At 37.7% G+C, this 117,464-nt stretch overlaps 3 protein-coding genes across 3 annotated transcripts in view; all 3 read left to right on the top strand.

Annotated features, from left to right (window-relative positions):
* The first annotated feature begins 13,958 nt into the window (after positions 1-13,958).
* On the top strand, positions 13,959-63,881 carry LOC139686890 (uncharacterized). The gene is made up of 12 exons (XM_071583966.1): positions 13,959-14,072; positions 22,614-22,706; positions 25,772-25,913; positions 28,069-28,202; positions 29,707-29,859; positions 30,792-30,943; positions 36,903-37,008; positions 39,638-39,730; positions 48,239-48,383; positions 49,257-49,390; positions 54,071-54,223; positions 63,537-63,881. The coding sequence occupies exons 1-12, from the start codon at positions 13,991-13,993 to the stop codon at positions 63,692-63,694; spliced, it is 1,545 nt and encodes a 514-aa protein (XP_071440067.1). The 5' UTR covers positions 13,959-13,990; the 3' UTR covers positions 63,695-63,881.
* Positions 63,882-82,992: 19,111 nt separating this feature from the next.
* On the top strand, positions 82,993-97,955 carry LOC139686807 (protein takeout-like). Its single transcript, XM_071583865.1, has 6 exons — positions 82,993-83,264; positions 86,732-86,824; positions 89,411-89,561; positions 91,488-91,621; positions 92,441-92,593; positions 97,277-97,955. The coding sequence occupies exons 1-6, from the start codon at positions 83,183-83,185 to the stop codon at positions 97,432-97,434; spliced, it is 771 nt and encodes a 256-aa protein (XP_071439966.1). The 5' UTR covers positions 82,993-83,182; the 3' UTR covers positions 97,435-97,955.
* Positions 97,956-116,306: 18,351 nt separating this feature from the next.
* The window catches only part of LOC139686855 (protein takeout-like), a 9,284-nt gene continuing 8,126 nt past the window's right edge, over positions 116,307-117,464 (top strand). The window contains exon 1 of the mRNA XM_071583931.1: positions 116,307-116,390. Within this exon, the coding sequence (XP_071440032.1) occupies positions 116,318-116,390 (73 nt within the window). The 5' untranslated portion in view covers positions 116,307-116,317. The remainder of the gene's footprint in view (positions 116,391-117,464) is intronic.

Raw genomic sequence — 117,464 nt, forward strand, 5'->3', positions numbered from 1 at the left:
GAAAACGCAAAGGGACTTGTCGAAATAAAATGAGTGGAAACTATAAAGGTGTGTTTACAATTATGGATACGAATAATTTCCACGTAGTCATGTCTAACTCTTTTAAGTTTATGCTTGAGTGACTCGCTGGCAGTGAAATATCTAAGGTGTGAGAATAGTGTGCATAATACCACCATGGCTGCTCAAAGTTGCAAGGAAAAAAGTGTGAGAGATAATGGATAAGAAAGTTGTACTCATTGGATATGGAAATATACCCGTTCCTCTACACACCTAGAGTGCAGATTTACTGGCCAATGAAATCCCTAAAGACTTGGACAACGGAGAAACCTACAACTGTACAGCTTCGATGAAGTGACGGAGAGAACGAATTTTAAGGTAAATGCAACGAGAACGAAGAAGGTAATGGGTGATAAGCTGAATTGGGAAATATGAGAGCATAACGAGAGTCCGCAGCAAAATAATTGAATCTGTGGTTGATTTTGCATATACTCGTATTGAATGGACGCCAGCGCTAGATAACAGTCATCATGTACATATAAATACATATTCACACACACACATATGAGAGATGCCATTAAAATATGTTAGAATGTTGGCGGATGGTTTGATTTCTGCAGAGTTGATAAACAATGAATGTTACTCTATAGTAGCAATGATGGCAGTTTTAAAAATGTATTCCTCTCAGCGGTATTGTATGGCTGTGAAACTGTGTTATGCCGAGAATTGTATACATTTCACCGAAACGAGCGGGTATGAGTCGAGGTGCGTTCAAGTGCGGAGTTACCCTCTTGAAATCATATTGAAGTAGTCCAACATAGCAGCGCCGGATAGCACTTGACTCGGGCTATTGCACATATGCAAACGGAGTGACTTGATTAAAAGGCTCAGAAACGGTGCAATAGTACCCGCTATAGAGATAATATCAAACAGTCAAATCTTCAGAAACACAGACATGCCTGCTGGCCATGAGGTACGAATCCAATATTGACACTGACTTGCAGGTGACAGAAGGTCTAAAAAAAGAAATCTTCTACATTTTATCTGCGCATAGGATTAGTGGAAACTCAGGCAGGCTATTATGGCTCAATTCCTCCTTTTAGGATCTGTTGACATTTCTTACTCCACAGCAAAAGAGTAATTTTTTCCGACGTTTGAAAAAACTCTCGATTTGCCTATCATGATGCTAATAGTCAAATAAAAAGACGATTTTAAACTATCGAATTGAAAAGCGTAAGCTATATTTAATTTACAAAGGGTTGTGTAAACGCTTTTTTATTTTAAATTATGGGCATGAAGGGGGAACGACTTAAAAAATAATAATGATTTCAAATGAGAAGAAGTTCTCAGTAACTCAAAATATTGCCTTAAAGATGAAATATTCAAACCTACCTGTGTAAAAATGAAATATTCAAATATTATTTTAGTGCTGCGAAAGTCTAATAATCTAGTTTTATGAGGAGCAGATTCAAGTTTTGTTTTATCCTTATCGAGTTTCTTTTGTAAATTTCATCATTTAGTTTCGTTTCTAGATTTCTATATCCGAATTCATTCCTGTGTTTCCAGGGACTTAGCAGTGGAGAAGGTAAAACTGTGAGCTACTGACCGGAGAGTCCGGGTTCGACTCCCACGAACACAACTGGCAACCCCCAGCTTCACCGAGGCAGTGTGATTTTACAGGTATCGCATCGGGCATCCTTCTGGGAAACTTTAAGTGGCACAGGGAAAGAAACTGGTCCCTCTACCCTGTTGATTCGGGAATCGCCGGCCTCGGTGGCGGTGGGGTGACGTCCTCGTCTGCCAATCCATGGGTCGCCGGTTCGATTGCTTGCGTTTTCTTCCAGCTAGGGCTTGGGTGTTTGTAATCATCTCCATTGTTATCACTGTTAATATTCCTATGTAAAGGCCAAATAGTGCTGTTTTCGGACTAAGGCTAAATAAATAAAAATAAATAAAGAAATAAATTCCGCACGCCATTGGGCTTAGAACTTGGTGAACTCCACTCTCGCCCATTAAACCGACCTTTGGATTGATAACTATGGCTGATTGATTGTCTTTCGTTTCGGTGGCCATTTACGGCTTAAGCAGAGGAGTGGACGGAGAATGACGGTCACGGTTAAGAAGGAATGGTTAGGGAAAAATTGCACGCAAATATCTGATGGATAATAAGCATACTTTTGCTGACACCGTTAACAGATGACGCATCACTTTAATATTACATCCTACGGAAAGTGATATGGGACGGATACCTTGACCCGCCTACATCTCCCGCGCGTGACTTTCATCACCCCATATTACCCTCGTCCCTATGTATTTAATGACAAACCTCATGAAGGATGACCCCCTCGTTTTGCTCACCACGAGTGAGATTGATATTTTAAACCCTTTAAACTTCACTTTGGTGACTTTAAATTGAGTTTGGTCGGTGGTTGAAAAGTACTTGGGAGTTAGGCATTACATATTTTTATGACTCTTTGGTGGAGTAGTCTTTTCCTTCATTATTTTTTTTACTCTGCCGTGTTAAAATTTGATCCTAAATACTTAAAATGTAAAAATAATTCCGTATTCACTATTTATATTACCGAAATGAAATAAATTAGTTTCCCATTAGGCTTTTTCAGTGCAGTCAGCAGAGGATAAATGAATACAAAAGTAGTCGTAATAGCTGTAGCATTTTTGGGGAAGCTACCAACCGCTATGGCCATTTGCGCCATTAGGAATAAGTAATTTGGGAAAGGTAGGGTTTACAAGAACTGAAAGAAGGAAGGATGGAGAAACACACGGGGTCGGCATTAGCCTACTTTTAACGAAAGGCGCCGACGGATCCACCATTTAACGTACCATTCAACGGACGGCGTGATCCACTTGAAGCGCTCTCCAAATGCCAACCCAATTTGGGGTCTGGATGCATTTGAAAAATCCTATTACCGTCGGAATTTGAACCCAAGATCTTGAGGTGGGAAGCCCCTACCCAGCGTACCAACCTGAACCCTCGAATGCGAAGTGCGATCCAAAAATTGCCGGACTAACGCTATTAAATCTGAAGTACTTACTGTTAGGCTTCGTGATTCCCGTCACCTCCGAAGTAGTCCTATACTCTACTAGAGCCGCCGTTTTACCCCTATTAGAACTTCCTTTGGTAGATGGTAGCGCCACCTGCGACTCGAGCTATATCTCCTCTATCGTTCCATCGGAATGACATTTTAACTTCAACTTCATGAGGGGGAACAGCTTTAAGTCACACGGCCTCAAATCAGGCAAACTAAGGGGATATTTGTCATTGTGCGATTGTCGTGATATAAAAGGAAACTCTTCTCATTACAAAACTCAGGGTATTTTATTCGCGCATCCTTGCGAAGGTGTCTCAGAACTTCCCAAAGAATACCAAATTCACTTTACGCCCTTGCGGGAGAAATCCTGAACATACGATTCCCTCCAAGACGAAAAAAGCAATAAGTTCGCTCTCCACATTGTTCTTCACCTGTCAGTGTTTCTTTTGTCTCGGCGAATGGGGACTCTACCATTGCGACGATTATTTTTTTTAAATTTCTGAATCGAAGCCATACATTCGATTTTTATCACCAGTAATGAACCTGGACAAAAATGTGTCATATTATGAAGCAAGTATTTTCTGTCCAGTGCAAACGTCAACGTGTTTTTGATAAAATGTCAACAGTCGCGGAACAAATTTTGCCGCGGTGCAATGCATACGTAAAGATCCCGTCAAAATTCGCTGGCATGCGCCGTACTCAGTTCGTCGCCAATGCTTGGAATTGTCCGAAAGCGGTATTCAAGAATGTTTGTCTGCAATTAATGCGATTAATTCAGGCGTGGTTGCATCAAAGGCAGTCTGGACCGCTCGTCGTCTGCCACAGCAGTTCGGCCTTGACCTTGAATCATGAAAACCACTAAAACAAAATTGCTTATGGCCAAAAAAAATTGGTCCCTAAATGCTATTTAAAATCATGTCATGTGTTTTAGTTGCAATTCGTCCCAGTTTAAGACAAAATTTTACGCACGCGAGCTGCTCTTCTTTTTATCCATTGGCAAATTCGCTGAGAGACAATTCTACATAATATATTTACGAAATACTCCGCAAGCTGCCGCAAGGGCGTATGTACAGTCACAAACCAAATTAGCATGTAAGCTAGCATTAATATGAACACACCTAGTTGCATTTATCGGTGTGATTCGATAGTATTTCTCGTTCTTGGTACATATCCGGGGACTTTGGGATTGCGCCTAGTAGAAATGTGTAATCATTTCTCCTCTGAAAGATGAATGTAATGTGCAAAAACCTGGGAAATCGATAATAATCTCATATGTGACTATTTTGACAATACCATTAATGGATATTAATAATGATTTAATCCAGTTCAAATGGCTTTTATGTTAAGTGATACTTAGATTCTAATATATATATACCTCTGATGAGCAGATTAATGCTTTTAATATGGTACAGAATATCAATTTGAAATTTATTTGAAATTTCATATTTTAACGGGTTTTATTTTCATTGCTAACCAATGGCACAGTTAAGGTTTGTCTATAAATAAATAAATTGAAATTTCTGAGATATCATTTATGTACTGATATACAGGTGTGTGTGTGTGTGTGTGTGTGTGTGTATATATATATATATATATATATATATATATATATATATATATATATATATAGATTTATTTATTTATATTTATATATATTTATATACATGTATATTTTTTTGCTAAACTTATTGTTGATTCTCGAAGGCAAAGACAACGGCTACGAAGGATGACAGATTTATGCAGTGAATACTTGATTTTGTTCTCGTAATTCGTCTCGACATTCCACGTATTGAGCTTGACAAAGCTCATGAGTATGGATTTCACCGTTCTACAATGATCCTTATTGACGTTTAATAAGCGTAAAATATTGTCATTACCTCTAAAGAGATGTCGAAGGTCATTTCTCCTCTGAAGAATGAAATAGGACGTACGATATCAAAAAAATGTTGGACGTAATAGACTCTCTCCTTCAAGGGTAAGACTATAGGAGTGACCGTGACTCCAAGCAGTTAAATTGGACATTTAAACGATGCAGTATGGCCTTATGTTATGATATCCCGTTCATTGGGATAATTTTCCCCGCCACGTTTCGGATAGAATATAACTAGTGCGCCATGTAGCTGATTTTTCCAAGAGCAATATTAGGCCAAGGTCAAAATATTCCTTGACAGGCAATCTTATAAGGTTTTCTTCTAGACTTTTCTTGCAACTTTACCCGTAATTCCTCCACTGCAGTTTATTTAAGAACTTGAAAAAAGCAAAAGAAGCGTAAAAACACAATTAACTCGAAATCCCATTTATCGCAGACGAATGACCCAAATGATAGCGGGAATGAGGAATAAGTAGCAGTGATGAACGCTTGATATGCTAAGATATGTACGTTCGTATACGTAGATGATGTACCTTTCCATTCCCACAAGGAAATTTATATTTCGTAATCCGGTTACAACGTACTTTCAACGTCATGATGATTGTTTTATTGTGGCACTAATGGCGTAGTTATTTACAGGGATTATACCAGGGTGAGACTTTCATTGGAAGACATCGAAACTTTGAATTCAAGTTTCGATGGAATACTTTCCTGAAGTAATCGACTTGGGATTCATATGCCCTGTTTTTAGTGACGAAGACCAAATTATGGTGGATAATAGAGAAACTACACTTAACAAACTCATTATCAGTATTCAATAAAAAGCAAATTCTATATATATATATATATATATATATATATATATGTATATATATATATATATATATATATATATATATATATATATATATATATATATATACATAGAATAAAGGCATAAACAAATGTATTTAGACATGCATCTAGATTACGCAGCAGTGGTATCTCCATCAATAATATGGTGCTTGCTAAAGAGACTCTTGAGAAAGGAAAGACCGTTTATTTGTTTGGATTTTTAAGGACAATATACCGCATGCTTGAATACCTAACGCAAAGTATATTGCGGACAAATGTGTAACAGATACTGATATGACAACTGTTGTGATGGAATGTTGTCATAAAATTTAAGCAAATAAAACTTTTTGATTGGTTGCTTGGTCGAATTTTCCATCATACAGGCGAATAAAAACACTGAAATTCCACAGCTTAATTTTTATTTTCTACTTTCACGCCCATGGTTTCACCACTGAGTGGTATAATCAGGATATACACTTTATTCCAGGATGCATATAGTTTTTGGAAGAGGAGGTGGATGTTGACCAACCTGTTTAACCAACCCTCCTAGGCCCCTCACTGCATTCGACCCCCCGCGGGGTGTCCACTGGCATTTCTCCCCACTCCTACCTGTACCTAACAAACTTGACTCACCCCCCTATCCTACCCCTGCAATCCTCCCACGCTACAAACCGCCCCATATTCCCGCCCCTTTAATGCATATATATATATATAATGCGGGATGAATGAATATGAATTTTTCAAACCTACCCCCTTCCGACACATATATATATATATATATATATATATATATATATATATATATATATATATATATATATATATATATATATTTATATATATATATTATATATATATGTGTGTGTATATATATATATATGTATATATATATATTTTTTTTTTAAGGTAATCTACCGGTTAAGGTAGGTTTTTCGATGGACACAACTAACAAACAAATATTTTGTGACTACTAACAAAACACAACCCTAAATTCTACTCTACACCAGGTCCCTCTTCATCTCTGAGTACTTTCTTCCTCCCTTCATCCCGTCCAACATCCCTATCCTGTTCCTTCCCTTTCCTCTTTTGCCCAACATTCTACCCTCTATCACAGTCTTCAACATCCCACTGCCGGTCAACACCCCCTTCATCCACTTTTCCTGCCTCCATAGGATTGCTCCCAACAAACCCCTCTCTTCGCCCACCATACCAAGTACTTCCTCATTTGTTTTCTTCTCTGTCCATTTCACCTTTTCCATTCTTCTCCACACCCACATTTCAAAAGCCTCCAGTCTACGTCTATCCTCCTGCTTCAATGACCACGTTTCCGCGCCGTACATAGCTACGCTCCATATCAAAGTTTTTACGAGTCTTTTCTTAACATCCTTACTCAAAGTCCCCGTCATCAACTCCCTCCTCCTTGTGAAAGCCTCTTTGCCTAGCGCAATTCTTCTCCTTACGTCCCTACTACTTTGACCGTGTTGGTCCAAAACACTACCGAGATACGTAAACTGTTCTACCTGCTCTAGTTTTTGCCCTCTTACTTTAATGTTTCGCTTAGCCTTTTTCTTTCTAGAAAATCGCATAACCTTTGTTTTATTAATGTTGATTCTCATCCCATACCTGTCGCACTGAATTTCCAATTCACTAAGCAATGCTTGCAGCCCCTTGGCTGACTGACAAACTAAAGCTTGGTCATCAGCAAACCTAACTGATTTTACGAATCCCCCGCCGACTTTCATTCCTACCTCGAGTTCTTCCCATGCCTATTTGATCATTTCCTCTGCATACAGGTTGAACAGCAACGGTGATAATGGGCAACCCTGCCTTACACCCCTTCCTAACACTGCCCATCCTGACTCCCCGTTTCCCACCCGCACCTGAGCAGTCTGAGACATGTACAGGTTGCGGATTAGCCTCCTTTCCCTCCAATCTATTCCTATTTTCTGCAATATACTCATTAGTTTTCCCAATCCACTCTATCAAACGCTTTTTCGAAATCTACGAAACAGGCAAATACCTCCTGGTTGTGTTCTATATTCCTCTCGATTAATAATCTCATTACTGCAATGGCATCAGGCGTACCTCTCCCCTTCCTAAACCCAAACTGATCATCCCCTAAGTAATCATTTGCCCTACTCTCTATCCGTTTGTTTATGATCCTGAGAACAACTTTAGCTGCGTGGGATATCAAACTAATTGTCCTATAGTCCTCACATGACGTGGCCTTTACCTTTTTCGGAATCGGAACTAAAACTGCTCTCACAAAGTCTTCCGGCCAGATTCCCTCCTCATAAATGCTACGGATCAGCCCATATAGCCTCTTCCTCCCACATTTTCCTAAGCATTTTAAAAGTTCCACGGGAATGTTATCTACCCCCACGGCCTTATTTAGTTTCATCTCCCTTAATGCCCTTTCTATCTCATTGTCTAGTATGCCTGGACCTAAGCTGTCTTCCTCTACGTCATTTTCTTTTTCAATGTCTAACTGTGTTGGTCTGAGTTCTTTACTATACAGTTCTTCTATATACTCCTTCCATCTCTCTTGGATCTTTCCTGCGTCAACTATTACCTTACCCGCCTTACCTCTAACTATTAGCATAGCTCTTCCTTTCTTACTTCCCGATAACGATTTAACTTTGCTGTACAGCGCACCGATTTCGCCCTTCCTCTGCAGACTTTCCATATCCTCGCACTGCGTCTTCCACCATGCGTCTTTTGCCTTATTTGTTGCCCGCCTCAATTTATTGTTCAATTCTTTGTACTTCATTTTGCCTAATTCTGTATTTATATTCTTCCATTTTCGCCGCTCGTCCATCTTTGTAATCATCTCATCCGTGATCCATGGTTTCCTAGTCCTTTTAGCGTTAACGGTTCCAATAGTGTCTTTTGCGGCTTTAGACAACCCTTTTTTGATCATTTCCCATTTTTCTTCGATAGTAATAAGCCCTTTACCATCCTCCATTATTTTCTCTACCGCCTCTTTTGTATTCCTTCCTTATCAAACCATTTAATGCTTCTACATTCCATTTTCTAACTCGCCGCCCCTGCCTTATCTTTTTGAAACGGACTCTACATTTCATAACAACTAAATTGTGGTCAGAGTCCGCATCCGCTCCCGGGAACCTGTGGGAATTTATCACACTATTCCTAAACCTGTGTCTAACCAGGATATAATCTAGCTGATATCTTCCTGAGTCACCTGGCATTTTCCATGTATACCTGCGTCTTTTGTGGTGTCTAAACCAAGTGTTGGTGATGACTAACCCCTGTCTCCTGCAGAACTCAACTGCTTTCTCCCCGCGGTCATTCCTCGTGCCTAAACCGTAGTCGCCCACCTCATCACCATCTCTTCCTTCGCCTACCGTCGCCTTCATATCCCCCATCACTATCAAATGTTTCCCTGCTGGAACACACGCGATCATGTCCTCTAACTGATCGTATATCTTATCGACCTCTTCTTCCTTATGGTTGCTCGGTGGCATGTATACCTGAATAATAACTAAGTTCGTCGGTTCTGCTTTTATCTCCACTAGTAGTATTCTATCCTTTACCTGCTCTATGTTGACTACGCTTCTTCCTACCTCTTCATTTAATACTATGGCAACCCCTCGTTGGCTCTCGTCCCCACCGCTGTATATTATTCTATACTTATCACTCCAGTAATCCCCGCTATCTTTCCATCTCACCTCGCATAGACCTAAAATATCTATATTTCCCCTTTCCATCTCTCGCTTAACATTCTCCAATTTCCCTGTCCTCATCATTGTCCTAACATTCCACGTTCCTATTCTAACTAATTTTGTCTTCTTCTCCTGCGTCTTCTGTCCTGCTGCTGCTGGTTTTCCCTTGCAAGGGTTTCGTGGGATGACGACCGCTGAAGCCTTGCCTCCCCCGCTGCCGGGCAAGACACACGGCCGATTGGGCCGAGCCCCGTGGTTGCCAGGACTCAAAATATCTCTATTGTCCATCATATTTTTCTAGGGAATGATAATTGAGGTGGTTTCCCGTTGCCTTCCTCAATAGTGTTTTTAACGTGACACCATCACTTACTGGCCGCCCCTCTGGGGTCAGACGCCATTGCAGCCGCCTCACTGAGGAACAGACGCTGCGTGGACTACCTTTCGTCTGGCTCCTAACCTTCGACCTATCTGGCATGGGTGACCCTACCAGGAGCAATAATTATTACTCCCGCCAGCACAGCTCTAGGGGTCATCGGAACGCACAAGCCCTTCCACCACGTCAAGGTTGTAGTCCGGGGAGGGATATATATATATATATATATATATATATATATATATATATATATATATATATATATATATATAATATATAATATATAATATATAATATATATATATGAATATATCTGAAAATATATGCAGAATATTATATTGATATTTCATGATAAGAATAGGGCCACGATTAGAACTTGGCCGTACCCTACCGAAGCTAATGATTCAGAATTCGATCAAATCCCAAGAAATCATCCCATTTTGAACTCCAGATATACGGTTTGCTTATGAATTCATATGGCTTTGGACATCATATCACAACGGCAGTGTAGTCACCTAGTGAATATATATACCTTATGACCCCGTCCAAGGATGTCTTGCTTGATTTAAGTTCCATTGAGTCGATTTAGAAGGCAATAATTCAAGATTTCTAAAGGATTAGCGCGCAATGCAAATCCCTAAGCCATAATATAGTATAGCTGTGGATAATTTTGTTAATTTTTTTTCCAAATTACTTCTATTACTGCACCAAACTTATAATAATATATAATAGTGCTCAGTCGTCCTATTTACGTCGATGATGACTTGCCTGTTTCTCACTAAGTATTGTATTAAAATTTTAGTTTCAGCAATAATCTATAATGGAGAGGTTTGCCATTCAGAATAATGTATAATTTTATGATGCCGGCAATTAAATCCATGAAACCTGGATGGTTATCAGTAATCATTAAAATTTTAAGGTTATTAGTTTCATTTTGCTGAGACTTCCCGATAGAAAACTAATTAATAATGGGTTAAATAGGAAAAATGACCCTGATTTCATTAATTAACTAAGACTATTAATGATCTATTAGCTGGAGGAAAAAACCTTTCGCAAAAACCTTAATATCGACACTGAGCATCCACTAGTGCTGAAATATTCCGTAACAATTATCAAAATTAAGATTTAAGTTAGACATAGAAGATAAAAGCTCTGAATTTTTAATCACACCAAGAAAAAAATTGAATTCGGATTCAGTTTTAATATTTTCCTCATAAAATTTTGATGGAGATTCATCAGTTACGATAAAGAAAAATTCGAAATTCAATATTAAAAAGCATTTCAGTGTTCATATTTTACCAGGCTTCAATCATACATAGGATTTAGGAATGACTTATTATCATTATACGTGTCAACATTTTCTTCCTGGTCAAATTAGACAAAAGTCCGGAGGGAAATTGGTAAAATACAACCGTGTTAATGGTGATTGGAGGCAATATTAGGTACTTACACATATAAATCAACTATATCATTTACAGCGAAAGAATTTCGCATGCAATTAACTGTATTTCCTGATCATACATTCAATGAAGGTATTCTACAAGTTTAAAAGTTGGCTTTTCGACGGTTTCTAATTACTATTATCTCCTGCGCAACACATGAACTTCCTTCTCCCTGCCCTACATTATTTCTTCTTCATTTCTACCCGTCTTACCGATCAATATTTCCTCCATCCAATTACTCTGCCCTTTTCGGATTTCCCCTTGCAATTTTCTTCTCCCAATCCAACAAAACTTAAGCGTTTGCCTTTTTCTCGGTGTCAAACTTATTTCCTAAACTCTTCTCCACACCCACATCTCTCGCTATACACTCATTCTATTACCTCAGGAAACAAGCATCACATCCATAAAGCTCAAATGCCCATTTCTTAAGCTCTCACTGATCTTTCCTGAATATTTTTATCTATAGCACCTGTCATAAATTCTCTTCGTCTTGTAGTGCTGTCGCAAACGCGATGCGCACAATGCCTACCTTATTATACCCATTTTTCCCTAAAGTACTGCCCAATACGTAATAATTAGAAAACTTTAAAGAATTCATAAAGATTATTATACAGAGCCAGAAGAATCTCAAGGTTTATGAGACGGGTCACAAAAAAATACGATAATATCACCGTTACAGAATCGAATTCGGCAGCTGTAGAACCAGCAACACTTTCACTTTCAATGTTCACTTTTAAGATTCAGTCCCGTTTCTCCACATCCGTCACTCGTTGCGCAATCTTACTCTTCGCGACGAAAAATGTGAAAGGATTCGTCAGTAGATATTTAGGTATGTTTAATATTTCTTCTGCTATGCATCTACTTTATATTTAAGAGATTCATTTCCCTTCTCTTCCTCCTGCATCTCACTCACTTTTTCCGCCAGCTGCCCCACGTGTATTAAATGAGGGCGTGCTCTTTTGTCGAATTGTTGGGCAATATGAGAGAGAAATTTGTTTGGGATAGCAGTTCCTACCTTGAGATATGCGCTAAAAATGTCCATTCATACGGGCAAACCGCGATACGACCTTATATTCAAAATATAACAATTTACGAAAAAATGAATTGATTTGCAAAACATACTTGTCGCAAAAAGCGTGAAGTTGTTGAGAATAATTTAATTTTTATAGCCATATTTTGCAACATTGACCTGTATATCGGTCTACTTGTAAATATTCAATCGCCTAAATAGAACCAATGCCTACGTACATGTCTAACTTCTTTTACATCTGACGACACTGCTGATTTAAATTTCACTCATGTTTGAACACAAAGAAGGCAGTATTTACCTATTTAAAAGCGTTTTTTAAATTTATAGCTGATTTTTCGAATTGCCGATTGAAATATGGAACTAGAAGACTTGCCGATTCAAAAAAAAGTATGAATTCTTCATATTGCTAAAAAATCATGAATTGGCGTCCAAGTCTCCATATTACGCACCATTGATGTAGTATATGTAAATGATAGCACAGGTTTAGTCGGGAATCAGAGAAAAACTGTCGTATTAATGATTATAACCTTCAAGTAATGCAAGTTCAGTGACATTCGTAAGGAGATCAAAATTACTTTTCAATTCTTAATAATGATCAGTAATCTGGAGAAAAGTTTGTAATTATTTTGATGGAACGTCGTCACGCTAAGCCAATGTTGAACTCGAAAAAATTTTGAATATGAAAAAAACAAATGATCTGATCTGCAAATTTTTCATCCATAATAAAACGTTAAATTTGTCAATTTGTCAAAGGACAGGCAGTTTTTTTTAAATGGTATACGATACAAATTTACTCTGATTGATTTAAAACTGATTATATTCTCTTATAATTTATTTTTATTTACTCTAAGTGCGGTCAAAGAACAATAAGATTTTAATAAGTGAAATAACGCATATATCGATTTAACGATCAGGATTCGTTACAGAGTAACATATTCAGGTCCTGATGATGGTATCCTGTAAAGAAATACAGCCTTGCAATAAATAGATTTGTATGTGGAAATACAAAGTGTTATTTTTACCTCATTAGAAATCATGAAGAAGCTCCAGAAATTAGAGCTATTAATAATTTCATTCTTTTATGAAGATTACCCCATAGTTGAATTATAAGTTTTTACCAAAGCCGACCTACCAACCTACGTGTAATGATACCATCTACCGCATGCCGTCGTCAATACTTTCGCTGGGGATGCCATTTCATATCTTCTCCCTTCACCATCTGAGCTAAGGGACACACCGCTCAAGAATGACAGTACGCCGACAAAACATCTCCACCGTCGGCAATGGCTACTTACCTACACCAAATTCCCCACTGATGAGGTATAAAGTCGTGAACACGCGATTTCGTCGAGCGCTCGCGAACCAAAATAATAATTTTAAAAGGAAACTCGAGCGGAATCTGAGGAATATTACCGTTTTTTTTTTTGGTGGCGCCGGCGGTCCCGTGGTGGGGTGAGGATCCCAGGGGTGAGGGGGAAAGGGAAAAGGGAGCGTTCCCAGTCACGAGCCCAAAGGGGTGTGGGGTCGGGGTGGTGGGAGAAGGGAGGAGAGGTCGGTGGTGAGGAGGTGGGGAAGGCGGTTCTTATTAAGACCGGCAAAGCGATCCGGAGTCGTAATTTGGAGAGAAGCACGCCTCCCGGTCGGCCGAGTTTCTGTTCCCGAAGGTGGTGATTCTCCCGCGTGAAAGACAAAGGCGCACATCCCAATCAACATGGGAACCACGACGATGACTCTACACCTGGCCGTGCTGTTCGGGGTCTTGCTGGGGCCGTCCAGAGCAGGCCTGCCCCTTCGTGAGTGTGCCCACGCCGCTACGGAGCGATATCCGCTATCCTCAGTTGGTCCAGCCGCGTTTCGCGACGGCCGCGTCAATGTGTATCCAACGTAGTGTGACCAAATCTATCTCTCGGCTCCGCGGCGGTGCTGCGTGAATTAGTCAGGCCGTGATATCAGTGATGGCTGTGGTTCGATCGGTATAGTTCCCACGAAACCGCAGTACCAGTCAAAAGGGATTCGATTATATAGAGTTGAAGTTGGAGTACTCAGCGTTTTGGCACGTGAAAGTCACACGACTTCGTCATACATGTCACACGGGTTAAGGCCGACTGCAGATTTATTCGATGTATTTTGATCTAGAAAATTGTACAGCTTGAATTTTGTATCCGTCCAAAAATTTGATCAAGTAAGAGTTTGAGGGAACTAATCCCGAGAAGGCAATTTCAATAGGCAAACGCTCTGCCGACTTGGTTTTAACGCTGCACATTAATGCTGTGATAGCGCATTTTACTTAATTATCATGTTCACTCAGTGATCTGGCAACAAATGGTATGCTTTGGACTAATTAAAGGTGAAATTTGTTTTCCTAAACAGTAGAAAAGGAAAAATCTGTGTGATTCAAGTTTTGTCCCACCAGTGTTCTTCACCATCTTGCCTTTATTGGTGTGATGACGTCGTAACGCATTCAAGTAAACAATTGTGGAATGATACAACTATGTCGGTTAAAATTAGCTGACTCGACAGATTTTTAGGGGTACGAAGCCTAATTTTCAAGTGATGACGTACATGAAAGTAGCTTTTACACCCATTATAAACCATCGTTTCCCATCAATTTTATACATGAGACTCGACCGTAGATGTTTGCACTGATGATATTTCGATGAATTATTTAATTTTTGATCATTAACCGAGATGTTAGTACTGTCAAGAAAGGCTGGGAAAAGCTCTGAAAACCTTTGGCAAGAAGAGCGATGCAAACGTGATCTCTTTCAATATACAATTAGCATGAGTCGGTCAGGATGTAACCTCCGATCAGCAGTGGAAAGATACCGGATTCAATTCCTATTCTCAGTGTTTTCTCTTTCAATCCAGTGTGGTCTCTGCCTTTAACTAACCTTCTTTATAACCGCAGAGATGGAAAAAATTCGAAGCAGTAAAATCGCTCCGTTCATGTAAATTAGTTTGGCTTACTATACAATAGCAGGAATTATATTCTAAAATGCAAAAAAATGAGTTTAATTTGCTTACGTTTCTCCTTGTTCAGAGGAAGAAGAAATCTCGCGGCAAGCATGAAGCATGCCAATTTTTTTTCTTGACACCAAGCTTATTAGAATATTGCCTATAAACCTCAATATACCTTCCAGGCCAAGGTCACAACCTCAGCGCTAATGCACTCATGTGATATCAAATGGTAATTACTCAGAAGGGGTAACATTTTTTCGCCTTAACCGGGGAAATCAAAGTCTTAACAATAATAATAACTAATACTATTTGAGTGGTCGCATTAGCTCAATAAGTAGACAGTTCAGCTGCGTACCGGAAGGTCTGGTTTTCGAATACTGGGGGATGAATTTGGACAACGACCCTAAAAAAATCTAGGCGGTGAGATTTTTGGTTACTAGAAATTCGTGAGAAACCGAATGGCAGGAGAAATCAAGGATCTGCCCTCCTTGAATTAATGTGTGGATTTTTCATGCCTTAAGGCATTGGCAAACTTGCAAATCATTGGCAACCTTTGAGTCTATTACTGTTGATGCGTAGAATTTAGGATAATGCAAAATGAGTCTATGCCACACTTTTTATATAATGCCCCCGATACATTTCACGAAAATACCTATGGTTTTATTTGATAGTCCTTTTATATACTACATATATACTTAATTCGTGAATGAGAAGCATACTTTAGCTATAAAAGTTTACAGTTATTAAAAAATGACTCAGAAATATTGTTTATCCGACAGGAATGACCATTAATATTTTATAAAATTTTGGACCAAATATTTCATTTATTTAATTTGTTTACTTATCATCTTTGCTTTGAAACAGACACACCTTGAAATTATTAATTAATATGTTGGAGAGGTCAAAAATGTTCATGTAAATTGAATACTAATGTATTATATGATGAATGATTTGAGCTTGAAGGTATTCTGGTAGTAAATCGTATGGTTTTAAATGTTATTAGGTAAGAACAGTGACGATTCTCAGCAGTTTCATGCGGTTACCTCATCATCGAAGTGACAACATTATTTCAATGCTTCATATAATTGCCAGAACTCCAATGATTCATCTTTTCTGTCATCATTTGAGTTTTGAAGAGATTTCGAAAACTAAAGGTCTCATTGTTTTCTGGGGTGGTGTAGGCCTTCGGTGTAAGGAAAAGATTCCGCTGAAACCGAAAAAAAACTGGTTCTGTTGGTTCCGTTGGGTCCCACGAAAGGAAGAGTGAATTGCTATAAAAAAGGAAATAGTTACAGCGAACTTTTTTGTTGAAACTTCGAGAGATAAAATCATTTACCTAACTTGCAAGTCATGGGGGAGCAGGGGAATGGGTGCGTTTTAATGACTTTACAGAAATAGTCAAGTTGAAAAATGCTGAAATTTTTTTGTCTAATCTTGAAAATATTTGACAGAAGCTTTTGACTGTTCAGTACTATCCTTATTTTTTTAAAGTGTTGTGCTCAATCACGAAAATTTCTGAAATATGATACACATATAATTTTTTACATGGTTCAAATCATTTGACGCATGTATTACTCACCTAATTATATTTTTCTCTTATTTCAGCACAGTAGAAAGAAATATTTTAGAAGAGTTTTCAATATATGCAAGCTGAAAATAAAGACCACTTAATATAAAGCTAAATTTCAAATTAAGGGAAAAGCGCTACTTAGGATAAATCAGAACGAAACGTAGTTCCAATCATGACCCAAATCGGAATTTGTTTACTTCAGTCCAGAAAAAAACAGGTAGGTGATATTGATCGTATGACTATTTAAATCTATTACCTCGGTAGATATTTTCACTGAAATATTTTATGAACCGAAATACTTCAGTAAATATTAGTAGATATCTTCTTATCGTTATTTTTCTGCTGAATCAATTTCAATCACCTAGTTTCAGAAACTGTTACGAATTTGATGATTGCATAAAAATGTGCACTTCATAAGTTTTGTGAGCATAGCTCAATTAGCAAAACAGAAATAAATTTCACTAGAGATTCAGTACTAACACCCGCGCTTCTAACTTTCCGTGGAATATTCTTATTTACCACCCTCAGAGCTGAACCCAATATTCATATTTTGAGAACAATCTCACGCCATGCAAAATATTTTCGAAATTATTTGTATGCTAATGGAAATACTGTATCAAATTGAGAGATAAATTTTTAACATGAACCGAATATTAAACTAAATAAAAGAAAAAATAATAACAATCTGTATGGCGGGGCACGTGATGTGAGATTTCAAAGCATAGTACACACAGCTTACCGACCGGAGGCCCCGGGTTTGATTCGTCGTTCTGATCTATGACGCCTCTAGGCACCCTCAGCTTCACCCAAGCGGTGTGATTCTTCGGGTGCCTGGTCTTCATGGGAAACCACAGGCGGACCAGAGAAAGGAGCTGGCCCCCTTTCTCTAATGTGTCTATTTCAAACGCCATACATGTGAGGTCCACCTTCACTTATCAATTCACCCATCCAGTTGATTATTGCGGTTTGGTGAAGGACATAAGGATCGACGTGAAAGTGAAGTTAACGAACTGAGGCGAGTAAAGGGACGCGAATATTTCACTGAATGGGCCTACAGAGGGAGGGAAGAGGTAAGGAAGACAAGAAAAAGCCTAGAAAAAGAGAATTTTCGGAAGAAAATGAGCACGTTGTTGAGTAAAGAAAATGCTGGACGCAGCGTAAGACCACATGATATTTTAGAAGTGAAATGTACTGAGCAGATGATCCACGTCTTCAGGATGCAGTAAATTAAGAGCTAAAAAGGAGAAGAAGAAAGATATTTTTGACGATCTGAGGCACAAGGGAAAAGTATGCATTTGAAAGGAGAGCAGTGGCTACATGTAGTCATAGGAGAGGGGAGAGAACTTACTATTGCAGATTTCTAATAAAGATGATTATAGCAACGCTGAATACCAGCTCTCTTTCGGAAGGGTGTAGGATAAACGCACTGGTTTTGAACTTCATTCCTCTCTTCTTGTATGACTTTTTCCATTCCCCAACTCTTCCAGACATCATCTACATTCTTTGGCTGCGTGATCACGTGATTCCCGAAGGAGTGGAGAGGATGATAGCGTTAAGAGAGGAATTTAAAAAAATCGCTTGAATAAGGGGTCCACGTTGGAAGGAGTGCGACCTTGCGTTTTTCCCCGTCGAAGAGATGGCTGAACTTGTTTCCATAGGCGGCGGTTTCCACTTTCCGGTTTTAAAAATTTAATTTCGCCGAACGATGCGCTGGGAATTGGCGGACTGGGAGGTTTCTGGAAGCTATTCATAGAACTGTTACCAATCCACTGCACAAGTCAAACACTTTGAATCGGTTGGATGGCATTGTAATTGGGGACATCGTATAAATGCCAATTATTTGCATATATTTTAGTCTATCGGTTGAGATCAGTTTTAACTTGACACTCTGACTAACCACTGCACCTAAGCTCCACCTAATTTGACCAAGCTTTACCCTACACTGCAACCCAAAACTGTAATAGGCTATCTTCGTGTTCTGCTCGCGCCCTTGCTGCTTGCATTCCGTCCAAAATGCCCATCTGGAAATGAAACACTCTTCCAAGGAATCGTAAAGTAAATGGGTTATCGATTCAACAGATTAGATAAAACCACACGGTATGTTGCACGTCCTTCTCTGGACTACGTTAAAACTGTAAATGACATAGTGTTGGACATGGCCCCCGACATTAATTGTTAGTATCATGAATTCACTTGTAAAAATTTAGTAGCTCAATATATTTAAAAATGGAAGATAACAGTTTAGGATAGTTTCTACTTTAATTTGACCACCGACTTTATTAAGACTGAGTTCTGTTATTAATGCGAAATAATACCCCAAGTTCGGGGTCCTATTAAAGTCGCTGATAAATTGAATGTTCTTATTTTCAACAACTATACTTAACGTTTTCACTAACATATACCTGCCACATTCCATTAAAATCAAATTACAGGGTAGCACAATGTATAGACAAATACGTGCACATACACGTAGACTCATTGCGTGTTTGACTTAAGCCTCAACTTAACAATCTCATTGCACTTATTCCCTCAGAAAAAATGTGAAGAAAATCACCTTTGGTTTCAAGGTGTCCCCATCAAGTTTGAGGTTATCAAGAGCATTGCGAACGACTTTTTTTTCGCGATCTTATGAACTTCTTGTTCAACGAGAGTTTTAGAGTGGAGTCTCTACCTCACGTGCAGATAATACACGTGCATCTAGCGTCATTGCGTATGAAAAAATCGCGAAATCTAAAAACGTGTATAGGCATGTCACTCTCTACACCCCCCTTTAGCACCGGTTACACGTCTTTTTAAACACGTGAGTACTCATGCATATTCATACGCTTACTTGAACATACGTGACGTAAAGAGCAACCCACTTTCACTTATTACTAAGGTTTTTAGCATAGATCAGAGCTTGTTGTCTACTGCAGTGCTATGCTCCATAATTTAGGGAATCTTTTCCGGAGATTGCATATCCTCATTTTTCGTCCTAGCTGACATGCACGTACCATTGGGATGATAAGACCACATCCATTCTCTGGACATGGTCTCATCTCTCTCCCTGTCAAAGTGCCTATAGTTTCACTCGCACGTCTAGCTTCCCTTTTTCTAGCAAACGAGTTGCACTCAAATTCTAAAAATCTTCTAATGTTTGCTGACAATCTACTTGAACCATAAAGTTGAAACTCTTTTCTCCTTGTAAATGAATGTATTTTTACAACAATGATGCTGTAATTTCATGACTGCCGATATTCCTTCTGCCGGAATCCTATTTTTCTATTCAAAAAACCGGCTGGGACGTGACCGAGGCTTCTTGTGTTCGTTGTCAAACGACATTCGGCCTTCTTTGAAATATCTCACCCACGAATGTACATTTTTAACATCTATGCCACCATCTTATCATGTCTCATTGATAAGACGGTGAATTTAAATGGCTTTTGAATCACGCAAATGGAGAACACGGATGGCACGCTGTTCTTTAACACTAAACGAACGCATTTCAAGTATTGAAAACGATTCACACTCTTATCATATGGCATCATATGTGGCAGCGCGAGCTTGTATGTAGACCAATGCAAGATCCTCTCGTTTGGGGGCTCTAGTACATGCATGAAATTTTTGGAGAAGAATATGAAGACGGGAGACGGAGAAAAAACACGAGGATTCCTAATGCTAACCCAAACAGAATACCACTTTCGAGAAGTTCAGGGTCGTCAAAAGAATACCAGTAGATAAATCGAAAACCGTTAAAAGTACAAAAAATAGAAGAGATTCTTGGTAGCTCAAATCACCTTGTGTGGAAGGGCACCGAAAATTGAGCCCATATCTAAAACCATCGACATAAAAGGCCAATGTTTTCAGTCTTTTAGACAAATAATGGAAAGAAACCCATTATACAGGTATTTTTTGAGGATTCGAGTGCAAAATTGAGACTTGAGCAACAGCGCTTGGACCACAGTAAGTCTCTTGGGAAGTATACGTACTTACTCGTAGGTTCTAAAATTTCAGTCCACATTATATTTCAAAGATACTGCGGGAGAAGCCGCGACAGTAACTTTAAGCGGAATCATCCGCTAATATGCATTACAATGTAACAATTCCAACTTTTACAAATCATCGCCTAGATCGGGATTGAACCCGGATCTTTCGATATTCGGTCGAGTGCTTTACCCAGTCAAGCTATCGAGATTGTTAAAAAAACTTGAAGTGTAATAAGATATATCAATGGATCGATAGAGAAACGAGAACTAATTCCACGGCTTTATCTTGCATCCGAGTCGCCGTTTTCAGACTAAGTCAGCGAGGGAAATCATTACATCTATAAAAGAAATCATTTTATCTATAAAAACTACCCATGTGAGAATTTAATCGGTGAATTGTATATCCGTCACGCTGGGACCGGGGAATAAGTAAAATGAATCCATCATACATATATGCAATCATTAAGCAATAAGCTTTGTTGCGTAATTGGGTTTAGAATAAGTAAAGAAATTCATTAGATACACATTTTTGTGAACTTCCTTGTATTCTATTATATTCGCATTGTTTCGCCTATATAATTACCTTCTCAGATTTCCCATACCTGAAACCTTGATGATGCTGAAAATGCTTTTTCATTTTCATCCCTCATCTACTGCAGCCTATCATTTTCCCACCTTCACGGTCATCAAAATCCCCGCTGCCTTTTTTATCTAAAATATCTATCAGTTTCTTCTTCATCTTAACGACTTTTTTATCCTTCCCATTCAAATATCAATTTTTCCTCCCCACCTATTTTACCCCTACATTCACCCTAAGAGACACAATTCATAAGTCACGAATGTAAGTTCAGAGTTTTAAACCAGAGGACCTTAGAATTTTTTAAAGCAAGATGATATGCTATATATTTCAGTTTCTACTCAGAATATTTACGATTCTAAACACAAATCCGATCGTTATATCCCTAAAGGTGCTTCTTTTGGAAGTGCTATCTCTTTTTATCTACGTACTTAATGTCAATATTTTCTCCAAAACACATTAAATATTACTGTTGTATCATATGTTTCTGTCTATATGAATGCTTTACCTGGTGTATGAATGCTAGTCCTGTTGAATAATTTTTTTTTACTATTTATCCTTTGAATGAATCCATCTTTAAATTTTTATTTTAACTGCCATAGTTTTTAATCACCCTTTGAAGTGCCATCGCATTAACACCCCGATAAATTAAATATAAATTAAATACAAAATGCCATTGCCCAAATCTTGCACTAAAGACGCCAGCAGAGAAATGTGAATTTGTGAAAAGATCGAGAGAGGAATTCTATACCAACGGGAAAAAGGATAGCTATTCCATGTCCACCATCACTTAACCTTTATAACTTATAATTAAGTCTCCATGTGCTACTTTAAATAAATGGTAAGCACCACGGTTTACATGCTTACAATGAGTTGTACGGAGCATGCCAAAGGAGCAGCTCAACTCACCGATACATAGCCGGTGATTAGATGGAGGCTAAATCATACCTTTGTCCCCGAAACCCATCATAAAACACATAAAAGCAGTGTTACTGTTTTCCTATTTTCTTAAAATAAATAAAGAAATACAGTTTTTTCTATTAACCATGCACTTTATACTATTTACTCTTAGGACTTTAATTTAATCCAGAAAGTCAATACGATGGGAATATATGTTTTCCATTATAATATAAAAGGTCCACTAATAATGCTACGGAAAATACCGTATATTTACCATCTTTTATTTTCAATAATTGAGTAATTTAAACTAATATAACATTACATTTAATTTTCAAATGAGTTCACTTTGTTCTTTGATTTTCAGCCAGCGTCATCAAGCCCTGTTCGAGAAATGACCCAAATCTGAACGAATGCGCTACAGCAAACGCAGTGTCCATCATACCTAAGATGAAAAACGGTAATATTTTTTTCATTATTAAAATTGAAATATATATTACAATACGGTTCAATTAGAAAAAAAATATTGAAATATAAGACTGCAAAAACATTTTCTGTGTTAACCATGTTTTCCCATTGCAAACGAATGAATTAGAAAGTAAAGAGTACACAAAAGCGGCATTGAAATAATATTGGTCGAATGATTCTCAACGCTTCAAGGATAAAATAAAATATGGGTTAATATCTTGTGCTCTCGTTAAAGTAAAGACAATTGCGATAAATTCCACCAACGAAATTTGTGCTAGTGATAAACCCACAGAAAACCAATCTTAACTTGTATTTGAGATTACCCATAAAGTAGGATATAGTCTAAGAGAATCTCTAACAGGATCTTATTACCAGTATACTCTTCAATATTTATTTTTTTACTTTTCCCTAGATTTTTTCTATGATTTTAGTATAGGGCACTATTTTTACCCATATTATCCTTTACAATACGTGAATGGGAAACGTAGCTCATAATAATACAGAGATGAAAATCATAAGAGATAGAACTTAATCAAAAATTTACGAAAACTTAAACCAGAACTACGAATATAATTCATTAATATTGCATTCAAGGGTGCAAATATGAACATTTTAACCAGCTTCGTAGAAACATAAACCTATATCTGTAACTGTGTTTTCCAAAATTTTGTCAAAACGAAAGTTTGCGCTAATTTCCCAACAATAGCATGCATGTGTCACTAAAAGAGGACACTCTCTTAATGCATTTCTGAGAATTACAAGAAATGCTTTGTAAGTCAAGTTGTATTGGTATCAATTCCGCCTATAAGCTTGTCATTTTGGATACACAAGTAGTCAATCAGATAGGAAAGAGACAAAACATTTGCTACGGAAATAATCGCATCTTCATTGACATACCGATTGGCTATTACAATATCCTCAGATGAAACGGTTTTTGACAGTGTACATTATTGTTATAAATAATTTCTAATTTTATTAGTATTACAAGAGATTATGGAAAAAATGCTCAAGTTTAAGCTGCGTAAGAAAAGAGAAAATCCACCCCAATATTTTAAACAGAAATAGCACATCTGTAACTTTTTCTAGAACAAGAGTTATAGCGCTGCCTCCACCATTGTAGTTTTCATACTCAATATGCCCAAATTGTTAATTTTAGTTGTAAATCGCGCATGATATGAAAGTCCGTTGAACTGGAGGTTCGTGACTTGGAACGTCTCCCAAGTTTCTCGGAAGCTGTCATGAATTTAAGCAAAAAAAATAGCCTTCAAGGTCACTAAATTGCGACTTAAGCTGAATCAAGCCCGGAAATTAGTCCCTTGAATGACCGATGCGTAAAAAAATTTCCCTGAAATTTTAATCGCCAAACACCAAGTTTACCTTCATCGATGTGAAAGGAAAAACTATCACGGGAAGGATATCTACATGTGAACGAATATAAATAATTCGCTGGGTAGTTTATTGACGATATCCAATGATGTCAGCACTCGATGCATTCTCTGTGAGGGATATTTATAACCAAACCTTATAATTGATAATTATATGCTGTTGTTCCTTGCTAGAAGTAAGCGAGAAGATGTGGTCGGAACGTGAATTTTATTATACAAATGAGGCACCCATTCCATTTATGCGATGAGTTAATCCCTTGGCAGGGTACTTCAAAGCATATTAAAATCTACGGAATGGTACTCATATCCTTGACAGAGTACCACGAGGCTACAAACCCCCTAATCACTGAATTCACTGAGAGTTACGCGCGTAAACCGTCGAATCCATAACAGACCATTTTCGAATCTCTTCCCAAGCTAACATCCATTCCTTATTCATTTTACTTAAGGCTAAGACGATTTAAGCCCTGAGATACGTACTAAATATTTTTTTGTTCGTACAAGGTATTAAAGGTAATAGATTATAACGTTCGTTTCAATGTCAAATCTGTTAGCTACCGACCAAGGGCAACCAGTAATTCTAATCATGTGGGATATTTGCGGTTTTGCGGTTTGGACGTCGCCAAGATGTACCCTCGACCCTGACAGCAAGCAATGCGAATATCACGTTTGATGACGAATGGATTTTTATGCATTTTATATCTCACGAAACCATAAACGCGAAAAGTAGCACAAAATATTTTCGCAACAAGCATTGTAATTGTCGGTTGTCCGTCACCTGGGTTTGAGAGCTAACAGCTTAATTGCTTACTGCGACCCGAAAAAGGATATGGTTAAAAATATCGCAGTTTCAATTTAACTTTAATAATCAACAAATTAGCTAACATAAAGTAACTATACTGCTGCGAACCTCTAGAAATATTAGTCAATTAAAATATTATATTTAAAGTCGCTTTTTGTGAAAACATTGAGCAACAAAGAATATCTTTCCCTATTTGGTATCTAGTTATGCATAGCATATGTTTTACATTGGATTTATTTAAAAATACATAATATATAGTGAATTTTCATATAATATTTTCTAGCATTTCGTTTTGAAAATCCAGTGCTTCAATATTCTTATTGGAATTTTTCCCTGAATAGGCATTTTAAGTTGAAATAATTTGTCCTATCACAACAAAATAAAAATGCTAGGCAATTCCTATGAAAATTAATAATTATTTGTAGAAATTTATGTAATAATATTAGCTTCAAGTATTTCTGGAACTCGTTTTAGTGAAGAATCACATAATTGTATAGCTCAAGTATAATCCAATAGATGGAAAAAGGACCGACAAAGATATGACTAGACTTGGAATACCCTGATTAAAGAGAGTGTAACATTTTCATTTCACTCAAGTCGTGACTAATTGCCTAATTTATGGCTATACATTGAATATAACGTGCATACATGAAGAAAAAACTACTTAAAAGTACCCGTACCTGACCGCTTTCCACGTTCTCCACGTACTGGTCATTACATCCAAACACAGAATATTTATTTTAATGAAGAAATGAAGAATCAATGGAAATTTGAAATGTGAGTTTTCTGTAAGCTTTTCGCTATATTTATAGATATGAAATAGATAATTTTGACATAATATTACACGTATCTTTCACTGTCTCACCCCAGGCATTCCTGGTTATGGGGTTCCTTCTTTGGATCCGCTCCAAGTGAAAAAAATTGAAGTCGACGAGAACAAGTTGGGCGTTAATCTCAAATTTACAGATGTCAACATACACGGACTGTCCAAGACAAAGCCCAAGTCAATAAAGTAAGTAACAACTTCATAAGAGTGTTCAGGTGTCAACCATCTTCAACAATCAATGAAATAATCCTGGTAAAATAATTGTATGTTTATTTGTATTGCTCTATGTGTCAATGGTAGGTTTTAGACCTAACATTGACACATAGCCCTAAAAACTAGTATACAACGACTTGGTAGTTTAAAAAGCATTGTGCCTTTAAACATAGTTTAAATCAGAAGCCTGAAGAAAATTACAGAATATCATTGTTCAGATCGGCATACTTGAGATACGTATATTGATACCGTCCTAACGTCCTGTAATTACCTTTTCCCTATTTCCCTTCACCTCGCTGCCACACGACCCCTTTTGCTATCGGAGTCTCTAATACTTGTCTCGACAGAGGGCCCGGGTTCAAATCCCGGCGGTGTTGGATATTTTTCAGTGGTATCTCGATCCCTACTTGTGGTGCTTTGTGGAGGGCACTTTGAGTGAGTACGCCGTCCGTCGGATGGGACGTTAAGCTGCGGACCCCTTGGCGCATTTCGTTAAGAGTAGGCTAATGCCGACGCCGGGTTTCTCTCCACCCTTCATCCTTCCCTGTCCATCCCCTACGGCGCAAATGACCTCAGCTGTCGGTAACCTCCCCTAAATACCACTACTATATTTGTCTCGATCGCCCCACAATGTCTTCCAAATACTCTCCCTGTTTTCGCTGAATTTCTCTCAACAGTATCCTCTCTTTCGATCGAATACGTCAATTGCTAATCATAATCATTCAAGTTCATTACAGTATGCATCTTAAATACCAAGTACAGGACTTCTTCGATTGCCTTCTATTTTGTCCACCTCACTTTCTCTGTTATCCTCCACACTCACAACTTAAATAATGCTCAGTTTGTAACCACGTGACCACTTTTTCGAATCAAAATCAAACGCTATGATTCATATAAACTTTTTCTGCTGGTCGTTTATTTTAAGGCTTCTTATAAGTTTTCTGGAAGATTGTTTTTTTTTTTTAAAGCTTCTTTACTTCAAACAAATAATTTACCTGTACCCCTCACTATATTTCAAATTGTCGTCTGAAATACAATTACTTTTCATTTAAATGAAATGCTCACAAGCACATTCTATTTCATTAACTGATTGACTAACTAAAGCTTAATCACTCTTAAATTAGACAGAAGTAATCGATCCTCCCTTCTAAAGCATTACTGTTTCCTACCTTAAGCCCTTCCCATCCCTCATTTGTATTTTTTTTCTTCCACGAGAATTATGTTTCTCATGATGTAACAATTATTATATAAGTAAATTAAATTTATTTATGTAACATAACTTTTTAATTTGAAGGAGTTATTGGACACAAAAATTGCAAATAATGCTGCTGCACCTTGCATTTGTTCCCTGATCAGTCAAAATTAAAGCCTTTGTCTCAAGTTTGGGATAGCCTGTTGCTTGGGTACAAGTTTATAAAAAAATCCTCATTGAGAAGTGATAAAATACATTGGTTCTGCTTCAACCTCTATACTAATTATAATCTGTGTCTCACCTGCAATATTCACTGCTGTTCGTGTCTATACTCTGTAAATGCTTTCTATGACAACCTTTATTCTACCATACCACCTCTTATATATTTTCTATCTTCTCCGTCGTCAACATCGGGTTTATATTCCAAGTCTCTCTTCAGAGGGTTCCGTTCAAAATCTTTATTCTCCTTCTGCTATCAATTCCATTGTTCAATGATTTTGTGTGACGACGACCGTGGTCTCTTCTCTGCTTCCCGGCACGTATTCCGCGTATTTGAACTGAATCCCAGAGTATCAGACTCATCATCATGTATGGTTCTATCATTACATCGTGGAATTAATAATTGAGATGTTTTCCCGCTGTCTTTCTGAATTAAGTTTTGTTGAGAGTGGGATCACCACTTTTTAGATGCCTCATTTCAGATGCCTCATTAACCACTAATAAGCAGAGGCTGCGGCGGTCGACTTTCATTAGCTCCTACACTTAAACCTATCTGGAATGGGTTGGCCTCCCTACCAGGAGCATTGGTCCCACCGGCACAGCTCTAGGGGTCATCAGAACACACAAGTGATAAAAAATAATCGAACTAACAAGTTTATTTGAATAAACTTTCGAAAAAAAATTCTCAATATTTTTCCTTTCTTTCTTTATTTCCAGGATAACTTTGGACCCAACTTTTTTCCGTTGGAAGCTGTACACATCGGAACTGCAAATGATTGGAAAGTACGAAGCAAGCGGAAGGATTCTGGTTCTCCCCATCGTTGGAAAAGGAGATTTTAACATCACGCTATGCAAGTACCCACGCTGATCTAGTGTCACATGTTGTACCTCCTAGACCCATATATTGTGTGTATGAACTGGTTGATTGCTTGGAATTTAAGACAGCAATAAAACTAATATATACTTATCAAAATTTGTCACCGATTGGTATTTTAAAATGTGCAAATAGTGGATAAACACCGGTGTTCGACAGAAATTTAATTTTCGACTACAGTAATTCCTAAAGGTTTCAGTTCAAGGTTATCAGCAAATTGGCCACTCACAAATTTTACTTTATAATTTTTCAATTCCTTCACAGCATTTAGTGGAGGAAATGAACGAGGTAGGTTTTTACTCCGATTGAAGGGAGAATGCATTAAAGCGAAAATGAGAGGAAAAGTAAATAGAATGCTAGGCATTTTTTGTTGCCAGTGGAATATTTGAAAATTGTGATAGACGGAAGAATGCTGGGATAGACATGTAGAGGAGGAAAAGAATGTTGGGAGGAATGAAGGTAGGTAAAAAGTACATGGACTTACATAACCAGATTGTTTTAAATTTCCTATGTCACAGGAAATAGTGTCGCGCTAGTTGCGACTTACAAACGTAAAAGTAGAACGTAATTTAATTAATAAATGTTGATTTGTCCGCGGTTCCATAAAACACTTAACGGAAGAATAAATAACTTGGGTTTTTACTTTTTCACTACATTTATACAAGTTCAAGTCATTTATACATTAAGAATTTCCACCAATCAGAGAGCTCTCACAGTATCTGAGAACTTATTAGCAGAATAATGCTATTAAGAGAAGTATTTTACTGTTATTTGACGGCACTTTTCCAATAGTCATCCATACAGGATGTACATCAAGATGTACATACAGGATGTACCTCAAGATAGGCAACGAATATATATAATGATTATTATGATTTTGCAAATAATATTAAAATCAGTCTCCTATCTTTAATGTAATGTTTCTCTCAAATTACAACATTTGAATGGTAAAAATTTTCATAGTGTTCATAAGTGAGTCAAAACATTTCACCAAAAAATTAAAAATAAGGAAAAAAATCATATCTAGCAATTGTAGCATTTAAAATACGTATTAATGCGGTGGGTATTTAATACTTTTCATAAATCCAAAGCGGTGTATCTTGGTTCAATTCTGTTCATTTGCCAAAAATTCATTGCAAAATATTATTGAAATGGGCAAAAATAAAATTGATAATCAATGGAATAATCTGTTTTAATTTTCTAAAAAAGTTACAACTAATATTGGATCGAAATTAAAAAATCAAAGTCAGTGCGTATTTTTTCACACAGTGAATTAAATGTTGTGCTCTCCAAATTATTTCATGAATATACCCCGTTGTTTACGTAAATACTCGCCTCCATTTAGAATTTTTGCATAATTCCAATCATTCTGAGAGCATTTTCACAGCTAACAATCTTGATTTAACATCAACTCCATCAACATTTACTCCGATCACTGTTATGCTTCACAATGAATAACCTCTTCCTTTATTTATTTTCAGACGGTCTGGACTTCACGTATGATATAGCGTGCGATCAGGTGAAGAGGTCTGACGGTGACATATACTACGCTCCAAAGGCAAACAACATTGATTACACTGTCCAAAACGTATATATTCACATGGATAACCTGTTTAATGGAAATAAGCTACTTGGTATGTTGAAATCTAACATGACCAATAATTGTTTTTAATTTCATTTCATTTCGCTGCCGAAAATGAAATATCAATGTCAGTGTTAATATTGCCTGAAACCATTTACTCGTATGTAGCATAATTAATGTTACAACTATTTTAAGTTTTCTTCTTTAAAGGTGGTTTGCTTTGTCGTGTATCACGATACAAACACCTAGATGTAATTTTGGTTGGTGGTGTAAATCTCGATTATCAATAGTTATATTTATGTTTTATGCCCATAACTTTTTGAAAGTAATAATGCTTACAAGCATGTAAACTCACGATTAGGAACTATAGTGGAACTCTTCTTTCCTTTTCGGGGAAATTTTCAATTTCTAGTAAATATAAATTTTTTTCACCAATCTCAACTGATCAAAATTATGACCAATAACAACCTGCCTCCATGTTATCAAAATCAATGTCAATTTTATAATTTTTATCCATGAATTGTCCGCTTCCTAACAAATATTATTATTCTATTTGTAAAATGCTACATTCATCTACTGTTTCCTGTGGAAAATTTTTTTAGTGCTGGAACACGCTATAATTGTAAATGATTCGATGGGTAAAAAGTGAATTAATTATTTTTTAGCCATGTTTTCAAGGAATTCATTAATTTCCCAAGCAATACATTTTCTAAGTCCTTCAATTGGACTTTAAATATTTAAAAGTTGCTGACTCTTTCCCCGCATGCATAAAAAGGACTAGAAAGACTCTATAATTCTGTTTTATTTACCTCCCCGAAGAAGACCTTTTTCTTCTTTTTTACCGGTGGAAGAAAGCCTTTAATTTTATAAAACCCTAACTCGAGTATTTTGGATGATCACGACGAATTAAAGCACATAAATGTGAACAATATCTTCCCTATTATTCTGACTTAACTTTCACTAAGGCGAAATTTCTATTTACAGGGGATGAAATGAACAGATTCATGAATGAAAACTGGAGAGACGTGAACACAAGTGTCGGACCAAAAGTAGCAGAATCCATCGCAATCGCCATGCAAGTCATCACCAAAGCATTGACTAGTAAAGTTCCTGTGAAGGAGTTCTTCCCAGATAAAGTGTAAAGAGTGAGTGCCCACATATGCTTGACGTGCACATATAGTACTTCGAGGAATATGGATCGAAAAGGCGTCACCCACGATCAAACGATAAGAATAGACTAGCTTGTGAAGGCAACATGGCAATTGGTACATCCGAGGCGACCGCACTTCAACCGCACCAATTGAAATGCTCAATGAGCATATATTCAGACTTACTCGTAGTGTTTAGATGCCAAATGGAATATAAGATCGTATTCCGGGTCCAACCTTACGTTTGGGAGGTAAGATGTCTCCAAGTGTCCGTGAACTGTGATTAAATATTTTGCGTTTGCGCCCAGGCTGAGATTGTTCCCTGAGATTTGGGGAATGAGTTGAACTACTGCTGGACAACAGTGATCTGTCGTGCCAGGACGAGGATATATATATATATGTATATATGATATATATGATATATTTATATATATATATATATATATATATATATATATATATATATATATATATGTGTGTGTGTAAAATAAGTTTAAGAACGAGAATATGATAAAACTAATGCGCTCAAAGAATTAAGGTGATCCAGAAGAACCCTCATGTGAAAATGCTTTCTTCAAAGACTACACGAGACTCTCAGGGACTACTTTCTATGGCAAGTAGATGGATTAAAGAAGACCTACATGTCACTTTGCATGTGACGTTTTATGGAGCGGAAGAGTTTCAACAAGAAAGGCGATTCCTTTGACAAGATATTTGTTACCTGTTATTGGAACAAATATTCAGTGACCAAGGCTCATTTGATAGATAATAATTATCTCATTACTTACGTTATTAATATGGCATCATCCACATAGTAACTATTTAAATGATAATTTTATTACATTGGATAATCCATTGACCTAGTAATGTAAATCTACTCAGATAAAATATAAATTGTAATTAGTAATGTAATTTTGTGCATTATATCTTCAAAAAATTATGAAACTTTAAGTTTAACCATTGTTTTCTTTAATGAAGCGATGGGAATTGTTATCTACGAGAAAAAACATTTTTCCTTTCTCCTCCATTTCTAGAAAAACTGCATCCAAAGTTAATTGTCAGACACACCATATGAATGTATATCCTGACAATCTACTTGGATTGTCGGAATATATAGCTTTCTACCCTTTCTTCGTTTTTATTGAATAAAATCTCTTCTAATTTATAAGTGATTCTGGATTTAAAAATTAGCCCTATATCGTAAAAATCTAATTCGATTGTCGGGCTATAATGTGCTATTATTTCTTTCTGTTGAGATTTTCTGTCTCTTAGAATTTATGATTTATTCTGCAACTGAAAAATACTGCATTTGACGACATAGAAGATGCATATTTTTTTCCAAAATAATGATTAAAATATTATCCCCAGGCATTATACGCGCTAAATGATTAAAAGGTTTGTTCCTGACTATGCCCGACTGAAATGGGAATCCGGCTTGTACATAGTCTGTCCCAAAAGAAGTAGTAATGCATCGATTTAATAAAATGTATTGGCAGAATCGATACATTCACTCAAAAGTCTTCGAAGCAGCACCCTTGTGCGCCCATACACCGCTGCCAGCGGGCTTTCCAGGCCTCGTACGCCTTTTGAAAGGCGGTGCCCGGAATCCTGCTAAGCACCATCGTCACGGCCTGTTTTTGCGCTTCCGCCAAGCCGTGGTGGGGTCCTTTCAGCACAGATTTGAGGCGGAGAATAGGAAGAAGTATGATGGGGCAACGTCAGGGCCGTAGGGGGGTCGAGAAACTCTTGGCAGATCCCCGTGCGAGTTTCCTTTTGTTTTTCCGACAGTACTCGCTGCACCAACTTCACAAGAACCTTCCTCATGCCCATGTTTTCGATCAAAAGTCGATGCACATCACTTTTAGGGATTCCAAGTTCATCAGGTACCATGCGGTCACTTAGTCTGTGATCACTGTTCAACAAAAACTTTACTCTTGCAAGATTTTCGCAACTTTTTTAAGTCGAAGGGCGTCTTGAACGTTCGGTGTCTTCAACATCTACTCTATCCTCCCGAAACAACTTGTGTCACTCAAAACCCCCGATAGCGTTATCACCATAAGCTGCATTGAGGATGTCATGAGTCTCTTTCCCGGTTTTGCTTAATTTCACGCAAAATTTGATGGCGTAGTACGAGTAGTGTTCCAATAATCGGTTCATGATGGAGTGTAAGGAGGTCACGTTGTAGAGGTTTCGCAAAGGAGCAATTCACGATCCGCAAAGGCTGGGAGCTAACTGCCTCTGGCCTCAAGCCTTTCCTAAGACTCCCCTACCTCGAATCCAGCCAGAGAAACCGCTGCCCGTCCGTCCAGCTATCCGGGAAAAAATAAGTCTTACTACTTTTAGGAAAGACCTTGTACCTGTGCGTACTATTATTTTGCCGCGGTATTTTACTTGACATTCAATACCCCAAAATATTTGTAAGTGTGAGAATACTTATTAAATTTTTCCATCACCAATTTTTATTGTTAAAACATTATTTCACTGGTCATGAATAGAATCTCCAAATATTGTGTTCATTTCTATTACGAAAACATTCAAACTGCAGGAGAATTAATATTTGCCATTTTCCTTTCTGAAAGGAATTAAAACTTTGAAATAAACTAAGAGGATTTACTTGGATGAAGATGAATAATGATATGTAAATAAAGTTACATTAAAATTTGAAACCAAGATTAAAATTTTGATAGCTTTCCCAAGGCTTTTCCGATCTTATTCGTGAAGTCTGAGGGGCCATACTTGCACTTGATGGTATCAGGCTTTACTACGTAGAAATCCATTTTTGAAATAAAGAAGAAAACTAGTCATAATCCAAAAACTTTTTAAATGGTAAAACTAGATTCAGCGTACCTCTCAGATACCAGAGGATGACGCCTATGTGTTTAAACTAGTCCCAAATAAAAGGTTTGTAGAAAATACTTAGTTTTCTTTTTCAATTAACAAAGGGACGGTACTTATTTATTTGCCATGAAGTGGATCTTTATTACCACCAGTAAAGATGAGCGGTAATGATTGCACTGAATTTATATGAACTTCAACTCTCCTAGAAGAATATTTTACGGCGATATAGCAGCTTTTGGGGGTGTCCTTGACATCTTTACACATCATTCCGACCATATTTATTTCGAACACTTCAATCATCTTTTCTAGGTGCCAAATATTCTTTATTCCAAACAAGACTTTCACATAAATTTTATCAGTATTTTTACTGTTTACATTTCCAACCCTCTATGTTCTTTCCCCAGTGAGATCCTCCTCCACCATTCCGGTCTACACATAACGACATCTATTATTCTTCTAACTCTTTCTATTCCTATTTTCTCTTTATTATTTCTTCGCCATTCTCGACATTCCTATTTTAAAAACCCCAAATGAGCGCTCATTCACTTTCCAGAAGCATCAAGTTTCTGAGAACTTTCAATCATTGAGCTCTCTTAAGTTCTCGGAAGTTATCTCACTTACGTCTCCACCCAGACTCTCAGTCATAAATCTTCTTATATTCAAATTCATTTCCTTTAATAATTTAACGTTTGTCCGAATGCTCTTAATAATATGAATTTATTGACTCAGAATTAATCACAATCCCTTGGTCAGTTCCATTAATCGGAATTCCTCCCGAGGACAAATTAAAAAATTAATTTTTTTTGGGGAATACGAACTATTAGACGTCTACACGCAATTTATTCTCCCCGCAGGCTGCAAACTTCACGTAGGGGAAGGACCTGAGTGTTCTGATGGCCTTTTATGCTGGCGAGACAATTAATAGCTGCTCCTGAGAGTCGCCCACATTAGAAAGGTCGAAGGGTAGACTGAAGGTATAGGCGCCTGTTATAGAAATTCGGCTGCAAAGGCCTCTTCTCACAGTAGGGAGGCGATTTTGAGTGAAGATATCACGCTAGCAACACTACTGAGTGAGCCCACGGGAGATCACCTCAATGAACCGCAAGACAAAAATGGATTCATAGATAAGTCGGAAACCTATCCTAACCCGGTAGATGTACGAGGGTCATCCGGAAAGTAGTACCCGTTCGTGCCGCATGAAGTGCTGACGACGCGAGTAGCCGCTGGACGAGGTCAGATAGCTTCAGTGGCTTGTCTGCCTTCTCTGAGCCAAGTTGCGTGACGCTAGCATTGCCTGTGTTGTTTCTGTGATTGTTTACAATGTTTAAAAAAATTGAGAACGCCGCCAGTTGTGAAGTGAGGGCAGTGATTAAATTCCTCAATGCAAGAAACGTTCGCCCATGTGATATTCATCGCCAATTAAAGGAGGTGTATGGAGACAATGTAATGGACGAGTAGTCTGTTCGGCGGTGGTGTCGCAACTTCAACATGGGGAGGGGGAACACACACGACGATGAGCGTTCGGAGAGACCGTCTGTCATTACAGACCAACTGGTGAGCTCAGTTGACGAATTCGTGAGGAACGATCGGCGCGTCACAATTGATGACATCTGTGAGCATTTTCCCAATGTTTCTCGAACAATTGTTCATGAAATTGTTAAACACCATCTGCATTATGCAAAAATTTGTGCAAGATGGGTCCCTCGCGTATCTCAATGAGCTGGCGGCGAAGGACTATGCAGCAGGAATACAGAAACTTGTCACACGTTATGACAAATGCCTTAATTTGCTTGGAGATTATGTTGAGAAGTAGTTTAAAGTATCCTCTTTCAAATAAAATTTTTTATGTTTGTTAATATTTACTTTTGTGTCTTTATTTCACGAACGGGTACTACTTTCCGGATGACCCTCGTATTTATTTGCTTTGATGTTTTTATTTTGTAATACCGCACCTATGAGGTGTTTTCTAACCATTAAGTATCCTAATTATTTCTGAGTATCTACTTACAACAGATAGTTGAAACTCCTGATACTTCTTAGTACAAACAACCCATGTAGAGATGCACAGTTTTTACAAAGTCAACGCCATGATTTCATGGTCGCTGAGAACGCGTCTGTATGGCTGGTCCCTTTTAACCTCAGGAAAAACCGGCTTATTCGTGATCGAGGCTTCTTTGATTCGTTGTGAAACCACATCCGGTCGCCTTTGAACTGTTACCCCTACAAAGACACATTTTTCACATCCTCAAAACCATTACTGCATGTCTCACTCAATTGATAATGAATTTTAGTGTATTTCAAACCACGCCATTGAAATATATGGATGACGTACTCTTTTTGTGCACTCAAAGAAATAATTTTTATTTTGAAACCGATTCTCGCTCTAGCGGTAGTTAATGAAAAACTATGTGCACCACTAGGTGCTACCATCTACGTCTTGTATCAATAAAGAGTGACCGCGTATTTTAATCACAAACACATTTACCATCTACTATCATTCCAGAAACAAATTAGAACTTGAAGGCATTCCTAACGCATGATTTGCCGTACAATATACATCCGTAGTTCCTTTCAGTGACGCCCTGAAATACCGTGGTGAACAGCTTCATCATACATTCTTCAGGTACTTCTCAGAGCACTAAAACATCCACAATACCCACGCCAAAGTAAGGTCCTCACCCTGGAAATCAGCGAATATCCTCTCCGGAGCAACCCAGAGTAACAGCTCGCAGTTTTGTATTATGAAGTATTTTGTAATACCGCACCCAACGCCGTACACACGCACGTAATACCTATCCCATTTCGAGTCAGTTATTTGGTTGCCGCAACGCGCTAGGCTTTCGCAGTGACGGAGGAAGATTGCACCATCCCCGCGCGGCTGCGAGAGTAATTGAGAGGGAAAGGTTTCCGAGCGGTGGTCGGAGTGAGCCAGCCGGGTGAGCGCTTATGGCGGTTAGTAGGTTGGTTGGGAGTCCCGCGGGGTGGACGAACCGACAGGCAGGCCGGCTGTTCGCTCTCTACGATACACTACTCCGGACCCGCACCCCAACTAAAGACGGAGGGCCCAAGGAGGTCTGCCCGGCCCGACCCTGGAAGAACAACACCCTAGGAACGCCCACAGCACACAATGAGGAAGTGTTGCCCCGTCGTTGAGCTGACCCTGGCGTTGGCGATCCTGTTCCTTTTTGGAATCGCTGCCCTCGGGCAATCGCTGCGTGAGTATTCGTGAGACCGTGCTTTCTCTCGGATGAACGACGTTTCGCGTAGCTCGAAATTTTTTTCCAAATCCCCTGGGGAATTTTTTCAGGGTTTGCGAGTCTGAAATAATAACTGGACCCTCTGCCCTATATTGCCTCCTGCACATGGTAAGATGCATTTTTGTCATAGTAGTTAATTATTGGAGGCTAACGACATGCTAAGTCATTTACGCCATTAAGACAAAGATGAGTCATTCGGAATAGGTACATTTTTCAGGGAATTGAGGGAAGGGTGGAGAGCAGCGTGAGCGTTAGCGAACTAATAACGGAAGACGCCAGTGGAGTTCACAATTTAATGTCCCATCAGACGGACGACGGCATTAATTTTGAAGTGCCTTCGATTTTGGGGCATTCGAAGTAGGGATAGGGATTTAAATGAAATATTCCGCCACCGCCCCTGCGTACCCGGTACACCAGCCGCAGCACCAAGCCGACCTATATGGTCATTTATTTAAAAGATAATTTGGCACTGAAATGCTGAAAATTACCTATATGATCACTCCGACGTACATAAGGCAATAAGAATACCTGTATGAAAACTTTTATTCCAAATCTATTTTCTTTGAAGCTAATGAAAATTATATTTACAATTAAATACATGAATCAATAAGTAATATTTTAATCTCTTTTACTATGCTGTATAATTGGGAAGGGAATTCAACTTTGGATATGGAAGCTTGGAAATTCGCAAATATCTTATCGACTGATAATATCTTCGTTTTGATCTCATCTTTAATCCGATTGCATTTTTTCGGAATTAAATGCTACCAGTGCAGCATACACAGATTACGTGGGCTTGGCTCTCATATTGCGTACCATTTACGTGTAGAGTTGAAGAGTTTTTATGAATTTTTTTTAACAAATAGTTCCTTTTCATATCATACTTTGGGGTAGGCATCGTATTTCGCGTCAGTACATTAATATTCAATTAAAATCGATTTATATATTTTAAAATATATAAGTGTAGTCAAATATGCAAAAACATTTATATGTACTTTAATCAATGGTGGAGAAAGATACTTTTATAGACAGGGTTCAAAAATACAAAAGTTGGAACATCTTGAATTTTGGGTTATTGAGGAAAAATGCTCATTTTTATTTTTTATCTGACCCTTACAACATGCATGATCAACAATTGTTATTCTGGTTAATTTATAATTCCATAGCCTTAAATAAAATCTCTAATAGTCTCAAAAAGTTTAAGTTAACTTTTGGTTTCACAACACTTTCAACACTGTGAGAAGCGCTTCATGGTAATCAATTAGACGATTTGAATGCAAAAGTGTATAGTTACGAAGTGTGTCAAAGCGACCTAAGCCCAGCGGAAACCAGCAGGTTTGCGCATGCGCCTGATGCAGAAAGTAGGGCGCGCGTTATGTGAAACGGAATGGTCGAATAGAAAATCGTGGCTTTTCGTTTTCTGATTGTTTTATTTGAATCGGCGAAGTGACTGACCCTTATAACCTTGCGTAATATTAGGTATGCAAGAGTCTGCGGCATTATACTTGCAGAGGGGATGTCCAAGTATATGCATTCCTACGGTATAACAACACATGTTGCTCAATGAATACAGATATATTTTTTACTCTGGAATAGTAGATACAGAAAGAACGAACAAATACAACCATTTTTTTCGGTAAAATTATTTTTTTTATAAATCCTTAGCCTACACGTAAACAGAAAATGTCGATAAATATAAGGTAAAAATTAGTATTGAAATAGATAGTTAATATGCAGTGAAATATGTAAATGGATATTGTTTATTTCGAATCTGTAGAGCTGTTATTGATTAAGTCCATTGGACTCTCCAATAGTTCACTCAAATTTCGCAGAATTGAATACTGTTACTGGCATGAATGTACATGAAGTCATGTAATCCCTTTTTTTGCCAGAATGTAATCTAGCGCCTTAGAAGTCGGAGGAAAGTAAAAAGCAAATTAATCATGTCACCAGAATCTAAACCATTGTATTAATTAGGAAGAAGGCTTAATTTTTTGAATTAGCAAAAAATATTAAATTTGAATGCCCTCTGCTCTCTGGATACAGCCTTCCAACTTGGTATTCGATCACATAGCAAGAGCAAAAATCATTTAGGCAATAAAAAAGACGAGCTAATATAGCGAAATACAGCGAATATAACCAGAAAATCATAAGAATTAAAGCAATATACCCAATCTTTGTCCGTGGTTCGTAACAGGGAGCAATGAATGGATAGACCATGTCCTAATCAATTTATTTTAGCCTACCAGGTTGTTGCATCACGGCGTTATTTTCTTAATGTACCCACTTGCTGAAGGTATATTTCTGAAATAAATAAAATACAATTTCTCTCTTATTGTTCACCACATTAACACCAGTCATTAAAACTAAAACCGCGGGGACACACGTTCCAAATGCTTTAGAACACTTGCGACAGTCGTTTCCACTAAAATAAAGGTTATTTAATAAGAAGCTCTGACCAAAAATGCCAAATTAAATCTATTAATTATTAACTCTGAGGCAATTGCCAACTCCACTACACAAACTACACATTCCACGTATATGCTCACCTATGACATGCCTAGTAATTTCATTTTTCCCTTCGCAGCTGATTACATAAAGGTATGCGGAAGGTATAACCCTAAGTTGGATGATTGCGTCAAGAGACATGCTGGCCCGGTTATCGGCCGATTGAAAAACGGTGAGTAGATGGTCAATCATATTAACAGGGTAATATTACAGACTTGTTTTTTAATGGTACATATTAAGTATTGAAACAAAACGTCGCAGTTAAGTTAATTAAATCATAGTTTTGACTCCACATTGGACAAAAGAGAGTATAATGTCCTATGAAACGAGGAAGGTATGACCTATTGACTGTGGGTTTTTAAGTCACGATTCTATGGCCAAAGTCAATTTATAGTGGAACTCTGTACTGCTCATGGTCAAGTACTTTGTTACCGTTGTCTTCTCAGCTGTCAAACTCTCACTCCTGTCGATGGTCACCTAGTTGATCAAAATATTGGTATATTTTTTCACAAAAAGTTAATGGTGGTTATAACGTTATGAATTCCCAGTCAGCCAAGGAAATGCAAGTATTGCTGAGTGAATTCAAAATTCAATGCGATAGATATACGATGAGAATAAGTATTAATAAAACAAAGGTTATGTGATTTTCCAGAAAGAAAAAGCCTAAGCTAAACATTAAAATAGAAGGGCAAAAACTAGAGCAGGTAGAACAGTTTACGTATCTAGGTAGTGTTTTGGACCAACATCGTCAAAGCAGTAGGGACGTAAGGAGAAGAATAGCGCTAGGCAAAGAGGCTTTTCACAAGGAGTAGGGAGTTGATGACAGGGACGTTGAGTAAGGATATTAAGAAAAGACTTTTAAAAAGTTTGATATGGAGCGTAGCTATGTGCGGCGCGGAAACGTGGTCATTGAAGGAGGAGGATAGACGTAGACTGGAGGCTTTTGAAATGTGGGTGTGGAGAAGAATGGAGAAGGTGAAATGGACGGAGAAGAAAACAAATGAGGAAGTACTCGGTATGGTGGGTGAAGACAGGGCTTTGTTGGGAAAAATCATAAGGAGGTAGGGAAAATAGAGGAAAAGTGTATTGATCGGCAGTGAGATGTTAAAGTCTGTGACAAGAGGGGAGAATGTTAGGCAAACGAGGAAAGGTCAGGGATAGGATATGGATATTGAATAGTATGGTGGGTGGAAGGAATAATACAGAGATAAACAGGGACTTGTTGTAGAGTGGTATGTTAGGTGGTACTTCGTTAGGAGTCACAAAATATTTATTTGGTAGTTATGTCCATCCAAAACCAACTTAACCAGCAGATTACCTGATGATAAAAATAATCATGCATAAAATGCTTAAAATATCGATCAGGTCCTATAATTACTCGGAAAAAAATTAAGAATTTTATCATATGAATAATGGTCACAATTATTCTTTCACGAATTAAAACATATCATGAATGATCTCCCCTCCCCGGACAACAACCTTGACATGGTGGAAGGGCTTGTGCGTTCCGACGAACCCTAGAGCTGTGCTGGCGGGAGTAATAATTATTGCACCTAGTATGGTCATCCATGCCAGATAGGTCGAAGGTTAGGAGCCAGACGAAAGGTAGTCCACGCAGCGTCTGTTCCTCAGTGAGGCGGCTGAAATGGCGTCTGACCCTAGTGGGGCGGCCAGTAAGTGATGGTGTCCCATTAAAAACACTATTGAGGAAGGCAACGGGAAACCACCTCAATTATCATTCCCAAGATTTAAATGATGGAAAATACAGAGATTTCGAGCCCTGGCAACTACGGGGCTCGGCCCAATCGGCCGTGTGTCGTGCCCGGCAGCGGGGGAGGCAAGGCTTCCGCGGTCGTCATCCCACGAAACCCTTGCAAGGGAAAACGAGTAGCAGCAGGACAGAAGACGCAGGAGAAGAAGACCAAATTAGTTAGAATAGGAACGTGGAATGTTAGGACAATGATGAGGACAGGGAAATTGGAAAATGTTAAGCGAGAGATGGAAAGGGGAAATATAGATATTTTAGATCTGTGCGAGGTGAGATGGAAGGATAGCGGGGATTACTGGAGTGATAAGTATAGAATAATATACAGCGGCGGGGATGAGAGCCAACGAGGGGTTGCCATAGTACTAAATGAAGAGGTAGGAAGAAGCGTAGTCAACATAGAGCAGGTAACGGATAGAATACTACTAGTGGAGATAAAAGCAGAACCGACGAACTTAGTTATTATTCAGGTATACATGACACCGAGCAACCATAAGGAAGAAGAGGTCGATAGGATATACGATCAGTTAGAGAACATAATCGCGTGTTTTCCTGCAGGGAAACATTTGATAGTGATGGGGGACAAGAATGCGACGGTAGGCGAAGGAAGAGACGGTGACGAGGTCGGGGACTTCGGTTTAGGCACGAGGAATGACCGCGGGGAGAAAGCAGTTGAGTTCTGCAGGAGACAGGGGTTAGTCATCACCAACACTTGGTTTAGACACCACAAAAGACGCAGGTATACATGGAAAATGCCAGGTGACTCAGGAAGATATCAGCTAGATTATATCCTGGTTAGACACAGGTTTAGGAAGAGTGTGATAAATTCGCACAGGTTCCCGGGAGCGGATGCGGACTCTGACCACAATTTAGTTGTTATGAAATGTAGAGTCCGTTTCAAAAAGATAAGGCAGGGGCGGCAAGTTAGAAAATGGAATGTAGAAGCATTAAATGGTTTGAAAAGGAAGGAATACAAACAGGCGGTAGAGGAAATCATGGAGGATGGTAAAGAGCTAAGTACTATCGAAGAAAAATGGGAAAGCTTCCACAAAAGGGTTGTCTAAAGCCGCAAAAGACACTATTGGAACCGTTAACGCTAAAAGGACTAGGAAACCATGGATCACGGATGAGATGATTACCAACATGGATGAGCGGCGAAAATGGAAGAATGTAAATACAGAATTAGGCAAAATGGAGTACAAAGAATTAAAATATTAATTTAGGCGGGCAACAAATAAAGCAAAAGAAACTTGGTGGAAGACGCAGTGCGAGGATATGGAAAGTTTGCTGAGATAGGCTGAAATTGGTGCGCTGTATGGTAAAGTTTAATCTTTATCGGGAAGTAAGAAAGGCAGATCTATGGTAACAGTTAGAGATAAGTTGGGTAAGGTAATAGTTGACGCAGGAAAGATCCAAGAGAGATGGAAGGAGTATATAGAAGAACTGTATAGTAAAGAACTCAGACCAACAAAGTTAGACATTAAAAAAGAAAACGACGTAGAGGAAGACAGCTTAGGTCCAGGCATACTAGACAATGAGATAGAAAGGGCATTAAGGGAGATGAAACTAAATAAGGCCGTGGGAGTGGATAACATTCCCGCGGAACTATTGAAATGTTTAGGAAAATGTGGGAAGAAGAGGCTATATGGGCTGATCCGTAGTATTCTACATCTACATCTACATAATACCCCGCAAGCCGCCGCAAGGGCGTGTGGCGGGGGGTGTTAGGTCACCAACCGTAAAAAGGAAAAATACCACATGCAAAAAAAAACAACACGGAAAATTACACCCACAGCAGCGCACACACTCATGCAAAAATCCCTTCATCCAATACTCATGCAAACACATATACCGCAACACAACTAAAAAACTGCACCCCATGATGCAGCACGAAAGCCATCCTACAACACGGAAGCCAGGATACAACAAGCAAGAAATTGAAACACCACATGAAAATGCACCACGAAACACTCTACCCCCAAAGAGTCTTTAAAAGGCAGGGAATGCGACCCAACGTTGCAGGTAGCAGGAATTTGCCCCCGCAGAGAGGGACGAGGGATTGAAAGGGAAACTTAAAAACAGATGAACAGAACATGAATGAGGTCATTCGGAAAGAATGGGTTATTATAGCAAAACACATAAGGTTAGTGGAAGAGCATGCATTTAAATACAACTAATTATTTTTTAGACGCTGAGGGTGGCAAGTGGAATTTTTGCTATCTATAAGCCTGCAGTTGCTATCCCGTATTGTCCGTGGGAAGAAGGAGTCCTTGAGTCGGCTAGTTCTGGCATCTATTTCCCGAATTTTATAGGCATGATCAAAGCGACCAATGTATGTAGGAGTACGAATAATTTATGAGGAAGGAATCTGGACGGAAGACTTTGTGAGATCCGTTTTAGTTCCTATTCCGAAAAAGGTAAAGGCCACGTCATGTGAGGACTATAGGACAATTAGTTTGATATCCCACGCAGCTAAAGCTGTTCTCAGGATCATAAACAAAAGGATAGAGAGTAGGGCAAATGATTACTTAGGAGATGATCAGTTTGGGTTTAGGAGGGGGAGAGGTACGCGTGATGCCATTGCAGTAATGAGATTATTAATCGAGAGGAATATAGAACACAAACAAGAGGTATTTGCCTATTTCGTAGATTTCGAAAAAGCGTTTGATAGAGTGAATTGGGAAAAACTAATGAGTATATTGCAGAAAATAGGAATAGATTGGAGGGAAAGGAGGCTAATCCCCAACCTGTACATGTCTCAGACTGCTCAGGTGCAGGTGGGAAACGGGGAGTCGGATGGGCAGTGTTAGGAAGGGGTTTAAGGCAGGGTTACCCATTATCACCGTTGCTGTTCAACCTGTATGCAGAGGAAATGATCAAAGAGGCATGGGAAGAACTGGAGGTAGGAATGAAAGTGGGCGGGGAATTCGTAAAATCAGTTAGGTTTGCTGATGACCAAGCTTTAGTTTGTCAGTCAGCCAAGGGGCTGCAAGCATTGCTGAGTGAATTGGAAATTCAGTGCGACAGGTATGGGATGAGAATCAATATTAATAAAACAAAGGTTATGCGATTTTCTAGAAAGAAAAAGGCTAAACATTAAAATAGGAGGGTAAAAACTAGAGCAGGTAGAACAGTTTACGTATCTCTGAATTGTTTTGGACCAACACGGTCAATGTAGAAGGGACGTAAGGAGAAGAATTGCGCTAGGCAAGGAGGCTTTCACAAGGAGGAGGGAGTCGATGAGAGGGACGTTGAGTAAGGACATTAAGAAAAGACTCGTAAATACTTTGATATGGAGCGTAGCTATGTGCGGCGCGGAAACGTGGTCATTGATGCGGGAGGATAGAGTTAGACTGGAGGCTTTTGAAATGTGGGTGTGGAGAAGAATGGAATAGGTGAAATGGACGGAGAAGAAAACAAATGAGGAAGTACTTGGTATGGTGGGCGAAGAGAGGGGTTTGTTGGGAGCAATCCTATGGAGGCAGGAAAAGTGGATGAAGGGGGTGTTGACCGGCAGTCGGATGTTGAAGACTGTGATAGAGGGTAGAATGTTGGGCAAAAGAGGAAAGGGAAGAAACAGGATAGGGGTGTTGGACGGGATGAAGGGAGGAAGAAAGTACTCAGAGATGAAGAGGGACCTGATGTTAAGTAGGATGTTTTGTTTTGCTAGGGGTCACAAATAATTTAATTTGTGATTATGTCCATCCAAAAACCTACCTTAACCGGTAGATTACCTAATAATAATACTATTCTAACAGTATTATTACAACCTCATCGTCTTAATGATTCTCCTCTATTCATATTTTCTTAGCTGTCAGTTGTTCATCGCACTGAGTCTTTGAAAATGTTCTTGATATGTCTAAGAAATATCTAATGGAAAATTGAAACATGGATCGGGAGTAACAGAAATACTGGATAACGTAATAACGTTATTTTAAACCACGAAGAAATAATCATAAACTTTGCGTTTCCAAAGGGTAGAATTTATTATTGTCGACTAGTTTTACCACACTTTAGCATCATCTCGACTCATTTGTCCAGTTTTGTATCCAATTTGGTCCTGATATCCAATAGATTCAACTTAGTGAAAGATTTAAAAATGGAGCTGCCAAATCTATCCGTCACATATTATATACAAATATTCATCATGATTAACCATAGCCCCTGGGGTTTAAAGATAATATATTTTTCCTTTATTTCTCTTGATCACGAGCTAAAATATTTTGTTATTCAGGTATTAATACAAGTGAGTGAATACCAGTGAATAGATAAATGAATTTCCCTCTCAAAGCAGAATAAAAAATATCTTATAACAATTATACAATCCAAAATGATATCATATTAAGTTCTTTGTAACATAATAAAGTTTATTGTGTTGCCTAAATATGATGATTAGTATTCAAAGACGTCGAGAAAAAACATGGGCAGCATGAGGAAAAATCGCATCAATTATGGTAAGTGAATAAGGTTTTTTAATCATATATTTCAAGAAACCGAGAAACAAGCTCAGGAACTGTTTAATGACTATTTTAATTGTCATTTAATTAAACTCATGGTGGCGATGTAGCTGACCCTATATTTTGTTTTCAATATAATTGCTGTTGAAGTAGATACCTTTAGCATAGTAATACTTTTAGGTTAGATTATACCTGCAACAAAATTTATGTCGAGGTTGAAAATTATCCTTTTTTTGCAAGCTTAGAAATGGAATCTTCGGATGATTTCTAATCAATTTTGAAAATAATATTATGTTTTAGGCACTTTGACTTTATTTACAACTCTAAATTTTATTCAACTACAATTTTTACGAAATAGATGGAGAAGTTATTACTGTTAGTTTTTTTATAGTTAAAAATGCCAAAAATAATCATTTTAGCTAATATAAATCAAGAAAACATTATATAAAATCCGTCCAGACTATTTTTTCATGTGTGCTATCTCATTAAATTATGTTTGTAAAGAGTGGGTTTCACTCCAGATTACCATGACGTGGCACATTATATTGTAATTATTTCCAATTTTTGTTTTTTTTTATTTGCTGATTATATATTAAATTATAAAGGTAGGTTTTAGCAACAAAATGGATTACATCTCTATAATAATAATCATAACTAATAATACATTGTGCAGAAAAGAGTGCGTAGCATTTGTATATTACATCAGGAAAAAGAGGCTATGATGTGCACGCGGTGAAGTGTTTACCTTATTACTAATTTACATGTCATAATCTATATTTTCTATATTACTTAAAAAAATAAATTTTACCGATCTTTTTGTGTTTGCATTGAATGATTTTGAACCACCTAAAAGAAGATCATGGGTTTTTTATTGAGGGAAAAGATCATACTCCTGCTCCCTTTGATATTTATTGATCTTTCATCGTCTTCAACTTTTAAAAGGTTAATATAAAATTAGGTGCCATGGAGTGTTAACCATATACCATCAAACCTACACTGATTACGACGTCAGGCTAAAAATATGATATCCCACAATACGTATTCAACAGCTTGTAAGTAGTCATGAGGTCTTAATTAAGGAGTCAATTAGATCTTAAATGAATTATGAATGAAATCACATGATAATTTAAATATTACTGAACAAATCAAACTAATTTTCAAGCCATAATTTTTAATTCTATTTTTCATATCAACTTTGTTCCTTTCAAAGCGTGCAAAATTTGAAAATACATAACGCGTTGCAATTGAGTTTAATATTTATTATTTGGCATTCTATGATTCAACCTAGGTTTTGAACACAGACATAGAACAATCACATGTCCCAGCAGCGCCTAACAAGGCAAAACCTGACACCTCAAGCAGCAATGAAGCTTTCTTTAATTCAGCATGCACACATCCTCCCACCATTCTGTCTAACCTGCCTATCCTTTTCCTCCCACTTTCTACTTTGCCTAACGTTTTCCCAACTTTTACAGTACCGAGTCTATATTTTATTTCATTTTAAGTAATATGCATACATTTGATTGCAAGGAATATATTCGTTACGAATATCAATGAAAAATGTACACAAAATATTGCTTTATCATATAGGAACTTTTTTTCAGTTTCTAGTTAATATTTAGGAACTTAGAGCAAGGTGAGACAAGATGTAACTAATGCGTCGTGAAATTACGTCGATTAAACCTTTTAAAATATTTAATAACGGATCAACTCACCTTTTTAGAGGCAACCATTTCATTATCTATCTAACAATTATATGCTCCATAACCTTGCATGGAAAAGATGTGAGCGAAATACGCCTGTAATTTCTCGGTTCCTCCTGTCTCAACTTTTAACTATAGGTGTTACATTGGCCATTTTCCAGTCACTGGGAACCTTGTGATCTATTAGGGCTTAAATATCCTTTCAAGGTATGACGCATTTTTCTACCTTAGTTTCTTAAATATACGATTTGGCATTTGATTGGGCCAATAGGATTAGTTAAGAGTTAATTTTTTTCAACAAACGTTCTATTTCATCATGTGAATTTTAATTTTTGGCATCAATTGGCGGAAATGATTTGGTAAGCTATCGAAGACATTCGGTGAGACACCTGAAGATGTTTTTGAAAGAAACAATTTTTGAAATTGGCCTTTTATAAAATGAACATTTCTCTTTCACATATATCGTTTTAGAGCGAATTACCTCTATCTTAGACATATATTCCTAAACTTCTCGGACACATAGCGAAAATGCTTTCCGATTCTTGTTTACGCTTTCAGCTAATCATTTTCTTTTGAATAAGCTTAACGCTCTCTGAAAATCTTCATGTCATGCCTTTTTGTAAACCTGAAAGAGTGTTCTTATTCAGTTTTTCGCCAGAGATATGTTTTCCCATCCATGAAATATTCAATCCATTTTAGGGAGAATATTCTCCCTAAAAAGTGCTCTTTCATCATGAATATGCTTTGTTTTTCAGGTATTCCGCAATACAACGTGCCATCAATGGACCCATTATACGTAAAAGAAATTCACGTGGAAAGCGGTGGCCTCGGTATTTCCATGCATTCCTTCGATGTAAGGATATACGGATTGTCGCAGTCGAGGCCAATTGGACAATGGATGTAAGACGGGCTTTTCTTTTCAGACCTACCTTAATTTTTTAAAGGTAAAGTTTTAAAGGCGGACATACACTTCCCCTTCTTTAAAGTTATCAATTACTAATGTGAAATTTGTAACGCAATTAGCACTATTTCCAATATGAAGTCACATTGCAATGCTTTTACTTTTTCAAGCTGCACACATAAAATATTCTCTTCGAAAGAGCTGGCTGCTGCATAATAAATGAGTATCACTGCTTGCATAATCCTCACACAAAATGAAGCCAGTATCTTGGTTTTACCATTGCGACACATTTGGACGTAATGATATTTCATACGCTCCAGAAAAATATTTAAAAGAAAATTTTTAGTTTAAACTTTGTATCTTCCGCACTTTTCTTGCCAACTGGTGCAACGCATATAGTTACATTCTGACATATTCATTTGCCATACAGCGATAGGAAAACATCTTCTATATAGCTCTTGGGAGGGAGAGGGGGTGGAAGAAGTGTAGAGTAAGACAGTGTAAAAGGAGAGCGGGAGATGTGGGAGAGGGGGCTGGGTTCTCTGATTACAACAAAGTGCTTAGGTATGGGGGCATGGAAGAGGAAAGAGGGGAGATGAACAGAAGGAACAGAAGTGTTCTTAGCGAGGGTATAAAGGGAGTGTTATATGTGAAGTAGTGTTCTTGGGAAGACTGATTCTATTGACTGTAGAAGAGATTAATCAATCAATATTTTAATCAATCGTGATAATATATAAATTTCATATATTTTCCTGAGAATCAATTATTTTCGTAAGATATCTTATTCTTGCACGCTGTGTGTGTGGCAGTATTTACAAAAAATGTATTGCATTCAAGAGAAATTGAAATAATATTTTTCTCTCCCTTGCAAGGACAAAGGTTTCACCCCCAAGTTTCCGCTGGAACCTTCTCGCCCCACGGCTAGAAATATACTCGAAGTACGAAGTGGACGGGAGGATCCTTCTACTTCCCATCACCGGCAAAGGAGATCTCAACATTACTCTGAGTGAGATTAGTGTGAAATATTATTATAAAAAAGAGTATCACTTTGTGAAACCAGAAGCTAAAGTATTAGCCGTAATTCTTGCTAATACTACTGGTGGTATGAAATAACATTAATCATAATATACTATTTAATCTGCATTTATACGGTATTCTTAATACTCGTAATTTTTATTTAAGTAATATATGGAACATACCTTAAATGCTTAAGAATAGTTTGTTGCAGAAAATAGTTGCAATAATTTAACGTTATCTCAGTTTGACTTTTTCTGCTGAATGGTACGAGAAAATCAGTAATGCATTCAACTTTTACAACTTTAGAAGATAGTCGTCACAAACATACTTGGACTAACATTCAATTAATGAATTCATTTAATGGTCTAGTCAATTCGTAAACTGAAATTTGTCAAGCACGCCATAGTTTAAAATTAGGGATTTCCTTTGAGCTCTTTTAAATACATTAAGATGCCAACATGCTCACCCTGGTGCGTTGCCTCTATGTCAGCTAGCTTTGGTTCTTTTTACCTACAGCTCCTCTCGTGTGCGTAGTGTATTTCACTTACATACCGTGTTGCATGTGCCTGTAGTTATCATGACCTTCCTTATTTGAATTAATATATATATATACCAACAAACCTTAGAACCTTAGGGTACCTACCAAACCGACCTTAGGGTTGATTACTGTGTTTATGGTATATATACGAGGGTCATCCGGAAAGTAGTACCCGTTCGTGAAATAAAGACACAAAAGTAAATATTAACAAACATAAAAAATTTTATTTGAAAGAGGATACTTTAAACTACTTCTCAACATAATCTCCAAGCAAATTAAGGCATTTGTCATAACGTGTGACAAGTTTCTGTATTCCTGCTGCATAGTCCTTCGCCGCCAGCTCATTGAGATACGCGAGGGACCCATCTTGCACAAATTTTTGCATAATGCAGATGGTGTTCAACAATTTCATGAACAATTGTTCGAGAAACATTGGGAAAATGCTCACAGATGTCATCAATTGTGACGCGCCGATCGTTCCTCACGAATTCGTCAACTGAGCTCACCAGTTGGTCTGTAATGACAGACGGTCTCTCCGAACGCTCATCGTCGTGTGTGTTCCCCCTCCCCATGTTGAAGTTGCGACACCACCGCCGAACAGACGACTCGTCCATTACATTGTCTCCATACACCTCCTTTAATTGGCGATGAATATCACATGGGCGAACGTTTCTTGCATTGAGGAATTTAATCACTGCCCTCACTTCACAACTGGCGGCGTTCTCAATTTTTTTAAACATTGTAAACAATCACAGAAACAACACAGGCAATGCTAGCGTCACGCAACTTGGCTCAGAGAAGGCAGACAAGCCACTGAAGCTATCTGACCTCGTCCAGCGGCTACTCGCGTCGTCAGCACTTCATGCGGCACGAACGGGTACTACTTTCCGGATGACCCTCGTATATATACACACACACGAGGGTCATCCGGAAAGTAGTACCCGTTCGTGCCGCATGAAGTGCTGACGACGCGAGTAGCCGCTGGACGAGGTCAGATAGCTTCAGTGGCTTGTCTGCCTTCTCTGAGCCAAGTTGCGTGACGCTAGCATTGCCTGTGTTGTTTCTGTGATTGTTTACAATGTTTAAAAAAATTGAGAACGCCGCCAGTTGTGAAGTGAGGGCAGTGATTAAATTCCTCAATGCAAGAAACGTTCGCCCATGTGATATTCATCGCCAATTAAAGGAGGTGTATGGAGACAATGTAATGGACGAGTCGTCTGTTCGGCGGTGGTGTCGCAACTTCAACATGGGGAGGGGGAACACACACGACGATGAGCGTTCGGGGAGACCGTCTGTCATTACAGACCAACTGGTGAGCTCAGTTGACGAATTCGTGAGGAACGATCGGCGCGTCACAATTGATGACATCTGTGAGCATTTTCCCAATGTTTCTCGAACAATTGTTCATGAAATTGTTAAACACCATCTGCATTATGCAAAAATTTGTGCAAGATGGGTCCCTCGCGTATCTCAATGAGCTGGCGGCGAAGGACTATGCAGCAGGAATACAGAAACTTGTCACACGTTATGACAAATGCCTTAATTTGCTTGGAGATTATGTTGAGAAGTAGTTTAAAGTATCCTCTTTCAAATAAAATTTTTTATGTTTGTTAATATTTACTTTTGTGTCTTTAATTCACGAACGGGTACTACTTTCCGGATGACCCTCGTGTATATATATATATGTATATATATATATATATATATATATATATATATATATATATATATATATATATATATATATATATATATATATATATATATATATATATATATATATATATATATATATATACTACCTTGATCAAAAAGTTCCCGGAATAACCACCGTGTGGCGCTCCCATCATTCCGATTTGAGTTCTGTTTTTTTTGTTAAATTGGTACATCTGTTGTTGATATTCCCTTTAAATCTTAGTGTCATAACTTGACATTTGCAAAAGTTACGTAGCCAAGAGTACATCTATCTCTGTGTGTGTTGGCGATTTTTTACAATTTCAGAAATGGATTTAAATTTGCAACAACGAACTTGTATTAAATTTTGCGTAAAAAACGGATTTAGTGGCGCACGGACGTTGGAAATGTTGGAAAAGTGTTTCGGCAACGATTCTCTAAAAAAAACGGTCGTTTACCAGTGGCACGAGCGGTTCAGAAGTGGTCGTGAGTCAATCGAAGATGATGAACGCAGTGGCAGACCATCGACATCGAAAGTCGGTGAAAAAATTGATAAAGTAAAAGGAATGTTGGTCAATAACCGCAAATTAACCATCAGAGAAATAGCGGAGGACTTGAACATTGCCTATGGATCCGCCCAAGACATTGTGGTTAATGATTTGGGTTTCCGTCGTGTAGCAGCAAAGTTGGTGCCAAAAGACCTCAATTTCATGCAAAAAAGAGACCGTGTTGACGTCGCAAAAGACATGATTTGCGAGGCTGAATCCGATCCCACATTCATCAAAAGGATCATTACTGGAGACGAGACGTGGGTTTATGAGTACGACACGCAATCCAGACATCAGGCAAGTGAATGGCGTTCACCAAATGAGCCGAGACCAAAAAAACCACGTCGTTTTCAGTCAAAAAAGAAGGCAATGCTGACGGTTTTCATGGATTACAACGGTGTAGTGCATCATGAATTTTTGCCAGAAGGCCAGACAGTAAACAAAGAGTATTATTTGGGCGTTATGAGACGTTTGCGTGAAGCAATTCGCCGAAAGAGACCAGAAATGTGGGCAGAAAACTCGTGGATTTTGCACCATGATAACGCACCGTCGCACAGTGCTATCATTATTCGTAATTTTTTGACGAAAAATGCAACAAATACCATCCAACAGCCACCGAATTCACCTGATTTGGCTCCCTGTGACTTCTTTCTGTTCAATCGAGTTAAAAAACCATTACGGGGAACGCGTTTTAGCAGCCGAGAGGAAGTAATGGAAAAATCGCAGGAAGCACTGATGGACATACCGAAAACCGACCGTAACTTTTGCAAATGTCAAGTTATGACACTAAGATTTAAAGGGAATATCAACAACAGATGTACCAATTTAACAAAAAAAACAGAACTCAAATCGGAACGATGGGAGCGCCACACGGTGGTTATTCCGGGAACCTTTTGATCAAGGTAGTATATATATATATATATACCATAAGCACAGTAATCAACCCTAAGGTCGGTTTGGTAGGCAATGGCCCAGTACGAAGCCCGACGGGGTGTGAAATTCACACATTAGGGTAGGGGGGCCAGATCCTTTGCCTGTGCCGGTTATGAGGAAGGAAGACCTGGTACCCGAAAAATCACATAGCTTGGGTGGAGCTGCAGGTGCCCAGTGCCTTACCCGGGAATCGAACCCGGGACCCTCCGGTCTGTAGTCCAACGCTCTACCCCCTGGACTATCGCGACATATATATATATATATATATATATATATATATATATAATTATATATATATATATATATAGAGAGAGAGAGAGAGAGAGAGAGAGAGAAAGAACGAGAGAATTGAACTGAAATGAAATAATTGACTTGACAAATTGTTATACTAATTCCATAAAGTTACTCCTGAGACAAATATTATAGAGAGAATACAATACACTCTGAAATTATTGCATTATGTGTGAAGATAATGATAGGCGACTATTTATTGCACATGAATTGTACTGTATTTTTTTATTTACGCCGCACTACGTGAAAATAATGTTTTTACGAATAAAACACTGCTATTCTCGCTTATATAGGATACTTACTCATTGATACAGGTTATTCACTTGATAAATTATTCAAAATAATAATAATAGAGTATTTTACCTGACAAATAGACATCATTTATATTTATAATTTACAAGCTTATTTAATGATATGTATTTCAATGGCACTTAAATATTTAATCCTTGAAACCTACCAACTAGATTTTCAAAAAGATATTCTTAAATATTTCCAATGCTTCACACGCATACATTTTTCAGTACATATCACGGTACTTAATACTAAATTTGGAAATGTATGCGATACGTACAAATATCCGCTTATATCAATAATCAATGAAATTGGCACATAGTATGGGATTGGCTAATATGATTTTTAAATATAAATTGGATAAAGAACTAATAAAAATTCGTCTCAATTTCAGCTGACGTGGACTACGTCTACAGCTTTGAATGCGATTTGGAGCGCAGAGAAGATAGTAAGGATTACCTGGTCCCGAAAACTAGTCACATAGATTTCAAAAGCAGTCGCATGTACACAAGTCTAACGAATCTCTTCAATGGAAACCAACTGCTTGGTAAGATATTATAAATGTTTTATATTCAATCGGGATTGGCCCGTGAAACGTTTATTGTGTTTTTATTGCAACAGTTCCTTATCGCAATGGAAACGATGGTTTTCATTGTAATGAGTAGAAAATTGCCTCTTGCGGGAATTCCCCATTAAAATGGTAATGCGTTTCTGGATATGTAGTCAAGCTTAAGATAACAACTATGGTAAAACGACGTAAATAAAGGAAGAAGGAATAAGACATTATCCATCATCCAAATGGTGGAAAATTGGACGACAATTCGCCGCGCAGTTAGGAAATTAAGACCAGTCTTGCAGAAGTAAATGAGACATCAATAAATAAAAAGAATCTGATAATTGGAAATCTCAGTTCAAAAATTAAAATATAGCAGTAAAAGTAATAGTAATAAGGGAAAAATAAAGAGAGAAAGAATGTCTTTAAGTTCAGTATAAATTATCATACATTAACTTTGAGAAAGTCAAATGAACATCGATATGAGGTTTGTGTGGGTTGAGACAAAGTATGATAAAATATGTGCCACAAATAAAAAGGGAGTCAATCTAAGAGGGCACATGTAGATAGATAGCATGAGGGAATATGAATGAAAATTAATTTTTCAAGGCGACAGCCTAGAACGCAGAAAATATGATAATGTATATGGTTAGTATGGCTAAACATTAAAATAGGAGGGCAAAACCTAGATCAGGTAGCACAGTTTACGTATCTAGGTAGTGTTTTGGACCAACGTGGTCAAAGTAGTAGGAACGTAAGGAGAAGAATAGCGCTAGGCAAAGAGGCTTTCACAAGGAGGAGAAGTTGATGACAAGGACGTTGAGTAAGGATGTTAAGAAAAGACTCGTAAAAACTTTGATATGGAGCGTAGCTATGTACGGTGCGGAAACGTGGTCATTGAAGCAGGAAGATAGACGTAGACTGGAGGCTTTTGAAATGTGGGTGTGGAGAAGAATGGAGAAGGTGAAATGGACGGAGAAGAAAACAAATGAGGAAGTACTTGGTATGGTGGGCGAAGAGAGGGGTTTGTTGGGAGCAATCCTATGGAGGCAGGAAAAGTGGATGAAGGGGGTGTTGACCAGCAGTGGGATGTTGAAGACTGTGATAGAGGGTAGAATGTTGGGCAAAAGAGGAAAGGGAAGGAACAGGATAGGGATGCTGGACGGGATGAAGGGAGGAAGAAAGTACTCAGAGATGAAGAGGGACCTGATATAGAGTAGGATGATGGATTTTGTGTTTTGTTAGGAATCACAAAATATTTATTTAGTTGCTGGGTCCATCCAAAAACCTACTTTAACCGGTAGATTGCCTTATAATAATATTATATTATTAACAGTACTTACATTATTGCAAACAAATATTGATGCATAAATTGTTCAAATGCGATTTCAGACGGCAATTATTTATTTAATTATGGTAATCAACCGGCTAAGTTAGGTCTTGGATGGATACAACTACCAAATAAATATCTATTCTCTCTTAAAGAAAACACAACCCAACATCTTACTCTACTACAAATCCCTCTTTATCTCCGTGTTCTTCCTTCATCCCTGTATTAAAGACAGTAATAACATGACAAAAAATGTGTTTATTGAGTAAAGTACAGTCAGATCTCTTCAATATACACTTCGAGAAATTAAAAAGGGAGGAAAAGAATCGGTTCCAGGAAGGGTGAAAACAGGCAGTGATGTCATCAAATCGTATTTACGAATTATCAAGCATTAGATAGAAAGTCAGCCAAAGGATTACAATCATTATTTATCGCATTAAAACATCAGTGCGATAGGTATAGGATGAGAAGTTTTCATAAAAACGAGGAGAGACTTTTAAGAAGTATATAGACTAGGAGAAGCATTCAGTATGGGAGACATAAACTAGAATGTGTAGAAAACTTCACTCGTTTAGGAGGTGCTTTAGAGGGAAAACCTCCTCCTTAACCAAATCCCTATAGCACCTCTAACCCCTCTCTTATCACCAAAGATCAGCCATCGGAAACACGAAACGCAATAAACAAATCAAATTGAATACTAATCTTTACAGATTACCTATTTTTATTCTTCGCCAATTTCTTTCTGATAATTTTAATCAATTCCTCTTTTAACGTCCTTACTAATGTTGACTCATTTATGTTCAAAATAAAAACCAACTGCGTCTACTGTTTTACCTGTTGCAACTAATAAAGGTTTTATGTTCCAGTCATAACAAATACTCATTGTCCTCATATTCCTTAGAAAATGTCATTGCTGTAGTTTTATTTATTCATTTTTACCATTTGCATCTGACATCAAGACTGTAATGATCCCAACAATTCCCTTGCAGCGAGACTAACCATTGTATTATCATCCAAAAAATTGACCCCTTTGAGCTCTCCCTACTACTCTCGTGCATTCCCATCCCCGTCCTTCAAAGGCGTAATGGTTTATTTATAATATCTTAGTAGTCTAATTCCAAAAGAACGGGCGATGACTGTCAGCTAGTGCTACCTCTCTGCTTACTAATTTCAATCCCTCACTCCCCTCTACCGTCCTACTTGAGTAGACTGATTAAATTAGGGACTACGGACATGACAAATTCTTCCAGTTCAATCATATACTATGTAGTACTTTCACCACCAGTGTGAATTCTGTTTTAACGAAAACCTTCATGGTTAAGCAAATAAAAAATTGAAATGCATTCTATATTATTTTTTATTGTTGTTTTCATTGCTGCTAAGGCATCCCGCACTACCCCATTCACTAGAACAAACTTTTCTCGTTTAAATTGCCACTTTCCCGTGTACCATCAGATATCACCTTGGATTGTTTTCTGGCCAGATGCATTACGAGTTGATTTTTCAATTTTATCTCGCAAACCGTTCAGGTTACTCTCCTCTCCTAGAAGCTAATTGCCGACCAGTAACTACTTCCATCCAGATTAGAAATGAATGAATGTTTGGATAAATATATGTATCTATTTTTAAAGATTTTATTTTCCACCAAAAATCGAAATCATTAAAATTTAGGCAAATTAATTAAAGATTTCTGTTCGTAAGAACTATATTTTTTGTGCTGCTAATCCATGAGAGAGAAAAATTGTTAGAAAAAATGAAATTAAAAAGGCTACTGGAATGGAACATTCCTACAGAACGACTCATGAGTTTAGGAAGGCGGAGGAGAGTTTTTATGGGCTAAACCGTAGAATTTGTAAGGGAAGATTTTATCCAAAAGACCAAGTTAGGTCAGCGTTGATACTCTTTTGAAAAAATTAACAGTGGCAGGAGAAATATAAGTTTTATTTCACATGAATAAAAGGTAATACCTGAGATCAGCAACAAAATTATTGTGAAGAGAGAAAATTTACTCGTGAGATTAGTTTGCGCCTAGAAAGGGGGCATGTATTAGTGATAACAGCAGTAAAGAGATTCTCTAGTAGAAGGAAAGAAAGACTATAACCAGTATACTCGAGGGTAAGTCAAGGTCAACTCACAAAACTGGATACAGACAATTGAAAAATAATAAATGTAAACACAGCAATCAACCCGAAGTTCGGTTTGGTAGGTGATGGTAGAGTTCACACAATACCTAGACCGACGGCATGTAAAATTCACGCATCAGAGGGGCCAGTGTCTTTTTCTGTCCTGGGTAAGGTTTCCCAGTTTGATCTTGTAACCAAAAAATCGCACAGCTTCGGTGAAGCTGAGGATACCCAAATAGTACCCATACCTGGGAATCAAACCGATCTGGTCAGTATTCCAAAGCTCTACCCCTGGACTACTGCCTCCTAATTAAATTATACGTTGCTGTGCGAATAATTGTTTTCAAAAATCCCATTTACTTCAAAATAATTATTCATGCGAGACCTATTTCGCCCACACTTCAATAATTCATTTTTCAGAACCTCCTGAAAGACCTCTCAACCCTACGGTCGATTTTCAACCAATAAGCCAATTTCGAACCAACAGGCCAACTAAAATATTTTGCTAGAAGAGAAGTGAAAATAAGAATTCTAAATGACTTGGAACTAATCGCTGTAACTGAGCGTCGTGGCCGTCCAGTGCAGGGCTTCTCATCCTGCAGTCGTCATTACTCATAACTCTGTTGATATTGATCGCACCGACGAAATTTTTCTGCTTAAGATGCAAAGGTCCAATTTTCATGGTTTATTAATCCCAAGTCATGGAACGGTTATGAAATTCTTAATACGAATAACCAAAGTAACTCCCTGAAATGTATTTGACTTTTCTACATTTAACCTGTACATTCAGATACCATATCTCTTTACAAGTCTTTGATAGCCGGCAGTAAAAGTGTCTTTTGCTTTCTACCTAAGCTAACTAGTATCCTACTGGACTATGGCATCATCATTTTCTAAGGGTCGGCCACCCAAATGATTTTTAGGGGCCCGAAAAGATGAAAAACACTGCGGGCTAAATCGGGACTGTGCGGTGGAGGTTACAAGCGATCACTTAATGGTGTACGTAAGAACTTCAGCGCATGTCCTGCTGAAGTTTGCGACTATTTTATTTACTTACCCTCATATTTTTATTTTAAGAAGGCGTTCATTAGAGTAAACTGGAAACAATCAATGAAGATTTTAGAGATAATAGGAAAAGATTTGAGACATAGGTGACCTATTTGGACATGTACGACTCGTTAATACATATCTAATTCTGCACAAGTGACGAGAGCCAATGAAGAGTTGACATGAATTGTGCTATTATCAGAGAGATTTTCTTCGACATCTGATATTTTCTATATTTATATATTTGCGGAGGAAAGGGTAAAAGATATGGGATGGGAAGGGTGGAGGACGGAGTTGAAGGTGGAGAACTCCTCAGACCCTTTGGATCTGGAGACGGTCAAGCTTTAGTTATCCAGTCATCCAAGGGTTGTAAGCATTGCATAGCGTATTAAATGATCAGTGTAATCTAAATGGGATAAAAATTAATCTCATGAAATAATACAGGGAAGTTTTTAGGATATAGGAAGTCTAAGATAAATATTAAAAATGGGAAAATAAGCCAGAACAGTTAGACCATTTCACCTATTTAGGAAGTATTTTAGGAGAAGGCGAACAGAGTAGTAAGGGAGTTAAAGGAAACATTGCTTTAAGTAAAGGGGCTTTTACAAAAGGAGTGGCGATCTATGACAGGCACCTTAAATAAGGGTGTAAAGGATAGACTAGCGAAAACTTTGATATGGATCAAAGTCTTGTATGGGTCGGAAACTTGATCGTTGAGGCATGAGAATAAGCGTAGATTGGAGACTTTCGTGATGGGGGTATAGAGGAGGAAGGAGAAAATAAAATGGATGAGAAAGAGAACAAACGAAGTACTTGAATTTGTGGGGAAGAAGGAGGGTTTTTGGGAGATATCCGAAGAAGGCAGGTCAGGTGGATGTAGGAAAACTGAGAGCCAATGGGAGGTTAAAGGCGTTAACACAAAGGATAATGCTGGGAAAGCGAGGTAGAGGGCGGAAAGGTTTATGCATTTTGAATGGAATTAGATAGTTTCCAGAGCTAGAGAGAAGATATTATTATATGAAAATGGGATTTTAGCGTTATATTGTGCGGCATGTCGGTCAGAGCTTAGGAGTAGAGTTGTGTGCGATGCCAGAACCCTCTTACTTTGCACACACCTAGAACACATCTGCTTCCTTTCTCCTTTTGATGCATGATGTTTTCATGCTTACCCCTCTCAATACTGCCCCAATAGCTGAAGCCACTCTTAAAACATTTGAGGTTCTCCTCCGTTTATTTTCTGTTACTGACTCTTTCCCACTGTCGTTCAAGGATTTCAAGAGATGACGACTGCTTTAACCTTGCCTTCCGATTCGCGTTGGGCGCGGTACCTGGCCCTCTGGGCTGCGTGTCATAGGTCCCAGGATTTATTATCCTGTTTTTTGTCTCCGTTCGTCGTGTCTTCACGGGGAATGAAAAGAAAGTAGTGTATTTTTACCTTCCCAATTTATCTCTTTCTACACAACACGTTCTCGCCCATTGCTCCAGCTGGGGTCAGGCTCCTTCGCAGCCACCCCCAGAGAGGGTGAACCAATCAAGGCCCAAGAGCGGTCATCACGTAATTGCACTGGAAAATACGGATCCCGGGATCATCAGAATGATGGGGCACCTCCATAAGGTCGTTTTTAGTAAATGGATTTGCTAGGCCCATTTCTTGCATGAATAAGAGTTTTTCTTCTTTTGCTATTCTCTTCTAAATAATGAGAATCGAATTCCTCATGAAATTAAGGACGAATCCAAGACGATTTGAATTTTTTCTCTCTAGAAACTTCACGATGCTCAGGAAAAATGTATCACGTTACAAATTGTAATTCAATGGTTACGTGAACTTAGGACTAGCAATCAATTATCACCTATTGACATAAGTATCTCAGTTAAATCATAAGAAGCAATATTAACAAAGAAAAAATTTCTAAGTCTAAGTTCACAATTTAATGCAATGTATTTAGGTAGCAATTTTGTCTTGTTTAAATTCAAGGCATTTCAACGTTTATTTGAATTTCATTATCAAATATATATTAGCCAAAATACGACGGTTATAAGAAGATTTCTCATATAAGAATAGAAATAAACGGTTTACCTCATTGAAACTTTTTTATTTTTCAATGTAGTCCCTCTTTGTGCGCTTGGTTCAGTGATGTTCCAATGTCGTGATCCCATCTAAAAAATTAGATTCCATCAGGCCTACACAATACTCGTCTACTTGAGCTGTTAGTTCTTTGTTTGAAGAGAATCTCCGTCCAACGAGGAAAGCTTTGATCATGGGGAAAAGATGAAAATCTGATGGGGCCAAATCAGAAGAATGAGGTGGTTGTGGCAACAATCCGTATCTTAGTTTACGTGTATTTTTGCCATAGCACTGAAACTTTAATGTGACATCTTTCATCAAGACGCATTGTCTTGATGAAAGATGACTTTCTTCCTTGCCAAACCTGGCCTTTTTCCGTGTACCTTTTGCTGTAGTTGGTCCAGGAGGTTAGCGTACTATTGTCTAGTAATTGTTTGACCTGTGGGAGGATAACCTATCAGCATAATCCGTTTCGTATCACAGAAAACTGAAGCCATCACTTTTCCAACCGACTATATTGCCTTGGCTTTCTTTAGTGGGGGTGAATGAGCATGTTTCCGCTACTTTGACTGCTGTTTTGCCTCTGGGGCATAGTAGTGGATCCAAGTTTTATCTGTGGCCACAAAACGGCGCAGAAGATCTTGTTGGTTGCACTTAAATTGGGTAAAACATTGTTCGAAACTTTTCCTTTCGATGCGTTTGTGATCCTGCGCCAAGAGTCGCGGTATCCATCTAGCAGATCACTTTCTCTGATCCAAATTCACAGTAAAAATATGATATGTCCGTTCATTTGAAATTTCTATAGCTCCAGTAGTTTTTTGCACTTTCGGTCGTTGATCCTCCATGACCATTTTATGTACTTTTGCAAATATTTCTGTGTGGGAAGTGGAACATTTTGGCCGACCACTACGCGATTCAACATCTAAACTCTCCCGACCAAACTTAAACTAGTTTGTCCACTTAGCAACATTTGAATATGAAGGAGCAGAGTTCCCTAGGGTGTTCTAAAAGTCAGCGTGAATTTCCTTTACTCTCACACCTTTCTTTACGAAGTATAGTATATATATATATATATATATATATATATATATATATATACATACATACATACATACATACATACATACATGCATGCATGCATACATACATACATACATACACACACTATATGCATATACATATTCCGGGAACTTTTTGATCAAGGTAGTATTTCATCACTGTTTGAATCTCAATTGTTTGCATTTTCATAAATCACAACGTGGAACAACAATAGAGAGGTTTCCGCATCACAGATCCCTTCCCAGAGTACTGACCGGTTACGTGTTGACTGATAAAGGATTACCTATTACTACGCTGGGAACTCATTGCACTAGCGGTGATATCTGTTGGTGATTCCGAGAACCTTTCTAATTACCCTCGTAATAATTAAAATGGCAGTCACATCAATTATCAATGAATTCTAAGGCAGGTTTTGACCATCACAAAGAGTACCTAGTTTCTTTTTACTCACCTATCTTTGTAAATAATATTCAAAGAGTTTAGTTTTAACCATCTTTTCAAAATGTGTATCAGGTTAATGCCTCAAGTATTAAATTGTATCCAGCATCATAAGAATGGCGATTTTTTTCCAAACTTAATGCATGGATAATGGATTTAAAATAGAGTTAAAACATTTTCCCATAATTTTAACAATAAACACTGTTTTTATTCAATTATCAATATTAGACAAAATATCTCATTTCACAACGATTAAAGCAATTTAATTTATGATAAAATTCATTTTTTAGAAATTTAGAAAATTTGTTTTAGTATATTTCGCTGTCAACTGTAAAATGTTTCCTTTTATCAAAGGAGCAGCAATTTATAGAATTATGTTTTTTATTTAAAAAATATGCCATAATTTATCTTACTTTTATTTTCACTTAAAAATGTCGACTAAAAATTGATTTTATATATTTTTTGTTGACCTAATACGAGTTTGCAACGATGAAAATTGCATAAAGAGAGGATTTAAAATTACTGTATGAGAGACGAATCTCAGTTAATTACATTACAAAATTAGTAGCTAAAGAACGTATACGAATGCCGAAAATTGTATGTGAGTAAAATAGCTATTTCAGCACAGGGCTAGGTTCATTTACTTCAGAGAAAAAGTTTACTTAGGTCATATTTAAACGCATATGACGCGTACGTATTCTACGAGTGTTAAAATTATTCACCACTTAATCAAATCAATCAAATATAAAGGGCTTCTAATTTTGTTCAAATAAATAAATCAAATCCTGTACAATTGTATTGTAATTATATTTCAGTAATAAATTTGTCTCAGTATTAACTTATAAATGTAATCACACCAACTACTGGAAACATATTCGATTATATTAAGTACAAAACTTCATTTAATAGCAACACAAATCAATAATACGTTAATCGTGGCTTAGAATCATCAAGTTTACATTAAGTAAAGAAAGGTAAACCTGAAAAATAGAATTAAACTTGATTCCCTTGAGATTACTAGCTACGTATACTTATCATCTAACTATATCAGAGCGAGAAACTAGAGATGCTGTATTTGATTAACCCTTCTTTAAATATTTCGAATACCGTGGTTTGCATGTGAATTCGTGTTAATTATAACAAACTCACCAGTTCTAATGAGATGAGTACCTTCCCCTTAAGTCACATAATTTTAAAATACTGAAAACATTGATCGAGATTAGCTCTAATGTTCATTCCTTTCAGGTGATCAGATGAACTACTTCCTGAACGAGAACTGGCGAGAGATTCAAAAGGAGTTTGGACCCCCAATCGCCAGTGCCCTGGCCAAGGCGATAAGGAAGATCGTAAATGGCATCACGAAGAAGGTCCCAGTGGACGTCATTTTTCCTGAGACGGCGTGAGATGCAATTTAGTTAAACCTCGCCGTTCAGCGGTCTAGATGATGAAGCGAAAGGATGGTTCTCTTGGAACCCGAAAAAATGATGTACTTAATGTACTTGCTATGAATATGTAAATAAATTCGATTTTTTAATGTAGGAGAAAATGCTCATTTTTTCACCCCAAAAATTTGTCTATAAATCATGCTGAGATCATTATTTTATTTAACCTTTATCCCATATGAACGAATGTAAGGACGGGAGGGTAATTTTATTTCAAAAACGTTTTAATGCTTGTGTCATAATATGAATCTGCAGATCTCACCAGTATCTACCAGGGAAATTAGGGTTAGTTGCATTACTTTTCCCGAATAAAATATCCTGCTGTATTAAAATTTCCCCGTGCTTGGCAATATATTCAGGAATATATTATTTATTTAACAACTACATTGGGGCGAGACAATAACTTTATATTCCCTTCTTTCACCTAACCTCTAAGCATTACACATACATTGAAGACAATTACGAACACCCAAGCACCCTAATGTGGATGAAAACCTACCTAGGTGGGGATCGAACCCGCGACTTCTGAGTTGGCAGCCGAGGGTGTCGCCCGGCCACCACCGAGGTCAGCTGGATATTAGCGTGTCGGACAGTGAAATTATTATCGTAATTTAGATGTTAAATAATTTCAGTCTTCAAGCATGTCAACTATTAAAGTTCATCATTTACTATTTAAATTTATCATCTTTAAACAGTGTCTAAAATATGTTAGTATTTTCTCATCAAAATGCAAAAATATAATTACAGCGTATTTATTATCTGATAATTATAAATAATGAAAGCTTAGAAAATTATAACTAATTACTGTCAAATTTTGAAAAAAAGACATAACAACTCAACTGTGTTATAATAACAATAAAATATTAAATATATGGTCTTTGAAATATATTCAGATGACTGGAAATTCAAATTAGGTAACCTACAAGTTGATTGAGCTCCTACAGTAAATCTGTAATTAAAATTAACTATAATTCTAAGCAAGAAACACATTCCTGTCAATCGCATAACATTTGCTAAAGATTTCACGACATATATAGTAAAGAAGCGGGAGAAAGTGAACAGCATGTGCACTGACCCCATAGTTACAAGACTCAATTGCACTTGGATGTAAAGGATAAATTTTGACCTTCAAAAAGGCCACAGTCTAAATGAATGCAAGGTGAATGGAGGCCTAAGGAAGCAATAAACGGAAAGAAATTTAATGCACAGAACGTCTAAATATATGTATGAGAGATTAAGATTGTGCACATCTTTTGACTTTTCAATGAGGGAAATATAAAACATTTCTCGTGAGACTGACACAGAAAATTATTTTCAGCGAAGACCAAAAGCCGTATGAATAACAGGAGAATAAATTTACATTTTAATATTTCCAGGAATAAACTCTTAAGTAAATTCTGTAAATTAGGTAGGGATGAGACTCTAATGATTCATTCATAAAATATATTCTCAACATGTGAGGTTATTCTATAGCTTTATTTATTAATTCCTGAGAAGCGAGAAAAGGAAGTGGCCCGATGACACAGCTTATGATGTGATTGTAGCGATATGCGATAGCACTTAAGAAAGGCGATGTACTCGACACGGGCAGGGCCATCCATTCCGGGTCAAGAGTAAAGGTTGGCATAATTGAGGGAGGGAATGTGATAAAAGTTGAACACAAAATTCATCCACGCGCAAGTGTGTAGAGATTGTTCTAGATTATGAGAACTGACCTGCAGTATTTAAAATCTCATTATCATCGTGGACTATTATTCCGAGGGTTGATTAGTCACAATTAGTCAAGCCCCCCTGTCACCTGCCCATGTCTTCATTTCCTCACAGCTCCTTGAATTAACGCCATTCATTACCGGCAATTCATACTTATCCTTCCTCTTCTGCAAATCTTTCCCTTATGTTTCCTCCAAATATCGTCTTTTGCACTCTCTCATTCCTATGAAGGTATTCAATTAGTTCTCCTACTTTTCTAATCCCTACCCATTGGCCGAAACATTTAGGTGGTCGATAAGCTTGTTCGTTCTGATGAAACCTAGACCTGTGTTGGCGTGAGTAATCATAAATGGTCACCTTTAACACTTAAATATAAAGGGAGCCCGTGCAGCGTTTGTTCCTCATTTTAAGGGTTATTTGAGTGATGGTGCAACGGTAATAAACTATTTCGGGATACAATAATAAACCTAATTAATCATTTATCCAGAAAAAATAATGATGGTACAAATCGAGAAATGGGTTTTGGCTAATAAAGTGGCCCGGGCCCGGAGGGGACAGAGTCGGATAGGGGTGGAAGTAATATTTAAAAAAATATAGGAAGAAGGGTAATAAATATAGAACCAACGACTGACTGAATATTATTAGTAAAAGTAAAAGTTGAAACAACGAGCATGATCTACGTTACTTTACGTTATAAATGACACCAAACGATCACGGGAAGGAAGAAGTCGACAAGGTATACAATCAGTTAGAGGACATCACTGTGGGTATTCTAGGAAGGAAGCGTTCTTATAGGCATGGGGGATTCGAACGCGGCGGTAGGCAAGGAAGAGATGGTAGTTACTACAGTTAGGGGACTACAGTTAAGGAACAAGGAATGATGGGGGAGAGGAAGCAGTAGAGGTCTGCAGGAGATGTGTTAATCATAACGGACACTTAGTTCAAGCATCACAACAGGTACAGGTATCCATAGAAAATACCTCTGAATTGAAAGAGGCATCCGTATATCATAATAAGGTTTGTAAAAATATTTAGGCACACTTTAGTCATTTAACACAGTTTCTTTGGAGCGGATGCAGGTCATAATTTGGTGCTCAAGAAGTGTAACGTCGGATTCAAGGGAGTAAAACAGAGGAGGCATATAACGGATTAAAGTATAGAAGCATTAATTAACCTGGTGGATAAGGAAAGAGTGCCGGCAGGCTGTAGAGAAAGTTATGAGGGAGGATAGGGTGACGGGCACAGTAAAATAATTAAGAACATATCAAAAAAGGGATATCCAATAACGCAAATGAAACTATAGGAGCAATTGATAGCAAAAGAACCAAGAAACCATAATTAGAAAAAATAAATATTTAATTTAGATCCAAGACGGTTATGCCTGAGAACTGAGTTGATTATGAACTGAGGCGGGAAATTGATAGGGCGAATGAAAAGTGCTGAAAGACAGAGAGTGAGGACACGGAGACCTTACATTGAAGGGTAAAATGGGTGAAGCTGTACATAAAAGGAGAATAAACTATTGGGAAGTAGGAAAGAAATATCATGAATATTTAAAAATATATTGCTGGAAAATTACTAAATAGGCCAGGAAAAATTAGAGGGAGACAGAAAAAATACACATACAGGTAACTTGTAGCCACCTGTAGCTTACGACCAGGCATATTTGGTTACAAACTAGAAGGGCTATTTTGGTAATTGAAATCAAGTCAGGTGGTGGGGATAGAAAATATCCCTGCAGAACTTCTGTAAGGTTTAGGAGAGGGTGAGAGAGTGAACTTTTGTGGAAAATTTATCAGAATTTATAAAGGAGGAATTTGAAAAGAAAATTTCGCCAGATTAATATTAGTTCCTAATCCTGAAAAGGAAAGGGCAGCCATATGGACTAACAAACAATAACTTTGATTTCGCACACAAAATGCTAAATGGCTCTTAAGGAATTTTAAAAGAAAAGCAGGACAAGTGAATTACTTAGAGGGTGATCAGTTTGAGTTCAGTCAGGGGAGAGGCACGCTAGATGCCATAGCATTAATGAGGGCACTAATTGAGAAAAATATGTTGTACAATCAGAATGGATTTGATTGTTTCGTGGTTTTCGAGAAGGCGTTTGATAGAGTGAAGTGGGTAGAATAAATGAATCTATTACAGAGAATAGGAGAAGATAGGGAGTATAGGAGCCTTATCCTCAGCCTGGGCATATATAAGACAGCTCAAATGCTAGACGGGGTTGAAGAGTCGGGATGGCAGGTGTTAGAAAGAGGAGTGAGAGGGTCCATTATCACTGGAGATATTTTCTAATTATATGTGTGTGACAAGGTTAATACCGTCAGGTATCAGCCAATTCGTCTCAATCCGCTCGTAGCAATCCATTATTATCAACCCATATGCATCAAGACCCTCTCTTAGAGACAGTAGTAAGTCATGTTAGGGTAGCCATGATGCTCATAAAAATTTCCATGAATACGCTTCAGGCTTTGGAGTATTTAGTGCTACTTGTAGAAATATATCATTCTTATTTACGGGTAGTAAAATCAGGGTAAAGTATGTTTTTCTCTCATTTCATCTCTCAATCTTTCTTCCCAAGGACTTAATACAATCCCCTTCCTTTGTTTTTCCGAAGGCTCCGAAATATTTTTATCGCCCTCTTTCCTGATCATATCACTGCATCGCAATAATGATTCGTGTAAATACGAGATATCATGTGAATGGCTATATCGTTCCTGAGGAAATGTTTGCGATGGCCCTTTCAATGTTACTGATTTATCTGTATTAATGCGTTTAATTGATCCGATATCTTCACCTAGCCATTTTATGAAACTTAATGGTCTTCAATTGAGAATTGAGGGAAAATAAATGCATGAGAAATGGTATAAGGGAAGGGATAAACTTAATGATACCATATTCGTTCAAGTTAAAAAGATAAATCTAACCATAATGATAGAATGAATCATATGACATGACCTGTGTATGCTAGATGTACCTATCGCGCACTTATATATAGTCCTAAAAAGGCAAAATTCGTAATCATGCATTTCAGCCTCATATATACCCCGATATATAGCCAATATATTACTTGAAAGCACCTGCAGATACATTTTAATCCTGCTGAAATTTAAACTGTTATTTTCCTTCATGCTAATCCCTTAAATGTTTTACGTAATTTATCTTTTTTACGTATTTATTTGTGTTTAAACTTCCTAAACTATCGGTAAGCACAGAATCTGGATCAATAAATCTACTTTCGATTACATAGAGAACGAAAATACGTTGTAGTTTATCTATGCAAAGAAAATCGCTCGTACAATCAAAGACAGCACTTTAAATTCAGATTTTTCTTTCTGGAGTTATAAAGGGCGTCTGCTTAATTCAATACTGGTGAAATAATAGAACGGTTAACTCCTGTAGTGGCAACAGAGGAAACATACTTTAGAAAAAGTATCATCAACATAAAAATCATTCTTCACCCAACCCTCCTGCTGTCTCCTGCCCTGAAAATTCGAACTAATTTAATGTGTCATCCTGAACCGTGTATTGGGTTAAAACCATCTACTTCACTCGTGGAAATCGATTTTGAACCGTAAAATGCTAAAAATACCATCAATTTAGGAATTATATTTCTTTTTTACTACTATACGGCTCATGAAATAATGAAATCGTTGAGAATGCGAATTATGAACACCCGAAAAAAACTACACCTCAAGCAACGGGTTCAAAATGTTTACAAATTTATTAGACCTTTACGTATCCGTATCTAAGTTTTTTTTAAAGATTTTATTCAAAAATTCAGTGAAGAGACCATGGCTCTTTTTTAACAAAAAATCAATATATCTGCGGAAGAGAATTAAAAGGCGAATGGAAAAGAATAATACGTTCATATATACATATGCCACATGTCATGATTTGGTTTATTTACTATAAGCTGATCAAAAATGTTGTACTGCAGTATTTGAATTTTGATGGATTATTTTATAATTTAGTAATCAACCATTTATTTATCACTTGAGCATACATTTAAATTGTGGAATTGCAGGCAAAAGTTCTGCTCAGCTTTTGATCCACCGACCAGAGTCGAACGCTGATTGTCGAGCCGAAGTTAATTGCTAGGATATACGCAAGTTTCAAGATTCCCGAGTTAGCATCCATACAGAATCTCATGCATGGCACTAGCGAAATGACATTTCTTCGACACGTCAGAAATTTCAAACGTGAAAACGGATGCGTGTCGACAAATGTACGACTACGACAAATTTATGGTGTCACATCCACCCTCAAGAAGGGAATAAAGTAAATAATTCATATTAAGGATTTCATAGCAGACAATTCATAAACCGACTGCTAAAAACTGTATTTCCAGTCCACTAATCTTTTTATATTCATTAACAAATACGAAATATTCTTGATAGTCGGCAGTTCTCTTGTGGTGCAGGTCGGTAGTTAGTTTTATTGAACCCTTGTCGGTGAAGGATTCATCAATTTTACGTACAAGAATTTTTCAACTCGATTATCTCGTTTCCAGGAATGTAAGCAACAAAATATCTACAAATATACGGCAAGATGCTGTACGGGAACATTTCTACTACAACCTACCATCCAATCCAAACTTACACTTTTTCCAATGGTTCAAGGTTTTCCAGGTTTTTCCTTCGACACCATATCTCTATACATACACACATAAACGTCCATACTCCCACGGTCAGCCTGTATTTCCAAACATTTCACTAATTCAACGGCAAAACTTGCACATGTTGGGCAATTATTTCCCCCGAAAACTTATATTCACTGTTAATTAGTTTTCGTCTAAAATTTTCCCAGTCCAGAATAGCAATTCCTTGAAATCAAACTAGTTAAAAGGTCTCTTAATAGTTAGCCTTCGGAATTCCACGCATACAAGGTAAGACTTTTTACAAAGATGTAAAACAAGGCCATAAAAGAACAAATGTAACGAGTCAAACAAAAGACTCTAATAACTTTTCTAAGGCCTACTTAGTACACCACAACGTTATCTGATCAACGATTACAAAATTTGAAGAATTTATTCCTCATGCGGATGAAAAACTTCGCAAATATATATATATATATATATATATATATATATATATATATATATATATATATATATATATATATATATATGTATATATATATATAAAACACTTTTTGAAATTCTCATGGACGTGAATAATAATGTATAACACTTAGCACTAGTGGACACAGACAAAAACACAGAAACACACAAAAAAAGAGACTCACTATTTTTCGAATTTTCGGTGGTCGTTGCCACCTTTATCAAGGAAGAGAGGGACAGAACTGAAGGGAATACGAGGGCTGGAGCGATGGATGGAAGGGGAAGGTGGGGAGGGAATTCCGAAGGGACGGGTTTGGAGGGGCAGCGTTAGAAGGGTGGGGAAAATGTAGAAGGTGATGGGGGTGGAAGGGGGACGAAAATATAATTAGAGCAGGGTAATTAGTGCCTAATATTAATTCCTGGCCAGTTCCAGGACTCCAAAAGCCAGATGAAGGATTGCTCTAGTGTTTTCAGTTTCAGAGGAGGATCAGAGGGTGGGAGGGATGCTATGATGGATACACTATAGTATTTATCAAAGGGAGTGTTGTGTTCGGAGGCGTGTTTGGGGATAGGGAGCATGTCAATTAAGGAAGAGTTTTTGCATGAGGCTCGGTGGTTGTTGATTCTGATATTGAGGGGTGTGGTGGTTTGCCCAATATAATAGGCAGGGCAAAGTTGGCACTTCAGAAGGTACACTACATTGCTAGAAGTGCAAGTAGAGGAGGGAATTGGTGGGAGAGAGTTAAAAAGCGGGTGGGAGAGGGATGGGATTTTGGTTTTGAAAATAGGGCATGTTTTACATCTGGGTTTATTGCATGGCGTTGGAGTGGTTTTAGGACGGGTTGGGGAATTAGAATCTATACGATCAATCCTGAAAGACCTCTACCCTATCCTAAAAAATCATAATGCCACCGCCAACCTTTTTCCCAAATGCCCCTCAGTTACTTTCAAACGCCCCGCCAACCTATCCGATCTCCTCAAATCAACAAATCCACTCCTTAAATCCCCTCTTCCTTAATTGACATGCTCCCTATCCCCAAACACGCCTCCGAACACAACACTCCCATGATAAATGCTATAGTGTATCCATCATAGCATCCCTCCCACCCTCTGATCCTCCTCTGAAACTGAAAACACTAGAGCAATCCTTCATCTGGCTTTTGGAGTCCTGGAACTGGCCAGGAATTAATATTAGGCACTAATTACCCTGCTCTAATTATATTTTCGTCCCCCTTCCACCCCCATCACCTTCTACATTTTCCCCACCCTTCTAACGCTGCCCCTCCAAACCCGTCCCTTCGGAATTCCCTCCCCACCTTCCCCTTCCATCCATCGCTCCAGCCCTCGTATTCCCTTCAGTTCTGTCCCTCTCTTCCTTGATAAAGGTGGAAACGACCACCGAAAATTCGAAAAATAGTGAGTCTCTTTTTTTGTGTTTCTGTGTTTTTGTCTGTGTCCACTAGTGCTAAGTGTTATATATATATATATATATATATATATATATATATATATATATATATATATATATACAGGGTCACACCCAAAAGTGGTAGGACTGCTTTTCTCTGGCGCGAACGGAGCGGTGGAAGGGGGTATGCCTGGCAGGGTAAGGTGGAGGAGGCTCTTAGCAACAGACCAACACCAACCTCAGTCACCTGCGGGCTGTCGTTGAGTGAGGACACCGTTTTTAGTGAAGCAAGTTTTTTGTCCGCGTCGAAAAACAAAATGAATCCGAATTCAGAGCAACGTTATTCCGTGAAGTTTTGTGCGAAACTCGGGAAGACGGCTACTGAGACCCTCGGTATGATCAAGCAGGCTTATGGGGACACTGCCTTAAGCCGTTCCACAGTATTTGAGTGGCACAGGTTGTTTAAAGAGGGTAGGGAGCTCGTTGAAGACGACCATCGCTCCGGACGGCCGTCGACGGCAAGAACCGACACGAATGTTTGGACAATGTGATAACTGGTGATGAAACATGGGTTTTTCAATATGATCCCGAAACGAAAAGACAATCCGCGGAATGGCACACTTCCGCGTCCCCACGTCCACAAAAGGCTCGCATGAGCAAATCAAAAATCAAAACATTGTTGATTGTGTTTTTCGACCGTCATGGAGTGGTTCACAAGGAGTTTGTCCCACCAGGGGAGACTGTGAATGCGAACTTTTACGTGCAGGTGCTCACCCGTCTACGAGAACGCGTGAAAAGAGTCCGACCGGCCATCGCAAACTGCTGGGTGCTTCATCATGACAACGCGCGGTGCCATAGCGCGCTCGTCGTCAGACAGCTCCTGGCCAAATACGGCGTTGCCACGTTGCCGCACCCGCCCTGCTCTCCCGATCTGGGACCACCGGACTTCTTCTTCTTCCCCCTGATGAAAAGACAGCTCAAGGGACGACGTTTTGACTCGATAAAGGCCGTTCAAGAGGCTTCGACGAGGGTCATCAACGGCATCCCCAAAGAAAATTTCCAGCGGGCGTACGGGGAATGGGAGCAACGTTATACTAAGTGAGTAGCCGCTCAAGGAGCATACTTTGAAGATTATTAAGTCGATGTAAGTATATCGTCAATTAAATTCTTGTAAAAAAATCAGTCCTACCACTTTTGGGTGCGTCCCTGGTTATATATATATATATATATATATATATATATATATATATATATATATATATATATATATATATATATATATATATATATATATATATATATAACCAGGGTCGCACCCAAAATTATATATATATATATATAATTATATATAATTATATATATATATATATATATATATATATATATATATGTATATATATATATATATTCAATTCTTCTTCCTATGACCCAACCAAATTGACCATTTTGTTCCAAAACACTTCCAAGAAAGGTAAACTGTTCCACCTGCTCTATTTTATGAACTCCTTTTTAAGTGCTTATCTTAAGTTTCCATTTTCTCAAAACGTATAACTTTTGGCATGTTTACGCACGCTCTCCGTGAACAATCCCATACCAATGGCACCGACTTTCTAATGCACTTAGGAATGTTTGCGATCCCTTGGATGACTGACAAACTAAATTTTGATCATCTGCCAACCCAAAACATTTTATGAAATATCTATCGATCTTTATTGAAACCTCCAGTTCTTCCCATACCTCTTTAACCATATCTTTTACGTACACGTTCAAAGTCACAGGCGATAAAGGCCACTTCCACCCATCCGGACTCTCCGTCCCCTACTCCCACCTGAGCAGTCTTAAATACGTACAGGTTGCGGATGAGGCGCCTATCCCTTCTATCTAGCCCTATTGTCTGCAATATATTCGTTAATTCTGTCTAGCTTACTTTGTGGGACGACTGCGAATTATCCTTTTATTGATGATCCTAAATACCGCTTTGGCTGCGTGTAAAATCAAACTTATTTTTCTGTAGCCCTCGAATGATGTAGCCTTACCTTTTTAAATAGGAAATAACACTGATCTAAAGAAGTCTTCCGGCCGAATTTCTATTTCATAAATGCTACATATTAGTCCATAAACACTCTTCCTCCCACATTTTCCTAAACCTTTGATTAGTTAAATGGGAATTTGATTGAATCCCACGGGCTTACATAATTTCAATTCACTTAATGCCCTTTCTACTGGGTCATAAATTGCATGCAAGCCTAGGTCTAAACTAGCCTCATCTCCCTCGTATTCGTATTCTCTCTATTTCTACGCCTTCTAGCCCCATGTCTCTGCCATGCAAGGGTTATGGCCCCATATCAATGCCTGTACTCTCTCTGGACTCTCTCATGAAGATAATGACCTGCCTAGAAAGAGAAATTTGATGTTCAAAGCAATGTTCAAAGATTCACAAGACATTCACATTTTTCGTATTAATCGCAAGTTTGTCATACATCAGTACTAGTAGTGCCCATCGACAAGGAATATTAAAATTAGATCGATTAAAATACGCGCACAACACCTTTAAAAAGGAAATATTTACGGGAATTTATGTGATTATGAACTGAAATTGACTTATCACTCAAATTATGAATCATGAAATTTACAAATATAAATAAATAATCGAGCTTGAAGTCTTGACATAGATTAAATATGCTGAAGTATGGTCTTTTTTTTCTTGAACTAACGTAATTGCCTTGCATTGATCCAATTCTGTTCTGTTTTCCTAAATACGAGGGTCATCCGGAAAGTAGTACCCGTTCGTGAATTAAAGACACAAAAGTAAATATTAACAAACATAAAAAATTTTATTTGAAAGAGGATACTTTAAACTACTTCTCAACATAATCTCCAAGCAAATTAAGGCATTTGTCATAACGTGTGACAAGTTTCTGTATTCCTGCTGCATAGTCCTTCGCCGCCAGCTCATTGAGATACGCGAGGGACCCATCTTGCACAAATTTTTGCATAATGCAGATGGTGTTTAACAATTTCATGAACAATTGTTCGAGAAACATTGGGAAAATGCTCACAGATGTCATCAATTGTGACGCGCCGATCGTTCCTCACGAATTCGTCAACTGAGCTCACCAGTTGGTCTGTAATGACAGACGGTCTCCCCGAACGCTCATCGTCGTGTGTGTTCCCCCTCCCCATGTTGAAGTTGCGACACCACCGCCGAACAGACGACTCGTCCATTACATTGTCTCCATACACCTCCTTTAATTGGCGATGAATATCACATGGGCGAACGTTTCTTGCATTGAGGAATTTAATCACTGCCCTCACTTCACAACTGGCGGCGTTCTCAATTTTTTTAAACATTGTAAACAATCACAGAAACAACACAGGCAATGCTAGCGTCACGCAACTTGGCTCAGAGAAGGCAGACAAGCCACTGAAGCTATCTGACCTCGTCCAGCGGCTACTCGCGTCGTCAGCACTTCATGCGGCACGAACGGGTACTACTTTCCGGATGACCCTCGTATAAATACAAAATAATGGTATTATTGTTTTATTCATAATTTTTTACTCTCCAAACAGGAATAAAATACAAATTCATTTGATTAATTTCTATTTCCTGTAATACAGACGACATAAATGCTGCTATAGTTATCGGCTACCGGAACTGGAGTCTCAATGAACTTCACAAAGAAAACCGGACGTGAGGCGAGATTTTCCATTTTTACGCCTGGCTTACATCATCATGGTTTTCCCAAAGCAGAAGATTAAATCCAAAAATTTCCCACTCCAAATCAGTTCCATCTGTTTTTGTGACTCCTCACGGAACAACATTCTTGGAGAGCTGCGTTCACTCATTTATTATTATTATTTTTTTCCAGCAGAATAAGCTTCCGGCCATCTCCATATTTTCCTTTTATTTTTTTTTTGGTAAAAAATATTTCGCCGACAAATAAATGAGAAATAATGCGATCGCATGGGAGGGAAAGTTTCGGAATTCCCCAACCGTCCCAACTGAGAGCACTTAACTGAAGAATAAATTAATTTGTATCCATAATTAAAATTTTCGGAATATTGTCCCATATTTTACACTGATATGGACATATCAAGCATATGAGGAATAAAACTGTGAGAACATTTGGTTAGATGTTTTAGATATTTAGATCATAGAAATTTGTTTCACATGTCCAATTCCTATGCTCTGCTAAATGCCTTAGCTCCGTCTAACTAGACACTAAATCAATATTCAAAAAACTGCACTAAATAAGTCATTCTTGAGCTCCACATTCTCCCGGCCTCCCTTTATTCTTTCAAAATACCTATTCTTTCCCTCTCCTTAACTCGCTTGTAAAACGTTCTCCTCTTTATCACAGACTTCAACATTCCTTTGGCAATCAAAATGCTTCGAATTCACTTCTATTATCTCCTTTGGATCAATCCCAACAATCCTCTCTCCTCCCCAACCATTTATAGGTTGTTTTCCTCTACATTCTTATTGCTTAAACTCCATAAAATATGATATAAATTTTTTTTCTCTTTCTCTATCACCATTACCGTCAGAGAGGAGGAGATCTTTGAATAGAATATTTTTTCTTTCCCGGAGGGATCCGGCGCCCTTGAGATCCAAGCGGATTTTTTTTTCTTCGGGGCGTCCCTCTAATTCATCAAATCTAGCCCTAAGTGTGAAATCGGTCCGGGAGTTAAAGTGGGGGTTTTTCTGTGAAATCTGCCACGACGCAGTCCGGCCGCGAAAATTGGGACTTGGGGCAAATAAAAATGAGAGAGATCATTAGCATGCCAGTAGGGTTTGAAGTAAAGGAATCGATTTCCATGCCCGACGGATGTTTGAAAATTTTAAGAGTTATCGTGGTTTTGTTAATAAAAAGCAGTAAAATACTGAAAATAGCCATGATTCTAGTCTTCAACCTGAAATGTCAGCCTGGCACGCAAATGCAGAGCTCACCTGGCTCTCAGGGAATTTGTCAGTCCCTTCACTATTCCCATTGAGGATAATAAAAGGCTGAAAAAATTTAACATATAAAAGAAATAAACTATAATTAAATGAAAATGTTACGGAAGATAATTTTATATCATTGGACAAATGTTCTCCATATTAAAGAACTTAACAGCATCAAAAAAAGGCTACGCGATTTGATTAAAAAACAACTTTTTTGGAATCTGACGAATCTGCACGTGATCTAAGACTCTTTATTCCTATGCTATCAAAAAGGTAACTTCAATTAACAAACGCCTAGATTCAGAATGGGACCCCAGTAAAAGAAGTTTTGATACGCGGAAAATCACATATCCTGCTGATTCGTCGCGGAGAATTATCAGACACCGTGGGAAAGTTCAGAGCAGTGTTTCCCAACCTTTTTTGAGCAATCCCCACTACAATAGCCAAAAGATTTCGAAGCATCAAATGACATTTTATCACTCAATTTCTGAAAAGTAAAGTCAAAATCTAGACTTGGAATAAAAAACGAGTACGTGTAATTTTTTTTTAATTTCATTTTTTTCTGTGAACATAAATTTTACCGACCACACTTATTTTTTCACTGTGTGAGTAGTACAAATACTAGAACTTAATCCAATTGTACCCGAAATATATCCATGCGTACAGCCATGGGTGGGAAACACTGATCTAGAAGCAACAAAAAACTGCTGTAAATGTCGTAACATTGACTTAAGCGGATTCAACCGTTTGGATTCACGCAAAAGTGAGAAATTTCACAATGTCTAAATCATTTATCTTATCAGGGTGCGACCCAGGATCCCTAAGTTTCTAGGCGAGTTTCTTAGCTAACAAAGCTACTAAGGCATCCTTTAATTTCGAACCATAGACCCTTCGGTCAGTGATCAAAATATGTAAACACTAGACTAGCACACCACCAAATTCAGAATTTTATCCAACTACAAAACTATTTTAGTTATCAGTAGTTAAAAGTGAAACTTTAGCCAAAAGCTATTTAATACACACAATTTAATTAGGAGAACCAATTCCTTTCTAGCGTTCAAAATAACTGGAATAAACATTTATGAATGATCCTTTGTCAGGAATAAAAAGTTTTTCTCTGTAACTTTTCTTGATGAGTTCCTACAGATACGGATCACTGGCTATCATGGCAATGAATGAAACTTAATAGAGGGCCTAATTCAGCACTACATGCAAATGTATTCTACACCATTTAAATACCCTCAATACGTGTAGTTAATGTTCATTTGTGGATTAAAGAAGAGGAACTGCAAAACCTATCCAATTTCTGCGTGATGTGTCAATTTATACGGGAGATAGTTAATAAACAATGAATTAATATTACCAAATTGATAGAGTTTTCAGCGTAAATTGATAGAGGCTTTTCTTCCAATTTTAGCCAACATGTTTTCAACATGATAAGATTATATTCTTCGTTAATCGAGGCTTCTTTTTACTATTTTCTAAATGATTTTCCATATAATTTGGACAAAATATTCAAAGAGTTTATTTCTCACCGCTTTAGCTGGAGCATATTTTATTATTTTTAGTTACATCAACCAATATATCAATATCCAGGTTGCTTCAGGCTCCCACTATATCATGAAAACTCGTTCTTCAGCTACATTGATCATAAATAATTTGGTAAAAAAATATGGACGACCATGAAATATGAATGAGAAAAAACCCTTCCTTTTAAGTAATTTACAAGGATATTTTGAGAAATAAAAATTAACCACACCAAGTAATTACATTATCGAGGAGTAGGCGAGCTATATTAAACCATAAAGTAGAAGGGAACAAATTGGAACAGATAGAGTACCTCACGTGTTAAGGCGGCACTTTGGAAGACTATAAGCATTATAGTTGTTAAATAAGGAGAATAATTAATTGCTACGGTAAAAGTAGCATTTACAAGGATTCGAAGACCGGTACACTAAGTAAGGAAGCAAGTAATAAAGGCTTTAATATGGAGCGTTGCGTTACGTACATTGATTCGAAAGTTGATTTTTGAGGCAAATGTTTGAGCGTAGATTGGAGGAATTATTTAAATGTGGATACGAAAAACATGGAGGAAGTAATCTGAAGGAGAGGAGAATACCTACAGCAAAGTTTTAACTCTTATGAGTTAAGAGAGTAATTTGCTGCTGCTGAATTTCAAAAATGGGTGAAACAGTGAGAGAGGAAATATGGAGAGAAATATTGGATATTGAAGACCAATATTGATTGAATAATGTTAGGTAAGCAGGATACAGGAAGAGCATAGGCATTTAAGACTCCATGAATTCAAGTATAATGCTCAAGGAAATGAAGAAGGAAATAAAGTTAGGCAAGTAGGAGGAAGTTCATGCGGTGCAAAGTACACTAAAGTCGTCAGCTACCTTCCGATCTACCTTCAACAGGTAGACTTTGAAGGTGTTACAAATTCATGAATAAAGCTTCTACAGAAACTGAGAAATGCGACGCATAGGATCAAACTCGGTTTAATAATCCTAGGCATATGCTTATTAATTACTTCATACTTTTTGTGTATGTCCATCCACCCAAGTTTTACTCACGATGGCCAAGTATATTGGAACTATATATTCCGGAAAGAAAATGGTACTGCCTGGATAACGAATCATCTCAAACTCCGCTAGGGTTTTTTTATTCTACCATTAATATATAACTTGGTTTTAGTCTACTTAATACATTATGAAATCAGCATGCACAACTACCAACGCTAGCAAAAACGGCGAATATATGGGGAGGGTAATGAATAACTGATTGGAGTACTTTTACACTTGATAAAACTTTTATTTTACGACCGGGTTTCGATGTATTACATCATCATCAAGTAGGGTAGCTTTATGGGGAGGGTAGCTTTGGTCAGCGAAATTTAACAATTAGATTTCAGAGACTACTTTCACAGCTGGAATGGTTTTGCCAAACTGGAAAATGACTTCATTCAGTAAGACTTCTCTCTGTCAGCTTAACCGTTAAATATGAATTATCATCTAAAAGTTTTCGAAATCAATTGTTTGCGTCTAAAATCCGCAATTTATCCAGTACTAGTATTGCAAACCTTTCGCAAGTATTCATTGTTAGACAGTCTGACAAGTCGGGCTGCTCTTTTTTCCTATGTATATAAAGTCTGAGTCACTATGTGGTTTTAAATTATCTTGTTTGGATCATTTTGCAATATTACTAATTTTGGCTAGATCAAAGTTAAAAAGTTAACTCCAGTTTTGTTATAATCTAAGATTTATTAATTTATCCTGAACTATAATTAATTAAACGTGAAAGTAAAACAAAATTGAAACGCCTTTGTCAATGACGCGCTGAGTGTGACGGAAATCTTCCAATGTTTCCCTACAAGCCAAACTAGTACCGAACCGGTCTCCCTTCAAGCACCACACCACCAGAAAACTTTGCCAGAGTGCCCGCCCTCTGGAATGAGAATCATTCGTGTAGAATTGACAGCATTTGTACTTCAGTAGGATTTACGGATGGAAGTTCCAGCATATGTTTTGGACGCCATCGGCTTGTTGCTACGTTACGGTCAAAAAATCTGCCTGGAGAGTAGAATAAGTAATAATTGCATATCTTCATTGAACCTGAAGGGCAGGTCAGATATTGCCCCAACGTTCTCTTCAAGATGACTGGTGACGGATTTTGAATGTATGGTTGAGATTTGGAAGCAAATACTCGATCGTTTAGTGGCTTAAGTCGCGTTCCATCCCACGCCGAAGAATTGAAGACAAACCAAGGAAAAAGTTGAAATTATGGCTATCTAATTTCATGGACGTCATTACCAAAAATGATTCTATCCAGGAAAAATTCATCCTCATGGTTTATAATGCTAGGATTGGTTTTGTCAAGTTTTTCAAGTTATCCTATTCCCAGTCAGTAACTTTAATCCCTCAAAGCCCCTTACTTCAACTATCTTCATCTACATAAATACCCTGCGAGCCACCAAAAAGGTGTGTCGGAGGGGGTGCAGAACCAGGAGGAAAGGGTAAGGGCTGAGGGGGTTAGGGTTTTTCAAATGGAAGGGGAAAGGTGGGGGGAATCTGCAAAAAAAATTTATTAATACACTAGTATAACCATGCGCAGTCGCTACCGTGTAGGCTAATACTTATTATGTCGAGCCAACTAGTGGGGGATATTGATTACAAGCATTCTGGTCTCTTATTTTTAGTATCATTTGCTGCTCTTAGTTAATCCTTAACCTTCATCTGCAATGCTGTAACTCTATGGTATCTTTCGAATATAGTCTTTCATAAACCACCATTCCTAAGAATGTGCCTAACTAGTATCCTTTTTGTTCCAGTAAGTGTCCTAAATAAGTCTTTTTCTTCGCCTACTCTTTAAAGGAATCTATTTTTTACTTAGTCTCTCCATTTTATTTTTATTATTTTCATAGGAAGAACATTTCCATTTCCTCCATCAATCTTTTCCTCTCTGTCGCCCCTTTTGCTCAAGCCTCACATCCACTGCACCCAATTAGTTATGTGCTTATTTGTTAACGCAAATTTCCAACGTGACCACCGAAAGCTGACGAAGGGAATGACAAGGTCTTAATTTTCGAGGTATTGGTCGCGAAAAATGGATGATTGGAAAAATGTACTTCACCGTGACACCGAGTTCTCGCGCGCCGAACTTGCCGGTGGATTAATTTATGGCCTCGAAAAACAGAAGTTATTTCACACCCCTCTTGCTTAGCTGATTTTGTCCACCGGTAAATATTTCTCCAAAATGAAATTCAGGTTAAAGGAAAGAATATATGAAATATCTGAGGGCATTCATCAGAGATTAAAGGAAACTCCCAACTCACCATTCAGCGACTTCCATGACACCCTCTCATCACGCGAGAAATCAAATAAAAGATCACATGGTTTCGTGAGTGCGGTCTCAGGAGGATTATTTTGAAGAGAACAAAGCTAACTCAGAATATAAATTAACATATTGTTTTCATGAATATTTTGAGGATTCTTAGCCACACAATTGTTACAGATTATTGCTGAATTACAAAGACGTAGGAGAATTTTTCCGACGAGGAGAAAAATGCAGTAAATGAATTAGTGCTGATACTGGAAAATCATTAGAAAGGGGTATTATGAACAGTATTGCACGGTTATATCTTTCACTGCCATATGAAAGAAGTATAAAAAACCATAAGTAATACTAAACTTTTCATTTCCTTCGGTTTCACAATCACCAGCTATTCAGGAATATAATTGAAGTGATAAAAAGAAGCTACAAAGACACTTCTGAAAATGCAAGACTAGACAAGAAATCAACATTTCCATTGCACTTACGAGAATCTAAGGATTGTTTTAAGGAAAAATTTATCATTTTTCACTTACGAAACATTTTGAATTTTTTTGTGAGCCATGATGTATTTGTTTGCTCGGAGGTTACTACCTCTTTTTCAATACTTAGGGATACGCCAAAAAGGCATGGGCAACTCTTTTAATGCAGGGCTGTACAATGTCACCTTCGGAGTTTCTTTGGATGGAAAACACAATGACCTGAAAGTAAGTTAACATTAAATTTCTCGGCAAATCAGGGTATGGAAATTACCTTTCATCAAACTTTGATTGCATTAATGACTTAATGATAAATTGTGGAATAAATCCGCATAAATATCAGCGTCTGAGAGCAGACGTACTCAGCTTAATTACCCAGTTATTTTTCGCAATTCATTAAGAGCCGGAAAGCGATACAGTTCTCCCACCACCGAAGTGGGGATTATTGTTTCCCCTCCTAAACTCTTCATGCGCAACATCCACCCGCAGCAGCCAATGAAGTTTGCGGCTTCAGTTATGTCACAGGGAAAAGTGATTCGAGTCAAAACAATATAAATATCAACCCCAAGGACGACCACCAGGATCCGCGTTAAATAATTAGGCGTGCCAAATTAGATGGCAAATAAAAAAATAAGATGATAAAAATCACCCTTCCCCTCCCCATCCGAACACCATGGCATCTTTCATTTCCGATGTAGTCGTGAACATGGGTTAGCAGAAGGAAAATTAAGAAAAAAATATGACTCGGTCGCTTCTGCGCATGCGATCCGGCCGCCGTGAGGAGTCCGGGGAATATTTAAAGGAGGTGGAGGGGGACAGCTTCTGGCTTTGAGGAATTTTTCCCGACACCGATAGAGTGGAGGAGGCACAGGTGAGGCTGTCCATCGTTCGTCTTCTCGACCGCTCATACCTGGGGATATCGCCCGGTCGGTGAGGCCTGAGTGACGCAGGGCGGGTAGGTCTTTCGGCGGAGCAAGAGTGAAGTTCCTCGTGAATTCTTGGGAAGTTCACGATGTCCACCATGTCCGGAGCAGTGATCGCATTTGCATTGGTTTTCTTGGTCGTGAGTACGTCGGCAGCCTCCTTACCACTCCGTAAGTACTCTCCATAAGCCACAAAGACGGTGTCTAAAATTTAATCACCTCACGGTTCTGACGACCTCCAATAAAAATATAAGTCTATGGCTGCTTGAGTAATTGATGGAAAATTCTCCCGCCAGCCAGAGAGGGGTGGGTAGATCGGATATGGCACTTGAGATTAATCTGTCATAATCGCGTTTCCCAGGATAAATAATTTCCCTAGGAATAGTTAAGCATACGGTAACCAAAGTGGAAAAGAAAACTTCCTATACCACGTGGTTTTACCTACTGTGGAGGCCCAATTAATTTGCTGAATAGTGCAACTCCCGAGTTATTTAGAGATTACTGGTTTGAATTTCACCTCAAGAATGGATATGTAATGCAGGGATTTTCTTCTTGCAATATTTAATATTTTCCTTTTGTTGTAAATCCATAGAAACTTAGGATATGGAGGAACTTAAAAAACCAAACCACCACAATTCCACGCTGTTTACCTGTTTACCATGAAACTGGTAATTTTAGATCGGTATGAATATAGACACTCATTCGTCTCTTCACTGAGCCTTTTCTTTCATTTCTCTTTAACATGTTGTTTTTGCAACCCTCCTTACTTTTGCCACCTATTGTGGCTTTGGCTATCCCCTCTATCTCAAACATATTTCTTATGAGACTTTCATGCCTGGGTTTATACCCCACTAGTTTTGTTGTCCTCTTCATTATTGTTCTCTTTCATATTCTTCATATGAGACTTTGGGTGAATTTTCGAATGCCATTTTCTTAAAATAATTAACGCGTTTATTATGCATTAGGATCAATTAATAATATTAAACTAATTTTCCTAATTTTATTTTGATTTATAGTGCTTGGCATGAGCATCATATGCCAACTATCAATCTCTTCCAACTACATTACCCAGTCGATTTATCGCTTTCACTCTTATACAATATTTTCATTCACAGTATTCACTTACATTCATCGTACATATTCACTCACATCCAGTATTCATTTTACATTCACTTACGTTACCTTTTTCCATTATTTTATTTTATTTAGTAGTCAATTCATTATACATAACTCTCTTTTAACATATTAATACAGGATTAAATCATTTTTACTGAGATACAGCTGTGAAAAATTTACATTTCGTGCATGAAATTTGTCACTCTTCCTCTTCTTTCTCCCTAAATGAAATGATTTTGCTCAAAGAGTAAAAAATGTGTATAAATATAGCTATATTGAAATCAATAGGTTGGTGAAATTCACCATTTAAAATTTGTGTCACCGTTCAATAACCTCTTTATAAAAATTTTCATCTGAGTTTTATATTTCTTTCCTCGTGGCATATCGAGATATATTCGTAAAGCAAAAACGAGCGTTGAAGTCTCCAGCGAAATATTCATACAGGAGAATACGAAATAACAAAACATCGGCCAAGATTCATCATTCAAATTGGTAAAAATTTTTCAATTTATACTCCAGATTAATCGCAAAAGCATGCAAAATATTTCATTTGCACATTAATAGCATATGGACGTTATACGCCAAGTGCATTTGATTTGTAATAGGAGATAACTCGATGGCAATTTTCTTCGCAAAAGTGTTATTCATAGCAACACTACGAGACTACATTATGTAGTACTACTTCGACTCGGACCGTTGGAATAAAATTGCGAATACTCATCGAAAGGTATCAGATGACCAATGTTGCCGAGAGTTATAAATTATAATAACGTTGGATCAACATCCTCTATTCATTACCGATATAGGGCTTGGGATACTTGCTTGACAAAAGCGTATTTAAAGTAACGCTAATCTCCCTCCTTCCTCGTACTTTACTGAAATATTATGAGATAAAATATCGTTTGTTATGTCATAACTACCTTCAGTTCAATTTTGTTGGGTTAAAATGCCAAGTATTCCCTCTATGCCGTTGTTGGAACTCTAGTATCCGTAAAATCATTCAAGGGCGGTCTAGGTCAATTGCGAAGTATAATAATTCATACCGTCTCATCTAGGTGTTTCAAGAACATTAAGCAGTCTTTGCAATAATTCTTTTTCACTGACTATTATACTTTCAAATTTCCTGATACCAGTATATGAGTTCGTTATGTTGATCCCAGAATTCTGTCTTTTTACCTCCATTCAACCAATAACTTCACCCCTTATGAACACTTTTTAAATAATTGGCAGCCTAACAGCTCCGGCCCATATTTTTAAAGTTAATGTTTAAAAGTATATACACTAAAATTAGAAATGGAGTTCGTATCCGTTGATATTCTTTCTTCATTTGAATCATTCATATTTTTAAACATTGGTCACGCTCAATGAAAACTATTGTTCTGATATATATCTCTATATCAAACCTTCATTCATTGATTGTAGAAACGGAACCTCTATCTATCTCTCCAAAGTATAGATGATGTGCTTGAACCATTACTGGAGATTCGAAAGACCTATTTTAATTTTTTTAATCAGGAAGAAAATATGCAATTGAGCCGAATTTTGTAATCATTTGGTAGAATTCTCAAGTAATAAGACGTAATAGTGATAAGTTTGGTAAGGTAAAAATATCATTTGCTAAAAGAAAATTTTATGATTTTTTAAATCCATTGGAGCCACGGCTACAAAAATTAACCTTTTTTATAAATGTAATATGATGATCAGAGCTGTCAATTATTACTTTTAATCCACTCCCTCATTATTTTTTAAACAATCGACAGGGCTATCTATAAACATGATTTTTAGGATCCCTGTCAATCATTTTCCTGAATAAATATTTAATGAATTGCTCTTGATATGACACTAGTCAATATTTATGCTTATTTAAATCGATATAAAAAGGCGCGAGTCACCTTTATAAAGTATGGAAGGAAGCTGTAAGACTCAAGTATAATGATATTTAATTTTTAAATACATAATTATTTACTTTGTAAATTTTCTTAAGGTTACTGAGAAAGTATAACATCCATCAGTGTTGAAACCTAGAATCTTATCCTAATACAGTAAAACCTTATCTTAAAATTTGTTATAGCTGTACTAATTACCTATATCGTCTATGAAACTAAATAATAATTAGTTGTAATAAATTTTCCCGTTTGATGTGCACTGCATCTTCATAAAATATTATTTGAGAGCTGAGAGGCTCCTAATTTTCTAGCAAAGTAGACGACGTTTGTCGCTTGTAATTTCCCAGAAAAATATGGACTTAGAAAATCACAAGGAATGGATAGAGCTTTTAGATGTCTTGAGGTCTTTTAGAGACTTGGACCTAAAATCCCGAAGTAAGAATTTGCTCTATAAAACGATCCTCTACTCCTCTTTCGGTTATGACTCCAATTATACTTCTGGACCTCACTCGTCTATTCTACAATAATTAATTGTTTTCATTCCCAGCATTATCTAACAAAAATTTCACTATTATCTTTCCCTCACTTAAGTATTCTGCATATGACAAGTACATGTTTTTTACTTTCTTTTTTCAGCGGAATTCATTTCACCATGTGCGAGAGATGACCCGAAGCTAAATGAATGCGCATTGGAAAGGGGAAAAACGGTGATCGCCCACCTCAAGGATGGTAAATAACATTTAGAAATTTTTTTCTCCCCATCACGAAATAATGTGCCTGAGATGGGTTGCAAAATTTTAAATGTATACATGGAATTTTTCTTACAGAGGCATACCAATTTATGCATATTAAGCCACGTACCCCACAATTCATTATGCCCAAATTTTCGGCAATGTTGAGTAATTTTGTAATGTTGTTGATGTATTATATGAATTACGCACTTTAACGATCATTCTTGTATGTATATCACTCTAAAATGGTGACCTCCTGGAGATCATTACAGAACGCCTATACCTTTATGAGCTTTACAAATAATAAGAAAGTCATATTTTTAAACCTACTGACGTCCGAAGTGCTAACTTCCTCTAGTTTGGATCACCAACCCGGAGTCGCAAAAGATAATTACGGTTACATTTTGTAATATTAGCGTCATTACCACAAGCTTTACCTTACTCAACGATTTTTGTATAATACATATGAGAATAATACGTAAAATTTGTTAATGCGATATTTTGGTAGAGCATTAAACGAAATATTTTCTATTGACCAAATAATGAGTAAAAGTATGAATATCCACTATTCAAATAAAAGAGAGAACATACTTTTCAACGGATTTTTTATTAAATTCTGAAGACTCTTTGAACTCTATTTAAGAATTTCTAAATTCTGTAGAAAAGTATCTCATCTCTTTCATTTGAAATATGGATATAAAAAACTTCCACAAAGTGAAGCGTGACCCTACAGCAAACCTGGCTAAATTATCAAGTATATGCAATTATAATATTAGTCATTAACGGGTAAGCAACTAACGAGGACAATTTTACATGAAAAAAACTATATTTAAAACTTCTTTCGAATCAATAAATTGGATAATCATGTTGAAATTGAAATTAATCGGGGTAATGTAGCCCCAACTACGTATCCTATGGTACATATTGTTATACTCGAGGGATAACATGGTTTCTTAACTAATTTCAGGTAGATGATTAATATTTAACTATATCAAAAACAAAAATATTCCCCATGGGAAGGCCACGGTTGCTCCCTTGGATCCCACTCTACCGCTGATATTAGTTGGTGATGAATCGCTCAATAAAAAATAGTGATATTAAGAAAAAACTAGATTTTACTGAATAACTAGTTATTATAGGTTTCCCTAAAAAATGAATTAAAATTATTTTTTCTACATAAGCATACACCTACTATTCGAATTCGGAACCTCTTTACCAAAGTATACAAGTTAATGAAAACATTTTCGGAATACTTGAATTCCAGTTCTGAAATAAACTAATTTTCGTTCATATCCATCGCATTTATAAGTACATATTTTGATGCTTTATAATCTCGTAAGTGATAGAAAGCCGCCGTAAATGGTGCTGGAAACTGCTCTAGCCACATGAAACTGTCACCGACTGCTAAGAGCATGAGTAGCATCTCGCTAAGTAGTAAATAAGCAGATCTGGTTAGCATTATGAACAACGTACTCGTCGGTTACGCCATGATCTTCATCTCTCAAATAGCAAACATTTTACGCCAAAGTCAGGTGATTCTGAAAACAGCGTCAAATTTGTACTAGTAAAAGGCAGAATGTTAGATAACCTAACTTTACTGGTCACATCGGCATCATATACAATGTAACTAAAATTTCATCCCAGCTCTTAGCACCTTTTGATGAGTACCAGTAGAATAAAATCGATACAATTTCTAAGAAATTAAACAAAACCATGCCTTGAAATCATTTTTTATTTTATTTGTGAAAGGAATGAGATGTATTCTGAAGAAATGCAATTTTCAATGAGTGATACCTGAGTAGACTAGTGTATTTTAAGCATTGCCCCTGATTTAGTTCTTTAAATATTTCCTAATAATCCTTATAACTGACCAACAAATCAATTTGCAATTAACATTAAAGTAAAAAGCATCAATTTGGAAATATCAATATGTTTAGTTTTTCTAAAACACAGCAAAATTTATTTTGGAGAACATAATATTCCCTCTCAAGGTATTTTAATCAACAGAAAATATGAACTACCCATAAGTTAAATGCCTATTTGAGGTATATCTCGTGCATAGAATATAAATTTTACATTGAAAAATTGAATACAGCTACTTTTAGAATTCACAAAATGTTCTCAAAATTTTATTACTTTATTCCATCTGGATACTAAAATTAAATCAAAATTACAAGTTCAGATATTTTAAAACTTATTTATTATTCTTTTCTTACACACATTCTTCACATTTTAACCTCAGGCTTTAAAACCACCACTCAGGCCTTGCCTTCAAATTTAATGCAAGTACTTGATAAATCGTGTAAGTTCTTAGTAAACTAATCAACAAATTAAATCAATATCTGACAATTTCAAGGATGGTTTAATTCCCATTTTACTTGGATTATATATTAATTTAAAAGAGTACAACTTCATTTTATTTCTGCTTTTAAAAATATTAAATTTTTGACTCATAACGATATTCCTGGGCATAAAATAGAGAGGAAACTTCGTATGGCCTAGGATATATGATGTACAGGGCGTGATGGACCTGTATCAAATGTGAACATTGTATCAAATAGTTCTCTTATTTCGTCCGATAAAGGACTTCCAAAATACCATATTCCGCGTCTGGAGCCACTCCACGTTGAAGAAATAAAGATCAATCAGGATGAGAAATCTGGCGTGGGCATCAACCTGGTGGCAAAGAATGTGGACATCCATGGAGTGTCTGAGGGTGAACTGCGGGATATCAGGTAAGTGTAGAGTTTACATAAGGATGATGGCGTAAATTTTTATTTTTCCGAATGAAAAGTACCGGCAGTACAGATTTTAGGTCAAAAAAAGCAATATCGTGATGTTCCAGTCTCCATATCCTCCACAAAAGTTCCCGTGTGATTTTTTTCTCTTCCCAAAAATAAAGAAAACCTTAAAGGGCTGTCGTTTTACCAGCATAGGCGCGATTAAAAAAAATATCTCTAAGATAACTGAAAGCTATGCCAAATATCGAGTTCCAGGAGTGTTTCGAAGATTGGAACAAGCGCTGGTATAAGTGCATAATATCTAATTGGGACTGCTTCGAAGAGGAGAACATGGATATAGACGAATAAATAAAATTCTTTCCAAAAAACTCTCAATCTCGTTATTGACGAAATGCACCTACGAAACAAACAAATACATCGCGATCGTACTTTATATCCCTTTCTATTAGTCATCCCAGTACTGATATGGGATATCATTTCTTAATTTCATATGGAAGGATAGGGAGAGGCATGTTGGATGGAATGGAGGGAGTTGGAGGGAGTATGCAGAATTGAAGAAGGGGCTCGTGTAGTGTAGGGTGTCGGGTTGTATTTTGCTAGGCGATGCTTAAATGTTGCGTTGTTCAATCTGTATCCATTGAAATCCTGAAATGGTACGTGACCAAAAATGATTGTTTTCTACACTGCCTCATGAAATAATTTGATTTTATCTATTGAAAGAAACATTGCCGTTTTTTTTAGTAGCTTTGGAAACATTATGAGATTTCAAAATGTCTCAGTATGGAGGAAAGGAAATTTTTACTAATAAAAACTGCCATTAGAAATTTAGTCCAAATATTATTTTTCATTAAATTTGAAAGAGAACTTTCATTGCTTTACACTCAACTACAATTTTTTACTCATAGAGAGCATAGCACTCTGATAAATGGAATGCGACATTTAGTAAAATCATGACCCGAACGAAATGCCGACGAAAATTCAGTATCGCTACTCAGTAATAACATCAACCGGGCTGTTGGGGTAGCAACAATTGTCCCCCCAAGGCCAATGGGCTATTTTTCAGCTCAATGCTCCTGTTTCCAATCCAAAAATAATACAATTCAGAAGAAAACAACATGACCTCTTTTCTTATGTCATTCACCATAAATTAATTATCCTGTTCAGCGTAGTAAAGTGATACAACTCAGTAACTTGAATTCCAGATCTCTAGTCCGGTTGGTTTTATGTCCATGGCGAGCTTCTGATGCTAACTTATTACTATCTTTTATAGTTTATTATAACTAATATCAGCAGTTAACCGACATAGTGCAGATTTTTTATGAGCCCGGGAACTACATACAACTGTACTCCTTGCTTCAAACCCGAATCACATAAAATATTCTTAAACCCCTACTATATACCATAATAATTGCTTCTTTAGTTATGAATGCTTCCTGTCTCACTTAGTTACATCCAAAATGTGTATTACAGGTATTTTCCTCCTCCTACCTCAAGTGTCCAAATTTTCCCTCTCTGTTGCAGCCCTCAGCTTCCCATTATCCTCAGATTTGCGTATCTCCTGAATCCACTTGTGCTGTTGTCTTACAATTCCACTCAGCAGCGTCTCACTTCCTCTAACACAATTAAACTTAATCCTTCATTTTTCATTTCAATTCCTTAGTTCTCCTCTCCACATATTAAAAGCCTTCATTCAAAGTTTATCATCTTGCCTCAACAACCAATTTTTTAAATGCTACAGTAAAACCTTTCATATTAAAATGTTCAATTGTCATTTCTTTATATTAAGGTGCGTGTTATAAACTCTGACCTCTGCATAAGATCTTTTAAAACTCAAAATTACTTGATTGTACTTCATTAGAAGATAATTACACATACCAGAAGATGATTTCACTCACGTTCTTAACTATTCTTTCCTTTCAGAATCCAGTTGGACCCCACTTCTTTCAAGCTCAGTATCTTCTTCCCTCGGATTGAAATCATGTCTAAATACAACGTAAACGGGAAAATCCTCATCCTCCCCATACAGGGTGACGGGAACGCCAATATTACAATGGGTGAGATTAGTAACCATGCATTGCATATGGCAAAAGTACCTGTTCAAGATATTCTCGTTTCTAATCAAATTAATATAATTTATGTCATGTCCCGTCTATCCTATGGAAAATCTTGCAACTATCTATAAATTTGGCCATTTATAAGACTAAGTTAAATCAACCAAGCTTATGAAAATAATGAATGATGAATAATACATATTTAATAATCTAAATCTCCTGCTTCAACACACATCTTGTGGAAATGATTTCATTTACGAATACATAAGACTTGTTGGCCATCATTTGGAAATCAATAATCTCCACTTTTTCAAATAAAATACTTCATGGTAAAATTATTTGTTATTTACTGTTGATAGTATTTGCTCAAATGTTGTCCCTGGCATAAGGAGACTGGGAAATTAGTTCAAACAAAAATTGAATATAAAAATAATCCATACGGTTACTTTTTAATTTTTAAACATAAAATAAATCGATTGACACAGTTATGTAAACATATTTTGGGGACAAAGCACTATTTTAAACGACTCATCTGAATTGAAACAAATTATTCACTTATTTGCTCATTCAATAAAAACTACAACCATACAATAGTGCAGTGTAATTTGAAACAGAATGGGAGTATTAATTTGAAAAATGTGCTACTATGATTTTCAGTATTTCTTTTCTAATTTAATGAAAAAACTGTATACATATTTCCCCTGCAACTTGCTGTTCATTGGTTAAGGAGGAAGCAGAAATATTTTTTCGATCGATAAATAATACTTCCTACGAATCGGAATTTAATTGAGTATCTTCATTTGTATCTCCCCTACATGACAGTTAATCTCGAGCTCGGGTTTGACTTCACCGCAGAGCTGAACAAGAAGAAAGATAGCCAAAACTATCTCAAATTAGGCGAACACCAAATCACCTATAAGATGTCTCGGAATTACATCAAGATGGATAACCTGTTCAACGGCAACAAGGCTCTGGGTAACATTATAAATAAGCTATTTGAATGATCCATAAAACCTTGCCGCGTTACCGGTCAAGCAGCGAGTTATGGCTCATTTAAATTTATTCCTTAAAAACACTACACCCAATGGCATCCGATATTAAAAACGTAAATAATAACGAAAAAAGATGACAATTTTAAACGATAATCTCTTTTTCTCCCCTAACCGCTAGAAGTATAACCTTTTTTATAATTTTTCCCAGTTATATCCATGGCAGCAATATGAACAAATATAGGATTCCCAATAAAAATGAAGTCATGCACCTGGGACCGATCGCAGTCAAATAGAATAGTTTATTCATGGTGAATATTAAACAAAGCTGTATCATGATATGCGATTGATTGTCGGAGTGAAACATCCACTGAAAACAGTAATCTCGGAACAAAATGAATTCATACAGCACTAAGTTCTGCATGATGCTCAGTCCAGACAGTTGGGCGGATTTTGAGGATCCGTTGGGTACGAATTTAAAGCAAGTTAAGGAGCTGCCGAGCAGCCAACTGCCAGTGAAGGGCAATATTTTGAACATATTATGACGTAAATGAGGATAACTTAGGGCTTACTTGATAGCGGGTTTTAAAAGGCATTAAGGGAATTGAAATCAAATAAGGCCGTGAAAATAGACAACATTCCCGCGGAGCTGCTCAAAGGTTTAGGGAGAGAAAGGAGGAAAAGATTTTATGGTCTAATTCGTAGCATTTATTAGAATGGAATTTGACTGGAAGACCTCGTCAGATCAGCGTTATTTTCTATACCAAAAAAGGTAAAGGCTACTTTATGTGAGGACTACAGAATAATTAGTATGATTTCGCGCGCAGCTAAGATTGGTTGTGGCTCTTAAGATCATCCAAAAAAAAGGATTGAGAGTAGGGCAAGTGATTACTTAGGGGATACTCAGTTTGGGTTTAGGACGGGAAGAGGCACGCATGATGCCATTACTGTAATGAGATCGACAATAGAGAGGAATATAGGAGACAATGAAGACGTGTTTGTCTGTTTCATAAATTTGAACAAGGCTTTTGGTAGATGAATTGGAAAAAACTAATGAATCTTCTGAAAAATTAGGAGCATATGGGAGGGATAGAGACTACTTGGGGGGATCGAGATGGTGCGGTGGCTAACGTACTGGCTTCCCACCCTGAGGCCGCGGGTTCAAATCCCGGCGTTGTTGAATATTTTTCAGAGGTATCTCGATCCCTACTTGAGGTGCTTTGTGGAGGGCACTTTGAGTGAGTACGCCGTCCGTCGGATGGGACATTAAACTGCGGACCCCTTGGCGCCTTTCGTAAAGAGTAGGCTAATGCCGACGCCGGGTTTCTCTCCACCCTTCATCCTTTTGCTGTCCATCCCCTATGGCGCAAATGACCTCAGCTGTCGGTCGCCTCCCCTAATAAACTACTACTACCTGTATATGTCTTAGAATGCACAGGTGCGGGTGGAGAATGGAAAGCCCGGATGGACAGTGTCAGGAGGAGGAGTAAGGCAGGGTTGCCCATTATCATGTATGCTGTTCAACAGATATGTGGAGGAAATGGTTACAAAGGCATGGGAAGAACTAGAGATAGGATGAAAGTCAGGGGAATATTCATTAAATCATTCAGGCTTCCTGATGATCAAGCTTTAGTTCGTCAGTCAGCCAAAAGGGTCACAAGCGTTGCTGAGTGCATTTTTAATTCAGTGCGATAGATATGGGATGAAAATACAAATAAATGTATTTAAAAGAAAGGTTATCCGGTTTTCCAGAAAGACCAAGGCTAGCTTAGACGTTAAAATAGGAGGGCAAAAGTTAAAGCAGGTGGAGCAGTTTTCGTACAACGGAATTGCTCCCCATAGCACAATTCTTCCCCAAATTCATTTCTGCTCTACGATTTCTACCATTACCCGTGTAAGGAAATGCTCAAATACGCTAAATGTGCAGAGAAATGCATCCCTATTTCTTTATACCTTTTCCTGAAAATGCAATTATTTTTGTTTTATTATGATTTATCTGTATCCCATATGACTCATAATAGCCCTGTCATACGATTCCTAATTACTGCAAATCCTTCATCTATAAAACCAAAGCTTTATTTTCTTCTTGCCTAGTTGATTTAATTGTCTCCTCGACAACTTTTATTCTTACATTAAGCCCTTTCCATACCTTCCATACCCTTGACGCATATAGAGCGTAATCTTTGGAGTCAAATCTTAACAAGGTACCACAACCTGGAATTAATTCGCTGAAGTATGATCAAAGTGAAAATGAATTTATTAATTTCTAACCGTTTTATAAACCATTGGTATGACGCAATAATGAATCAAATGAGGGATCAAGACGGAGCGGTGGCTATCGTACTGGCTTCCCACCCAGAGGGCTCGGGTTCAAATCCAGGCTGTTATTTTACAATGGTATCTCGACCCGTAATTGAGGTGCTTTGTGGAGGGCACCTTGAGCTAGTACGCCGTCCGTCGGATGGGTCGTTCAGCTGAGGACCCCTTGGCCACTTTCGTAAAGAGTAGGCTAATGCCGACGCCGAGTTTCTCCCCACCCTTCATCCTTTCATGCTCATCCCTAATGGTGCATATGACCTCAGCTGTCGGTCGCCTCCCCTAAATAACACTAGTATGTACCAGATTTACAGGTGAAGTTAAATATCTACATATTTACATTGCCGATATGCCTGAAAAAGACCTCGGGTGAATTTTCAAAGGTAATAAAAATAATTGTTTCTTATAAATTGCCGTGAATTGGCGTAGTTGAAAGAAACAATATAGCAGTACACAGTAGACAAAGAAGGGTTGAAACGTATTCTCCACAACAGAAACAATTCTCCATAATCTTTCTTTTACAAATAACATTAAGCTCTAAATGCATGTTTACAGCTTAGTATATGAATACTTTCAATTGCAGTGAAACACTTAATCTCTCTCTCTCTCTCTCTTAAAATAAAGGAAAATGACAGAGTTCACCTAATTATTTACTCAATAATACCACGGGAAAAAGAAGTTCTAAATTGATCATCATATCCAATGGATGACAAATGTCACCCAAATATATTTGAGTGGCTATGTGTCGGAAACATTCACACTAACGGTATTTTAAGGTTGGGGTGTAAAAACAGTGTATGGCCAACTTCACCAATCATATCACCACCAAATTTTCCATCGAATTCCAGTTCTTCAAAAATATTTTCCTTAAAATTCATCATCACCTTCGTGTTATTTGTACACAGTATCTGGCAAACCACCGCTAGGGTGTGTGGTAGGGAGTGATTACACACCAGACTACCCTTGTCCCAAAACAGCTTTCCTTCCTAGCACGGTCGGAAAATGCTATTCTGATCTCTTATCGTTAATGGGAAAAATGACATCATAAATCTATCTGTTCTTCCCTTAATCTCTATAATATTATTAGCGTGATGGGGTTAACAATACATTTTTATTATATTTGCTAAAGACATCCTTCCTAATTATTCGTTCTGAAATTGCTCTTTTTCCAAAATTTCATTACAACACACTTTTTAAGGTTATATATAATTGCTATTTATTACACCAGCGTTGTGTAGCCATTAGGTAATCTGCTAAAGCTACCTTATCCTCAGGAGTTCTCTATAATTCACTGCATCGTGGGTAAATAAACGTATCTTACTATTAAACACGGAGTTAACATCACTCACGTAAATAAGGAATAAAAGAGGTTCGATAGCACTTCCCTGGGGAACACCTAAGATGTTGTCTACTTCATTAGATCTAACACCATCTATGACTACTATTCGTACCGACCATTCAAATAGTCTTTAATCCAACCGCGGATATTTTTATCTTTTATCTTTGTGAGCAGTTTACTATGGGGAACTTTGCGGAAGCCTTTTTAAAATCTAAAGAAACCGCATCTACTGGAGCATTTCTCTCGCCCTAACTAAGCATATTATGAGCAAAAAGCGAAGTTGTCTCTCAGAGGATTTACCCTATCGGAAACTTTATGGTTTTTCATCAATAAAATCCCGATCTATATTCTAACGATCCCGTAAATCCATGTTCCTTGAACTTGTATGATATGAATGTGAGGGTTATACAGTAAGAAGCACTCACGAGAACAATATAAATTTTCGGTGGCACAATAGAACACAAAAACATAAAAATAAAGCACGGAAAAGGACACACATTTCAGAAGGCTTAAACTACCTTAAATGTAAGGGTCATTTTACATGTTTTTTATTTATATTTTTGTGTACTATTGCGCCGTTCAAATTTTAATAACAATATATATTTGTGTATGTATGTTGTATAACGTATACACAAATACATACAGAGATGAACCAAAAGTATTAATTTTCCATCATGAGACCTAAGACCACAACAACAAAACCTATGCTACATCCTACAGGCGGATACCAATCTTCCCTTTGCATACTCTTTCTTCTTGTGTACTTCAATGCATGATGGCTTAATTTTCTCTGTACCAGTTCCTACGGTGATTCACTGTGTACTATTCAGAATGTCATCATCATCCGATAGTCCACGAAGTATACGCGCCTTCGGGCGTGAATTTTCCTGACGCCTGATTGGCTGTCCGTGGGGCACCACTTGGATTCGCGAGTCTGAAACGAGTTTAGCTATGCCAACAAGCCTTAAAAGAGACCTCACGTCGTCTCTCTATCTATCTCTCTAACACTCGCAGGTGACCGAATGAACGAGTTCATGGACGTCAACTGGCGCGAGGTGACGGAGGAATTGGGACCACCGATAGCGGACGCCCTTGCTCTGGTCATCAAGAGCATAATCGCCGGGATCCTCGAGCAAGTACCCTACGAGAACATCTTCCCGGTGAAAGCCTGAGCCTCCAAGGGGGACATTGGACTGCGCGGGTGGAGACGAAGGAAGAAAGGCATCTCCTCAAGCGCTCTCCGACGCGAGTGTGGCACAGTGTGGGTGGGACGGAAGACCCTCTTCCCTCTTTGGTTTCCCGGAAGACGAAAGATAAAATTAAATGCTAAAATCCTCTTGTGAGACACACCACCTCAGTCTTCCTTTCAAAAAATTTCACGCTGCAAATCAAAAATAAATGATGAGTAGAACGACGCGGGAACTCGAGCCACAAGATTCATTTTCGACTTCGATCGGTTTTTTTGTCGTCTCCCCACGTTCGTCCTTGGACAAAGGATGGCTCTACATCGCCCCTTATGTAAAATAAAATATGAGAAAATTCGAGAAATAAAAACCCCCTTCTCTTCTGAAACTGCTTTCAAAAAGAATGTTGGATGCGGGTACTACGGTGATTGTTTTTCAAATTACGTTTAGGAAAAGGGCATAGTACCCATACCGATGGAGCACTTTCAATATACTATACTGGATAGAAAAGTCAATTAGATAGTCAAGTTTATAGAGTTGCTTATAACACTTAAGAGTCATGGCTACTGCTACGCTTACTTTGTGCTTGAAGAAAAACGCATGAAACCACAGGACTTTTGTTTGTCACTCGTTCTCAATAAATAATCTCAATAAAGCATGGGAAAACAAAAATTCTTTTCCAAAACGAGGTACTGAATCTACGAGGGTCATCCGGAAAGTAGTACCCGTTCGTGCCGCATGAAGTGCTGACGACGCGAGTAGCCGCTGGACGAGGTCAGATAGCTTCAGTGGCTTGTCTGCCTTCTCTGAGCCAAGTTGCGTGACGCTAGCATTGCCTGTGTTGTTTCTGTGATTGTTTACAATGTTTAAAAAAATTGAGAACGCCGCCAGTTGTGAAGTGAGGGCAGTGATTAAATTCCTCAATGCAAGAAACGTTCGCCCATGTGATATTCATCGCCAATTAAAGGAGGTGTATGGAGACAATGTAATGGACGAGTCGTCTATTCGGCGGTGGTGTCGCAACTTCAACATGGGGAGGGGGAACACACACGACGATGAGCGTTCGGAGAGACCGTCTGTCATTACAGACCAACTGGTGAGCTCAGTTGACGAATTCGTGAGGAACGATCGGCGCGTCACAATTGATGACATCTGTGAGCATTTTCCCAATGTTTCTCGAACAATTGTTCATGAAATTGTTAAACACCATCTGGTTTATGCAAAAATTTGTGCAAGATGGGTCCCTCGCGTATCTCAATGAGCTGGCGGCGAAGGACTATGCAGCAGGAATACAGAAACTTGTCACACGTTATGACAAATGCCTTAATTTGCTTGGAGATTATGTTGAGAAGTAGTTTAAAGTATCCTCTTTCAAATAAAATTTTTTATGTTTGTTAATATTTACTTTTGTGTCTTTATTTCACGAACGGGTACTACTTTCCGGATGACCCTCGTACATGGGAGTGTGTGAAGTGCGAGGGGCGGAAAATGAGGATGGGGATCTATGGGATCGGGATGTTGGAAGAGAGGTAAGGCAGAGAGAACCATTATCATCCGTCCTTTTTAATTAATTTAATTTTTAATTAATTTTTTTTAATTTTTTTTTAATTTTTTTTTTTTTTTTTTTTTTTTAATGCAATACATGGAAAAAGTTGGAGTTAGGAATGAAATTTTGAAAGTGATACAAACAGAATACAAACGATTGTTATACCTGTAGTCGGCCAAAATGTTACAACCATTACTTGGCGCATTATAAATTCAGTATTGTAAGTATGATGTGAAGATCAGTGTAAAAAAACAAGAGGTTTTTAAGAAATGACGAGGTCTAACATTGGATGTTAAACACTATACTTGGAGGGAATAATCTAGAACTAGTAAAACTTTTTGCCTTCAGGGAAGTATTTAATACGAGGAATAGCCGAAGTCGTGCGGACAGAAGAACAATTGCGTGAGGCATAGAAGCTTTCACAAGGAGGAGGGCATTGATGACAGATATGTTTAGAAAGGATGTTAAAAATGGTAGAGAACACTTTGATTTGAATGAAATCTATGAGGCAAAAACTTCATCGCTGAGAAAAAAAGATAAAAGCAGATTGGAGCCTTTGAAGATGTAGATGTGTACGAAGATGGAAAAAGTAAAAGGGACAGAGAAAAACAACGAAGGAAGTATTAAATTTGGTAAGAAAGGAGATAGTGTTGTTGGAAGAAATCCAAAAGAGGCAATAAAAGTGGATGCAGAGCATTTTGATTGGTGATGTAATGTTGAACACTGTAATGGACGGGAGAACTATAGGCAAGCGATGTAGGAAGAGAACAAGAATAGGCGTGTTGGACGGAACGAAGGAGATAGAAATTATGCTACCATGAAAAAGGATTTAGTGTGAATATCAGGTTGTGTATCTTGTTAGTCAAGGCAAAGCAATTTAGGAGTGGCTAGATTACTACTACGAATAATAAAATTAGTCCCCTCACCGGAACACATAAAGGTATGTTGTACCGGAAACAACTGAACAAATTTGTTTCTGAGTGAGTGAAAATCCAAGGACTTTCATTAGAGTCAAATCGGAGGTTAGCCCTACGATGTACCATTGAGCAACCTGATCTTTTACTACAGCGTGATTAGTCTGCACTCTTATTGATCTATCGGTCAACACAAGGCGTCCTTCGCTTCATGGGACGGGACCCATTATAGTGCATATGTTTTTTAGATGTCGAGGGAATTCGTGCCAAAGGCTTTCTACCCGCCTTACATTATCTTACCGACCTTGGAGTTCATGATTATAGGACTGCCCATAAGGATATATTCGAAAGTCCACACTAGAATTTAATCAAAATTTTATTCATTAAACAACAGAACAGAAATTATGATAGCGAATCATTTCTACTTAATATTATTTCAAATAAATAAGTAATTTTACGTTTGGTGCGAAATTGAATGTCTTAATTTGTACTGATTTATCAACCTTCAGCTCCACTTTATGGTTGAACTAGACTTACTTCTGCAGTGTACATCTCTGTGCGCATTAAGCGTGAGATTTTGTTCACACATTATTGATCTGGTATTGTCTAAACCCTTATTAGTACTGTTTTGCTGAGTATCACTTTATTGCAGTGTATCTTACATTGCATCAGGCTTTCCTTAAGCATACTCTGTTAAAAATAGATGTTAAAGAGCATCATTATTTCTAACCAACAGTTCTTCGATGCGTTTGAACTGAATCATTTAAGCAATTATTTAGTAAGAAAACTTAACGAAATTAGTAAGAAAACTTAATGAAATAGCAGTACTGCAGTTCTAAGCTGCACGATGTTTAATGGTTTAATTGCTCAAATTTTCAGCATTTATTTACCTTTTCTTTAATGAAACATGTAGCCAGATATGAAGGATTGAAAATGGAATACAATTATGCTGAGATCATTAACCCATACATTACCCGATGGTCAGTTATAGTTAGCAAACATCTTAGGACAGGGGTAATGGTTGAGTTCCTTTCGAATGACTGTGAGGGGTGAGGCAAATATGAATCGCGATAAAAATAAAATAATGTAATTATCAATTAATATTAAGGTGATATAGTAATATAAAGCACATATCACAATTATAGTAGTAGTATTTACAAGGGAAGGTGGTTGACTTCTGAGGTCATTTGTTAGTGAAAGGTGGGTATTTTAGTTGAGGTAGGATATGCAGAGAATTAGAAAATGTTGGAGAGAAATTCGGCTTCGGCATTAGCCTGCTCTTAAATCCAAGCGGTCCACCAAATTTTAACGTTCCATCCGACAAAGGGCAAATACCTTTTGAATTGATCTCTAAACAAAATCTAAGTTGAGGTCGGGATGCTTCCGAGTAAAATCTACCACCGTCGGGTTTCGAAGCCGAGCCCTCGAGATGGTAGGCATGCACATTAGCCACCACACCAACCTGATTCCCATGTCACAATAATCGACGGTAAACCAACAGAAGTTTGGTTTGATGGGTGAGGACAGAGTTCACCTCATGAGATAGTCAGAGGTTGCTCAGGAAATTTTAGGAAAAGGAACTCATATGAATAGTGTAAAGCTCGCTTAGCTTTGAGTCATTGGCCTCGAACTTGAACTCAAAGCTAACCTGTCAGTAGCCAAATTTTCAACCTTCCAAGCTACCATGTCACTCAACAAAAACGTATGGAAAACTCCTGAGCAGGTGGAATAGTTTGCATGCAATATTTAAGCAGTTTAATTGGCGAGAAAGGACATGGTATTTAGGAAATCAGGAGAAGATTTGATAAAATCTAAAGAAAATTAAAATTCATAAATAGGAGAAAAATGGCAAGGGCGTGAGTGTAAGATATTTGTGACTGGTACTTTCTAATATTAGAAGAATGGAGATGATAAGTTGATAAGTAGAAAACAAAAGCGTTATACATGGTAAGAGGAGGAAGTTATGGTTGAAAACTACTCGTAAGGAAGGAATTACTCGAAGGAATGGACTGAAAATTACTAGAAGGAATTACTCGTAAACTGGAAGGAAATGATATTGAAAGCCAGTAGATTGATGGAGACTGATGGCAGGATATAAATCTAACCACTGAATAGTGAGGAAAATAATTAGAATTTTCGGCAGCAGGAAAAGGGTCAACTATGAAGATAATTGCTATGCGGAATGCCTTACGAAATAATTATGAGAACTGGCCATTATTAACATGTAATCTATATAGATAGTCATTGCATATGATATTTCTAAACAGAAAATAAATGAGGAAATAACTACCAAAAAATATAAAAATCTATTTATTACATGTAATTCCCTTGGCATACGACATATACATTTCAGTTCAACAAAATTTCGTTTTTGAAGGAATTTCGAGATCTTAAGTACAGCAGAGTTTCCCATGAGAAGAGATCCCCAGCGCCATCCAAAAAGAAACTCCTAGTGACATTTAATCTCCATAACAATCCTTAAGTCTGAATTACGTTAGTTGATCGCCCCTTGGAAATTTTCCGTAAAAAGGAATCTTTTGGTTTAGGCATTTGCTGAACGATGACCCGATCGAAAGGAGACCTCCCTGGGACAGTATATATAGGGGATGGAAAATAAATTTACGGGTAAACTATCATTAAAAATCAAACCATTTTTTAATTTATTTCTATGCATTGAATATCCGTCATAATGGATATGGCAGACAAGGAAAAAACAATAATTAATTACTGCAAGCTTCTACTGACCACAGTTTAAATGACACAAAGACCGAGTTTCAATTTATTTGCTTGATAATGAGGTGATAGTTCACCCGATAGTGAACTCACCTGACGGCGATGATTGTTATGTAATGAAAGCAGTATTATGTGTAACTTAAACTGTGGCCTGCGATGGTTCTCAGCAACTAATTAATTGTAATGAAACCACAATATTTCGATGGAGTCATTTCTACTTGCAAGGAAAGGCGCTCATGAAAATCGCACTGTGAAATATAAATAGCGAGGTGGGTCTAAGTTCGGTATATTTCAATCTCGGAAACTAAGTCAACAATGTGAGCACAAAAATCAGGGAAGTAGGTTTCGAGGTAAAATCTCACCAGTAATTTTTTTAGTTAAATTGAAATTAAGAGATTCAGTATTGATAGCAATCGTAATTCATATGACCAATACATTAGTGGCGTCAAGAAGATAGAGACTTCGGGATATGCGAGCAATGCCTATCGCAAGACTTTCCTTTTTCACCGGTAATATTTCTGATACGCATTTTAAACTTGGCAAATTTCCACTGAATAAACAAATGCATTCCAAGTTGGCATCAAAAGTGGTTCTTTTCCTTCTCCTCACCGGAAAAGAGATCCCCACAAACGTTGCCTAAATTTATCCAAGATTTTAGAAACTCGTAGTGATAGAGTGTTCCTAATTATATTCAGTCCATCGCCCGACCGAATCACATCTTATGGATGAGCGGTAGAGTATGAAATCGGTTTTTCTTGTCACAAAATGCCATCTCATTTGAATATTAGGCGCGCCCGGCCGCTTTCGCATTTGAAGGTCAGGGGCAAATGTAGCAATTTCCCATGGAGGAACGATTGAAGTTTTTTTAGTAAAACAAGGGGTGAGGCAAGGGAATAAGTGAATGTGTGTGTATAATTAGATATATATATATATATATATATATATATATATACACACACACACATACATATATATATATACACACACACACATACATATATATATATATATATATATTTATTTATTTATTTATTTATATATATACATCGAATATTAGTCAACATATTTTCATTGATATCGTTGCAGTAATTATTATAAATATCATAAAAGATAACTTGAAATCAACTTTTCAGCATGAAAGCCGTCTTCGTGATTTCATTTGCTTTACCAAGAGGAGTCAGGCGATCGACCCCACAGTCGACAGGCTATGCCCCTCTTTAAGAGAAGTATATGACGGATGTTATACATTCATTATAAAGAAAAAGAAAAAATATATGCTAAAAATGAATGTTTTATCATCTTCTAGTGTGTAGATATAATTTAAGAATTATTTCGACATTGTCCACAGTGACTTGATGGAAGAACATAATACAACATGAAGCAGAAAGTCTGTACTCTATAATTAGTTGAATGAATATATAGAACGCACGTATCAAAGTAAGAAAGTTTTAGTAGGTAAACAATTCAAGTTATTAGATGAACATTTGATAAGTTAAAAAGATTGTTATGTAAAATTTGGAAGTCTTGCTTCACATTTTTCGCCATGATTAACAGTCTTCAATTCTAAGATTGGAGTCTCCCCTCGAATCTCATTTCTGCTTTCCTCTTCATGTCTTTCCATTCCATTGTTCTCTGCAGCCGCTAGTATCTGATTGACGAGTTTCATCCGGGATCTTTCGTTGTAGTCTGTCTCATCAAAGCACAACCCATTATATTCCCTTGCAGCCTATCTTGCCTCAAAATAGTAGCAGTTATCAGGGAAGACGAGTTCATTTGAACCTTTAGGGATAGGTGGGTAATTTGGTGCAGTTCGGATTCTTAGATAACAGTGTGAAGAATGGAGAAAAATTCAGCGGAAGCATTGGCTTAATCTTAATGAAATAAACCAAAAGGTCATGCAATTTAACATCCCGTACGATGGAGGGCGTACTCCACTAACAGTGCTCTCCACATGGCAACGTAAGTAGGGATGGGGATGCCTCTGAAAAACTTTTAAGCCGGATCTTGAGGTAGGAAACCAGTACGTTAGCCACCGGACCAACCTGATATAGTGATTCCGATACGTTTATCCGGATTTCTCTACAGTGAGAATGTAATTAAATTACTGGTTTAACTTTATCTCTTGCAATTACTCAATGGAAATTAATATAAATGCTTCCGATGAAAATCCAGGAGTAGCGGGTTTGTAGCGGGTATGTTATTTTTTTCTATTTTTAGGACACCTTGGTGATGTCCCTTCGTCATTCAATCCGGTTCGACCTTCTTCAAGTTCATGCATGAACGACGAGGTTAATTCCATGAGCGCAAGAGATAGCAATGGCGATATGAGGCCTCTTTGAGTAGAAGGTCCTATTACTGCTTCGGCATTGATGAAAAACTAGATGGGCAGGAGAAAAATAGTTGGGAAATTAAAGTAGCTTTAGGAAATAATGCCAATGTGTGGCTGTAGTGTCATGGAAACAGTCAAGGTTCACAATAAAATATCATGAAATCAAATATTAAGTGCAGAAACTTCTTCCTGAGTATATGTTGAATTTAATCAGAACATTTGACCACCACTGTATTTTTGAACCTCAACTCGACCTCGACTCTTAAACCTGATATTTATTCTTCTATCTATACCTTTGTCCTCGCCCTCTAACGCCCAGTTTGAGTCAACACTTGATTTTATATAGATAGGAAAATAGATGCTTTAATATTCAATCTGCGGTTGATCGAGATAACCCTCAAAAGAAGAATAAACTGAAATGTCCATGAAAGATGAGAATGCAAATTTAAATTACAATCGCTATGTTACGATTAAGCGTTTACAATTTTTGGTTTTATAACATTTGCGTACAATAAGAAACATAAGTACGTGTTACGTTTGAGGTTGGTCAACAAATGTAGATTCCTAAGGATATAAACTGTTACTTGTTTTCGTTTTGAATGTAATTTATCTTTCGCCGCCAATGCCGCCAGTATACACAGATCAGAGTTCTATCAAATTTCCCCTTTTAGTTATGTATTCCCAAATTCATTACTGATATGAAAAAATGATATTGGCAAAGCTTATTACGCATCACAGATTTTAATCACCGACGACATTTTATCGGTTAAAGTCTAGATGCAATTTATACTTTAAATAATGCATGAATAACATTCATTAAATTTCCAACTAATAAACTTGATATCTGTCGTTTTTATAAATAAGTGTCAAACACCTCGAAAAAATAATCAATGTCTAGTGAAATGAAGGCATAAAACTTATAACGTTCATTGGCGAGTTTATTTAGGAATACTTTATACAAGTACCAACATTACGTGTATACTACATATTACGTTGTAAATTGAATGTTTTATTTTAGACTTTTTTATGAATTTTGACAAGATTTATACTTTCTTAAATGTTCTTCGGTTTCTGCATTAATTTATTGTGTCCCACTTCTTGATGATGCGTCTAGCAGAAGACGTGAGCCGTTGGCGAATTAAATGAATGAACACGAGACGAAAAACGTCGTGTAGTGATAAAAGTTTTCCTCATTCACATTAATAATAAGTATGTATGATAATTTGAAATGAACTCACCCGGAAAATATAAAAATAAAAGTTAAGCAAATGTATTTGATACACATGTGTAGTTATACATGTATTAATTACAGTTGATATGGTTGGATTTCGGCTAAATGCATTTAAGTTGACGCTCTTTGGAAAGAGATGCGTAGCATCTATGTGGTATTCCACGACTGCCGACTCCAGGGTCACTAATTAATTTCCAGGGCACAAGACGGATGTCGACTTACTTAACGAAAGCCAGACTGCCTTATTTTTTGGAAACCGGATTCAACAATTTAAAGAGACGCGAAAAATTAAAATGACGCCTCAACCCACCTGCCCCAGTTTTTAAGACCAATGGGCTCGTCTCCTGGGGATGGTGAATTTTTCTGTCGAATTCTGTCACCTAGAAGTATTTCGGGTGGAGAGTACGGGTGAAACATTACGTCGGAGAATACGTTCAAATGTGCGACCCCATGGTTTCTTTCATAATGGGCGGAAACACCGATTTAGCCAATGTTTACGCTGCTTTGCTCTTCATTCGTTACTCATTCCCGAACCTGCCCTAAGCAAACAATTACCCACCTACATACATACATACATGATTTCGTCGAAGAAACACGGAAGTGTTGAATAAAAAACTTAGATAGCAACAAACAATATAGGAACGCATAAAAAGAACACCAGCTCCGTCTTCATCGGAAGAAACAGAAGTACTGACTGGTCAATACTTCTGTTTCTTCCGATGAAGACGGAGACGAGGTGTTGAAGACGCAGTGCGAGGATATGGAAAGTCTGCAGAGGAAGGGTGAAATTGGTGCGCTGTACAGCAAAGTTAAATCGTTATCGGGAAGTAAGAAAAGGAGATCAACGATAGCAGCAAGAGATAAGGCGGGTTAGGTAATAGTTGACGCAGGAAAGATCCAAGAGAGATGGAAGAAGTTATATAGAAGGACTGTATAGTAAAGAACTTAGACAAACAAAGTTAGACATTGAAAAAGAAAATGACGTAGAGGAAGACAGCTTAGGTCCAGGCATACTAGACAATGAGATAGAAAGGGCATTAAGGGAGATGACACTAAATAAGGCCGTGGGGGTGGATAACTTTCCCGCGGAACTATTGAAATGTTTAGGAAAATGTGGGAGGAAGAGGCTATATGGGCTGATCCGTAGTATTTATGAGGAAGGAATCTGGCCGGAAGACTTTGTGAGATCAGTTTTAGTTCCGATTCCGAAAAAGGTAAAGGCTACATCATGTGAGGACTACAGGGCATTAAGTTAGATATCCCACACAGCTAAAGTTGTTCTCAGGATCATAAATAAAAGGATAGAGAGTAGGGCAAATGATTACTTAGGAGATGATCAGTTTGGGTTTAGGAGGGGGAGAGGTACGCGTGATGCCATTGCAGTAATGAGATTATTAATCGAGAGGAATATAGAACACAACCTGGAGGTATTTGCCTGTTTCGTAGATTTCGAAAAAGCGTTTGATAGAGTGAATTGGGAAAAACTAATGAGTGTATTGCAGAAAATATAAATAGATTGGAGGGAAAGGAGGCTAATCTGCAACCTGAACATGTCACAGACTGCTCAGGTGCGGGTGGGGAACGGGGAGTCCGGATGGGCTGTGTTAGGAAGAGGTGTAAGGCAGGGTCGCCCATTATCACCGTTACTGTTCAACCTCTATGCAGAGGAAATGATTAAAGAGGCATGGGAAGAACTGGAGGTAGGAATGAAGGTGGGCGGGGAATTCGTAAAATCAGTTAGGTTTGCTGATGACCAAGCTTTAGTTTGTCAGTCAGCCAAGGGGTTTCAAGCATTGCTGAGTGAATTGGAAATTCAGTGCGACAGGTATGGGATGAGAATCAATAATAATAAAACAAAGGTTATGCGATTTTCTAGAAAGAAAAAGGCTAAGCTTAACATTAAAATAGGAGGGCAAGAACTAGAGCAGGTAGAACAGTTTACGTATCTCGGAAGTGTTTTGGACCAGCACGGTCAAAGTAGTAGGGACGTAAGGAGAAGAATTGCGCTAGGCAAAGAGGCTTTCACAAGGAGGAGGGAGTTGATGACGGGGACGTTGAGTAAGGATGTTAAGAAAAGACTCGTCAAAACTTTGATATGGTGCGTGGCTATGCACGACGCGGAAACGTGGTCATTGAAGCAGGAGGATAGACGTAGATTGGAGGCGTTTGAAATGTGGGTGTGGAGAAGAATGGAGAAGGTGAAATGGACAGAGAAGAAAACGAATGAGGAAGTACTTGGTATGGTGGTCGAAGAGAGGGGTTTGTTGGGTGAAATCCTATGGAGGCAGGCAAAGTGGATGAAGGGGGTATTAACCGGTAGTGGGATGTTGAAGACTGTGATAGAGGGGAGAATGTTGGGCAAACGAGGAAAGGGAAGGAACAGGATAAGGATGTTGGACGGGATGAAGGGAGGAAGAAGGTTCTCAGAAATGAAGAGGGACCTGATGTAGAGTAGGATGATGGATATTGTGTTTTGTTAGGAGTCACAAAATATTTAGTTGGTAGTCGTGTCCATCCAAAAACCTACCTTAACCGGTAGATTACCTAATAATAATATACATATATATATATATATATATATATATATATATATATATATATATATATATATATATATATAAACATGTATATACAATTACCAATTTCATCAATTACAAATCTTGAAGTTTTAGTTATTTAGATTAGATCATCATCTCAAGTGATTTGTAAGTCAAAATTACCAGTTTTCTTGAGAGCAGGTTTAATTTTTTTCCACCCAGCTCTATTAGAGTTTAAGAACGCGTAAGCAGTTGCACTACTACATCACGTGGCACAAATCCAGCTGCTAGGAAGCAGAAGAAGCATTGGCGCTCGTGCCACGTCATATAAGTTTCTTCATTCGGGAGATACTGAGGGAGCTATCACCTCAGTAATCAACGGAAAAGTGGGTTGATAGGTTAGAATAGCTCTCGCCTAATACGGCTCTTATATGGCGTGTGAAATTTACGCACCGGAGTCAATTACTTTCCCAGGGCCAAATGTGTTTTCTGAGGAGGATCTTATGCCCGAAAAATTATACAGCACGGGTAAAACTGTGAGAGCTCAGCGACATCACCCGGAATCAAACCCAAACCTTTTGGGTTGAACCCAGTGCTGTGCCCACTGGACCACCATGTCCCTTGGAGGAAGGTAAACCTTCAATAAAATGATTGGATTCTCTCACTTTTCACGAGGTCGTAATTTAACTGTGGCATTTTACTAATCAGAGTGTAACCTCCAATTCAACCTGATCATAGCGGGATTAAACGTTTAGAGCCACTAAAATCCTTTTGAAGGATTTGATGCAAGATTATCGTAAGGAAAAGGGGTACCCTGCGGCGTGAGAGTATAGCAGTAGGACAAATATATATGCTTTTGTGGTTGTCTTCCAGGCCAGGGCATTATTTTGGTGGGTCCTGGCTCTACACAGCACAGCACTTCAAAGCTCTGAATAACATGGCACAAAAATTTCTAAGACCCACTCTTTAGCAATGCATACTTAATTTCCTCTAAGTGTCTATGCATATCCTACCCATACCTCGCTATCGCTGCACTCTCACTGCCTTTAGCATCTAATTGTATCTCATATATATATATATATATATATACATATATATATATATATATATATATACATTCAAGCACAAAATCCCGCCAAACGGCTAACAACTAATACTAAATACTAATATAGTTTTTAATTGGTTTTACCAGTTTTTGTCTTTTTTCATTCCATTTTTCAAAAATTTTAAAAACAATATTTTGAGAAGTCGAGGCATAGGAAGAGAATGGAAAATTTATCAGCTTACAGTTAGTTTAAGGGAAGTTTAGGAAAACATTTTAATCTATTCAATTTTTAAACCCACTTTGTTTCTTTACTTTCTTCACGCGGGGTAGCTCGTTCGCCATTCATATCCTCCGCTGCTCTCTCGTTGAATGGGTCTCATTTGGCTTAGCCGGAGAGAGTAAGGGTCACCTCCGGTGAGCGGGTCAGCCCCACTCCACGACGACCCGGGAGGAGGAAACCCTTCCCCCTGCGGTTGGAAGAAGTTGCCACTGACCTCATTCGAGCCCCGTGTAGACCTCCCCGCGGTTCACAAAGCGCGGCGGAGGGAGGGAACTGAAGGGTAGTGGGCGGCGCCTCGGCCGTGATCAGAAAATATTGAAGGACTTGATGCGGATTCACCTATAGTGATTTTATTACAACTTTGCACGTATATCTAATGGTAACATAGTGGGGGAAAGAATCGGTCGTTGGTTGGTTCAGAGCAAGAACGAGACTCGTGCCTGTCATATCGTACGTATTCTCACATCTTCGAATTTATGTCTGTCTATATGTATTTATGTGTACATATGAATGTAACTATAAGTTCAATGCCTAATATAATATGTATACGACGATGGGTTAAATGGAAGAAGGGACCATTTGGTCTCAATTTCGCCCAAATAAAGACCTCTATCTATCAACTAAATCTAACTAAGAACAATCAGGTCAGATTCAGTTTCGTAGCAGAAAGCTGCACCACTTTCGCTTCTTTCGTGCGATAACGACATTGTACTCACCCTTTTCTAGCTCTCAGTCCTTCGGAAAGATCCATTCCCACGTGCATCTCAAGTTTCTTCGTTCCACGAGGCTGTCAGCTCCTGGAGGGCAGAGTTTATGACACACGGTGTAGCATCGCCTGCAAACCGATGGTCACGGAGAGCGTATCACACATCCTCAGCCAATGACTTCCTAGACGTTAGCAAGGCCGTTCAACTCCCTCGGGTTTTGGGTCGTATCCCGGCGAAGTTGACGCCGTTTCTTCCGGAAATGAATCCACGAACGTTGAGAGAAGTCGAACTACTCGGGCGCAGATTGGGATGGAACACACGAACACGACATCAGCGATCGTAATCCAGGTTTTCGGGTGAATATTACATGGGCTCATCCATCATTGCCGGGTTGAAGTGTGTCGTGTTCAAGGTCTCTGCTATTAAATAAAATGAGCACATAACTTTCGCGGTTTCTGGAGATTTAATAGAAATAAGTAGGAAGGTCAAGATAGATATTAAAGTACGAGGACAGGTAGATATAGATGCTCAGTTATTTAGAAAGTGTTTTGAAGGCGAGTAGGCATAGTAATAGGGGCATCAAAAGAAGAGTTGCATTAGGTGAGACAGCGTTTACGAAGAAACTGGAGTTGGTATTTCCTTAAAGGAGACTTTATAGAAAAGGCCAACGAAAACTTTTATATGGAACATAACCTTTTGTATGTCTTTGAAATTTGGCCATTTAGGCAAGATTCTAAGCATTAATTGGAGGATTTTGATATGTGAGTATGGAGAACAGTACAGAATATCGAATGGACGGAAAAGAAAACAAACGATGAGGCTCTAGTTGTGGTAATGGAAGAGGGACGGTTGTGGAGGTAATTTTGAAGATGGTAGGATAAGTGGAAGCAGGATACTGAAAGGCCAAGGTGACTAAAAACGGTGATAGAAGGGAGAATACTGGAAAAGCAAAGTAGAGGAGGATAAAGATAGGTATTTGGTATGAAATTAAAGAGTGTAGAAATTATGTGGAGCTAAAACATTAGTCAGTGGTGTGACTTGTAGTACGGGTTTTGATGATTTTTTGTTGCTATAGCGAGTACAGCAAATTTGAACCAGGGGCAATCAAAAACTTACCCTAGGCCGATGTACTACTTCAAATAATAAAACTTCGTGGCCGCTCACCAAATATACATGGTATGCATCAAATTTAGTTTTGGACTAGGAAACTCGGGTACAGAGATGTTGGGCATTATTTGCCAAGTGTTCAAGGATGAAAAAATGTTACAAACAGCAGTTTTTAAGTGATACAAGCTCTTCAAAGATGACCGATAGGGTGTGGAGGACGATTCCTGCGCCGGACGACAACGTGCAACGTGTGCGTGAAGTGCTGAATCCAGAACATCGGTTAAGTATGCGCATGATCGCAGATCGTATTGGAATTGATAAGATGGCAGTGCGCACCCTGAAAATTCGGCGATGCGAAAGATCTGCGCTAACACGTCACGAAGGTCTTTGGACGGAACACCAAGAGCAGAGCCAAGTGCCTCCTTGCGAAGACCTTCTGCAACGGCATCGTTACGATTCCCCAATCTGCTTACAGTTCCGACTTAGCGCCAGCAGACTATTTCCTATTTCCAAGAGTGAAATCCTCCCTCAAAGGGGACGACCATGGAACCCTAAGTGCTGTCAAAGACGCTTGCACGCGAACCTTAATTATCTTCCGGAATCGGCCTATCAGGGAACCTTCGAGTCGTGGAAAAGCCGCTGGCAAAAGTATTTCGACGCTTATGGGATTTATGAAAAATTTAGAGGAATAATAGCAATATCTGAAATAAATCCACTTTGCCGTAAGTTACCCCCATACTTTTTATGCAAACCTTATACAGTTGACATTTATCGCATAGGCCACATGAGGACCGGCCAGAATTGTGTTCCATCTTACTGAGCTCGCACTACCTTATCAATTCCTTACAATCAGTAACTCTTCACGCTTCCTCCGAACCTCCGCCAAGAAACTACTTCACCCGATTCACTCACCTAGATATTATTTTTTATATACTTAACTACCCTCCAAGCCACCACTGGGGTGTATTCAGAACGCATTGATTTTTGGTTAGGTGAACTTACTGATGCCAAATAAATTGAATATTTAACCACTAAATACGCCGCGAAACATATTTTAATTAAATAACTAACCAAAATATGAGGATTTCATCAATGCAAAAAATCATAATCCTGTGAATACAAACTACTAATATTTATGTTTAACGGCGCTAAACCTCCTGTAGCATCTAATGCGTGTTTAATTCAGTGCAGAATTGGCGATTGTAAGAGAAGTCTCAATTTTATTTATATTTCCATTACCTCCTCCATATAACCTGCTTCATACGATTTTGAGATACTTGGAACAGATTCAATCATTTAGGCGTTGGTAAATGGCTACTGCACACGATTAGATAATCGCTTGGATTGAAATACGTAACTCTATTTTAATGATACCAGGATTTGCGGGTTAAATTCGCGTTGTTTCATTTGGCTGAACGATAGCTTCGGTGGTTTACACGCACGGGCCTAAAGGCTTGAAGATCCTGGCTGTAACGGCAGAGAAACGGTCGGACGGCCGGATGGAAGAACGCGGGACTCACCCAAAAACCCTGGAGTCATTTGCACATCACTACGGAAGCCTGTAAGGTGTTGGTGATGATGTTTTATCCCTCATTTTATCGTCCGGAATCCAGCTGTAAATATGTCTCATTTCCCCTTGAGTCATTGCGAAAATAAGGCTCGTATGTGATTCAAATAAATTTGTATTGCAATTTTTCAATGGAAAAAATTTGATCACACTTTTCAGGCAGTCTTTTTCCCAAAGGTGACTCCAACAAGTTAAAAGTCATTCCGATGATGTGTGGAATCTATAAAATATCTTTGCGTGCAATAAAGTATTTTATTGCGTGGAGTGTCATTCAGTCGTTCTATTTCGGTCATATTCATTTTCTTAAGTTAGCAACAGACGAGTCACTATATTTCATGAATTTCTTTCCTGTCATCAAGGATCCAAGGAGCTGGCACACGGCGAGTGAATGTCGACTCTTATCCATTGCATATTTTATGCCATCTCCTCAATTATTTTTTGTCTCCTTTGTTCGCACTTTGGGTCAGTACGATTGCTAGCGTACTGGATTCCAACTTTGGGGAACTGGTTTCGGATCCCGACGGTGGAAGAATTATTCAGAGGTATCCCGATTTCTAATTGGAATTCTATGTGAACAGAACTTTAAGAGGAGAATGGAACGCTAAATAGTTTATCCCTCTCTGCATTTGATTAAGATTAGTCAAGTTTTTCATGAATGTGAGAGTCTTTGACACTGGGATCAGGGGAAATAATAAGACTGAAAGCGATGTAAATGTGATGCTACAGAGGTATGCTGAAAATGAAATGAATCAAGTAACAAATTAAGAAGTACTTCGAAGAGACTGAGTAAAAAAAGAAGCCAATGAAGGACGATTACAAAAAGAAGAATAAAATTTAATTGGGTACATTCAGAGGCGCGACAGCTTAATGAAGACCATGGTTGAAGGAAACGCAGACAGGAAGAATGATAGAGCAAGGCCTAAGTTGAACTATGAGACCCACCCATGAGCAGCGATCCAAAGATATGTTGCAATGATAGATTGCGCGCACCTTCGGTGTAAGGAGTATGAGGTGACCTCTGACCTAACCTATCATCAAAGAAATGATGAAACCTAAAGAGTGTTCAACTTTGAGACACGGGGGGAAAATGTCACGTAGGAGGCAAAAATTATGTGTCTAAGAATCAAAGGAATATATGAATACTGAAGAATCGAAGTTGATTTTGTAGAAGCAAGAAAGATATGAGCGAATGAGAAATAACGCCTTTCCGAAAGAAAATTTCCCTTTAATTACAGCGGATATTTGTGAAAAAAAATGGTAGAAGAATGTCTCCAATGCAAACTTGTTTGGTGAAAATGGCGTTACGTTAAAACATAAATGTTTTATGATGCGAGAATTTTTCGAGAGATTGCCACCTTCACATATGCTCATTGTGGAACCAAGTCTGTACCTAAGAGGGTTCAGATGAGTTTTTTTAGTTAATTTATTTTTGGTTAAGTACTTTAACCGTTTAAGTAAATGCTACCATTCAATTTTCCTTTTTAATATAATAATATATCCGGTATCAAATTGCTTGCTCACAGGAGCGTAATATATTGAATGTTGTGCATCAAATGAAAGCATGAATAAAAAGCAAATATATTTCCAGAGAGATGCACATGAGACACTCATTGGTTGGTTCTAATATTTGAAGTGATTTCCTTTAATGCCGATACCCATTTTCAGTACATTCATTAGCAATAGACGGGATGACACCAATTCTCTCACAGAACTTTATCTGGGTAATTTCAAGGGAGATAGCGTAAGAAGGTGGGTGACATAATTCCAATCCGACGTTTTGACACATTCGGAGTGCAAAAGCTTTTTTCAAAATCGCGTAATGTTTCTAGCTGACCATAATTAAAATAATAAATTTGTAGTGCCCACAAGCTTTGTTAATCACGAAACATTAGAAGATTTAGGAAAATCCTTAATGTAGGCATTTTCATGTATGAACAGATATAAATTTAAGACATTTTTTTCCGGACAAAAAGCTGAAAATTATGTTTAATTTGGGATTTGTTCCGAATATTCAGACAGCGCAACGCTTCCTAAAGTAGTTCATTTCATTCTGTTAGAACAATGTATGTTCAAACGTGGCCTCGGGCATATTAGTAATATCAATTTGACATTTGACTGAATCAAAAAATATTCCACTTAGGGGGAAGGAGGAAATGCTCCCCTATCTCTAGGTTTATTACCAACACAAACACTGATACTGACGATACCAGGGTAACGAAACGCATTTGCCCCGTGTTTGACACCATTAAAAGTGGTGGAAGCTATCATTTCAATGATGAACATCCATAATTTCGACGAAGTCACGCCTGATTCTCTCAAGATCATTTCAAATCAGATCTTGTAAGACCCAAAAATGCATATGAGCCATTGGATCAGGACTCTTCCAGAGATTTCCAGTCATTGCAACTGCGAAAGTGTTCAATAAAAGTGATGAGCAGACCTTGACAGATTCCTCTCGGAATTTTTTTCTCTCTTACGGTACGGAAGTTTTAATGTTTAAAGATCATGCTGCCATAATTAAAAAGCATTCAAATAAGACATTTAACACGTGTGAGAAAGACACCTGACGGGTTGCAACCTCAGAAAGACATTATTAATGACCCTCAGCCCCCCCCCCCCCCAATCCCTCCTCACCCTCCCTCCCGAAGATATATCCTCCATCATAAAATTCAATGGCATTGTCCACGAAGGGAATAGCTCCTACACGGTTAGCGCCGGTGCTCGTGCTACGTCACAAGGGTAAAATTATATATAAAAAGCAAGAGCGAGGAGAAGTATAAAACAGGAGTGAACGGGGACCGGTGTACGATTCATTTCATTGTGTGCGAGCCCTCAAGTTGTGTGTTTTCTCGTCGGCGCACAGGTTTTATCAAGGATGTACGCGGCGAAGTTGTTGGCGCTTGGAGCCTTGGCGCTGGTTATCTCAGGCGGGGAAGCCAAATCAGTTGGTAAGCAACCAAAATATGCTTCTGTCGAAATGTTGTATATCACAATACGATTTTAATGCATTTTTAAGTGAATATTTTACTGTACTATAAAAAATTCCCGTGGGACGTTCTTCTCCTTTATATTCTAGTTTCCAGAAGTATAGATATGATTTCGAAACGACATAAAATTTTCAATTTTAAATTCTTGCAGGGCAACGAAATAAAGATTTAAATGCTCAATATTAGTCAAAAGTGACAACTTGCATCAATCTTACATATAAACCTCAGATGGAGAAGTTGGGTGTGTTAGTTGGAAATTAATACGGAAATGAATCTGAAACCTCCACGATCAGAACCAATTCTAGCTCTTCGTAATTCTGGTCGGTGCACTCGACTAAGGTTAAGCTATCATATTCCATCTCGGGCATAAATTTAATATTCCCATTAAATCTTTGGAACGACGAATGTTCTCGGTTTATCTTCACGGCATTGCATGAGTATAATTACTAAACGTCCAGTTTCTCCCACCCGTCCGCTTTTAGTGTGTCCGAGAACATCTGGGTAGGATATCGATTGCTGCCGGGAATAGCCGCTCAATGAAAAAAATATATACTTTCCTGTGTTTTGTGTGCAAGTGTCTAGGTGTGGGCATATCTTCATATTAAAGCGTTCTCTTCCTGAGGAAATCATCTTATAATTGTTTTACATTTTCATTGGCTTTGCCCTATATTAACCAAAATGATATGGTGACCCGTTTGCCGCATATTTTGTGGACCCAATTACTTATCTGTAGGCACTTAAAAAAGAACGGCGGGTAAATTAAGATTTGAGGATGAGCAAAATTTAGTTATATGTCTCACAGTTTTGTTTATTTTTAAAAATATTTCCTTCGTACTCAATTCTTGAATTCTCGCTTTAATTCGCTGATCCTTCACGAAAAATATTTGACAACATTTTATTCCGGCACCTAGGACAAAAAAGGAATAGGTTTGCGTCTGTTAGATACTTTTTTAATAAAACATTTCCATGGAAATCTCACGAGATTTTATTTATTTTTAAAACTATTTTCATTTTTTTCCTGGGGATTCGCATGCA

This window comes from Hetaerina americana, unplaced genomic scaffold (assembly GCF_022747635.1).
Source record: "Hetaerina americana unplaced genomic scaffold, ioHetAmer1.1.p SCAF_15, whole genome shotgun sequence".
NCBI lineage: Eukaryota > Metazoa > Arthropoda > Insecta > Odonata > Calopterygidae > Hetaerina > Hetaerina americana.

Bases quoted from the DNA above. Each gene is read 5' to 3' on its own strand.
- LOC139686807 (XM_071583865.1), top strand. From the start codon at position 83,183: ATGTCCACCATGTCCGGAGCAGTGATCGCATTTGCATTGGTTTTCTTG. The intron at 89,562-91,487 runs GTAAGTGTAGAG...CTTTCCTTTCAG, and splicing joins GGTGAACTGCGGGATATCAG to AATCCAGTTGGACCCCACTT. The intron at 91,622-92,440 runs GTGAGATTAGTA...CCTACATGACAG, and splicing joins GAACGCCAATATTACAATGG to TTAATCTCGAGCTCGGGTTT.
- LOC139686890 (XM_071583966.1), top strand. From the start codon at position 13,991: ATGGGAACCACGACGATGACTCTACACCTGGCCGTGCTGTTCGGGGTC. The intron at 14,073-22,613 runs GTGAGTGTGCCC...TTTGATTTTCAG, and splicing joins CAGAGCAGGCCTGCCCCTTC to CCAGCGTCATCAAGCCCTGT. The intron at 48,384-49,256 runs GTAAGACGGGCT...CTCCCTTGCAAG, and splicing joins AGGCCAATTGGACAATGGAT to GACAAAGGTTTCACCCCCAA.